At 44.2% G+C, this 143,862-nt stretch overlaps 3 protein-coding genes and 1 long non-coding RNA gene across 4 annotated transcripts; 2 read left to right on the plus strand and 2 right to left on the minus strand.

The window, feature by feature from the left end:
• Nucleotides 1-3,325: 3,325 nt before the first annotated feature.
• Nucleotides 3,326-12,097, minus strand: LOC114587922 (ciliary microtubule inner protein 2B-like). The gene is made up of 5 exons (XM_077921323.1): nt 11,816-12,097; nt 9,402-9,601; nt 7,337-7,518; nt 6,156-6,357; nt 3,326-3,525 (listed from the first exon to the last, which is right to left on the minus strand). The coding sequence occupies exons 1-5, from the start codon at nt 11,845-11,847 to the stop codon at nt 3,428-3,430; spliced, it is 714 nt and encodes a 237-aa protein (XP_077777449.1). The 5' UTR covers nt 11,848-12,097; the 3' UTR covers nt 3,326-3,427.
• LOC144325970 (uncharacterized) lies at nt 7,429-10,162 on the plus strand. The gene is made up of 2 exons (XR_013391143.1): nt 7,429-7,509; nt 8,355-10,162. It is a non-coding gene; the product is annotated as an uncharacterized LOC144325970 (long non-coding RNA).
• A 6,629-nt stretch (nt 12,098-18,726) lies between the features above and the next one.
• Nucleotides 18,727-92,013, plus strand: DGKQ (diacylglycerol kinase theta). Its single transcript, XM_077921321.1, has 23 exons — nt 18,727-19,271; nt 33,026-33,105; nt 38,876-38,975; nt 40,973-41,058; nt 41,331-41,456; nt 44,167-44,320; nt 51,577-51,645; nt 53,363-53,463; nt 55,125-55,348; nt 55,859-55,949; nt 59,678-59,732; nt 60,022-60,083; nt 61,483-61,633; nt 63,784-63,822; nt 67,197-67,312; nt 71,762-71,913; nt 73,939-74,087; nt 74,379-74,560; nt 75,374-75,474; nt 77,167-77,313; nt 80,195-80,306; nt 80,998-81,150; nt 82,989-92,013. Exons 1-23 carry the CDS (start codon nt 18,929-18,931, stop codon nt 83,085-83,087), a joined length of 2,892 nt encoding a protein of 963 aa, XP_077777447.1. The 5' UTR covers nt 18,727-18,928; the 3' UTR covers nt 83,088-92,013.
• A 998-nt stretch (nt 92,014-93,011) lies between these two features.
• SLC49A3 (solute carrier family 49 member 3) lies at nt 93,012-119,512 on the minus strand. Its single transcript, XM_077921322.1, has 10 exons — nt 119,051-119,512; nt 106,444-106,602; nt 102,723-102,942; nt 101,544-101,620; nt 101,304-101,441; nt 100,272-100,388; nt 98,739-98,891; nt 98,454-98,611; nt 95,246-95,358; nt 93,012-93,688 (listed from the first exon to the last, which is right to left on the minus strand). Exons 1-10 carry the CDS (start codon nt 119,222-119,224, stop codon nt 93,534-93,536), a joined length of 1,464 nt encoding a protein of 487 aa, XP_077777448.1. The 5' UTR covers nt 119,225-119,512; the 3' UTR covers nt 93,012-93,533.
• Between the last annotated feature and the right edge of the window lie 24,350 nt (nt 119,513-143,862).

Raw genomic sequence — 143,862 nt, forward strand, 5'->3', positions numbered from 1 at the left:
AGAATTATATAAGTCACTAGGTACTTCGGGATCAAAAAGTGTTGGAAAATATGTTTTAAAACTGGGATTAAGACACGGATTTGAGTGTCCCAAATGTTAACTATGTAACAGGGGGAAGTATACATTTGTGCCAAATACAGATCAAAAGAATGTTTCTCAGAAACAGAAATATCTACATCTTGTCAAGTGAAAGGTTGGTGAGGATTTGCTGATGGACTGGACAACATTGGCAAAAGTCAAACATTGGGATAAATGAGAGTTTATGCTGAGGCTTAGCATATCTGATCTTGTCTGTGCTGAATCACAGAATTGTAGAGTTGGAAGGGACCATAAGGATTATCTATTATTATTTTATTTATTTATTATTTATTCAATTTATACACCGCCCTATACCCGGAGGTCTCGAACAAGGCCACAGCGTATAAAATCAAACCCAAAGCAATAATAATCTAGTCTACCAGACACTGAGGTCCAGCTCCGAGGGCCTTCTGGCGGTTCCCTCACTGCGAGAAGCCAAGTTACAGGGAACCAGGCAGAGGGCCTTCTCGGTAGTGGCGCCTGCACAGTGGAACGCCTTCCCACCAGATGTCAAAGAGAACAACAACTACCAGACTTTTAGAAGACATCTGAAGGCAGCCCTGTTCAGGGAAGTTTTTAATGTTTGATGTATTACAGTATTTTAATGTTTTTTTGGAAGCCGCCCAGAGTGGCTGGGGAAGCCCAGCCAGATGGGCGGGGTATAAATAATAAAATTATTATTATTACTAGTCCAACCCCCTTGCAATGCAGGAATATTTCGTCCAACGTGGACTCGAACCCTCAACCCTGGGATTAAAAGCCTCATGCTCTACCGACTGAGAGATCCTAGCAGTGTTTCAAGTGATAAAAGGTTGATTCCTTTCTTGAAATGTCTCCATGTAATTATTACTCTCCTTTATTAAATTTATATACCAATGATCAGAGGAATCCAGGGATCAGAGGAAGGCTGACAACATGAACTTGTAAGCGCTTGATAATTAGTGGCCTGAGAATTGGCATTTTGTTTTCTTCTGTTCCTTTCCCATCCCCACCACTTAGTGACACTTGTTGCAGCCACTGTGAAAAGCAGTCAGAATGAACTGCATTGGTGCACGAAATTGCTTGTTAGACCACTCTGAAAATCGTAGCTCTGTGAGGGCAGTAGGGGTCTCCTAGCAACTCTCTGCAACCTTAACAATCGATAGGATTCTTTGGGGCAAGCCCTGGAGGTTAAAGTAGTATGATACTGCTTTAAATGTATGGTGCTGATGTGGTTGTAGCTGATCCCGCCCAGCTGGAGAAAACCCAGGCAAGAGATGATGTCACAGTCTTAAGCAACCCAAGTCTATTAGGCCACACAATGATGGCACTGAAAGCAAGCAAAGCCTTGTGGCCTGTTTGGGAAGTACTGCTAAGCCATAGTTTAGTGGCGGTGGTGGTGGTGGTGGTGATAATAATAATAATAATAATAATAATAATAATAATAATAATAAATAATTTATTTATACCCCACCCATCTGGCTGAGTTTCCCCAGCCACTCTGGGCGGCTTCCAATCAACTGTTAAAAACAATACAGCATTAAATATTAAAAACTTCCCTAAACAGGGCTGCCTTCAGATATATTTTAAAGAGAAGATAACTGCTTATTTCCTTCACATCTGAAGGGAGGGCATTCCACAGGGCAGGCGCCACTGCCTAGAAGGCCCTCTGTCTAGTTCCCTGTAACCTCACTTCTTGCAATGAGGGAACCGCCAGAAGGCCCTCGGCGCTGGATCTCAGTGTCCGGGCTGAACGATGGGGGTGGAGACGCTCCTTCAGGTATACAGGACCGAGGCTGTTTAGGGCTTTAAAGGTCAGCACCAACACTTTGAATTGTGCTTGGAAACGTACGGGGTTCCAATGCAGATCTCTCAGGACCGGTGTTATGTGGTCCCGGCGGCCACTCCCAGTCACCAGTCTAGCTGCCGCATTCTGGATTAATTGCAGTTTCCGGGTACAGTGGTACCTCGAGTTAAGAACTTAATTCGTTCTGGAGGTCCATTCTTAACCTGAAACTGTTCTCAACCTGAGGTATGGTACCACTTTAACTAATGGGGCACCTGCTGCCACCACGCGGTTTCTGTTCTCATCCTGAAGCAAAGTTCTTAACCCGAGGTACTATTTCTGGGTTGGCGGAATCTGTAACCTGAAGCGTCTGTAACCCGAGGTACCACTGTACAAGCACAGGCCCTTTTGCCTTCCCCCTGTTTCTTCCAGTGCAGCTATAGAGATCTCAGAAGCATCCTTTTCTCTGGAGAGACCTGTCAGGAGTAAGCATGGACCAATGGTACCAAATAGTATGGGAAACAGCTTTATTAGAAAAGCTAACCAATAAACTCAAACTGACACGGGGGCAAATAGAAGAAGACGCCTTCGTACCAGTAAGGCTCCCCTATATCACATACACAGCCCAACAAGACAATGACAAGAATCCACCAACAGCATACAAATCAATATGGCTAACCTGATCCAAAACACCCACCCACCCCACTCACACATGAAAACAAAGTTCATCACAGCCAATCACAAACAAACAACCACACCCAAGGCCAACCCCAACCTCTCTCACCACCAAAGGAACACAAGCGAATAGTAAAGAGAACCCGCACAAGCGACACTAACACAAAACCCCACACATACATTAAGTAAAATAGAAGCATCGCCACCCGACCCCACCCACACACCATACCCCCTCCACCTGTTTCCCCCTTTTCTTCCTAATGTAACACTAATATCTCAACAAATGAAACTGATCTGTAGAAAATGAAACTTGAAAAAAGAGACATTGCACATACTTTTGTAAGCCAATAAATCTTTAATTTAAAAATATGTTTTAAAAAAAGCATCTTTTTCTGTCGTAAAGTAATGGTGATTTGTCATTTTCTCCCAGTGGGGCACTGCAATTAGTTTTAATTATAGTTTCTTCAAATAAGCTGAGATCATAACCACGGTTTGAAAGCGACTTTGGGGCAAACCATAGTTATGATGAACCACAGTTTGTCCCGGTTTAGGCATAAACTGCAGTTAGTTGTACGGGAAGAAGTAGTGTATGCAGAAGGATGAGGCTTGTTTGCAGAAAGCTAAACCATAGTTTATCAAGGCGTCTGAATGCGGTCTGCATGAGAGAGCAAAATAGAAACATCCTCTTTTTTCTTTTCTTTTTTGCAAGGAGTACCAAAAATCATAAAAAGGAGGGTTTGTTTTCTCTGGGTGAAGGAAGATTGTGAAAATAGTTTCAGCTTAGCCTTTGTAGAAAGGCGTATACTTAGAAAGGAAAGGAAAGGAAAACGTTAATATGTTTCAGATGACAACGCATATATTTGCACTGATGGCAATTTATGGCATGCAATTTGATTAGGCATGCCCTGCTTACATATGAGAAGTCCATACAAAAGGCCGCCTCTTTCCTGCTTCCAGAGAGTTTCTGGTGCTCACTCCCCAGGTCTTTCCAAATGAGAACTTGTGACCTGTTTTTGAAGAAGCAGAAGGATTCACTGTTTATTTTGCCATTTTGTGTAACTTGTGACTAATGTTCAGGCATGGAAGGGAACATTAATGAGCTTTTAGTTACCAACTAGCCAATTACTTTAACACACTGCCTTTCTGCTAAAGCAGTTGAGGCACTTGCATTTTGTAATACAGTGGTACCTTGCAAGACGAATGCCTCGCAAGACAAAAAACTCGCTAGACGAAAGGGTTTTTTGTTTTTTGAGCTGCTTCGCAAGACGATTTTCCCTATGGGCTTGCTTCGCAAGACAGAAACGTCTTGCAAGTTTGTTTCCTTTTTCTTAACACCGTTAATACAGTTGCGACTTGACTTCGAGGAGCAACTCATAGAACGCGGTGTGGTAGCCTTTTTTGAGGTTTTTAAAGACTTTGGTGATTTTTGAAGCTTTTCCAAAACTTTCCCGACACCGTGCTTCGCAAGACGAAAAAAATCGCAAGACGACAAAACTCGCGGAACGAATTAATTTCGTCTTGCGAGGCACCACTGTAATGGTTTACAATCTGATACAAAAAGGATGAGACATGATACAAAAGGAAAAAGAAATCTGGAGCGAAGAGGAAGAGTCTGTCTAATTGTTCTAGACTGAAGTCCTGCACTGGTAGCACTTGAGTTGTGATCAGCCTATGGCAGTGAAACCTCAACAATGTGTGTTTACTTTTGCTGGCTCTACGCTGTACCTGGCAAACTTTCTTCTGTGTTCCAAAGAACCTCCTACTAGGTGAGTTGCTAGAAATAGATCTGAAGAGGTAAGAGGTTTAGGCAATTTTACATGGTTGTACCGCCTCTACTTCTTTGATCTTAAGAAAGGTACCATACTTCCTGCTCAAGATATGTGTTTAGAGTGCTAGAAAAAGAGAAAAAGGCTTCAAAAGTATGCTTCTCTTTTTCTAAAGGCTAAACCTATTGACCTTCATGTAGCATCATAGAATTGTAGAGTTGGATAAGGACCACAAGGGTCATCAAGTCCAGCCCCCTGCAATGCAGGAATCTTTTGCCCAACGTGAGGTTTGAACCCAGGACCCTGAGATTAGGAGTCTCATGGTCCACCAAGTGAGCTATCCCAGCAGCATCCCTCCCTTACTTCATGGCTGAATGGGGATTTGAACCTTGGATGCCCAGGTCCTAGTCCAGTACTCTAACCACTGCACCGCACGACATCTACAAGCCACCCAAAGTGTTTACTCGTCAGTGGCAAAAGTGACTGTTTTAACTTGGGTTTATATCACCCGAAGCTCTTAAGATGCAGCTGGTTGAGAGAGACAGAGGCTGTCCTCTGCTTCACAGAACATCCTCTGTGGTTGAGAGAGAGGCCTCGTATTTCCTTTCCTCTAAAGTGTCGGCCATTGAGTCGCGTCTGCAATCCAGGTATGAGCTTTGATAAACAGGGAGCTAAATCTGTTTCCTAACTGCACAGCTAACGTTTTCATAAAGTAAGCCAGACTAAACCATGCCTTGTTGAAGCATTTTTCTCTACTCCAGAATGTCTTTCTTCATGTCTCCTCTTCCTCCCCTCCCCTGGTTGTGTATATTTCTCTCTCTTTTTAAAATATAAACCTACAGGAGGAACACGATGATTTCAATTAGTATTGTACTGTACTATGCCACTTTCAGCGCTTTTAAAATAAGGTAGGAAGATTGGTCTACGCCAGATATCAGCTGGGGGAAGTTAAACTTACCAGTTCAGAGTCTCAGATACTTCCCACTTAAGCACTTTAAGATTTTATCTTGACTATATTTTTCCCCAGAGACAAGTAGATTCTTGCTATGGTTCTTCCATTTAAAAAAAATATCACTACCACCTTTTCCACATATGCCCACTTCAGGAATAATAACACCAAATCATGGTTTGGCATTACAGGAACAAACCAGGAATGAGCCTCAGTTTTATAGCAGATTCACAATCCTTATTTTGCAGAACAAGTGCAAACTTGCTTGCTGGTTCAGACACAACAGCAAACTGTGTTTTGCTGAAGACCCAAGAAGGGAAAGAAATGGCACATATGCTGAGAGGAGGAGGGGTCATGCAATCTTAAGGCTAGTTCCAGTCACATGAAACTATGGTTTGGTACTTATGTCAAAACCAAACTTATATTTAAAAGTTATATCTTCTCCAGCAGTAGGAGAGGAGCAGTAGCCAGGACAACTGTAAAACAGGTACAACTTTGGCCACCATCTCTGATCTTCTCTAGGTGCTTAAGCAAATGACTTTGGATTCTGGTCATGAAAATCCTTCATTATTGAAGTTCTTTGCTTCTGTGGGTGACCCAACACAGGGACAGGGTCAAGACAGCCTCCATGCAGACTGTCTCGATTTTCATTTGTGAAATTGCCCTTTAACCTCTTTGCAAAATGCAATTCGCTAAGGATTGGATCTGCATATGCCCAGGCAATGTTTCCACTTTACCTAATAGCTTATAACTGGGAGATTAAAGGGGCAGATGAAATGACCTAGATATACTTTATTTCCGGGTTTGCTTTTAATCTTCTCTAGCGAAATAGATTAAGGGTGTTTTTCTTTTTCCTTTAATGTGGATGGATTAACGCAAATGGAACCACAAATTTAGACTAGGGGCAGGTGGGGAAACATACCTGGGATGTAGCCAGTGTAAGATGGAGGGAGACCTCTATCAGCTCTGTATATTGGCTTTCCGAGACTTTTTTGAATAGCATCTCTCTTCTTGGGAGCAGAAGTTTGTTCACCCTCTTCTTTTTGAACTCTGACTGACTCCGGGATGGTGGTACCCAATATTTTCTTGTCAGAGGGCAAACCAGGTGTTGCAAAAGAAGAAATCTGTCATGACAGAAATAATTCAGAGTAAAATTATGACACACTTACCTTCTCTCCTCCAGCTCTTATATCCTCAGTTGTCCAAAAGTCTTAAGCTATTCTGCTCAATCTCTCTTGCCACCCCTTTTGCCTGGACCCCTTCCAGAACATAATGTGACATCATCTCCCACCCGCCAGCCTTCAAATCCTTCCTTGTCTCCCTTATTTTTCATGGAGACTTTCCTGGGTTTTGACAAACCACAGTTTCATGTCACATCTGAACTGGCAAAACAATGGTTTGTTCTTACACTGTGAACTAAGAAGGGAAACCAGAATCAAACACTGGTTCCTAATCCTGATTTGAAGGGCTCATGCAAACTTTAATTTGCCAGATCAGATGTAGCACTGAACTGTGGTTTGCCCAAGCCCAGGAAGTTATTAGTGCAGGAGAAGAGAGGGAGATGTCACAACTTGATAACTTGTTTGCATAGTGCCAAAGAATGGTTTAGTATGATTGAGCCATTGACTTAAATCAGAAGAGCACTGAAGTCCTAGATGTGTATCATCAAAACCAAATAACACTGATACTTTTCTGGAGTATGTGAAAGTCATAAGGTAAAGGTAAAGGGACCCCTGATCATTAGGTCCAGTCGTGGCCGACTCTGGGGTTGTGGCACTCATCTCGCTTTATTGGCCGAGGGAGCCAGCGTACAGCTTCCGGGTCATGTGGCCAGCATGACTAAGCTGCTTCTGGTGAACCAGAGCAGCGCACGGAAACGCCGTTTACCTTACCACCGGAGTGGTCCCTATTTATCTACTTGCACTTTGACGTGCTTTTGAACTGCTAGGTTGGCAGGAGCTGGGACTGAGCAACGGGAGCTCACCCCGTCGTGGGGATTCGAACCAGCAACCTTCTGATCGGCAAGTCCTAGGCTCTGTGGTTTAACCCACAGCGCCACCCGCGTCCCTATGAAAGTCATAGTAATGCCTGAAACCTACATACCATAACTGTCTTGTCTCCTGGCTTTGTTAGGGTGAGTTGTCTTGTCTTGTTTGGTTTTGGTGGTGATTTTAAGTCTGCCTTTGCTCTTTCAGTTGTCTGAACAGCTGAAGCAGTTGAAGGATCGCAGTCATACAGAGGTCTTCGTGTAAAGAGATGGTGATTGGTATTCATTGGTGGGTATTCTGGGACAGGGATGGAAGTTTGCAACAGTTACTGAGATAAAAGCTGAACACGCATTTGAAATCAGGAAGGGATTGCTTTAATCCAAGATAATAAGGCTTAATGTTGGAATTTTATTATTGGTTGTCATCTTAAGATAGACAATTCAGCGGGTTGGTGTCCTCTTACATCCTTTTTCATTTTCCTTATAAAGATTCTCAGTCTCTCATGCACTTTCCTATTAATGTCATGTGGCTTTGCACTATTGTTGGAAATGTCTGTTGCACACGGTTAGAACTGGGGATATTATGGTAATTTTCATGCTCTCTTTATCCCAAGGGAAAGTGGAATTGAGCCACAGTATGATTTTCTCTTTATGAAATGGGGGGTAATAACCTTTTTCAACGTAGATTTCCACAGGGTACATGGCATGGCTGCCCAAATATATCCTTCAAATGAATTATTTGAATTCAAAGAATCAAAAATTACATATCTAGACCCAGTTCAGGTGTAATGCATGTGATCTGATAATCTTTCTTGAGTTTGTTAAACCAAGGTTTCCTATTATGTAAAAAAACGGGAAACTGTGGTTTAAGCTCTGACCGTAAACCAGGATTGCAGAACTTGGTTTGATCCTGGTTTGCAAACTACCATTGCAGTCAGAGCGTAAACCACAGTTTTGATGTAACAAGAAACGGTACATTAACAAACTCTGAAAATGTTGCATTAAGATGCATGAGGGAATATGGAAGAGGAAGCATGCCCACATGACTCTTAAGTTTGGAAAAACCTTGGTTTATCAGGTGAAAGATAATGTCTTGGTTTTCATTCACCCTCCCCCCCCCCACTTTCTCCTTAGATTCTTCCCGATATCCCATCAGAAGCACTTTCAAGGTACAGTGGTACCTTGGGTTACATACACTTCAGGTTACAGACTCCGCTAACCCAGAAATAGTACCTCAGGTTAAGAACTTTGCTTCAGGATGAGAACAGAAATCGTGCGGTGGCAGAACGACGGCAGCGGGAGGCCCCATTAGCTAAAGTGGTACCTCAGGTTAAGAACAGTTTCAGATTAAGGATGGACCTCCAGAACGAATTAAGTTCTTAACCCGAGGTACCACTGTAACCTGTGCAGATGTCTAACTTGCTACCAAAATAGATAGCATATTTGGATGCTGAGTATGCCAAGAAGAAGAAGAAGAGTTTGGATTTGATATCCCGCTTTATCACTACCCGAAGGAGTCTCTAAGCAGCTAACATTCTCCTTTCCCTTCCTCCCCCACAACAAACACTCTGTGAGGTGAGTGGGGCTGAGAGACTTCAGAGAAGTGCGACTGGCCCAAGGTCACCCAGCAGCTGCAGGTGGAGGAGCGGAGACGCGAACCCGGTTCCCCAGATTACGAGTCTACCGCTCTTAACCACTACACCACACTGGCTCTCAGAGAGGTAAAACAGAAGAAAAGCGGCAATCGATTTCAACATTTGATGGTGCTTGATAGTTGATGTACTATGCAATTTCGTATTTGATTTCGTTTGACAGAAGAAAGGTTCCCTCCTCATGCAATAAATACATGGCATCAACAATCCTACATGTTGTGAGTGGAACAGGAGAGAACTCCACACAGTTCCACGCCCTCAGTGATGACACCCGGTTCGTCCGCCCCCCTTCCTCCGCCCCTGATTACATGTGCAGTACCACCCTTAAAAAGGGTGATCCATGGAGGAGAAGGCTCTGTTTTACGTCTTTATGATTCTGAATACTAGTTGCTGGACCACGTGGACCATTGGTTTGACCCAACACTGCTCTTCTCATGTTCTTAAGAATTATTGATGCTGGGGCAGGGGGTATTCTTCATTATAATTTTCTGAAATGTATTGAATCATATCTTAAGGACAGTTGTCATACCATATGCAGTATTTCTGCCTCCTGCCCACTGAGTATGATGACGACCACATGGCTGTCTGAGAAGATTTCTGTGCTCAGGTGTGTCAGCAGCAGTGTGGCTTAACCACAGCAACTTTGCCTGACGGGCAAGCAGCTTTCTGGTGGCATTGCCATAAGTTTCCCCAATAATGCTTTCAAGATTTGGAATGAAACCTGTGTATCTGGAAGAAGAAAAAGAAGACGATGAGGCTCAGTAGTGAACTTTTCATATGCTGTGTCAGAATGCTGTGCACCATTAAGTCTATCCTCAACAGAGAACTACAGGAATAATCTTAAATTAGCAGAGGAAAATATCACTGTGAATTATATGCCCAACACATGGAATCTAACAAAGGGGCAATATGAATGGACTCCCCGTGCCCTTACTAGGGCAAAAAGACAGGTATTGGAGAAGTGGACAAATAAAAATGCAGTCTTCTTTAACAATTGAAGATATGTACAAACTCGCTGCACATGAACAAGTTGAGTACAAACGTAGGCTTGCCGTGGACAAATTTAACAATATTTGAAATTCATTTTTATAAATACTGTATTGAGGTCTGGTTAACTACAATAACATTTTCTTTTCTTTTCTTTGGTAATGTATACATTAATTTGGTTCTGTTTTGTTTTCTGCATGGGTACTATTTCTTTTTTCTTCATCTTTTTGTGTCTTATCTTACCGTGTGCGCTTGTAATTGTGTACTTTTTATTTTTCAATAAAGGATATGTGTGTAATATCTCTATCTCTATCTATCTATCTATCTATCTATCTATCTATCTATCTATCTCACAGGCAACTACAGCTAACAAAGCCCCCCTGACCAGCAGGCCAGTACGATGCTCCTGTTTCATATATTTTTTTCCTGTTCAGTGTATCTTTAGAAAAAAGGGGAATGGGAATCAGTTTCCCTCCCAGTGTCACTGTATTCCAACCTCTTTTGGCCTCAGTCAGCATGGCCAGTGACCAGAGATGATGGGCCTTGTAGGGTTAGGATGGAATAGGGTCCTTCAAGCCTCGCTTGGATTCTCCCTAGGCCTCACCTCCACCCTAGACCCCACCCCTGCTCCCTCTGCCCCATCTTGATTCCCAATGGAAACACGACCCTGAGAAACCACCTGGTACCCCTAGAGTCTTGCTACAGCTTGGCAGAGATTGGGGGTGGCATGCGAGCCTTGCAACAACATTAAACAAACAGCTGTGTTGAAAACATCATAGCATGTCCCTACTGAGGCAGGTGTCGTCTTCTGCCCACATGGAATAGCTTGAGGGCCTCTTGTTGTGTTCATGGTATGGGAATTGCTAGGATGCAGGTGGCGCTGTGGGTTAAACCACAGAGTCTAGGACTTGCCGATCAGAAGGTTGGCGGTTTGAATCCCCGCGACGGGTGAGCTCCCGTTGCTCGGTCCCAGCTCCTGCCAACCTAGCAGTTCAAAAGCACATCAAAGTGCAAGTAGATAAATAGGTACCATTCTGGCGGGAAGGTAAACGGCGTTTCCGTGCACTGCTATGGTTCGCCAGAAGCGGCTTAGTCATGCTGGCCACATGACCCGGAAGCTGTATGCCGGCTCCCTTGGCCAATAAAGCAACATGAGTGCCGCAACCCCAGAGTCGGTGACAACTGGACCTAATGGTCAGGGGTCCCTTTACCTTTACCTATGGGAATTGCTGTAGTGTAGTTCCTTGCTGACTTTACTCAAGGGTCCTTGAGAATCCTTGGACGACACAGGAAGGAGCCCACACCGATGCTCCTCCCTGCAATCAGCGTCGCTTCTTGGGAAAACCAGCAGAGAAAGGAACCGGTGTGGGCGTTTCAAGTTATCCAAGCAGGGCAGGAAGGAGCTACAATGCAGTTTACCCCAATAAAGCGAGTGTAATGTGCAAAGAAACTGCAGGAGCCCCATGTATCCTCACAAGTCCTCAAAGCAAAGGGTGATTCATACAGAATACCATTAGCCATGGCGTGCCTGTGCTCACCCTGCTAGCCAGGTATAATATCCTGAGGAGCAACGTGAAGAATTTTGCCAACTTCCTGCTCCTGATCAGAAATTTGGAGAGGGAAGCAGTAAACAACTTCTTACTACTTGCCACAACAGTGTGTGATAATCAGCTTATCGGTATGTGAGGTGCACCCCACTTAATTAAACAATTTTCAGTAGTCCCCCCCCCCCCAAGTCTGGTTGAAGAGTAGTGACAGCTGAAAAAAAAAGTAATTTCTAATGTGCCCTGTTTTTGGATCTGTTTGCATGTTTCCCTCCAGCCCTGATTTATCTTCACTCAAGATTTAATCGGCTTTCAGTAGAAACTGACGGGCTATCAATAGCCCCATGGATTGGGAAGAAATATTTTCTTTGCAAATTGCTGGTGTTCTAAAAGTTCAGTTTTAAGCCCTTACCCTGGTATGTAGAAAGAATTGTACGAAAGCATTAGTTCTGCTGATCCAAGGAGGGTTTTAAGTTTCTGAGATTAGAAGACTGGCAGGCAGCAATTGTTCCTTCACTTCAAGCGCAGCCCAGGAATGAGAAATGTCAAGCATATCTTAGGCTCCCTTCGCTTGTGTAATAGCAACGCTTGGGCACCTAAGTTTTGTCACTATAGCTACTCAACTCAGCTGGGGCTAGAGTAAATAAAACGTGGAAAATGTAACACTGCCAGCCTGCACATTATGTTGGCAGCAAAGTACGTCGCTTGATTTTTCAAAACAAACGTGGGGTTTTTAACCAGTGCTTGAATGTACTCATTCAAACCATGACTTAAAAACACATGGGGTGAAACCAATGTTAGTAATACTCAGAGCAGACCCATTGAAATCACTGGAGTTAAGGGGTCTACTCTGTTTATAACTTTGGACATCACCTATATCAGTGTTTCCCAACCGGTGTTCCGCGGCACACTAGTGTGCCGTGAGACACCGGCTGGTGTGCCGTGGGAGGGAGGCGGGCGAGTCGGGCGCCTAGGAGAGAACAAAACCAAGTGAGCAGCGCGCGAGAGGGAAGCGACCCGAAAAAGAAGCGCGTTCGGAGTCCGGAGGCACTTTTGGGGCTGCGTACGAAGGGAGGGGGGGGGGCACGGACGGCGGAAGGGGGCGGGGCGCGGTTGCAGAAACCCGCCAATGCTTCCACCTCATTGGGAAAGGGAAGGGGTTGGGCCACCTAAAACTCTCCGCCGGGGCCACATCCTGCCTCCCAGCCCCCTTTCCTCCACCCACGGAGGGAGGGATGTTTTTAACACACCCCCCCGCTCACAACCCTTTGGTAGCGTTTCTCCAATCTGAGGCGAGCGCCCGCCGACGCCCCCTTCCCCTGCTCAGTCGCGCAAAAACCGAAGTCTCCTCCCTACCCCTTATTCCCTCAAACCCCGTTTCCATAAGGGGGGGGGGGAATAACCCCTTCCGTCGCGCGCGAAGCCCAGCTCCCTCCGCCCTTCGCGGTCTCCTCAGCACTTCAGCCAGCCGTTTACACTCTCGGAGCCACTGGGCAAAACTCGCTCTCAGAAGCGCGCGCGCGCAGAGAGAAAGAGAGAGGGAAACAAAGTTAACTTGTGGGGAGAGAGAAAGAGCGAGCGGGAGCTAACTTGTGTCCAAAGGCAGATACAAAGTAGCCCCCCCCGCCCCGAAGGCGACCTCTCTTGCTCTGCTCCTCTGGGGTGGGGAAACCAACTCCACCACGCGGAGCAGCCCCGAGGCGGGGAATTTCGCCCCTTCGTAATGTATGCATGTAAATGAGGCGGGCGCAAGGGGTGGGCGCGGAGAGGAACTCGCGCCTCTGAGGCCGCCGCCTCCTTCTCCTCCTCCTCCGCCCCCCCCCCTCAAACCCAGGCGGCGGCGGCGGCAGGAGGCAGCAGCGGCAATAACAGAAGCAGCTGCGCTGACAACAACACGTGTTCGCTCGGGCACCATGGAATTCGAGGAGCTGGGGATTCGGGAGGAGTGCGGCGTGTTCGGGTGCATCGCCTCCGGCCTGTGGCCCACGGAGCTGGACGTGCCCCATGTGATCACGCTGGGGCTAGTGGGGCTGCAGCACAGGTAGGGGACACGGCGGTGGGGGGGGGAGACGGTCTGGGGAAGCGGGGGGAGGGTGGGTTGCTTGCGAGACAGCGGAGGAGGAGGAGGCCGGCATGTCCGGGCAGCAGCAGCAACAGCAGCAGCAGCAACTCCCGGCGACGGCTCCTCCTCCGCCCGCTATCGCCGCCGCCTCAGCTGCCGCCGTCCCTCAGTCCCTCGCTCTGCTGCCTCCTCCCACCCCGGCAAGGGGAAGGGAAAAAACTTTCACTTTTGTGCGTCCCTCCCGGCGTGACGCTGCGCGCTGACGTCACGGGGCGGGGCTTTAATGGTGGTGTGCCGCGAGATTTTTTTCCGGTAAACAGGTGTGCCGTTGCCCAAAAACGTTTGGGAAACACTGACCTATATAAATGTAGTCATCCCCAACAGTGCATCTAGTAAGTATAATATGAGTGGTTAAGTATTTGCTTCAATGACCCTAGGATCAGTTTGGGGTGGGGGGCTGGGGCTGGAAAAAGGTAGACTTCTGTGAAAATGTTCTTATGAGTTTGTGGGTACATGACACCCTAAATTTGTGAGTCCAGTAGCTGTTAGAATTTCATCAAGCCCTCTGAAGCCCTGGATCCAGCAAGGGTTAAAATATAATCCAGGCCAGTCCACTGATGAGGTAATTGCCTGGGAGATGAGCCATTAAGAAAACCGAAGGAAGATGATAGCCCATTATGGAGAGGGGCTCTGGGGCAGACAGCAAGTGGGTGGGACCCCTCCTCCAGCCCTTGGTTAGCGAAAGGAGAAAGGTAGAGTCTTTAGAGTTGACCTAGGAAAAGAGGTTGCAATCTGTTAAAGGTGACAAGCTGGAGAGATGGTCAGAGCACGGTGTCTGATCCCAAACCTCCCACTGCCTTGTGGGAGAAGCAAAGGCTAAGGAGTAAACCCTTCACAAATCTGGAGTGGAGTCCCTAAGACCGTTGGATGGTGCCTTGTATGCCTCCTTCTGGAAACTCTTGCATCCAAGCTGGTGCCAAACCTATAGTTCTGCTTTCCTTTGGACCCGGTGGCACTGTGGGTTAAGCCACTGAGCCTAGGGCTTGCCGATCAGAAGGTCAGCGATTCAAATCCCTGAGACGGGGTGAGCTCCCATTGCTCGGTCCCTTCTCCTGCCCACCTAGCAGTTCGAAAGCACAAAGTACAAGTAGATAAATAGGTACCACTCCGGCAGGAAGGTACGTAAATGGCATTTCCTTGTGCTGCTCTGGTTTGCCAGAAGCGGCTTAGTCATGCTGGCCACATGACCCAGAAGCTGTACGCCGGCTCCCTCGGCCAATAAAGCGAGATGAATGCTGCAACCCCAGAGTCGGCCACGACTGGACCTAATGGTCAGGGGTCCCTTTACCTTTACCTTAGTGAGGCTGAGAGAGGGGTCGTGTCTGGGCAGCCCAGGACCTCCATCCACACTGCCCAGGCTTGCACCCCAGGGAAATCACTTTGGTGCTGCCAACACAGTGGTTTGACTTCACCCCCCAGAGGTGTCTCTCAAGGCAGACGGGTGCCAACTAATAGAATTGTACAGTTTTCGTATTGGATCAGATTATTCTAAGGTGTGTGCACCTTTTGTTGCTGCCAACCTGCCTTGTGTATGGCAAAGTAGAAATGGCGGTATACAAATTAAAAGTGAAATTGAAGGAAATGAAAAGACCACGAGGGTCATCTAGCCTGACCCCCTGCAAGGCAGGAATCTTCTTGCCCAATGTGGGGCTCGGACCCAAGATCCTGAGATCAGGAGTCTCATACTTAACCAAGAGAGCTATTTATTTAATTGCTTTTTAAAAATTGTCATCTCTCCCCCGAAAGGGAATGTTTTTAAGGTGTTCTCATTTTTACCCGTCAGCTGCCTTTAGTCCCTGCCAGGAGGGAAATGTGGGGTATAAATAATTACATAATAATAATAATAATAATCCCCCCCAAGGCCTTGTATTCTGCTGCGGGTCTTTATACCTGCGGAAAGTCTCCATGAGGGGCAACCAAAGCTTCCTTTTGTGGTGGCGGAGCAGAGTGCTCTAACCAAGACCCCCCAAGTGCCCCTATTTTCCAGGGACAGTCCCAGATATACAGAAGCCATCCCTTTTTCTGATTTGATCCCGCTTTTCCTTAGGATCATCGCAGAAATGTTGGAGGTTTTGGTGTTATCCCACCCCCTGAAAGCCATCTGAAGGCAGCCATGTATAGGGAAGTTATTTTTTTTTAATGATTGTTTTATTATTATTTTTTTATATGTTGGAAGACTGCCAGAGTAGCTAGGACAATGCAGTCAGATGGGTAAGGTAAAGGGACCCCTGACCATTAGGTCCAGTCGTGACCGAATCTGGGGTTGCGGCGCTCAACTCGCTTTATTGGCCGAGGGAGCCAGCGTACAGCTTCCGGGTCATGTGGCCAGCATGACTAAGCCGCTTCTGGCGAACCAGAGCAGCGCATGGAAACGCCGTTTACCTTCCCGCCAAAGTGGTACCTATTTATCTACTTGCACTTTGACGTTCTTTCGAACTCCTAGGTTGGCAGGAGCAGGGACCGAGCAACGGGAGCTTACCCTGTTGCGGGGATTCGAACTGCTGAACTTCTGATCGGCAAGTCCTAGGCTCTGTGGTTTAATCCATAGCGCCACCCGCGTCCCCAGTCAGATGGGTGGGGGGGTATAATTAGTAAAATTATTATTATTATTATTATTATTATTATTATTATTATACAATAGGATGTCCCTGTTTTCATCGGGGAAATGTTGGAGGCTTTGACGTTATCCCACCTCCTGAAAGCCATCTGAAGGCAGCCATGTATAGGGAAGTTTTTTTTTTTAACGATTAATGTTTTATTATGTTTTTATATATGTTGGAAGTCTCTCAGAGTAGCTAGGAACAACGCAGTCAGATGGGTGGGTGGGGTATAAATAGTAAAATTATTATTTTTATTCTACAATAGGACGTCTGTGTTTTCATCAGGGAAATGTTGGAGGGTATGCAGGGCCGGATTTAGGTTTGATGAGGCGCTAAGCTACTGAAAGTAATGGAGCCCTTTATATGTCCAGCTGTCAATAACAAATTGTTGCTGTTTTTCTGTGCTGAGTATATGCTATGTGGTAATTTATGGTCCTAATAGGTGTCTAAAGCCATTTGCACATGCAGAATGTAGGCACCCTATATATAGAAATGAGCAAACCAGTGATATTTTAGGGAGCAGACTAGCAGGCGGGGCCCATTACTTACATCATAGGAGCCTACACAACACAAAACACTGTTGCTGTATGTAGGTTTTATTTTATTTGCTTTTTATCTTATATTTAGGAAATGTACATCCAGTTTTTTCCCCTTTAAATTTTTTTGGGGCCCCCAAGAGAGTGGGGCCCTAAGCTATAGTTTGTTTAGTGGGACCTTGGGTTAAGTACTTAATTCGTTCCGGAGGTCCGTACTTAACCTGAAACTGTTCTTAACCTGAAGCACCACTTTAGCTAATGGCGCCTCCTGCTGCCGCCGCGCTGCCAAAGCACGATTTCTGTTCTCATCCTGAAGCAAAGTTCTTAACCCGAGGTACTATTTCTGGGTTAGTGGAGTCTGTAACCTGAAGCGTATGTAACCCGAGGTACCACCGTACGTAAATCCGGCACTGATGGAGCCATGCTGCTTTGGCTGCCACTGACTGTGTTTTGCAGGGGGTTGGACTAGATGATCCTAAGGGTCTACAACTCCGACTAGAGAAGAGTGGCGGACAAAACTGATGAACGACGTTGAGATGGCAAAGCTTCCAGGCAGAATTAGAAACCAGGAAGAGGACCTCTTTAATAAAGAATGGTGGAAGTTTATAATTTAGTTGAAAAGCTATTGTAAAGAGTTACATACATTGGTAGGATTGACAGAAAACTTGTAAAAAATTGAACTATGGATGGACAAATGATTTATAAAAATAGAGTTATGAAAGGGATGCAGAGGGATGCAGTAATCACTACATTAAGATGCTGGACTGGCTGGAGGGGATGCTAAGTAGCACGTCGGGGCTGCCATTGTCTTGGAGCGAGGAGTTCCATCGGCCCTTCCCCGCCTGAGAGAGAGGGAGGGAGGGAGGGAGAGGGAGAGAGAAAGAGGCTATAGAAGAATGGCAGATGAAAACGATGGATTTTTCGGAGCTAGCTGACCTAACCGGAAGAGTCCGCGACCAGAAGGAGGAGGAGTATCAGGAAGAGTGGATTAAATTTAACGATTACTTACTTAGATATGTTAAATTAAATTGACTGAAAACAGCTTGCACATACTTAATTGGCTCAGGATTTTATTTATGTTAAGTGTCGAATTAATATGTTTAATTTCATAATGTGAAGATCTAAGGATGTTAATGTTTTCCTCCCAAATTTTTTTATTAGTTTTCACAATATTATAAACAAACAGACAAACACACAAGACAAACAAACATAAACCATAGCCTTATTGAAAATTACACTTATTAACTTTGTTAAGTGACTTCCTCGCTTCTCCTTGGTTGAATTTCATTCCATGTCCTTTTAACGGTTTTCCAAATCACAGTTCTTATGAAATTTAACCTAAACGTTAACATCCTTAGGTCTGCTAACATCCTTAGGATGTTAATGTTTAAGTCAAATTTCATAAGAATTGGATTTAAAGACTATCTACAGAAATATTGTAAAATTAATGAATGTTAAAATGATGTTGGATGGAAAGTTATGTGGTTTTTAGCTATAACGCTATAAGGAGTATGAAAAAATGGGCTATTAACAGTCAAAAATTCAATGTTACATATTATTTTAAGATTAAAGAGTAGGATAAACAAAGAGGGGAAGGATTTGCTGAACTAACAAATTGAACTGGAATACAAAAAAGGAGGTCCGGGAAATAAGCAAATGAAAGAAAGTGATGGAAAGATGGAATTGTTTTTTACTTTGCATTTTTCTTTTTTCTTTTTGTAAAATTCTAATAAATATATTAAAAAAAAAACAAATTTCATAAGAATGGGGATTTGGAAAACCGTTAAGAGGACATGCAATGAAATTCAACCAAGGGGAAGCGAGGGAGTCACTTAACAATGTTAAGAAGTGTAATTTCCAATAAGGCTATGGTTTATGTTTGTTTGTCTTATGTGTTTGTTTATAATGTTGTGAAAACCAATAAAAAAAAATTGAAAAAGGAGAGGGAGGGAGAGGGACTCTCGCCCACGCCGCCCGCCCGCCAGCCCGGCATGAGGCGGTTGCGCTGCGGCCGCTGAAGCGCCGCCCTTCTGCGTCCCTCCTCTTCCTCCTCCCTCAGGCCGCCTCCTCAGCCGCCGCCGCCGCCGCTGCCGCCTCCGGCTTCCCCTGGCAGCGCGGCGGAAGTCTCGCAAGAGAGGGGCTGCCTGCCCGCCCGCCGCCACCCGTCTCCTCACGACGCGCCCCTGAGGGGGAAAGGGAGAGACGGGGACGCGCGCTCTCGAGACGGAGGACCCCCGAGCCGCGGCTTCCCTCAGAGCCGGGCGAGCATGGCAGACGGAGCTCACGCCCTGCTCGGCGGCGGCGGCGGCAGCCGGGGCTCCAGCCCCTCCGCCAGCCCCCTCCTAGGCAGAGGGGGAAAGAGCCGCTCGCTACCCACCACCACCACCACGTCGTCGTCTTCGTCGTCCTCCTCCGCCTCTTCGCTGCACCAGCAACGGCGGACGCCGCCCGCGTCGCCCAAGCAGCAGCAGCAGCCGCAGCAGCATCAACAAGCGGCGTCTCGTGGGAACGCGCCCGGGCATTGCTTCAAGAGGGTGACCCTCACCAAGCCCACCTTCTGCCACTACTGCACCGACTTCATCTGGGGGCTGGCCGGGTACCTGTGCGAAGGTAAAGGCGGGCTCGGTGGGGGGGGGGGGGAGAGAGGGAAAGCGGGAGCGCGCGTGCGCGCGCGCGTGGGAGACTCCTGCAAATCGATCGATCGATCGATCAATTAATTTGTATACCGCTCTCCAGGCGAAAATCTCAGGACGGTTCGCAGCATACAGATACCACACACACACACACACAAATACATAATAAAAAACAAGAACGCGAATCTCCTCACGACCCCTAGTGGGGGAATTACCAGTAGAAGAGATGCGGGGTTTTTTTCTTGTGTTAATTAATCAATTTGTTTATTGGTATGCCGCCCTCCACCCGAAGAATTCAGGTGGTTCATAACATATGAATACAATGTACACGCAGGCACGCACGGAATACATGATAAAAACAAGAATAATCTCCCCATGACCCGTATCGGGGAAATTATCCATAGAAGAATCATAGAATTGTTGGAAGGGACCTTAAGGGTCATCTAGGCCAACCCCCTGCAATGCAGGAATATTTTGCCTAATGTGACGCTCGAAGCCGTGACCCTGGGATTAAAAGTCTCCTGCTCTGCCGAATGAGCTGATGTGGTTATGTGTGTATGTGTGAGACCCTGGATTGATTGATTGATTGATTGATTGATCTATCTATCTATTTATCTAGTTAGCTAGTTATTTTGTATGCTGCCCTCCATCCGAAGATCTCAGGGCGTTTCACAGCATACAAATGCAACACACACACACACACACACACACACACACACAGACACACATGATACATAATAAAAGCAAGAACGTTAATCTCACAACTCCTGATGGGGGTGTTATCAGTAGGAGAAATGTGGTTTTGGGTGGGTGTATGCGTGTGTTAGGGACAGATTTCATTTTTCTTCCTATTTTGGGTGAGTGGGAGCCTGTCCTCAAGAGAAAGGTTAGGCAACAGACATACACTCTCTTTTTGCAAGGTCTCCTGTGCCTGCGAGCAGGCAGAAATGCAGCTGGTGAAGCTTTCTCAGTCACTTGATCTCCATACCAGCAGCAGATGCAAAGGACTTCCTTTTGTAGATTTGCCAACATTTCCCTTCCTGGTGGTTCTTGTTTTGTCTTAAACCAGCCTCTCAATGTGGGGTTGCCCCTCTTCCTCTGACAATGAAACTGCTAGCACATTTGCAGGGCCCGGTGTGGTTTCAGATTGGATGGGGGGGGGCTGCACGTTCAGATTCCTGCATTGCAGGGGGTGGTACTAGATGACCCTTAGACCCCCCCCCCTTCCAACTCTACGATTCTGTGATTCATCTCTGTGTTGGGAAAAGCTTTTCCTGTTGCAGCAGCAGCAAATGCAAATCACTTTCCCTTGTAAGATTGCCAAGGTGGGGCTTCTGTTACTTAAATAGTTGCCTAACAGGTTGGTATCATTCGGGTGAAGCTGTTCGTGCCATTTATGTGCCGGTAAAAACTTACTGGGTTGCCATAGATCCAGATGCCAGGGACTTTCCCTTGTAGAGGTGGCTATGTATATGTATATATTCCTGGCAAGATTTCTTTGTCTTGACACCTTGAGGTCTATCAGATGAAGCTTTCCTCATCACTTTGTTTTGCCCTGGGAAAAACCTTCCTGTTGCACCACAGCTATAAGGGAATTCCCTCTTAATAGGCTTGCCAGTACTTGCAGGTCCCGTTATCCAAGCACTCGTTATATGAAAATTCACTTATCCAAACACGAGGAATTAGTACCCAAACCTTGCTGTACACACCACTGATTCAGATATCCAAACAGGCAGACCTATGTGCAGCCGTTTCACCAGAAACCATGGTGGGAGGGAGGAAGTGGAGAGATTGGACAAATAAGAGAGCATTTTACCCTTCCTTGTTTGCCTTTTGCAAGGTTTCAGAGGGTTTCTCTGTTTTTTTCATCGTTTTGGGGCCAAAATTCTGTGGTTTGGAACGCATTAGAAATTTCCCCATAGGAATAAATGGAAATTGTCAACTTCTTGTGCAAACATTCGCCTAACAAACAATTTCCTGAGAATGCATTGTGTTTGGGTAGTGAGACCTGTGTACAGTTGTCTCCTGCCTGGCAGGTAGAAACTTAGCAGCTGAGACCTTTATCGTAGTTTCCTCTCTGTTGCCAGAAACAAACTAGTCACATCATCTCAGAGCAAGTTATTCCGTGGAAGCTGGTTGTGTTAGACTTGATTACTCAAGAAACTCTGTCACCCACAGGTAGATTAGAATGCATAGGCTAGCAAACTGGGGCAACGTTTATGGTTTTCTGTGACTGGCTGTATGCCGTCTTAGCTGCCACTGAGATTCTATAGAAGATGGAAAAGGTGGGACTTACTCTCTTTTCGAGGGGTCAGAGATGAACAGATGCTTACAAAGGGTGTAAGTGTTAAACACCTTCTGTGTGCACTTGAGTCTTTTGGGACTGGCAGGGTCTTGGTCCTTCCATGCTGATGGGCTGCTATTTGTGGGCTGAAGAGTTGTTCCTTAGTGTCCCTTGTTTTCTGCTATTTTCTGTGGTAAAACTGCCTCCTGTTCATGGCCTGCTATTCTTCCATCTTGGAGGTCGGTAGGTCAACTTACGCAAATGGTATTGGTTTCACTAAAGTAGAAGAGAGAAGGGGGAATAGGGTTGAGCCCTCCCTCTGCTGCACATGCTAGCCATGCCATGCATTTGTTGCACATGGCAAGAGGTTCTGTGCATGTACTGATGTACACTCATAGAGCTCCTTCATCTGAATGGGGATATTGGACCAGTCAGGATCACCTTTGCATGGAAAAACTCTGTGCAGATGCCAGTATGCCTGTAGAGGCCGCTTCTTACATGCATAGCAAGGGCACCCAGTGTTAGAAACTCAGATATATAAGGTAATTGTCAAATGGCACCTTAAACCTAGGTTACAGTCGCCACAATGGACTTTCTCTGTGCCTTTTTGGGCACAACTCCACTGGCCAGGGTATGACACTTCTGTTGTTTGTCTTTCTCATCTTGCCTTCCACCAGAAACCTACATTTTATAGTTGAAATAAATACTGAACAACCTGAAGGTTATTCTGAACAAAGAACTTAATTATCCTTTATTCAGAACTTGGATTATTTTCACTGTGGCATGCATTCCGTCCTGTCTAGATTATTCTTTCTTTCTGAAACATGGTTTTGACATCCTTGTTAGTTTCAGGTAAAGATCCTTTTTCTTCCATCCAGCTGTTAGAGCCTGTTCAATATGATACTTTGCTACTTGGTCTTTATTGAGGGGGGAGCCAGTTTACTGGGAGAAAGATCTCCCCAGATAATTTGTTTTTTCTCTCCATACAGTAAGGGGACCATGATAAAAAGGGGAAGTATCAGCTGGCTTTGAGATTTGCTGCTCTTACCTACCTTGTATCCTGAGTGTAAAGCAAGTTATTGGACGCGTTGATCCTATTTGAAGTTTTATGCTATGCATAATTTCTGAGTCTGCAGGGCTGTTTCCTTCCCTTTCCTTTAGAGGAAGCAGCCGTTGTCCCTGTTTGTTCTTGATGCATTAGGGTCTAAACATCTTGACACGCCACACTGATCTGTTCTAACTTGCTAAGATGCAGACATCATAAGATGGCCTTGAGCACAAAGGTCGCATACAGAAGGGTGACATACGTTATTTAAAGATTTAGAGTGGCACTATGATTAAGCATTGCTCATATCCATATTACATAAAAAAGAGGGTGTGAGCTAGGTATGGAACCCAGGGAATGAGTCATATACGATATAGCTTGGTATAATTGAGCAATGCAGTAGTGTGTGTGTATTTATGCACCAGCCAGGAGTTCTTTTTTATCAACTAATTTGGAAGAAGTTTAAACCAAGAACACTGAAGTGCCTATCTTGAGTGTGAGAAGAGAGAGAATCTTATGCGAACTCACTTACAGAAGATTACACAAAAATGTTTATCATAACAAAGGAAAGTCTTGATGTAAAGGTGATACGTTATTGCTTGCCTTAATCATTACTTCAATGCAAAACTGTAATATACTTATCATGAACATGTTCAGTAGATCTTTCCTTCCTTGTTTTCTAGTCCCTTCTTTAGCTGATAAACATTGAAATATTGGCCCACAGATTAAGGACACGGGTGGCGCTGTGGTCTAAACCTCTGAGCCTAGGGCTTGCCGATCAAAAGGTCGGTGGTTTGAATCCCCGCGACTGGGTGAGCTCCCGTTGTTCGGTCCCTGCTCCTTCCAACCTAGCAGTTTGAAAGCACGTCAAAGTGCAAGTAGATAAATAGGTACCACTCTGGCAGGAAGGTAAATGGCATTTCCGTGCGCTGCTCTGATTTACCAGAAGCAGGTTAGTCATGTTGGTCACATGACCTGGAAGCTGTACGCCAGCTCCCTCAGCCAATAAAGTGAGATGAGCGCCGCAACCCCAGGGTCGTCCGCGACTGGACCTAATGGTCAGGGGTCCCTTTACCTTTTTACTAATATTAGTCTCTCTTGTAAAGAACGTCATACTTCTCATGGCCTTTACACAGCTTTTTTCCTTTCATCCCTGGTCCCATTTTAGTCAATAATCCAATTTCTGTCTCTTTCATAAGACTATACTTCTTTCCTTCCTACACACCTTGATAAATTACATTCATTATGAATGGTCCTTGGCTAGAGGAAAAGTCATCATAAAATGTCTGCTCAGTGTGGTTATGCTCTGAATGTTTTAAACAATGGATATAAAGTGTTTGAGGTGAACATTTGCAGTTAAGAAATAGCAATTTTGCCTGCATAATTGCACCTTTGAGTTCATTTATTTAGCTGTGTAGAATTTTTGACTCAGAGCAAATTAAAACAAAATTTAGGCATACAATTTGTTTTAAAGTACTTTGAAAATGTTCAGAAATGCTTTTTCAGGACTGCTACTGAAATGGGCTACATTTTAACCTAATTTTAATCTTTTTTACATCTCTGAAAACTTTATCCAGAAGTTAGAAAAAATAAACAAGATTAATTACTATTTCTCATTAAAAAGAGTTCTGAAGCAAATGGCAATACAAACAGCTCAGCCTACTTGGTTGGACTTGTATGCTTCCATCTCTAACTCTGTGCCATCAATTTTCTTCAGTATTTACAATGACTCACCATTAGATCTGGTCATATATAATGTTTTTCATCTAGCCATGGCTAGGAGATATGGAGCATGACTTGGGCTCATGTGCTGCACCCCCACCCCCATGTACCATAAATACTCCCTTGCTCTTCATTGTTGGTTTTAACTATGAGGTATTGTTAATCAGTGGATTCCATCTTAACCTGGGCATACAAACTCATTTAAAACTGGTAAAAAGGGGAATATCTGATTGGAAATGATACAGACATAACATTGTAGTATACAGTGGTACCTCGGGTTACAGGCGCTTCAGGTTACAGACTCTGCTAACCTGGAAGTAGTACCTCGGGTTAAGAACTTTGCTTCAGGATGAGAACAGAAATCACACGGCGGCGGCGGGAGGCCCCATTAGCTAAAGTGGTACCTCAGGTTAAGAACAGTTTCAGGTTAAGAACGGACCTCCAGAACGAATTAAGTTCTTAACTTGACGTACCACCGGGTTACGTTTTTAACCCGATGTTAAAACACATTGTGGATGGGATGGGTAAAATTCATGTGAGGCAGTGGATTTGCTATAAGCATTATATATATTTTTTTGTTTCCTGGGGTTGATGGGAGTTGTAGTACAACATCTGGGGACCTAAGGTTGAAGAACACTGATGTGGGTGAAATAACAAGGGAGTTAGAGGGAACGTGTAACCCCACAGCACCCTCCATATCGCAAAAGTAGACATCAACTATATTCAGATAATCCATTAAAGTTTGGTTTGGTGAATCAGAAACAAGTACGATAGTGAAGAATCTTGGGCTCATGTGCCCTGATTTTCCTGCACATGACAGGAGAGTAGCAGTTTGCCACTGTGTCTAAATCATTTGAAAAATAAGACTTTAGAGCTGTCTTGCCCCAAAATGGCACCTAGATATTTCATTTTGGTGACTGTAACCTTGGTTTAAGATGCCATTTGGCAACTAGCTTATATATCTGAGTTTCTAACACTGATAGATTAGTTTTCTTTTTGCCTTGGATCCCTCCACCTTTTGAAATTGCTCTGTACAAATTAATTTCCCCAGCATGTCCCCCCATTTATTTTAGTTACGCTTGAATCCATTGTTGCTTGAACCTGCCATAGACCTTCTCTGCTGCTCACTTAACTAGAGTCTGACCTTCCTCACTGATTCGTTGAAAGTTGATTCACTTAACTAGCAGTAAGGAAAGTGATGATTCAACCATGAACTCATAAGCGATATTCAATGTGATAATCGAGAATTTTGACACCTTTGTGAAAATGCTGCTAAAATTCCTGTGCTGTTAGATAGTTAGGTTCAAGCATAATCCCATTATTTATCACACATACAATATTTGTGAAGAGTGCCCAGTTCTCTCTTGATCTGGTCCTCATCCCTGAGTTCTGAGTTCAAAGGCTGCTTGTTGAAAAGAGGACTGCAATTCCAGGAAATGATCTTATTACTTTCTCTTGATTACCAAAACTGATCAACTGTATGTTTTTGGGAGCTTCATGCCAAAGGATTTCTTAAGGAGAGCCGACAGTTTCTGTAGGAACCAGAAAAGGAAATTTGAGAGAAGTCTAGGGCCAGTAACATGCAAAAGTTTTCAATTTGGATATAGGTCCTATGATCACTGTTTAATAAATTTTATCACTTAAGGCAGAGATTTTCAACCAGTGTGCCGTGGCACCCTGGGGTGCCTTGAATGATGGTCAAGGATGCTGCAGGCAACACTGGCCACTGTCCCTCTTTCCTTCCCTCCCTCCTCTTATGCCCTCTTGCGTCTCTACCTCTACCTCTACCTGGCGCAGCTGTTTATTGCAGCCGCCCTGGCTATGAGCCTCACAGGTGAATGATGCCTCTGGGAGACACCTCTCTTTGGGGCAGGGTGGGGGAGCTCAGAGACCAGGGGAGGCAGCAGCAGTTGCCCGGAGGACTCCCAAGGAGAGGGGAGAGGAGAGGAAGCTGAGGGTGTTCGAAAAAGGTTGAGAGGCTGCCAGCTCTGCAGGCAATGGGTGACATAACTGGGCTCCTGAGCCCCACAGGGGTACCACAGAAAGAATGTCGTCAGTCAAGGGAGCCGTGGACTCACAAAGGTTGAAAACCTCTGACTTAAGGTATCCAGCGAGAGTTTTTATATACAGTGGTACCTCGGGTTACATACGCTTCAGGTTACAGACTCCACTCACCCAGAAATAGTGCTTCAGGTTAAGAACTTTGCTTCAGAATGAGAACAGAAATCGTGCTCCGGCGGCGCAGGGGCAGCAGGAGGCCCCATTAGCTAAAGTGGTGCTTCAGGTTAAGAACAGTTTCAGGTTAAGAACGGACCTGCGGAACGAATTAAGTACTTAACCTGAGGTACCACTGTACTTCATGTAATGCTTCTGTTTCAATACCATGACTTGCTTTGTGAGGCAAACATGGTTATAAAGGCCTTAATTTTCTAGGGAGATCTCCCCCTGCCCCACAATGCTGGCAGTTTTTTCGGGGAAAAAGAGCAAAACTTGTAGATTTTTTAAAAGTTAGCAGTCATCTGAGTGCATTTTCTGGAAACCTAAGTAAATTTCGGGTTGTGGCAATCCCATTGGCAAATAATAACCCAGACTGAAGTTGAAGAGGGAAATGAGATCACTTAAACGTCTTTGGCTGTAACTTCTTTCTTCATTCAATTGCAGCACTGCCACAGTGAGTAACATTTCTGCTTCAATTAGTCAGCTGTTTCAAGGCTCCTGGATATTGGACTATTAGGTTTCCCTCCATACATGCATAAGCCTGAGGATCTGGTGTTAGTTCCACTGTGCTAGAATTGTATTTGATTTTCTTGGCCATTGTGGTTCAGATTCTGCACAGCTTGTTTTATCTTTTCCACAGTTTTGACTCCATTTCTAACTGGGGTTTCCTGGTGAAAAGTATGGACCTCCCCCATATACCACAGGTCCTCTAGCAGGTATCAACAGTGGCCTATAACTGCTAAGCAATATACCAGGGCACAGTTATGCATCACTAAATTGACAGGGGCAGTACAGTTCCTGCCCATGGGCCAAATCCATCCAAATGGGAAGATGGACTACACTCAGTGCTCAGGGTGAAGCCTGCTTGTGCCATTAAATCTTGTAGCAGTTGTTACTTTCCACACAGGCTAAGTCTTCCCCTCCCCGGAAGCATACACCCAATGCTGATTGATTGAACATTAGGTTAGAAATAGCTATTTTTACTTCTGGTTTTCTAAGAAACACAGCTATAAAAGGTCTTTGCCACACAGTCAACCCACAATTTAGAAGTCAATAGTGAGCTTTGTTTTGATGTCTATATGTCCCTATGGCAAATTAGATAGGCAGTTTCTGTGCATATTTCTGTCAAGCTTTACCTGGTGTATTTACCAAGCTTTATTGTGTATTTTTGAGATGTACTTTTCCATTTAGCAGCTAATTTTTACCTAATAGTGAATACAGTCATACCTCATGTTACGTTTGCTTCAGGTTGCGCGTTTTCAGGTTGCGTCCTGCGGCGACCTGGAAGTACCAGAAAGGGTTACTTCTGGGTTTCACTGCTCACGTATGCGCAGACGCACAAAATGACGTCACGCACATGGGCAGAAACGGCGAATCGCAGCACGCGCAGATGCGGGTTGCGTTCTGCTCATGTTGCGAATGGACCTCTGGAACGGATCCCGTTCACAACCAGAGGTACCACTGTATGGGGTTGGTGGCCTAATCTTGGAAACAGTTGTTCAACCATTGCCACACTGTGCAGTGTTGTCTTCTTCTTCACTACCCAGTCTTGTTTTTTTAAAACATATTTTTATTAAAGATTTCTTGGCTTACAAAAGTATGTGCAGTGTCTCTTTTTTCAAGTTTCATTTTCTACAGATCAGTTTCATTTGTTGAGACATTAGTGTTACATTAGGAAGAAAAGGGGGGAAGAGGTGGGGGCATGGTGAGTGTGGGTGGGGTCGGGTGGCAATGCTTCTATTTTACTTAATGTATGTGTGGGGTTTTGTGTCAGCGTCACTTGTGCAGGTTCTCTTTACTATTCGCTTGTGTTCCTTTGGTGGTGAGGGAGGTTGGGGTTGGCCTAGGGTGTGGTTGTGTGTTTGTGATTGGCTGTGGTAAACTTTGTTTTCATGTGTGAGTGGGGTGTGTGTGTGTTTTTGTATCAGGTTAGCCATATTGATTCGTATGCTGTTGGTGGATTCTTGTCGTTGTCTTGTTGGGCTGTGTATGTGATATAGGGGAGCCTTACTGGTACGAAGGCGTCTTCTTCTATTTGCCCCCGTGTCAGTTTGAGTTTATTGGTTAGCTTTTCTAATAAAGCTGTTTACCAGACTATTTGATACCACTGATCCATGCTTACTCCTGACAGGTCTCTCCAGTGTCTGGCTATGATATTTCTGGCTGCTGAGAGTAGGTGGGTTATGAGCTCCTTATGATGTGAGTGGGCATTATTATCTTGGAAGATGTTTAGTAGGGCCACTTCTGGGATGACTTCTAATACTTGCTTAGTTATTTTGCATATTTCTTGTATGATTGTTGTCCAGAATAGTTGGATTTTGGGGCATTCCCGCCACATGTGGAGGTATGTGCCTGTGGAGGTGCATCCTCTCCAGCATTTTGGTGAGGTTCCTGGGCGTATTTGCGCTCGTTTCCTTGGTGTTAGGTACCATCTGTAAGTGAGTTTCAGAGTGAGTTCTTTCCTTTTCGCTGATACGGATTTAAAGGGAGGTTTAGACCACATTCTGGTCCACTGAGTGGGGTTAATCTCATAGCCTATGTCGTTCTCCCATTGTTCTTTGATTACGTCTAGGAGCTTTGTGGGATTTTGGAGTAGTATTTTGTATATTGCAGATAACATCCCCTTGCCGTGTCCCGTTGTTGTTAGGAGGAGGTTTTCGAACGTTGTCCGGGGCCTAGTTGCTGCTGATTTTACTCCTGAATCCTACCTAGTCTTGTTGTGTTTCCAAGTAGTCCAGCCATTGTTCCTCTGTCTTACCATTCTGAGCACAGTGTCATGCTGTTGTCTCTTCCAGCCTTTAGCAGCTACTTGCCTGTTGGAGCCCATGAATGTCCCTCATAGGGATGTGTAGGCTGCCAACTGCTTGGGGGCAGTTGCTACTTATCCCAGGGGAATTGCCGAGTGCCACATTCTAGGGCTCCCCTCCCTCCTTGTGTGGGTTTTATTTAATACTACAAGCACTGAATATATTATCTCAACCCAGGATGCATGTCTCACCTGGGATGAAGTGCACACGCACACACACACATGGTTAGGTTCATAATTAATCACAGACTGGTTTTGCCTATCTTGATAACCTTGATAACTAACTCAAGTTCAATGATAAGGTTTTCTGAGCCGCTTGTTCCTGTCTAAGAAGCAGTTTGGGTTTACCGGATACTCTTTTCTCACATGCACTTAATCTAAAAAACTGGAACAAAGTATTCAGTTCTGGAAGTTTGCCTGTAGAAGCAATTTCATCCTTGATTCAAAAGACAGAAGAGGTTTGATAACAAGTGGAGCAGGATACATCAATTACTTGTAACCAGACCGAGAGAATCAATATCTTGCAACTAATGGAAGGCACGACCTTTTATGATGTGGAACTTGGAAGTCTTGAAGGAAAAAAACCAAAACATTTCAACTGCCTATCCATCCGGAAGCCGAATTTATTTCCAGGACTACTACTAAATTATTTCAAAACCTTTCATAACAAGAAAACCCACCAGCCATACATGATGATACATCGGGTTTGAGAAACTGACTAATTTGGGGCCGTTTGCTTGAGTCTGCAATAGCTCAACAGTTCTACAATTTGTACAGTTTTCTATCTTATATGTAAAAGGAGCAGTTGATTGACAGGAAGGAAAGGTAGGTATTAGCTTCCCTTTCCAATGGCTGAATCTCAGTATGGAATTTTCTGTTGAGCAAGTTCATTAGCTGCCTGGGGTTTCTCTGGGAAATTAGGCATGGTAGAAATGGCGTTAAATTAGATTAAATTCTGAACTCTTCCTTATAATATGCTTTTTTGGGGAAACCCCTGTTAGGTTATTATGGGTATTAGACCCCTACCATTATTTACTGTGAGCCCAGTATTTTACCTATGCATCTCTTGTGTTTTCTTCTCCAGGGCTTCCTAATAATTCAATGAGGAATTTAAATTGCATTGTGAGGGTGCAACGTTCTGCAGTAGCTTTTGTCTTTGAGACTATAGTTTTGGAATGTCATACCAACGTGTCCCCCCCCCCCATTAAACTGAACTAATTTTGAAATTTATTATAATTTTTGTTTATAGCTAGGATAATAACAGTTTTACGCTGTTTAAAAAAATGGTAGAGGGTTTTTAAAAAGTTTAAGGACTTTTTTCTATTTCTTTTGCTTATGAAAGAAAAGAATTGCTGAGATGTATCATTTTTCAGTAGGGACGCGGGTGGCGCTGTGGGTTAAAGCCTCAGCGCCTAGGACTTGCCGATCGAAAGGTCGGCAGTTCGAATCCCCGCAGCGGGGTGCGCTCCCGTCGTTCGGTCCCAGCGCCTGCCAACCTAGCAGTTTGAAAGCACCTTCGGGTGCAAGTAGATAAATAGGGACCGCTTACCAGCGGGAAGGTAAACGGCGTTCCGTGTGCTGCGCTGGCTCGCCAGATGCAGCTTGTCACGCTGGCCACGTGACCCGGAAGTGTCTGCGGACAGCGCTGGCTCCCGGCCTCTTGAGTGAGATGAGCGCACAACCCTAGAGTCTGGCAAGACTGGCCTGTACGGGCAGGGGTACCTTTACCTTTATCATTTTTCTATATGTGAGATGTTTTGCCTCCTCAATTGTCAGCCACTGAATAACAGGCCCTGTCCATAGAAGTTGTTGAAGATATGAACACCTTTAGCAGGGCCTTGGCTAATAATGATCGCACTAAAGAGGAAGTTGTTTCAAAAAATATTTTGTATGGTATTGCAAAGCAAATATATCACCTTGATGTCATACCATATTTACCAACATGTTTCCTAGAAAGGATATGTTTATTTCATAATTCAGACAAAAATACTCTTTTCCATTAAATATTTACAGAATCGCTTTTTGAAAGCATGTTGTGAAATAGACAGATATTGGCCACAAAACTTTTATTGTGTAGGAAATTATTATTGTCAAGTAATAGCCCTTGTTATGAAGTTAAATTTAATATAAACTGGTATAGCACAGAAATGAGCAAAAACAAGTTTTAAACTCTCACTTTCCCAGTTTCTCGTATAACAGTCCAGGGAGCTCAAATTGTCATCAACTATATAGCACTTAATAGGATCCACTCTTTGCATATTAATTTAGGTTCTGATTGAGAACTCTAATCAGCATGACTTAAAACAGCTATGATAGATAAAGCAATGACTTAGATGATTCAGCCTAAACCCTACAAAAAATAAAGGCTTCTGCTTCTGCTTCCAGTAGCTGATAGCTTCAAGGTCATCTGTGCTCAGCTGCAGCATCCGCTGAAGAGGACAATGGAAAGAAATAGAAGCAATTACCCTTCAAACAAAATGAGTAGCACATGATCAAAAGATGGCAAATCCCACAGAGCCCTTTTAAAATGGCAGCTAAATTTTTAGCATCTGAAGAGCAGCCATTGTCTCCTTGAAAACTGGCGCTGCCTGTCAAAGTGTGTGAGTAAGGTTGAAAGCCTAAGCATACTCATGAGGAAGTCAAGTCTTAATGAGTTCAGTTGGACTTGAGTAAACATGTTTGGAATTACAAGAGAACATAGAAAATGTGGAATTGCCTTGCCAGTGACGCCACATAGGAAGATGTCAAAGCGAATAAGAAATGGGTTCAACTACTGTATGTTGATCACAAGATTTACATGTGACAATAGATGTGACAGGATGTAGAATTCAAGCACTGATAGAGCATAATGACAAGGTGTGACTAAGGATGTCCTTTTTCCACAGCTGCCATGTGCTGGGTTGATGTTTTTATTGAGCTATCTGCTAAAACCCCAATAAGTCTTTCCTAGCTAGTCCAGACATCAGCCTGCATGCAACAACAGGATTTTTTGCCCTTATGTGCCTCTTTTTACACTTGCTTTCATTGACCTGCCTTTGCTATTTAGTTGTCTAGTCACCCAATCTGGAGAAACTGATTTGGAGCTCTTTGCAGTTTGCTTGGAATTTCTGAATAATTTATATAGCAGAATTCAGTGCTTCAGACAGCTTTAGATACTTTATCTCTGCATGGTAGGCTATTATTGTTCCCATCTTTCAGATGGGAAAAGGTAGGCTGTAGCTGTGAAAAATGCAAATTCCATGCTGCAGATGATTAAGAAATGAATTGAAAATAAAACTTCAGAAAGCATAGTACCCTTACAGAATCTGAAAAAAGGAGAGTTTAGTTCTGGAAAAGAGGTAGAAGAGCATAACCAAAATAATCAGGGGCCTGGGACTATGAGGAAATTCTACAACATTTGGGTTTGTTTGTTTTTTGGCAAATATGGAGGGACACGGCAGGTTTATAAAAAAATATATGGTGGTATAGAGAAAAGGGATAGGAAGAAGTTTCTCTCATGATACTAGAAGTCATTAAAGAAACTAACAGTAGTTTCAGGACAGAAAAAAGCAAAGACTCCTTTACACAATACAACATTGAATCCGGGATTAATGGTGTAATTGGATTTTTAATGGTTTTTTTAATGACCAATTAACACACATCCTTTCTTTTCTACAGTTTGCAATTTTATGTCTCATGAGAAGTGCCTGAAGCATGTGAAGATGCCATGCTCTTGTGTCGCTCCAAGTCTTGTAAGGGTAAGTTGCCCAAAATGTCTACTTCTCCTGCTTAACTCTTGAGTTTCTTTCTCCTTCCCTTTCGCCTGCCTTTATGCTGAAAACCATTTGATGTGATATGCTTTTTGGTGTGCCATGAAATGTTTCTGTAGGAGAAATACAAGTGAACAAAATAACAAATTGTCCCTAAACAAAGGTGTAGGTTAACATTTCAGTATGCTAATTCTGTTAACAACTAGAAGAGGTAATGAAATGCCTAGCAGTATTTATTCTGTCCCAAAGATCTGGAAAATTTGTAGCATTAAAATACCAATTAGCAGAACTGAAATAAGGCAATATAATACATTGTGTGACAACATGTGGTCAATCTAGTGCAAGGATAATAAATGGAAACTCCTATCTTGCAAGAGTTTGGGACATTTTAAAATAGATCTTCAAAACTGTATTCAGTATTTCAGTCTGGCCTGAACTTTTCCCTGTTACTTTCGAAAATAAGAATTATTGCTACTATTGTTTACTGGAACACAAACTGGAGATATCTGAAGCCTTTAGTTCTGTTCATAGAAATATAATCAAAGCAAATGCAATTATGATAGTATCTACATGTAGGTGGCTGAATAGGGTGCAGATGGAATTGTACAACTTGTGAAGAACAGTTCTTTTTAGTTTAGAGATTTTATAATATCTTCTAGACCAGGGGTAGCCAACTCTCAAGAGACTGCGATCTACTTTCAGAATTAAAAACTGGCAGTGATCTACCCCCTTTTTGGTGTTCAGCTCAAAGTTGTTCAGCTTTTTTTAGGGAGGAGGAAAGACCCGTTTTTTTTGGGGGGGGGTTCAGCTCACAGTTGAGCTTTTTTGGGAGGAGTTCCATTTTTGGGGGGGGGGTTAAAGGCAAGGGACAAAGGGGTAAAATCACTCACAAGAAGATCGCTATGGATCAAAACAGCAACACAGAGAAAGCTCCATCTTCCCTTCCAGAGATCATACAACAATGGAAGGTGGGGCAAGGGGGTGGGGCAGGAGTCAGTTTTAGTGATGCTAAGGAAAGGGAGTCTGAGATTGGTCGCAATCTACCAAAACCTCATGGGGATCTACCACTAGATCGCGATCGACCTGTTGGACATCCCTGTTCTAGACATATGAAGGTCTTCGTGATCATTGGCCATGCAAAAGACCAGGTGTTCAGAGCCTTTAATAGCTCCTACCACCCCTTTTGAAAATACCCTAGAATCAAGTGGACCCTGATTTCCTGATATGCATATATACCTTTCAAGGTGAATACATGTCTACATTCTGGACCACAATGAAAAGGAGAAGGAACAGACATTTTCTTATTGGATATTACTTTGACAACAGCTCCTCCAGGCAGAGGGGTGGGAAAAGGAGAGGATGTGGAATTGCATGTTTCTGCGTTCCGTCTGTATGCAAATAGCTGCACCTTTAAGTTTAGATTTAGTATGTCATCCATAATATTGGTTCAAAGTCATGGCCAACGATGATTTCATTTTTTATTATGTCAGTTTCATTATGATTCTTGTTGATTTTGAAAAAGTTGAGGTCAGGAGAATACCCTTGAATTTATGTTGCCTCTGTAGCATGATACTTACTTTTTAAGCTTAAAACTATAGCAAGCATAAGTGACATGGTTGCAGTGGAGTTTTCTTCATTTGCTACTGCAGAGAATGCTTTTTTTATTTCTGTGCTTTGTCCTCAGAAGCCTTTTCCTTCAAGCTAACATAAGCAACCCCCTCTTGCGTGTGACTTTTAAGTCTTCAGCATTAAAAGGTGTCATGAAATGTTCAACTGCTTCTGTTAATTACAGGCTGCCTGATGGGCTTCGAAGATAATAGTCTGCTGTCCAAAAGCAGCCATATGGGACAGCTGTATTGTGTGTTGGCTTCATGAAGCAAATATTCACTTTGGCTCTTAGTTTAAAAACATAACAGAAGGCTTAATGGTAGTTTATTCTATGTATGGGAAGCTTCTATTTTTGTCCCCTACCCTTCTTGCTGATTATACAAAGTGGCTATTTGTGGAAAGTTCTAATATATGAAGGGTGTTAAAGATTTCTTCCTGCTGGATTCTTAGAGCATGCTAATGTTATAAACCAGGAATTGCATTTTGAATACTTAAGGGTAAAGGGAATCTGGCTAAGAGTCAGCTTCGTCTGAATTTTTCGTTTGATGCTAAGCAAAATGGGGATTATCCCGGACTTAATGAAAATGTCACTTTAAAGCAGGACATGGAATTCAAGGTCAAGTAAAGGCTCACAAAATAAGAAGCATGGCATGAGTCAGATAAGTTCATGTGTCGACAATGTTCAAAGAGAAATTATGGCATTTGCGTACTATGACGAATCTTTGTTGCTTGGACTTGGTTACAGGCTGGATGGAGTCCAAAATATATCAAACATTTTTTGTGAGCAGCCTGTATTGTCTAGTACTGTACCTATTTTAGTTTAAACAAATTCATGTATAGCTCTCTTCAGGAAATTATTTTTGAGTTCTGGTTGAACTCTAAAGCTTCTCACTACTTTATGTGTTGTTCCATTTGGTCCTGATAAGTCTTTTGCTACTATTGCTTTGACCTGCATGCAGTCTTGTTCAATACTTCTTCCTTGCATCTTTTCCGGTGGCTAAAGATATTTTGTTGTCTTGTTAATTTGGCTTTTATCACCCCAAAGTATACAAGGATAAGATAAGATGTAGGATTTATTTGTTTGCTTGCTTTGCTTACAGCATTTATAGTTTAGCAAATCACCTTGTGCATGAGCTGTGCTTTAGGAGGGGGAAGCTAGTCAGCTTTTTTGCCCTGGGTGAAGCCTCCAGAGGAGCGATTGAGGCTCCCAGCCTGTGTGTGTATAGGTACGCAAATGTGCATGGGGGTGTGCCAAACTGGGTCTTTGACCCAGGTGAAATAAGGCCTAGTTTCACCCCGGCACATGCAGCCCTTGATCTTCCTCTAGCAGGACATAGAACACAGGAAGCCACCTTATAAGAATTGTGCTATATTGTAGGTTGAATTTGATTCTTCTGCTGCCTCCTGTAGGTGGCAACAGGGTGTGTGTGTGTGTGTGTGTGTGCGCGCACACACACACACACACACACACACACACACACGGCTTGGTTTGTGCCCCAAACCAGAATTGAATTATATCAAGACCATATCTTGATAAGTATTTTTCATTACATGTTTATCTGTTCTAATTGCCTCCAGTTTGGCCCTTGCTGAGCAAATTGTTTACTGTGTCAACAGTCAAAGGCAATCCTCTTTTCAAGCTAGATTTGCATAGCTACTGCTGCTAGCCTCAGTGGATTTACTTGCTTTTGTTGATATTGGGAGAAAAGTCGGCTGCCTTGAAAGTGCTTAATCTCTAAAATGAAGGATGTCAGGTTTCTGGAAATTATTTCTGCTAACCAGGATGTAGTTAGCTAAAACCCCAGATTGCGGGTGCTGTGTGGAGTTGTAATGATATCCTGTGGTTTATGGCTTTTGGGGACTGCAAGCTGCTCTGTTGCCTCTGCTTCACTCTCTCCTGGTGCAAGCAGGAACAGCAAACCAAACTTGTTTCATCCGAACTCAGGGCTGTGATTCCCCCCCCCCCCCCCGACAAACCACAATCAAGAAGCCATTGTTGGTTCTTGGCTCGCTGCTTGTGGTTTTGTTTTAGGGAAATAAACCATGACCCTGGGTTTGGCCATAGCAGTAAGCCTTGAAACCTTGGCTCGATGCTCCCACTTGCACCTGGGGATGAGGGCAGCATGCATTGGTATGCTGTGTAATATATTGGAACCAGTATGACGTCTCATATATGAATGAGGACATTCTGTAGTTGCTGGAAAGGGTTCTGTGCATGCTCACAGGCATCTTTGTCAATATTTCGCATGTTCCAGGATTCTGAATAATTTTTATGCTGGTGAGTCCTGGCTCCAATTCAGCCGTGCATTGAACATAGCTTTTCAAAGGTAACAATTTACCATCTCCCTGGTGACTTTTGTTCCAGGCTGAGTGCCTTTTCAGCTGTCTTTGGTTTGGTATATTGTTTTCCTTTTGCAGTTGCGTGTGTCATTGTTCTAAGCCTATCAGTGAAATGAAGTCTTGCACAGCAAAGGGAAACCCCTACCAAAAACTCGAAACAGGAAGTTTAACTGCTGAAGATAGCTGAAAATAGAACAGGCATCCTTGTGCCACAAATAACTCTTAATGGTACTATTATCTAGAGCTAAACTACGTGTTTGTTTTTTATTTGTTCGTATTCTCTCTGTCTCTTTTGGGGGGGAAATGCAGTTTCCCTTTTCTGCTGCAGTATTGCATGTTGATTAGATAATGTGTTCAGTATAATAACGGCACTTAGATAGCTTTAAAAGCATTTATAGAATCAGATTGCTATGCTGTGTTTTGCTAATTGATTTTAATGGCTCATATCAAGATCATATTCTAGAAAGGGCTCTCAATAATAAATGAGAAGCAAAAATTATACAGCTTTGTCAGGGTGTCTTGTGACATCACCACATAGAATTAATGTAGCTAAATTGTCTATGGTGACTACTGTATTTAGAACAGTAATAACTGAGGCTCTGTGTGGTGAGGACAGTATAATTAGCCTCTGTTTCCTTAGTATCCTCTGTGGGGACGGGGAAGGGGAAGATTGGATTGGAGACAGTAATTAAAATTGCATCTTTCCACCCACTTTCAGAAGCAGAAAATATATGCGTATAGTGGTTCCTTGGTGCATATCCACTTTAAGCCGTACACTGACACGGAGGCAAAGGAAGTGACTATTCCCTTTGATTGTTAGAAACCAGTCAGTAGAAATTGCGTCATTTGATAACGTAAAGAAGGGAGAACATTCCTTTTGCAATCTTTGTGTAACAGAGAAACTTTTTATGCCTGGGTCACTGGGTAAGAAGTGGCTGGCACTACATCATCCTTTATTCATCATCACCGTCATTTTATTTTTATGCCACCTTTCCAAAGTGGAAGCCTTGCTCGAAGTAGTTTACAACATGAAAAGATTTACATTACAAACATTACAAAAGCAGAACACATCAAAAAGTACACAACCTTTCCACACAAGTCATAGGGCCATTAGATCTAAAAATAAAGATACAAAAAATTAATATCAATAACAGCAGCAACCCCCACCCCCCAACAGAACCTCTAAACAATACCCCAACCCAAGACTCAGTTCAACAGGCTCAGCTTTTGTAGCTGGAGTCAGTCAGGGCCCCTTCCCTCCCCGGCCAAGTGGAACAAGGCCTGCAAGACAGGGAGCAACTCTTCCAGAACTCGTAGTTAAGATTGATCCTTGTCATTGGAACACTGGCTTTCTTTCTAGCTTTGCAGCATTTTCTCCTGTGATTTATTTTTGTTTTTTCCTTATGTAATTTTGCGCCTATATATATTTGCCTTTCTGGGATGCAGATCGCTATACCATGATGGTGTGAGTACCTAACTGATGGTCCTGAGTCCCTCCTAGGGATGTGGTTGGCAATGTTCTGATGGGATCTCCTTACTGACGTGTGATTAAGAAATTGTATAAATACACTTAATCTTTAAAATTGCTTGATTGGACTGCTGCTGACTCAATATTCTCATGGGATATGTTAAAAAAGAAAAAAGGTTCTCACAGAGGGCCTTGGTTTCTGATTGGGCGTAAACTGAATACACATTAATTAACAGTCACCCAAGTTGCTCAGTGTTTTTAGTTGCCTATATGCAGTTATGTTGCATCTGTAGATCTTAAGGGCACAGTATACAGTTAAAGCACACTTTGTTTTCTGTGCAGGTTCCAGTTGCACATTGTTTAGGACCTCCAGGACATTACAAGAGAAAGTTCTGTGCCGTGTGCAGAAAGCTTTTGGAGTCTCCAGCATTTCGCTGTGAAGGTAAGGCTGAACTGTAATGGATCATGGTGTTGTCAGCTTATTCTAATTGGTATCTTAACTGTCTGCCACCCTGGCACAAGCACAATATTTTTAAGGCACTTCCTAGAATGATAAATGAGGACTTACTAGGAAGTGTGAGGGATTGTAGAGAGTGCGGGGAGGAAGCCTGTTGATAAGTTTCTCTCTTCCCCCCCCCCTTTTCCCAGCAGAGAAAATGTCGAGGCTGTGCTCTCATAGCATTTACCAGTTGTTGATGTTGTATGAGAAATGGCGATTTCGTAGGTTAATCTCAATGTACAAATCTAATGTGATTTCATACAAAACAGCCTTATATTGAGAGAGTTGTTCCATCTAACCCAATATCTGTCTGTTTCAATTGATGGTGGGCCTCCAAGGTCTTGGGCAGAGTTCTAGCAAGTGCAAAAATTAGAGACAGGTCAGCTCCCCATGTCCAGGAGATCACATGAGGGAAAGGCCATTGACACATAAAACAAACTAGATAGATGAGCCATCAGCAAGGCAGAGACTTGCCATTCAGGCAAATGTGCGAAGTCCCTCCCAGATGTCTTTAATCTGTTACAAAAATCTCAATGAAAAGTACTTTAAAGAAAAAACTACTCTGTATTTGAAACTATAGCATGTTCTCCTTCCCAAAGTGACAGAGATATTTCCCAGGTTTGATTCATTATTTACTGTGCTTTTTAGGGGGTAGTGCTAAACAAGGGGTTTGTCCTCCAAAATGATTCAAAACAATTGCAGAAATATGACATTGCTTGGAATCCATTGGACAATATGGGATTTTGAGTTCTGTTAACTAGGGACATTAATTAGGAACCCAGGTTTTAGTATCAGTTCCTCATTTTGAGAGTGGGATTTGTGGTGCCAAAGGGGTTCAAACTATTGCAAAAGTTTGGCACCGGTTTGGAGCGGATCCCAAATTTTGGGGTTCTTATTTAATAAGATTTTTAAGATCCTTTAACAGGTAATTCTAGGGACTGGAGCTGGGATCTTTTGCATGCAAAGCACTGAGGGCCAATGTAGACATGACATTATTCATGAAATTAGAAATTGTGTGGCTGTTGGTTGTTTGTAACATGTAAATAGCAAGCATGCTTACCTCTGCTCCAAGTCAAGTCCCCAGTGGTCTTCAAAGTAGTGTCTTAATGCTTTGGCCCCGTTGTGGTTCTGGCCCACATTGGGCCTCTGTACTTGTTACTTTAGGGACACAGGTGGCGCTGTGGGTTAAACCACAGAATCTAGGACTTGCTGATCAGAAGGTCGGCAGTTCGAATCCCTGCGACGGGGTGAGCGCCCGTTGCTCGGTCCCTGCTTCTGCCAACCTAGCAGTTCGAAAGCATGTCAGAGTGCAAATAGATAAATAGGCGGGAAGGTAAACGGCATTTCCGTGTGCTGCTCTGGTTCGCCAGAAGCGGCTTAGTCATGCTGGCCACATGACCCAGAAGCTGTACGCCGGCTCCCTCGGCCAATAAAGTGAGATGAGCGCCGCAACCCCAGAGTCGGCCATGACTGGACCTAATGGTCAGGGGTCCCTTTATCTTTACCTGTTACATTAAAGCCACCCACTTGGATGGATTTAAATAAAATTAGGCAAATTCATGGAGGATAAGGCTATCAAGGTCTGCTAGCCACAGTTGCTGTGCTTCGCCTCCATAGTCACAGGCAGTGTGCTTCTGAATACCAATTGCTGGTGCCTGCAGGAGGGGTGACTACTTTTTTTGCTCAGGTCCTGCTTGTGATTGCATCTGGTTGGTCCTTGTGAGAACAGGATGTTTGACTAGCTGTGGCATTGGCCTGATCCAGTAGGCTCTTCTTAGGTTCTTATGGTTCTGCTAATCGTGTACATGATGTTGCATCTTTGCTATAATAACGATGAAATATATTTTAAAAGTAAAGTAGGAGAATTAAAAATAGAGATAAAAGCAAGAGTAAAGCAAACAAGAGGCAATTTCCTCCCCTTTCCCTCTGTTTACTCCTAGTTTGTGAGCTGCACGTACATACAGATTGTGCCCCGTTTGCTTGTAGTGACTGTCGCCAGTGCCATCAAGATGGCAGTCAGGATCACGTAAGTACAAACGTTTTTGTTTAAACAACAGAGGAAAGAAATCTCTTAGGAAAGCTTTGCTTTCAAGGGCCTAACGCAAAGTTGAACTTTTTGTTACTTGCTTCGAAGACTCTGTTGTTAAATGTTTGTTTTGGTTGATTTTTCTGGACTTACTGAAAGGTTAGATATTCAGATTTCGAGTGCAGCTAATTCAACTGCTTTACCAAGATTTTAAAGCAATTTTAAAGGTTGCAGTACATTTTTAAAATAATTGATTTATTTAATTTCTGTAGGATACATACCATCATCACTGGAGGGAGGGAAATCTTTCTTCAGGTGCACGTTGTAAGGTCTGCAGGAAAACGTGTGGCTCTTCCGAGGTGCTCTCGGGTATGAGATGTGAATGGTGCGGCATTCTGGTACGTAAACAAGATTTATTTGGTTTTTTCCAAATTTGATACCCTGGTATGTGAACATGCCAGAATCCTCAAGGCAACTTTAAAGAAAGAAGCAGTGAAAGGTAGTTTAGCTGGAAGCCCATCACAGTATATTATATATGATAAAACAGAATGTTAATGTATTCTCTGTTTTAATTAAAGATTGTTGTTTTTAAACAATTTCATATGTGAAGTTTCCCTGTTCTCCAGAATGGACGAAGGGTGTGGTATAAAAACATCAGATAAGTAAATAAACAGAATAACAAAATAACTGAAATGTCCATAATACAGTGCATGTAGTCTGGAAAAATATCATAACTGTCATTACAATCCATAAGTGGTCATTATATAAACATTTTTTAGAAAACCCATCTGGCTGGGTTTCTACTGTCTTAAGAACTATCTAACAGGACAGTAAGTGTACTCCGGACATTGCAAGTAAAATGTAAACTGCCTTTCTTTACTCTTCAAATACATTTTGTTTGTTTGTTTGTTTCTGAATAGCAGCATTAAACTAAGAATGTACACTACTGTGGAAATTCCCTTTTAGGTGTAACAGTATGTGGAATTATTTCTGTAGCAACATCCTCGGCTTTAGACTACCCTTCCTTTGTGTTTGTGATTTGGTTTATATTTTAAACATCATATGAACATAGTTGTTTTCTACTGAAGCATATCATGCCTCTCTAGCCCAGCACGTCCTCTGACTTGGCTGTACATGCCCCAGTGCTTCAGACAAAAGGTCTTACTCAGTCTTGTTGCCTGACATCTTTTAAATTGGAAATGCCAGGGAGTGCACTCTGGACCTTCTGTGTGCATAGGATGTGTACTGCTACTCAGTTGAAGAAGAAGGGTTTGGATTTGATATCCCGCTTTATCACTACCCTAAGGAGTCTCAAGGGATGCGGGTGGCGCTGTGGGTTAAACCACAGAGCCTAGGACTTGCTGATCAGAAGGTCGGCGGTTCGAATCCCCGTGACGGGGTGAGCTCCCGTTGCTCGGTCCCTGCTCCTGCCAACCTAGCAGTTCGAAAGCACATCAAAGTGCAAGTAGATAAATAGGTACCGCTCCAGCGGGAAGGTAAACGGCGTTTCCATGTGCTGCTCTGGTTCGCCAGAAGCGGCTTAGTCATGCTGGCCACATGACCCGGAAGCTGTACACCGGCTCCCTCGGCCAATAAAGCGAGATGAGTGCCGCAACCCCAGAGTAGGCCATGACTGGACCTAACGGTCAGGGGTCCCTTTACCTTTAAGGAGTCTCAAAGCAGCTAACAATCTCCTTTCCCTTCCTCTTCCACAACAAACACTCTGTGAGGTGAGTGAGGCTGTGAGACTTCAGAGAAGTGTGACTAGCCCAAGGTCACCCAGCAGCTGCATGTAGAGGAGCAGGGAATTGAACCCGGTTCACCAGATTACAAGTCCACCGCTCTTAACCACTACACCACACTGGCTCATTTGTGTCTCTTCCCTATTGAAACCACATGTTTCCATCTAAAATACTTGTATTGAGCTAGGCTTAAGGCCAGGCAGTATGTGACAGTGGCAGACCTGTCTCTTCTTAAAGTCTGGGTCTGCCTGAATCTTACATAACACAGGGAGTGGGTCTTACTGTGTGTGTTCTCCAAATCTGCAGTTTTCCTCTGCAGCAGACTGGGACCCACATCCCAGCATTTTCTCTCAGCTGGGATCACTTCCAGTGATGGGGCACTGGGAGACAACTTGAGGGCAGGGAGTGCGGTGAGGCTTCAGCATCCCCCCATCCTGCTCTAAAAATTTGACCATGGTGATCCCAAACTTGCATTAGGTTTGTGAGTATTTGTTTTGCTTATTCTTGCAAAGCCAGAAATCACCAAGGTGAAAAGGTATTAGGCACTGAATCTGAATACATCTAAACTTGTATTTTATTGTGCTTTGGCAATCAGTAATAGTGCTGCCAGTGTGCCAGTGTGTTATATTTGCTACTCATTAAACTCCACAGGTTACAGAACTATCTGTTTAACCAGGTTTTTATATATATATAAAGAACATGGTTAATGAATCTCTATAGGGAGGAGAGAGGCTGTGATCATTGTACTTTGTGTTCAGTTGTACTTTGTATTTCATTTCATTTGGAAACTAGCCAGGAGGGAAAACTAAATGAATATAGTTTTTTTAAAAAAACAACAACAAAAAACTAGAAGAACTGAGGCAATAAGCTTTTACTTATCTGTAAAATGGACTGTTCCCCAATATGAAATGGCTCCCTGATTAATTTTACAGGAAATTCCTGATCCACGCTCACATTTTCTGTGTGACCAAGCCTCTTCCATTCATTGAACTTCTGAGCACATAGAATATGAATATTTGAGCTCACATGGGATTAACTTTGCTTACTGATATTTAAGATCTGTCTTCTGTGACTAAGGGGATATAAAATAACACAGAATTTTAAAGTGTTCATAATTATTTACCATATGATAGGGGATCTGAAGGAAGTACTAACTTTGTCAAAGGTTGCAACTTTTTTGGGGGTGCCCTTTATCTCTGCCACACACACACACACACACACACACACACACACACTGCCAGCCACAAACTATGGGTATAGATTAATTTAAATGGGGTGGGAGACAGCTGTCTAGGCTCAGAATTTACAGCTCTGAAATAGAAATTAGACATGACTTTACAAGAACCTGATGCTGTGTTTTCCATAGGCTCATGCTGCTTGCTCTGTGATTGTACCTCCAGAATGTACATTTGGAAGACTAAGAAACATGATTCTTCCTCCAAACTGTGTGCACTTATGTTCTCGCAACTTCAGTAAAATGCACTGTTTTCGGATATCGGAAAGCTTACAGACAGAAGCAGGTAAAGTTCTGACTGCGTAATATTAATCCATTGGTTTATTTAACAATTTAGTGATTACTTTTTGTTTTTATTAAAAGCCAAAATGCACAATTGTCAAAATGGTATCCTTGTTAAAAGGAGGAACTTCCGAGAACAGGGGTAGGAAACAAGCCCCTAAGCCTCATTCAGTCCACCCATGTGCTTTCCTATCCTGTGTAGTTCTGGCAATCTGCCTGCAGGTGGTGGTTCTGGGCCGGAAAACGTTTCTGAGAGCTAAAGTCTTTGTGAGTCAGATTTGGGTTGAATACCATGTGCTGTCCAGTTGCTTACGTAGGCTGCCACCCTATGAACACTTACCTGGGAATACGTTTAATTGAACACAACAGGGCTTTCTCCTGAGCAGGCATTCATTGTGCTTTAAGAAGTGTTAGACATATGTCAGGGAACTGCCATCAGTGCCGGAGGGAGAGAGCAAGCTCCAGAGGGATCCCAGAGAGCGTCCCGGGATTGGGAGAGGCAGACCATCTTCTGGGGAAGGGAATCGGCTTAGCTCCAGTGGAGAAGGGGGGCAGATGGGGGAATCAGAGAGGCGGTCACATGACTCCTTGCCGGGGACCAGCGGAGAGAGGAAGGGTCCTCCGCTGCCTACGCCCTCCTTGCGCAGAAGGCTTCTGCGCAGGGAGAGTAGGAGGAGACTGGGCGTCAAAGAACTTCTTTGCTGGAAGAAGTTTAAGAAATGCCCACTGATGGATTCTGCCAGCGATTGAGACAGCCACGGGTGAGTGGCTGTCCGGACAGGAAAGGTTCACTCAGGCAACCCAGCCAGGTGTTGGCACAGGCTTACACACGAGCAACCCCTAGAACCATTACAACATACTTGTTAAGAATTTACCATTTTAGGCTGCTATTTGCTAAACTAGAAATCTCTTGCTTCTTATTTTTTAAAAAGCATGCTTGTTAGTTTCTTTACATCCCCATCCCCCAATCAAATTACCTTTATTCAAGATTTTTCTTAGCTTAAAGTAGGAGCGTGCCTGGTTTAAAATATCGACACCTTTTCACATTTTGAAAATGTATTTGCTGTAGAAAATAAGTAGGGGATGAATAGCTTTAAGCAAGGTGCGTATCTTACAACCTGTTTGGGAACTGTCAGCCTGTGGGCCCGTATTGACCTGCCAGGGAGTCCAAGTTGGCTCATGACATCATTTGCCACAAGTCATGCCCTACCTACCCATCAGCTGGCATCACTCATAATGTCGTCTGATGAGTACGACGACTAGGCCAAATCCTGCTGTACCTGTGCTCTCCTGTTCCCTGCAGGGAACAAAGGTGCACAGCCAAAGCAGCAAAGTTTAAACCCCCCCCCCCCGCACTCATCAGCTGAACCTCCATTTTAGAAGCAAATTTCTGTACAACTTTTCCAGCCGTGGGCCAGTTTACCGCCCCTCAGACCATGTGGTGGGCCGGACTATATATACAGTGGTGCCTCGCAAGACGAAATTAATCCATTCCGCGAGTCTCTTCGTCTTGCGGTTTTTTCGTCTTGCGAAGCACGGCTTAGCGGCTATAAACGGCTTAGCGGCTTTAAGAAAAAGGAAACAAACTCGCAAGAACTCGCAAGACGTTTCGTCTTGCGAAGCAAGCCCATAGGGAAGTTCGTCTTGCGGAACGACTCAAAAAACGGAAAACCCTTTCGTCTAGCGAGTTTTTCGTCTTGCGAGGCATTCGTCTTGCGGGGCACCACTGTATATTTGGGGGGTGGTGGTGGTGAACGAATTCCTATGCCCCACAAATAACCCAGAGATGCATTTTAAATAAAAGCACACATTCTACTCATGTAAAACTATGCTGATTCCCGGACCATCCGCGGGCCAGATTTAGAAGGCGATTGGTCCAGATCCGGCCTACGGGCCTTAGTTTGCATACCCATGCTGTACATAGTGTTTTAAAGTCTTGATTTTGGGACTTCAAAGCACCTTGGCTGCACCCATCTGTCAAATTTGGCCCACAAGGCCATTCTTGATGAAGCCTTAATGGCCCGTGGAGTCAAAAAGATTCCTCAGTTTTCTTGTACAAAGTAAATGACTTTTGATTCATTGCTGAACTTGTGGGGATTGGTTCCTTTTGCAGTGTGTTGGGAAGGTTTGCTTGCTTTCATGTACAACAAATCTATAACAATGGAACACAAGGAAGGGATATATTTTAGTGCTTGCATTTTCTTCATCTTTTTGTCTTTGTGCTTACCCAGGTACAGGTAAATGTTCTGATACTGTACTAGAAAAAACACCTTAAGAATGATGGCAAACCTTCATGTAAAACAGCAAACTAATTTTATGTAGAGCTGAGGCAGTAAATAGCATGTATAAATGTGTTTCCTTTGCATTGGCTGTACTGAAAATACTTTGTTCCGTTTCTACCATAATATTTTACTGCCACCTAGAGTACATCCTACATATATTTTTCCCCTCAGGTTCTCAAGAATATATTCATATTTCCCTATTTCCCCACAAGGCTAGGACTGTAACTATAATTGGCAGTGCAGATAGGTCTATCTGTGGCTTAATAAGCCATAATAGCTAAATGGAACCTCCATCTTCAGTGTTGAGCAGGATTTGGCCTTCGTCTTCATATTCTGTATAAACTTCCAGAGCAATATGCTTGGCTGCTATTTGAAACTACTGGATGAACCTTGGACAGTCCAACAAGTTGATTCTCATGTTCTTAAATTCTTCTGTTGCCTTGCATATCCTGCATGCTAGTTATTTTAACAATCTATTATAAATGTGCTGCTTTAGTAAAGCACATTTTAAATCTTGCAACACTTCACGTGTCCTGGAGATAGGTATTTTTCAGAGCCTTTGGAGAAGGTAATTCGTCAGGTTGTCATTAAACGTGAATGTCAGTGGTCATGAATAAACTTGCTCATATGGTTGCAAATATTTATTTTAAGCACACATGAAAGATGGGCAAATGTATTTTAGCGTAACTAATGGTTTCAACCCCGAGTTCTAGCTTAGGGTCTGTGAAGTGCTGCCTTCCTCCTAAATATGATTTAGGCTACAATTCTGAATACAGCTACTAGGCAGTAAGTCCCATTGACTTTGGTGAGACTTCTGAGGAAACCTTTTTAGGATTACACTGTTAATGTTACTGTTTGGTTTTTAAGATCCCTGGTTCACATTAGCTGCGCTTAAGGTCAGTGCTGACATGTCCCTTGAGAACAGTGATGGGAGGAAGGAGCTTGCATTCTCGTCACTGGCTTTCAAGTGCTAATCTCTTGTATGTTTGTATTTTACAAAAAAATTCTCTAAGGCACAAATTGACCAAACAATCAATTGGGTGGCTTGTGTCAAAGCCGACTATGTGTCCCCTTTGCTAAAAATGTTAGCTTGGAATTTTTAGTTTACAAATGCACGGTGTTTCTTTTGAAACCTGTTTGCTTATGTATGAAGCTACCTTTCAAATATTTATTGTTTTCTGGATAATTTTAAAGCTAACAAAAGCAACTTGGTCAGACCTTTCCCATCAAACAAAAATAGCTTATTGTTTGTGCTGATTCATTAGGTTGCATTATGTAGCTTGAAAAGTGAATAAACCCCTTTCAGTTAGGTATGTAAACAAGGTGGGGAAGTTATAGGACCTTTGCACATATTAAGTATGAATAAATACACTTTATGCATATTTAACACTGTACACTCATCTAGAAAATGACTCCCTCTATAAAAATCAAAAAGACCCAATTGTCTGTCCTTCAAAAATATGAGGAGTAGAAATTGCTTGAAGTAGCGTATTGAATTTGCTGGAATGGTTGAGTTCTGCTTTGCTGGTGGTTACAGGAATACACCTAAAGCTGTTATGTACAGGCAATCCTCGTTTTGCTTGAGGGTTATGTTCTGTCATGCTCCACCCAGTTGTGCCTTTTGGGTGACATTTTTGGGTCATTACTGGAGTTGGCGTCATCCATATGTGCACGATTGCCCATCAGTTGGACGCGCGTAAATCGGTTGTTGCCTGTAGCGATCGTTCTCCACCAGAAATGCTAATGGTATTTTCTGGAAATTTTTGAAAAGTGGCTTCTGGATCAAGTCAGTGCATGTAAAATCTCCCTCTGTTAGTGGACATTGCATCATGTTTCCATAAGCACGTAGGCTGGTGTAGCTGTGATGCTACAGATTATCCTTTGCTTTCTTTCGGCATATTCTTTTAAACTTGTTTGCGTGTCTGTTCTCTTTTGTCATGTTTTATCATGCCCTCAGATTTTCCGTGCTCAGGCATGGCTTGACAGAACAAGCAACATAAGCAACTGCTTTGGACTGCAATAGTTTTTTGAGAGGCACTAATGAAACATCTTGTGGCTGGAAAACTGTGTATAATACCAAGGGTGCAAGCCTGGGCTGCCATAGATTTTGAGACACACCTCTCAGGAGATATAGGGCAGTTGTGTGTGGCCATAAATTGTATTGGGATTGCTATGGCAGTGTGTCTCTTAGGAAATTAGTAGATGTTGAAGTAAGATAGCTGTGTTGTAAAGAGATTATGTTGGGAAAGGAGTAATCTGCCATTCTTTTCAGATCAACCTAGCATGCTGCATAGCTTACAGTCACTACTTTTGCTTTTGGTGTACATAAGAGCTGTTGCACACATTGCACAGCAGCAAGATCAGGTTGGCTGTCAAGTTTATATTTATCAGGGAGCCAGAACCCTCCCTGACTCTGATAAGTGTGCCAGTACAATGCACATGTCTTCAAAGACCTGTTTTCAGATCCTCTTTTAGGAATAGGCCTTAAACTAATGTGTGAAGAGGCCCTTAGGAAAGAGCATAGGAGTCAACTCCTAGGGGCTGAGGTCCCTTCGACACCCCCCCCCCCCCGATAAAATATTTGAGGGGGCCAGGGCGCCCAAATTTAATGGACATTGCCATTCAAATGGTGTGTGTGTGTGCAGTATCATGTGATCAGTTATGTGGGGGTGGGGCTTACTTGCCCACCCCCAGTATTTTATTCAAGTTGGCACCTCTGGGAAAGTGCAGTAATGGAAAATCTTTTGATGGACAGGCCAGGAAACTAGTTTGCATTTCTTAGTTAAGTGATAAACATCCTTTTTAAACAAGAGAAATATCTCTAAGCTGCAAGCAGAATCTGTATGTATTAATTATGCCATGGCTGATCTGTCAAGACTTATGACCAAGTATGGCCTGCATCACTTGATTTACAGAAATTAGGCAAGAGGTCTTCTCCATCCATTCAGGATGGCAATTTGACTTGTTTTTAGACTCCCACAAATACCTTTCCCCCTTAGCTAAAAACTTCCTTATTAGAATTTGTGAAAGAAATTCCGAAGAAGTTCTCTCATCGATAAAGCACTTGTTCCTTGTGTCTTGGTGCCAGTTATTTTTATTACTTTTATTTTTTGCCTTAAGGAATAATTTACAAACCTAGAATTGTGGCTCTTCTAAGACTTCATGCTAGATAATGCTTCAAATGTTACTATCCTCAGCTATGAAAGATGACTTTATTCCATTGTCATTCTATGTCACTCTTTCTCTTTGACCTTCAGTTTGGAGAGTTACATTTTGAAGTAATGCTCTAGTTGTCCTTCAGTTTATTTGCTATGAATGGGGAATTACATTTTGCACTTATTTAACTTTCTTCTTGTTGAATACTCCAAATGCAGCTGTTCAACAAACCTGGAAGTATCAATAATAAAAATGCAGAAGAGGTTGGATTTGATATTCCGCTTTATCACTACCCTAAGGAGTCTCAAAGCGGCTAACAATCTCCTTTCCCTTCCACCCGCACTTTGTGGTAGGGGGACAGGGAAATTGAGTCGTTTTATTCTGATGCCAGTCCAGAGAATGAAACAGAGGATGCTTCTACCCATGATAGCAAAACCAGAATCCAAGCCAAAGAAAGTAGTAAAATATATTTGCCATTGGTTTGGGTATATTGGTATATGGATTACCATTGGTATTGGGACACGGGTAGCACAGTGGTCTAAACCACAGAGCCTAGGGCTTGCCAATCAGAAGGTCGGCAGTTCGAATCCACACGACGGGGTGAGCTCCCGTTGTTCGGTCCCAGCTCCTGCCCACCTAGCAGTTTGAAAGCACGTCAAGTGCAAGTAGATAAATAGGTACCACTCCAGAGGGAAGGTAAACAGCGTTTCCGTGCGCTGCTCTGGTTTGCCAGAAGCAGCTTAGTCATGCTGGCCACATTACCTGGAAGCTGGAAGACAAACGCCGGCTCCCTCGGCTTATAGAGCGAGATGAGCGCCGCAACCCCAGAGTTGTCCGCAACTGGACCTAACGGTCAGGGGTACCTTTACCTTTACCATTGGTATTATGGGATGGTTTATCCTCTACTTTTGTCTGTTAAAAAAAGCATTTGCAGGTTAGATCTTTTTCTGACCTGCAAAAAGAAAGTGATAACTGCAGTTATCTTACAAACATTACATTTTCACAGAAAAAAGTGAGGGTGATTTAAATTCTTTAAATGGAGGCAAGCTAAGCACACACACACTTCATTTCCCACCTTTCCTCTAAGGAGCTAAAGGTGGTGAACATGGCTCTCACATAATAATAATAATAATAATAATAATAATAATAATAATAATAATAATAAATTATTGATACCACGTCCATTTGGTTGGGTTACCCCAGCCACTCTGGGCGGCTCCCAACATCATCATCATCATGATGCGACAAAGCATCAAACATTAAAACTACCCTAAACAGGGCTCCCTTCAGATGTCTTCTAAAAGTCAGATAGTTGCTTATTTCCTTGACATCTGATGGGAGGACATTCCACAGGGTGGGCGTGACTATCGAGAACGCCCTCTCACTTCTCGCAGGGAGGGAACTGCCAGAAGGCCCTTGGAGCTGGACCTCAGTGTCTGGGCTGAGCCGTGGGGGTGGAGACGCTCCTTTTATCCTCACAACAACCGTGTGAGGTAGGTCAGGCTTAAAGACTGTGGCTTGCCCTAGATCACCAAGTGAGCTTCATGACTGAGTGGGAATTTGAACCCTGGTTTTTCAGGGCTCATAAAAGTATATATGTCAACTTCATAAAAACAAGAATTCCACGCGGCTTTCCAGTATACGGCTGTAGAGAATGTCTATTTATTTATCATGGGCATGCTTGCATGTCTATCTGTTTCAGTAATGTGAGTACTATAATAGGAAAATCTGATAGTATTGTTTTCATTGCAACATTTTATTTTAAAGGATCAACACCTTGCTTTTAAAGGCAAACCTTTAAGGGAGACTTTTCTTTTCACAGATGACGACGACGATGTTGACAGTTCAACACAATTATCACTAAAAGAGTCCCAGGTTTCCACAGACTCAAGTAAGTAGCATTTGTTACTAAGCAGAGAGTATGTGTTTGTAGCAAGATTTGTGCTGGGAGCATATGATGCCTTTTGTTGGTGTGCAAAACATGGTACAGTCCAGTTTTCAAGGAGTTGACAGTAAAATGGAACCAGGCATAGGCAGCTGCTTGCAAATCCACTTAGTCATCTCCTACTGTCATAATAACTGGGGACACATATGTACAATGCTAGTTTGTAAGCCTTCTTGTGCATTTCCTTTAACAGAAAGACAGGATAAACTTTATTTTTAATAAATAATAATTCAGTAATAGAATTCATTTTGCCCTTTCTCCTCGAAATGATCAAAAGAGTAGCTTATTATTTTGTTAGCTTGTTTTCTTTAATACATCCTATTTTTTGGCCAGGATGTCTCCCCAAAGTGGCTCGCAATAGAAATCAATAGAAATATGTCATATAATTAGGGATGCATTCTGCCACCTGTTTTTTTCATCTTATCTGGCACGTTATTTATTTAATTTTTATTCCATCCCATTTGTGAACCGCATCTTATGAGACACCTTGAAGCAACTTAACAATAAACAGTAATAATTTAGAACTCCACATATAAAAGTTTGGTTTGCTAAAATGAATGCAGATTTGTAGGTGAATATAATGACTTAACTTCATAATACCTTCATGTTCAGGGTCTTTAAACGCTCAATATCTTTTTGAAATGTTTGAAGAGCTGTGCTTAATTTTAACCTCCGTAAAAATAAAAGATGCTGGCTAGAATCCAAAAAACACTGGAACTAGAATGTTTTCTTCCTGTTAGTGCTTTTACTTCTCCAGTACCGGAATATCCCTACTTGGTACATTTTGCAAAACAGGAGCTCCATATAGACAATTTGGGTGCAGCCATGGCTTGTTCTCTTGGTAAGGCTACATTAATTATACACACCCAGCTTTCTGGGGATTGTTTTTCTTTGTTTGTTAGTGCTATGGACTTTCAGTCCTCTAGTATTTACTTTGAAGATTGTAAACCAAGAATCAGCAAACTTTTTCAGCAGGGGGCCTCTCCACTGTCCCTCAGATCTTGTGGGGGGCAGGACTATATTTTTTTTTTTGGGGGGGGTGAATGAATTCCTATGCTCCACAAATAACCCAGAGATGCATTTCAAATAAAAGGACACATTCTACTCATGTAAAAACACGCTGATTCCCGGACCGTCCGCAGGCTGGATTTAGAAGGCGATTGGGCCGGATCCGGCCCCTGGACCTTAGTTTGCCTAACCACGTTGTAAACTGTTATTTCTGATGAAAATTGCCAATAAGCCAGTACAGTGATGTTCAAACCACTAAAGCCATAGCCTGTCATGTAACCATTGCTGGTGTATAGTAATATAGTCAACTTCAAATTCTACCATGGCCTCATCCAGGAGGCCACTACCTTTGAAATCAAAAGTTGGCAGCCCTAGATCCAAGAGTAAGCTGCTAATGGTAAGGGGGTGTTTGTGTGTGACAGATGGGTGAAGGAGAAAAAGGTTCAAACTTCACCTTAAAGGCATCATTCCTCTTTCAGAGAAGTAAAACAAGGTTCATGTGGAAGCTGGGAAATTTTGTTGCACTGATGGAAGCAATGTAAATACAATAGATTTCCAATGCAGCTGAAAGTTAAAACTCCCTGCAAATTGTCACAGCGGTCTGGATGCAGTACACTACTTTGTATTAAATGCTAAAATACCGTTTTCCTTTTAGGTAAACAGATCTTGAAAATATACGATGGGAACGATGCAGTAAAACGCAATCAGTTTCGGCTTATTACGGTCCCAAGGATTACAAAAAATGAAGAAGTTGTGGTAAGAGTGCTCGTTGCGTGCTTTCTAAAATTGTATGGATTCTCAAGTAGAAAAACTGAAAAAATGTTAACTGTGTTTATATATGAGGCTGATCATTTAATCTTAGCTTTGTTATTAAATATTTTCTTTCAAAATAATAAGCAGTTCGTCATAACGTTAAATACTTAGGTATTTGTAGTTCAGGTGGCATCAGATACAGCGGCTATGTAGTCTAAACCACTGAGCTTCTTTGACTTGCCAATTGGAAGGTCAGCAGTTCGAATCCGTGCAATGGGGTGAGCTCATGTTACTCTGTCCCAGCTTTTGCCAACCTAGCAGTTTGAAAGCACACCAGCGCAAGTAGATGTGGCGGGAAGGTAAACAGCGTTTCTGTGCGCTCTGGGTTCTGTTACAGTGTTCCGTTGCTCCAAAAGTGGTTTAGTTAGTCATGCTGGGGACATGACTTAGAAACTGTCTGTGGAACACCGGGTCCCTTGGCCTGAAAAGCGAAATGAGTGCCGCAACCCCATAGTCGCCTTTGACTGGAATTAACTGCCCAGGGGTCCTTTTCCCCTTTTCCCCCTTGTTAATAAGAACCTGTGCAGGATCACATCTTTTCTTCTGGGAGCCTCTACCCTTTCTCTTGACTAACAGTAGTTAGAGCTTCTTCTTTCTGGGGTACATATACTATCTTTTAGTACCTCTTTCAAACCTACTATCTTATGCATAATAGTACTACTTACTGTTGTGAGTTTTGATTCCCACCCCCACGTTTGGGGGTCAGCAACTGCTCACAAACCAAATCCTTCCCACTGTGGAGTTCCATCAGCTACCCAGTTGCTAACGTGGAAATAAAGCAGATTAGAAAAAGTGACATCTGGTAAGCAATATTGCCACAAGGCCACATGTCCCCTCGACCTTTGCCTATTGTACTATGCCTGTCTTGAAAGGCCTGCACTGGTTGCCATTTGCTACCAAGCTCAATATAAGGAGTTAACGCTGACATGTAGAACTCTAAATAACTTAGACCTCAAATAGCCAAAGAAGCACCTCCTCCCACATTGACCTGCCCAACTGCTAAAGTCAGCAGTCGAGACCCTTTTGGTAGTGCCACCATCCTTTGTGGTTCAAAGAGTGGTGGTGCATGAGAGAGCCTTCTCTGTGATGGCCCCCAGGTTGTGGAATGACTTTCCCTCTGGTGTGTCTTGTGTCAGCAGTGTGTGCTTTCTGACAATTGACAGTTGGTCAAGACGTACATCATTACCCAGGTCTTGAATTGGGTAGCTATCTTGCCTCTCTTTGTATTGCTATGCACTGCTGTCCTGCTTTTTGTTGTTTTGGTGGTTTTTATTTCAAGATTTTAAAGGTACTTACTTGAATGGTAATATTTTTTTAATCCTGGGACTATTTGGTGAAAGGAAAGCTGTGACTATAAATAATAAAATGACATATTAGGGGAACAGTTCTTCAGCTGGCCACTTTAGGAAGTGGGTTGAAGGAGTCTGCCGCTCCTCACTCTTGCCAAAATTGTTCCACAAGAAAATATAATTGCTGACCAGGGCTCTAATAGGTTATATTTTCATGTACATGATGGTTGCTGCTTCTCTCCATTCAAGAATATTCATTCCATCTCAAAATGCTCAGCTACTTACTTTGTGTTTGTGTGTTTTGTGGTGTTGTAGGAGGCTGCACTGAGGTCATATTACATCAACGATGATCCGCAAGATTATGAGCTTCAGACATTCACTCAACAGGCCTTGTTTTGTGATGACATCATTAATAGGAATGATACCACAGAAGAGACCCAGCCGGGGTCTGTATTCCGAGAAGCCGTTCCTGAAGCTTGGATCATTAGAGCCAAACCGAGAGATAATGAAGTCGTAAAAATTTACCCTGGATGGCTGAAGTAAGTGATACTTCCTTTACTAAATTCCATATTTATGGTACAGTGTTATAAATAAGAGGAGTGATGTGTAGAATGCATTTTAATAAATCTATATTAAGGAAATGAGAGGTTATTTTATTGGTTTTGATATATTGAACCCCCTTCTGTTTATAAATCAAAGTAGCTTCCAGAATGATTGAAGCACATCCATACAGCTATCACTTTCCTCCTATAGAGAATGTAGGCTCTGTGAGGTGGTAGTTTGTTTGTTTTTGTAAGAAAAAAAATCTCTGTAAGGTTTGTCTACACATCAAAAAGTATTAATATAACTTGAAAATTTGAATCTCTAAACTTCAGAATGAACTTACAGCAATATTTATTTGATTGGTTTTATGGACAGAAGAGTCATGTTCATTCAGCATAATGGATAATCCTATTTTTGCGGCTGTTAAACATGTTGTCAAAGCAGTATTTTTCTGCTGATGTTCCTTTGACCCAACTCACCTTCTGTAAATTATTTCCCCTCTCTAGGATTGGAATGGCCTGTGTCTCAATACGAGTAAATAAAGAAAGCACTACCCAGATGGTTATTAAAGAAGTTCTCCCATTACTAGGACACCAGGTAAGCAATATCAAATGGATTGTTTCATTTTCAGTTTCCCCTCTGCTTTGACTTGTATTTAACTATATGATTCAAATAAGAGTACCACAGATAGATTAAACAAACAACACAGTAAAAATTGCAAGGGAGTTCCACTGAGCAGCGACTAGACAGTTTCAAGTATTTATTTAAAACATTTATAACCTGTTCTTCATTCACACAGTTGCAGAGTGAAGAACAGTACTCATTTTATTTTATTTATTTCATAATATTTATACACTGCTTGATTGTAAAAACAACACCTCAAAGAAGTTTGCAAAAGATAAAACAATAAAATCAAGAGAAATTTACAGTACTTGAAAACTTACAAAGGATAAAATACTAAAGCAGGTTCAGATATAACAAAATAATATTTCATTTAAAAAGGTAAAGGGACCCCTGACCATTAGGTCCAGTCATGGCCTACTCTGGGGTTGCGGCGCTCATCTCACTTTACTGGCCGAGGGAGCCAGCATACAGCTTGTGGCCAGCATGACTAACCCGCTTCTGGCGAACCAGAGCAGCACACGGAAACGCTGCAGTACCTATTTATCTACTTGCACTTTGATGTGCTTTCGAACTGCTAGGTTGGCAGGAGCTGGGACCGAGCAACGGGAGCTCACCCCATCGCGGGAATTCGAACCGCCGACCTTCTGATCGGCAAGCCCTAGGCTCTATGGTTTAACCCACAGCGCCACCTGCATCCCAATATTTCATTTAAATTCAACTTAAAAACAGACAATGTATTAATAGTATAACTAAATCAGTCAGGTGAGGGATGCTACTTTAGTCAAAAGCTTGGGTGTGTGTGGGGGGGAGCTGACCAAAGCTAGCTGACCAAAGTAAATGTTTTTATGCAAAACCCTCTCCTGTTAGTTAGCTTATTGGTCATTAAACTATATGTAAGAAGCCCTACCTTTTCTCCAACATGAGTAATGTTTTAATATTCTGGCAATACTCCAGTGAGTGAGGAAGCTTGTGCTTCAGAATTAATTGAACCTTGCAATTTGGTGTTGTTCTACAGACTATACACAATGTGGGGTGGATTGCGTTAAATCAACAAGGAAAACAAATACGACTTAGATCAAGTTTATTGTTGATACTGATTATGTTTTTCTTTAAAATGCTGCAATTTTTTTCACTAAACCATGTTTATTTACAGCTACAGTATTATTTATGTGGTTGTTTCATTGTTAATACAACTGGACCTTGCATCTATTTGTTCCACTGTATGTTTTGCACACTTTCGTTTTTATCTGTAGGGGAAATGTATTTGAGGTAATCCCCTATAGGGTCTTCCTTTGACAATCTGTGAAGTATGGAGAATTTGATCCTCTTTTTCTCTCCAGCATTGCTCTTTTCTGTTTCACTCTGCTATGGCCTTGTTCCAGCCTCACAAAAAGATAGTAGGAAACAAAAGTGAAATGCCCATGAATGATAGATGGAAGCAAGGTCTGCTAGTTAATGGATTTATTTTCATTGCATTTGTATTTGAGAGTGGATTGGATTGGTTCTTTTTCAATTCAAAGTAACTGGCAGAGGCATTGATTCAGTTTACAGATGAACTTGTAGGGTTTACATCCAAATTATTTAACATAAACATTTAAGATAACTTCAGGGGTTTTTCCCCCCAACATGTAAATACCTTTTTTATTTTTAAAGAATTTATTTTTATCCACTCTTACACAGTGTGGATTTTTAGTATCCTGGTTCTCACCTTACTTTAAACCATAGTTTAAAATGAATGTGTGCTGTGTTTCAGAGTGCCAGGGAAGAATTGGAACAGGGGATAGCTTCCAGTTACATGTGTGCCAGAACTCGTGGTTTGTTTGTCTTTTAGCAAACCATGATTGTAAGCCAAGAACTAACCTCTTTCTTAGGAAATGGACAAACCACACTACTTTGCACATGATGGAAGTCAGCCCTTCTTTGTTTTCTCCCTGACATTCTGAAAAAAGAGGTGGAGGGGGGGGCAGGGCGCAATCTTTTGATCAGTGTGTACCAACATGCTGCTCATTCACATTAAACCCAGGGCTGAACATTTCTGGGCTGGCAGGCAAAATTGTTTTCTCCCTCACCCCTGGCAGCCACTCACCCGATGTCACAGTGACATCAGGTGACCTTCATTGCCTCTATGGGTCTTTGGGAGCCCTTATCGAGGTGCAATTTTTTTTGTAGTGCTTTGAGTGGTGCTTCTGAAGACCTTGCCATAAGCTGGTTGGTGATGGTTGCAAAGCACTACGCAGTGAGAAGGGCTTCTGAAGACACCTGCAGATGACCCTCTCAATTAACCACTCTCAATTCCAACCTGATAATTGCCACCTGCCCAAATTTTAACTTGTCTGAATGAATTTTAAGGTGTATTTTAATTAAATGATGTCTGTTTTTATGCATATTGTGTTGTTTTTATGATGTCAGCCGCTCTGAGCCTGACCTCAGCCGGGGAGGGCGGGATACAAATAAAGAATTATTATTATTATTATTACTACTACTACTAGTACAGAGGACGCTCTGGTTGCGAACGTGATCCATGCGGGAGGCATGTTCGCAACCCACAGCGTTCGCAACCCCCAGCGCCATGTCTGCGCACGCGCAGGTCGCGATTTGGTGCTTCTGCGCATGAGCAAAGCGCGATTTAGTGCTTCTGTGCATGCACGAGTGCCGAAACCCGGAAGTAACCCATTCCTGTAGTTCCAGGTTCGGCGCTTCTGCGCATGCGTGAGCGCCAAAATCTGGAAGTAACCTGTTCTGGTAGTTCCAGGTTCAGTGCAGTGCACAAGCCAAAAATGTGCAACCTGAAGCATCTGTAACCTGAGGTATGACTGTATTATTATCATCAAAGTACAGTGCCTGCATAACCCTTTTGGCTAAGCTCAATCTTACAAGCCCCACACTTGCAGGGCAGCTAGGCATGGCTTCACCAAAGCCACCTAATGGGCCAAATGCAGAGGCACTTGATGGGCCCAGTTAAGTCTGTGGGCTGGAGGTTCCTCATTCCTCCTGCATTAAACCATCGCTTAATTTGAAACTTGTTTAATGTGACAGGTAAACCAGGCTAATGTCTTAAGGTGAGACAGAACCACACCACAAAAGGAAGAAGAGAGGTCTAAAGCACAGCTTTAGTCATATTTCTTCATCTTTAATACTGTCTAAAAACAAAAACAAAACCTTAAGGGTCTTAAGGTGCTGGTTTTAACCTTCAAAGCACTATACGGCTTAGGACCCTCGTACCTACGGGACCGCCTCTCCTGGTATGCCCCACAGAGGAACTTACGGTCTTCAAATAAAAACATCTTGAAGGTCCCAGGCCACAGAGAGGTTAGGCTGGCCTCAACTAGAGCCAGAGCTTTTTCGGCTGCGGCTCCAACCTGGTGGAACGCTCTGTCGCAAGAGACAAGGGCCCTGCAGGACTTGACATCTTTTCGCAGGGCCTGTAAGACAGAGCTGTTCCACCAGGCCTTTGGTCAGGGCGCAGCCTGACTCCCTCCTTTGGCAATCTTTACAAAACTTTAGTTTATGGTTGCCATCGATTTGTATTTTAATTAATTTTTATAATGTTTTTATAATGTTTCACTGTTTTAGTGTTGTTAGCCGCCCTGAGCCCGGCTTCGGCTGGGGAGGGCGGGATATAAATAAAATTTATTACTATTATTATTATTAAAGTTAAAAGATTGTAACTCACTAGAAATCTTGATGAATTTTTTTGGCAGTTGGAAAACTTTCAGAACTTCAAACTGGTGGAGGTACTCATGGGCTCTAAGCAAGGTAAGTCACAGATAGTTCTCATTATTGCAGGATGTCACTGCAGTTTTAATGCCTGCACTTGTTATCAGAATCCTGAATGTTAAGTTTCAGCTTCAAGAGGCTGGAGATTTGGGGTTTTGTTTTTTTAATGGTCGTTTCTGGCGTTTTCACTTTCTACTTGGAAGGTTAAATTTAACTGGATAAATTAGTGTCCAGCTTGGCAGCACTTAGCGTGCTAATGAACTGCACATTTAAAATAAATAAATAAAAAAGAACCACCTACGAATTGATTTTTTTTCTTCTCCCTTAGTTCAGCGAATGGTTCTGGATGATCACGAATTGATTCTCAGCAGATTCCAAGACATAAGAAAGGTAAACAAAGAAAGTGATGCCTACAGCACCACTCTCCCATATTTCTTTATTGAATTAATGTTCTCTTTTTTACATCATTACTGGACTTTATATTTAAACCAAGAAGAAATTGAGACAAAAAGTTGCTAGTTCTTGCCAGCTACTTGTATTAGCTGCACATACCACTTTAAAATGCACCTAGTATCTCTTCAGTTCTGATTTGTGCATTCTGCCTCCCGGTAAGGCATCACATAGAAAAAGGCACCCCAGCTGTTGTAGTAACTACAATTCCTGAAGCAGCCAAAAAGCAGCTGTACCTCAAGACCTCCCGTTAGCACGCGCCTCATCCCATTCTTTGGACAAGGAAAGAGCCACTGATGCTCACTATGCCTTGCTCATTACTTCAGTCCCCTGTTCGTCTATTTCTCAGCTGAATTCCTTTTGTTTCTGTGTAAAAACTACTCTGTGGGTCTTTCTATAGCTTACCTGTTTTAGAATGTTGAGACCTGCTCTGTACCATCCCATCCCGCGTCGTCCCCCCCCCCCCAACCTCTTTGGGGGTTTTTAAACTGAAGCAAGTATCTTCTGTTTGAGCAAAGCTTGAAAATGTGTGGGCAGAATATGTCAGAAGGCAGGGGAGGTAAAGGGGTTTTTCAGGGTCCAGCTTCTTCAGAGAACTCACCCCAACCTCAGCAAAAATGGCCAGGAAGAATTAGATATGCCTCCTTAATGGGAAGGTGGTGTGGGAAGGTGAGAACCCTATAATAGCCAGGGAGTTCTGGGGACCTTTTAGGAATAGGTTTCCACAGGGTTAAAGCCTCCCTGTGGGCTGGCTGCTTTTTTGAGCATTATCAGAATATTGAGAAACAGAGAGGGAGTAGTTGATGCGTATTCCCAAGGTCATTGGGTTAGGACTCTTCGCAAATTCCTATCTTTCCCTCTTGCCTCATAGACTCTTGTTCCCTTCACTAGCTACCCTAAATTCCATTATCATCTTAACTCCTTCCACTGCACATTCATCTTGACGTATTCCAAATTACCTGGGGGAACTGCATATTTTGAGAGGGGTACTAAACATTACAGTATGCGTCTTTACTTGCGTCGTGTATTTTCGTCATGGAATTCAGAGTTTTGTGACACGTAATCTAGAATTATTTGAGAGGTTGCTCATAACTCTGGCATTTTGATTGCCATGCATTTAACCAGTACTCCTCAAACTTTTTCTAACATGTAGCACAAAATGAGAACAATTGCACAAGTCCAAACAAAAAGGAAGTTCTCTTACGCGGGCAGGCTTAGTGGTCTGGTAACTGTTTTTGGTAGTTTGAGGCAAGAGTTTCTGGTTAATGGAATCTTAACCTTCTCTCTGTATGCATTGTATTTGTAATGTGAGTTCTCAGCTGTCTTTTCCCTTTTACAGACTTCACTACGTCAGATGAATCAAACAAGATTTTACATTGTAGAAAACAATATATCAGCTACGCGGGTACATTTGTTTGTTGGTGGTCTGCCACCTCATCTCTCTACTGATGAATACACAAACATCCTCAGAGATGAATTAAGCCTCAAAAGTAAGTTGCATACCAAAACAGTTTATATTTTCATCTCCGGCTGCTTTCAGATGATCAAATGGCTAAATAAACTGACATATGAACAATCCTGCTTTGCCCCTAATTCACATGAGTGAGCCCACTGCTAACCATTGTTTCTCGTTATGTCAGAGCTAGGGAACTATGGTTAGTAGCTTCCAAATAAGCCAAGCCATGAAGCCATGGGAGGAATTAATCAACACGCTCTTCCCATGGTTTCATCAGCATAAGCGTTTCAGCCTGTCCAACAGAATGATGTCCCCTCTCCTCCCCCTGGGTTGTAGTTCTGGGGGTTCTTCAGACCCCCCCCCAAGCTGATTTGTAGGGGTTGCGTGGAGGAAAGTCCAGTTGTGCTAGTGGAACTTTTTGCACTGGCTTCCACTCAGACAGCTACTGATTTGACTCTGGACCCAGGGTTTAATGATAGCTTACTTTTACTAGCATGTGTAGAAGCTCTCAGGGCAGTTCACAATTCAGATATCATAGGAAACCATTAATTAACTGAAGCTTTCTTTCTCTATTCACACAAAGGGAGGAGCAAAGCAGCTGTGTGTAGGTACATGAAGCTCATATCTTGCTTTATTAGGATGATATTTAATTATCTGGGCATGTCCATTGTCAAATAAAAATCTATTTTAAATTCTGAAACACACTAAAAGGCACCCTGTCATTCTCAGTCTTGTTTTTCGAACCTTCGGTGCATTATTTTTCTTGGTGCCATGTCTTAGAAGTGGTAAAGCAGAGGCCAGTATGCCTCATACATAGATTGTCACCTGTTCTTCCCCACAGTTATTTGTACTGCCTTTTATATTTGTTCTTTCTCTGAAACAATACTCATTGGGGTTTTAAAAAAACGTTATTTCTATTACTTTATATGAAAACCTGATTGGTTTTGAGCACACTTCATTTGTAAGCCATTTTAAAGGATTTTGACATTAAAAAGTTTTTATTTATTTATTTATTTATTTATTTATTTATTTGACATCCAAGGATATCATACACAATCTTAAATACACATACAAAGAAAAGGTAAAACTAATAATAATAATAGCAACAACCTTAAATAAATATATTGTTAAATATTGATTTAAACTTGTTCTTATACGTGCTCTTTTCTTATACTTTCTAAATAAACAAAAATAAACCAAAGTAAAATCCAATAAACTAAACTATGTCAAAATAGACTTCCCGTTATTTCCCGATGTAATTTACATTTACAGCATTGAATGTACTTAATACCTTACTCTTAATATATTTTCTAATACTTTCTTACAACATATTGTACCATTTTTCCTTATTTAAATAATGTTTAATTTACACAAGGGTCATTCAAACGCTGCCATAGATGTTATGTCTTTATTATATTTTTGTAGGTGTTTCTTAAACATATCCCATTTTTGTGTGAATGATTGTTTTGTATTTCCCCTTGATCTATTTGTCAATTGAGTTTTAAGTTTTACATGAATAAGGTGAAATAAAATTTTATGTGGGCTTAAACAGATTGCGCAAAAGAGCCAGAAGCCAGCGAACGCTACTGGATTGTTTATATCCAGCTTGGCTGGGCTTCTGGCAAAGAGGGGGTGGGGGAGGAAGTGAAGATATGTGGTTCTGTCGCCTAGCTATTGGTCATTGTGTGATGCTCAGTGACTACATGTGTCTCCTGACCACTTCATCACTTTTCAAAGATTGACCACAGAAGGAGCGAAGGTTCTCCACTGAAGCTCCATTGCACGCACAGAGCTATGCTTGCATCCCTTTGGAATCCCACCCATGCAATGTTTGCTACAACAATTTAAATTAAGATTAATAGGCATCTTAAATATGATTTGTGTTTATTACTCAAGCTAATATATTCCATTAGCAGGATTTGGAACTAGCTTTGTTCTGCTGTGAACCAGTTGATCCTGTTTACGGTTCTGAAGCCTTTAGCTTTAAATCCATGGGCAATTTGTGTTTAACATTCATGCATCTTCAAATAAGAAAGACTGATCTCACAGAATGTGTGTAAAATGGGACACCATTAAATTTTAAAATTTATTTGGGTAACCTATAGTTTGTTTCCACCCCGGGGGGGAAATAGACATTTTAATGTTACACATAGAAAATAAGTTTTGCTTTTTCTACTTTTTCAGCAAATCTAGTTTCTGTGAGCCACGTATATTCATCTCAAGGTAAGACTATAGCGTTTTATCTTGAGTTTAACGGCTGTGTAAAAAGTGTTTGGTTATAAAGTGCCACCTTTGGGTCTGTTCAAATGTTTCACATCCCTCGCTCTTCATATGGTGAGATTGGGAGAGGTATTTTGGCATGTCTGCTTCCTCCGAATCCCTTCAATGCATGTAGTAATCTAGTGATTTTTATATTCAAGCATAAGAGGCGCATAACTATGGGAGTAACTATCGATCAGGGCATGACTTGGAGCGCAAATACCACTGCTCTGGTGAAGAAGGCCCAGCAGAGAATTTATTTCCTCAGACTTTTGAAGAAGAACAATCTGAGTGAGAGACTGCTGGTGTCCTTCTACCGAGGCTCCATAGAGAGCATTCTTACATACTGTATTTGTGCTTGGTTCTCCAGTTGTACAGCTAGGGAGAGGAAGGTGCTCCAGAAGGTCATAACCACAGCCCAAAGGATTATTGGTCATCCTCTCCCATCTTTGGAAGAACTGTACGGTTCCCGTTGTCTTAGGAAAGCAAACAACATCCTGCAGGATTCATCTCACCCGGGACACAGTCTGTTTGCACTACTGCCTTCTGGCAGGAGATATAGAAACATCAAGTCAAGGACAAATAGACTGAAAAACAGTTTCTATCCAAGAGCTGTGGCCTTTTTGAATGCTGTAACTCGATAGTGTGACCTGGGAGCTTGATGGGTGTTGGTGTGGGTGTGGCTGGAATGTGGTTTGTTTGGTTGTTGTTGTTGTTTTGCTTTTGTTGTTTTTAAGGGATGGCATCCAATTTCGTTGCACTTGTGCAATGTTGCACTTGTGTAATGACAATAAAGAATCTATTCTATTCTATTCTATTCTATTCTATAAAAGGTAAAGGGACCCCTGACCATTAGGTCCAGTCGTGGCCGACTCTGGGGTTGCGGCGCTCATCTCCCTTTATTGGCCGAGGGAGCCGGTGTACAGCTTCCGGGTCATGTGGCCAGCATGACTAAGCCGCTTCTGGCGAACCAGAGCAGCACATGGAAACGCTGTTTACCTTCCTGCCAGAGCGTTACCTATTTATCTACTTGCACTTTGATGTGCTCTCGAACTGCTAGGTTGGCAGCAGCAGGGACCGAGCAACTGGAGCTCACCCCGTCGCGGGGATTCAAACCGCCGACCTTCTGATCGGCAAGTCCTAGACTCTGTGGTTTAACCCACAGCGCCACCTGCGTCCCTTATAAGAGGCGCATGGTGGGACCTTATTGTCCAAGTGTTTACTTCTTTTTGTGGTGGGGGTGCCGGGAGGAAGCATGCAGGTCTGAGGCTTGCTTCTGAACTCAGCATATGTAGAGTACCAAATCAACCCCATGTTTCATCAAGGATTGGGAGAGAAACAACCTGCATTTCCTGCTCGTTTAGAGCGTCAGCAGGTGCCTGTCTTGACCACTTCTCTATCACAGTTTTCACTGGGACCAGGCAAGAAATTTATCCATGAAAAAAGCAGTACTCCCCTGGATAATGTTTACTGTTACCTTCAAACGTGTAGTTTGTTCTTACCACGGGTTGGAATGATTATGGTGGCAGTTGTACAACTGAATAATCCCTGCTCCAGTTTTACTGCATGCTACCAACATATTGCCTAGAGGTCAAGGATGTTTGGGAAGCACTTCATGACTAGAAACCAGGGCCACTCTCCTGCCCAAGCCTTGAGTAGGCTTTTCTTTCACAGGTGCATCCTGAAAACATAAGAGTTTTGCGCTGGAACCAAATGTGCATCCCATTTACAAAGGCTAAGAACATGATACTGTATTTTTCGCTCCATAAGACGCACCGTTTTTTTAGGGGGGAGGATCAGCTCACAGTTGTGCAGCTTCTTTTGCAAAGGGGAAAAGCCCTCTTTTTGAGGATAAGCTCAAAGTTGTTGAGCTTACTTTGCAAAGGGAAAAAATCCTGTTTTTATGGGGTTCAACTCACAGTTCTGCAGCTTCTTTAGGAAAGGAAAGGGAGCCGTTTCTACAGTTTCCAGACAGATAATTTAATCAGCCAATCACATGTCGCTGGGGAAACAAGCAGCCTCCGTCTGCAGAACATTCAACAATGGAGGCCTGGGCAAGGGGGCGGGGCCAGAAAGGGAGCCAGCGATCAACCACACATTCGCTCTATAAGACACACAGACATTTCCCCTTTTTAGGAGGAAAAAAGTGCGTCTTATGGAAAGAAAAATATGGTACCTGCAAATATGTCAAAATGTACTTGTGAAGATGAAATTGCACTATAACAAAAACCAAAAACAGCAGCCTGGAAAAACTGGGAACAAATGTGTATTTAGAAAAAAAACAGATTATGTTGAAAGGTTCTGTGTTGCATACCTTCCTATGATGCCCATTTAAATCATACCATGCATCTTGCGTAATTCCTGTTTCAGTAATCATTTTAAGGGCGGAAATACACTTTACCATCAACACAGTCTACTTATCTCACTTTCTCCTGTAACATGCAAAGATACTTACTCATGCTGTAACATAAACGTCACTATCTCCACAAGCCAATGATGTAGCGCATGGGGAACAAGCAATATGAGCAAGAATGCCTTCTGAGGATTTTGTCTTGGAGCCCTGTTTCATGTTTCCCTTGAACAGCTTTGAAATCCCCCTACTTTTCTTGACAACCTGTTGAAAAACATAGCAATTTGTAGCACAGCTGTCCTCTCTGGAGAAAGATTAAGTGCACTGTTCAAGATGCTACGTACTTATTGTCCCCTCTTACGTTTAGCTTAGATTCTGGCCCTATTTGAGCACTTAGATATTGATTTGCAGCTCTTCTGACCTTAAATGCTCATGGTCAGACGGCAAATTGATCTGGAAGGTGGTGTGCTAAGCACTAAAATGTCAAAGAGTGTTCTGTCTACGTAGGAATATGGGACATTGACGTATACCAAGTCAGAGTGCTGGTTCATCAGTCTCAGTGCTGTCTTCAGTGACTGGCAGTGATGCTTTAGCTCTTTAGGGGTCTCTCCCAAAGCTACCTGGAGGTGCTGAGAATTTGAACAGGAGACCCTTTGATGCAAAACATGTGCTTTACCACTGAGCCACGACCCTTTCCCATAGAAACTCCATTGGGAGAAACAGACCCTCTGTTGGGTAGAGAAGGTACCATCAAAAAGGTGTATCATAGCTGTGCTCATGTTGTCAAAGAATAACCTCAGTCACCCAGAGACACCAACCTGACCAGGTTTAGGCCTCTTTAACTTTTGTGAGCTGAGTTGCGTTCAGTGCACTCAATCTTCGTTGCATATACCCTTAGTGACACGATAAAGATATTGCATCATATCACTATGTGCATTTATGTGTGTATGGCCTTTAAAAAAATAATTCTTGAATTAATTTGTTCTAGGTGCTGTTGTACTAGAAATTTCATGTTTTGCTGAAGCCGAAAGACTCTATATGCTAGCTAAAGACACCACTGTTAATGACAAGCCACTAACTGCAGTTGTCATCCCTGAGGTTCTGGTAAGAACAATTGGCTCCCAAGTTCTATAAGAAATTAACTAATGCTCAGACGATAAATATAGCATGTTTCATGTGCAAAGCAGAGGTTGGATGGTCATCTGTCATGTGTGATCCAGTTGAGATTTCTGCATTTCAGTGGGTTGGACTAGGTGGCCCTCAGGGTTCCTTCCAATTCTACAATTCCATAATTCTGTGATTCTATGAACTCCACATGAAAATAAATTAAATCCAGCCCTACTTTGCTTGGCCATTTTACTCTGGCTACGGAGGGGATGGGAGCAATTAACAAATAAGGGAATGGAGCAAAGTTTACTGCCAACAAAGGAATGTGTGGTTATAAACAAAGAACAGTCATGTTTGATTTTGTCCTTAAAATAATGAGCTATTTTTGTTCTACCTAAAAGAAAAACAGCTTTAACATTTATAATCTTGAAGGATAGTTAAAATGTGACTTAAATAACAAAGCTGTCTGTATGTTGAGAACATAATGATGGATTAATTTACTCCACTTTAAGGTACCCTTTAAAAAATGAGTCCATATCTACTTGGCTCTCTTGAAGCCTGTTGTGTGAGCTCATAAGTAATTTCTAAACTACTTTGCCAAGTTTAAGCTTCTTGAAATATGAGAATGCATAGTGGCCTCTTAAGCAAGCATTTGCGTTAGTATGGGAGCCTCTTCCCTCTGGTGAGATTTACATGCCACTCAGCAAGGTATATGTGTGTGAAAGTAGCAGGTACATGAACGAGACCAACAGCTTAGGTCTTTCTCTCCAGACTGATTTATTCACTACCTAACCTGTTGGTTGCATTATTTTTGCAGTGCTGGATTGTGCTATTACTGGTGCTTGCATCTGGGGCCAGATCAGGTCGTGTTTTTTTCTTATGAAGTGTAGGAAAAATGGCATTCTAAATATAGGCTTTGAAGATTGCATGATGAATAATGGGTGCAGTTGCATATATCTTTGATTTATAATGCAGCTTTTGGAAAGCCTCCACTCTAACTTGAAGATAAACGGGGAGAGCGACAGTTCTTGCTGTTTTTCCATCACCATTGCAGAGGCCCCTGTGCATATTATTTTAATGCAGAAACTGGATTAACATAAATAAGAGTCGGGTTACACCAGCATTCACCAACTTGTTCAGGCCAGTGGGCACGTTCGGAATTTTGAGAAAGTTTCAGAGGCACCAGTAACAAAATGACTGCCATCGAGTTGGGGCATAACACAAATTGGGTGCCGTGGGAGCATATAGGACAGGCTGAACCTGTGCAAACAGGAACTGCACAGGAAGAACAAATAACATCTCATGCATTATGATTTTTAATGGTGGTATTTACAGTGGTACCTCAGGTTACATACGCTTCAGGTTACAGACTCCGCTAACCCAGAAATAGTACCTCAGGTTAAGAACTTTGCTTCAGGATGAGAACAGAAATCGTGCTCCGGCGGCACGGCGGCAGCGGGAGGCCCCATTAGCTAAAGTGGTGCTTCAGGTTAAGTACAGTTTCAGGTTAAGAACGGACCTCTGGAACGAATTAAGTACTTAACCCGAGGTACCACTGTACTGAAATTGTTTGCAGGCATCATAGGAAGTACCGTACTGGTAAACCCTACTCTTCATCTAAGTAGCTTTGCCTTTGAGATGACTGAAGTCTCCCCCATCGACAGGCCAAGAAAATTTAAGATCACACATGGGAACAGAGGAGTTACTAGTTGATTTTCTCTGTTTAGCCCTGCATGGCTCTCATTTTCTCTGAGAATTGTGAGAGTGAAGAGCAGGAAAAACTGCTGCAGGAAGAGAGAGGCAAAGATAAACAGGAGTGGCTTCTTATATTGAGCTTTGCCTTCATGGAAAGTAAAGCACGAAATTCACACACACGTAATGCTAAGCTGTAGTTTAGTAATACTAGAAGAAACTGCAGTGAGCTTTGCTCTTGCACTCCTGCCCCTTTTCTTCAGCAGCATGGCCATGAGGAGGACTTAAAAAGCTCTTTCTTCCATTTTAGATTGTTGTCATCTGGACCCAGAGTGTGGCTAATCTTTGCTAGGGTTAATGGAAACAAGCTAACTTCAAACCATACTGTATGAGCTATCCTGATTTAACTAACCATAGTTAAGACAAACCATGGTTTGTGATTTGAACATGCTCAACTGCTGTTAACCAAAAGTGCATTCAGAAGCACTAATGTTTATGTAATCATAGTGGTTTCACATTTGTTTCACTCCACATACAATCACTAGGAAGTTGAGGCCCATTGTAATCATGCCAAGTATTCTAATGATTAAAAGGGAAGAGCTGTTCTAGTGCATATAGAATATAAAAGCAGAATAATATTCCTATCTGAACTAGCTAGTTACAGTCTTTTAGACTCTGGGGTTCTTTTTCAGGTGTGTGTGTGTAAATTTAAACCAACAATTAAGTAACAATGAAGTAAGTACCAATGGATGAGGGTGAACGGTGGTTTATGATTGGCCATCAGACCATAATTTGAAACTATGGTCTGGAGTGGGTTAGCAAATCATGAATTGTGCTAACCGTGGTTTACATGTGATATCTGAATTTACCAACCTGTAGTTACCACTGTTGCACTGCCTCTGGTGACCTGTGAATCTTAAGTATTGAACAAATGGAAAACCAAAGCAGAGATCTGTTCTAAAGCATAGTTTGCCAGTGTGGTCAGCAGCTCAGCATTTTTTTCCAGTTCCAAATTGTGGTTAGTGCGAACCATTGTGTGATGTCTGATACATCTCATGATGTATCCTGCCATTGTTGATCTGTAGGCACAAACAGATCTGGGTTTGGTTGTGTTAGGTCATTCATTCTATGCAGAATAAATCTCTCTCTGTAGCTGCCAGCTCTTATTTGCCTAAGCTAACAAAAGTTGCTTTCTTCCATTGCTGGTATGATTACCAGTTGCCTACTGAGAAAGAAGCAAGCTGTCCATGTGTTTTAGCAGCTGCCTGAAACAATCAGTACCTTATCCTCAATTCCGATTATAAATTGAGGATTGTTGCAATCTTGCCTCTGTCATGAACTCAGAGTGGCACCGCATTTTGTGTAAGAAAACATTATTGGTGTGGGTATGCTAAGTCTTGTTTGGAGCAAGTGGGTGCAGTGTTGTTGTTGTTTAGTCGTTTAGTCGTGTCTGACTTTTCGTGACCCCCTGGACCAGAGCACGCCAGGCACTCCTGTCTTCCACTGCCTCCCACAGTTTGGTCAAACTCATGTTGGTAGCTTCGAGAACACTGTCCCACCATCTCGTCCTCTGTCGTCCCCTTCTCCTTGTGCCCTCCATCTTTCCCAACATCAGGGTCTTTTCCAGGGAGTCTTCTCTTCTCATGAGGTGGCCAAAGTATTGGAGCCTCAGCTTCAGGATCTGTCCTTCCAGTGAGGACTCAGGGCTGATTTCCTTCAGAATGGAGAGGTTTGATCTTCTTGCAGTCCATGGGACTCTCAAGAGTCTCCTCCAGCACCAGAATTCAAAAGCATCCATTCTTCGGCAATCAGCCTTCTTTATGGTCCAGCTCTCACTTCCATACAGTAGGTGCAGTAGGAACAGCATATACATATCTTTTTAAACAAGTTGTGTACACATGCCGAAGCCCCAGCCCCATCATTCATCCCAGGGATACATTTAAAGAAGCAAACATGTTGATTCTACTTCAAACAGAAAACATGATGGTTGCCGTTACAGTTGAAGTATGGAACTGCCCTCTTACTGGGCGCTGTTAGATATGCCACTGCTTTTGAACCACCACCTGATTATCTTACAAGATCGTCATGGTTTGCAAGTTAGTTGTAAGCTGCAATAATGTTTATGAACCACTTCAGACATAATAAATGAGCTGTATAGCTGTTGCTTGTTAATGTGTTTATGGGATGCTCTCCCCAGGGAGGCTTGCCTGGCGCCTTGATTACATATCTTCAGGCACCAAGCAAAAACAGTCCTCTTCTATAGCCTTTTAAACCGGAGGAGTATTGTTTGGTTTTTATTGTGTTATGTATTTTTGTGTTTTTATACTGTAAACCGCCCTGTGGTCCTCAGATGAAGAGCACTATATACATGTAATAAATAAATGTGTAGAAGAGCTAAATTATAGTTCACCACCTGTGTACATACTACTTCCAAAAAGTACAGAATTTGCATGATTTATATTGTAGGAAATGGTTTAGTTCCTTATTTAGCCTTAAGTGCCGAGCTCCTGCATTGCTTGCATGTACAAAAAAGAGGGGCAAAAACACCCCTGTAATTCTTAAAATTGTTTTTTTTTTAATGCTGCAGTGAAAAAACCTAAAACTGAGAATGAGGTAAAGTAGATAGTGCCCTGAGCCTCTTAGAAGCCCATGTTTTATGTTTTCCTTTTTTAGGCTTCATTGGGTATTTTTGGAATGGTGTCTGTTTGAGCACATGTGCAGCGTTGTTTAACCACTACTTTCCCCCTCTTCTAGCAAACCAACCTTCCTCAGAACTGCTGCCCATTGCTTGTATTTGTGAATCCAAAGAGTGGAGGACTTAAAGGCCGGGCTTTGCTCTACAGTTTTAGAAAACTGTTAAATCCTCATCAAGTCTTTGAACTAACGAATGGAGGACCACTGCCTGGGTAATTATTAGGTTTTATTTTGTTATTTTGTTTGTTTGTTTTTTTGCAAGTGGTACTTTAATGGTGTGTTGGGCTCCTTGCTTTCATTCTTCCACTTCCTAGTCTTGAAAGAAAATTATACAGTTCAGCCGCTGGAACTAAGCTGCTTGATTCTCAACAATGCTTAGGTGGAGAGACTATCTGAGAGCCACATGCAAGGTCCTTGGAGAAATAATTGGGTGCATATACCATGAATGAAACCAGTAACCTTTGCCTCCCACCTCACCCTTTCCCCTCCTTGAAGCCCCTTCCATGATATGGCATTGTGTGTGATAGAGCTGGTTTAAGAATTTGTACTTTGGGTGCAATTCAACATTGCACTATTACAATTGTTCCATCAGGGCAAGTATTTCTCCTTGCCAGATAGAAATGTCTGCTCTCCCCTCCCCCCACGCAGTGATGTGGAGGTTCTCCCAACCTCCCAGAACTGATTTGGGATGGGGCATGCACAGTGGGAGGAGAGTAGGGCTGGGCGATACCTGGTTTTCAACATTGATATAGCATCAGCTAAACACCATGAGATACTGATGCAGCACAATGTCTGAAATAAGGATGGAGCTATGTAGAGGCATTGGCTGGTTTCTACTCCCACATAGTGTTTTTTGATAGTGCACACACACATCATGATTTGTGATATATTGCCAGGTCAAAAATTGCGAAACTGATATCACAATATGGACTTCACACCGATTTGGGATGATATATCGCCCAGCCCTAGAGGAGAGGGAGAGAAAGTCTAATTTAGCTCCTGCTAGTGCAACTGTTCAGCTGAATCCAACCCATGGTTCATTTTTACTTAAAACTGTTTTCTCACAATGTCGTCATAAAGGCATTCTTGCTTTCAACATTGGCCAGCAAACAAACACAAGGGTTGGGTTTTGAAAAACTGTTTAAGGTTCTTCCAAGGTCTTAGCAGCTGTCTAGTGGGATTTGTTAGGGGTTTCGTTTTTTCATTGAACATAGCTGCTATGCTATGTCATCAATAATTTCTGAAAACCCATGCTTTAGTAGTGGTGTAGAGCTCCTGTTTGCAGATTGCCAATCCAAAGCCTCATGGATGTGCAGGACTTTTTGTCCACGTCTTTGGACCCCAGCCATCAGTTTCAAAAGCTTTGCATTGTGGAAACTGGGCACAGCTGCAGTGTGAGGAGTAGTACAGCTGAGGATGATCACTGCCAATGCCAAAAGACTCAGTGGCATTGGGGATGTATAACCCTCGTGTCAAATAATAAACCTTTTCACCATTTCCAACAGCTTTTACTGTCAGCTAACAGAACTGTAGGGGTGGGCTTAATAAATAGCATTTCTATTTTTACATCTGGCATTTGGCAGCAGTTAAACAAATGCAACAGAAGCTCATTTGTTTGTACAGTGATGTCCCAAGTGTGAACTGAGAGTGAAAACTGCAAAGTCTAATGATCTTTCTTGTCTTTTATTGAAAATTAGAGTGAACTGTTATTATCTGACTTAAAGAGTCAATCTATTTTCCTTTTGCAGTTTGCTACATCTTTCAGTCTAAGGTAGCGGTGGCCCCTATTATTTCTATAGGATTGTTTATATTTTAGTATGATGAAAGCCTCCTTGGGGAGCTAGCCTTCCAAGTGTTGAAATAAATAAGTGTGTATAATGCTTTTTTATTTTAAAAAAATCAATTAAAATTGCTACCAGTGGTTCTTTGTTGTACTAGTAGTTGGGGTCTTTTTCACTCTCTCTTTTTAGCATTAGGCTAGCTAGGCATATTTCATATACACTTGGAAACCACTTGGTAAGTCCCATAATACTCTGGAGATAAACATGTGGTCCTGCATTCGAAGAACTGTACAACTTGTTGGAAGGGAACTTTGGATCACATGAAACACATATTTTTGAGACTTAGGCTACAACCCTATATCCACTAAATAATTAGAGACCTGAATGTGTGTTTGAATTTAACAGCATTCCTTCAAATAAGTTGTGCTCACTTGTGTTTTGCTTTTTATATTGAAGGTTTCACACATTCTCTCAAATTCCATGTTTCCGAATACTGGTGTGTGGTGGTGATGGCACTGTTGGTTGGGTTCTTGGCGCTCTGGAAGAGATCAGACACAAGCTTGCCTGTTCAGACCCGTCTGTGGCTATTTTACCTTTGGGAACAGGTGAGTTTGAAACTGGATTTCAGGAACAGCAATGCGAAATTGTTATTTGCACTCATGACTTCACAGGTTCCCTCCTCCCCTGAAAATATTCTGGTTTGCTGTTCTGGCGAGCAGGATATTTGTTAATGATGAGGTCAAGTGCAACAAAAAGTTTAAAGCATTGTAAATTTGCAGGTTACATTAAAAGAAAAATGTGGCACAGAAGTAGGTAGTAGCCATGATCTGTTTTGGAGTGAGGGCTTTTGCTTTCATATAGGTTGTTAACAAAAACTTGTCCTTTTTAAAAAACAGGTAATGACTTGGGGAGGGTCCTCCGCTGGGGCGCTGGATATAGTGGCGAAGATCCATACTCCATTCTGATATCTGTAGATGAAGCTGACAATGTGCTTATGGATCGCTGGACCATCCTTTTAGATGCTCAAGAGGCTATTGAAAGCGCAGAAAATGGTGTGTTAGAGCCTGAGCCTCCTAAGGTATTTTTCTTGTGCTTATTTTGTTATCAGCCCGCCCCTGTTACGCCCCCTTTTCTGGCCGCTTCTGGGTTGCTGCGATGCGTGTGTGTGTGTGTTGTTGGGTGTCAGTGGATGTGCGTGAATCGGTCGTTGCCTGTAGTTGAAGGGGTTGTGATGTGAGTATACTCAATAGGAGTATAGCATCTAGATCAAGGGAAGTCATAGTGCCACTGTATTCTGCTCTGGTCAGACCTCACCTGGAGTACTGTGTCCAGTTCTGGGCACCACAGTTCAAGAAGGACACTGACAAACTGGAACGTGTCCAGAGGAGGGCAACCAAAATGGTCAAAGGCCTGGAAACGAGGCCTTATGAGGAACGGCTAAGGGAGCTGGGCATGTTTAGCCTGGAGAAGAGGAGGTTAAGGGGTGATATGATAGCCATGTTCAAATATATAAAAGGATGTCACATAGAGGAGGGAGAAAGGTTGTTTTCTGCTGCTCCAGAGAAGCGGACACGGAGCAATGGATCCAAACTACAAGAAAGAAGATTCCACCTAAACATTAGGAAGAACTTCCTGACAGTAAGAGCTATTCGACAGTGGAATTTGCTGCCAAGGAGTGTGGTGGAGTCTCCTTCTTTGGACGTCTTTAAGCAAAGGCTTGACAACCATATGTCAGGAGTGCTCTGATGGTGTTTCCTGCTTGGCAGGGGGTTGGACTCCATGGCCCTTGTGGTCTCTTCCAACTCTATGATTCTATGAATGTTCCGGTCTGCTGGTTGGAAATTAAAAAATCTGGACTAGTTGTAAAATTTTACTTTTTCTATTTTATTAGATTGTGCAAATGAACAATTACTGTGGCCTTGGAATTGATGCAGAGCTGAGCCTAGGTTTTCATCATGCCAGGGAAGAGGAGCCAGACAAGTTCAATAGCAGGTATGTGGACCCTGTTCTTGTACAAATGGATAAAACTTTCTCATTCATATTCACAGTGAAAAACATGGATGCTTATTTCTTTGACACTGCCTAAGATTATTTTGTTCCTGCTGTAACATTTTTGGCCTCTATACATAATCCCTATATATAGATATATATATTTACATTTAAATATATATATTTACTTTCCCCTGGGGTATCAGGTACATTAATAAATGGACATTAGCTTGAAATTGTCCCATGGTGTAGGCAAAGCCTTATTTGCACTTACATCAATATGAAACAGGTGGGTGTGGGAGCACTTTTTTGTGGCTTCCTGCCACACCCTCTCTGTGAATTGGAACCATGTAGGCAGGATCTGTAATGTGGTTTTTCCTGTCTGATTTAAACCACTACAGTGGTGCCTCGCAAGACGAAAAGAATCCGTTCCGCGATTCTCTTCGTCTAGTGGTTTTTTCGTCTTGCGAAGCAACCCCATTAGCGGCTAAGCGGATTAGCGCTATTAGCGATTTAGCGGCTTAGTGGCTATTAAAGGCTTAGCGGCTAAGCTGTTAAAAGGCTATTAACGGCTTAGCGGCTTTGAAAAGGGGGGCGGAAGCGGGGGGGAAATGGCGAGACTCGCAAGACGTTTTCGTCTTGCGAAGCAAGCCCATAGGGAAATTCGTCTTGCGAAGCGCCTCCGAAACGGAAAACCCTTTCGTCTAGCGGGCTTTTCGTCTTGCGAGGCATTCGTTTTGCGGGGCACCACTGTACCAAGATCTGTTTACATGACTGTTCTGAAGAGCTTCTTTCTTTCACAACTGCAAACCGTAATTAGTTGGCCTCAGCTTAACCCATCACTGCAAAATCTGTGTTTTTTAAGATGAATTAAAATGTTGTGGACTTGCCTGGAAGTTCGGACCACAGTTTAGGGTGTTCTGACTATTCAGTATTCCTTAATGATCAGAAGCCAAGCTTCCAGTTACATCCTTTGTTAGGGAATTTTGGGTATATGGTCTTGAAAGGCTATGAATCTCCTTAGGTAGCATTCCTCTCATAATCCCCTCTAAGGATAAATAATGGGAAACTAGGTTTGGGTGTGTACAGGAACAAAGAAACTAGTTTGAGTGAGTTTTAGAGGGGGGGCAAGGGAGAGATGGATGAACTGGGAGCTGAAGAAAGGTAGGCACTATTTGGGGTTCTGGAGATCTGACGGGGCAGTGGAATTGTTGTTTGTAAGAGTGACATAAGGTGTACCTCCACCTATGCTTAAATTGTAGATTTGTAAGTAAGCACAAATATTACATAAACACCACTTTCAACATAGCTCCCTAGTAAATATTCATAGGATCAAACTGGTTTTTTCACTCTGAATTCAATTTCCTGATTAGATTTCTGGACATTTGTTTTGATATTTCCATTTAAGGGTGTATTTAGCCAGGTTATGCTATGAAACAGCAGGCTACCAGGGAAGATCAGTAGGCTTGTTTTGAATTGTCCCATTCTTGGGAGCTGTAGTATGTAGTTGTACATGTTGTTCAACCTTTTTGTGTATGTGTTTTAGCTTGTGTTTTAGCTATATTCTGCACCTGAGTATTTTCTTACCTTAAAAAGTACATTTTCATCTTCAATTTTTTATCAGCAAGGAAAGCAAAACCAGTGATGCAGTATGAAGCGTTCTCTTTGTGTTGAATGAAGACTTTCTTTTTCTAGGTTTCACAACAAAGGTGTCTATGTAAAAGTTGGGTTGCAGAAAATGAGCCACACAAGAAATCTTCATAAAGAAATAAAGCTTCAAGTGGACCAGCATGAAGTTGAGCTTCCAAATATTGAAGGCCTTATTTTCATTAATATTCCCAGGTAGAAACCATACATATGTCTGTGCATGCGGTTTTGTCAGAGTTCTTGTCTTTTTTTAAAAAAAATAATATTTTATTAGAGTTTCAAATAATACAAAAAAGAAAAAGAAAAAGAACAAGAAAAAAAAAGAATAAAAAAGAATTCCTCCTTTACAATCCCATTTTCAATAACCTTTTTTCCGCGACTTCCCCTCACCTCCCCTTCTTGTATTCCATGTCCAAATATTTATCCAACAAGTTCTTATCCCTAAATTCTTAACCTTAATTTGTTATTGTATTTATTATATTATATTTTTAACCTTAATTTGTTATTATATTTAATTCAATTTATATATCAACTTTTAACTTATATACCTCAATCCTTTACTTTTGAAAGCTTTTTCTAAGGTCGACCCAGTTTCCCTTCCACGAATTCCCCATTCTTATACTAATAACAATACAAAATTAAAAACAGAGTAGAAAAAATCAAACACCCTTTGGATTTCCAAGCCTCACCCTCCCTTCCCCGGTTTCGATCCCGGAACCATTGTCCATTAGTCCACCTACTATCAGCCTGGCAACCTCACGTCCGAGGCCCTTAAGTCTCTCTCAGTCCCTCTCTGCCGGTTTCTTTGAAAGTCCCTTATAATAAACACCAAGTCTCGGAGGGGCACTCTCTCTATAATGTCCATGTTCCTTCCAGCCAGACCTCCATGTTTAAAAGTGGAGCTCAAATCTTGTTTCTTAATCCTTTTCAGAGTTCTTGTCTTTTGGAGGAAAAGAATCCTGCTGTTATGTTTGCATCCTGTTCTGCATTTTAATAGCCAAAATCTCTCCAATAGGATTCCTCCATTTAGCTTCAGCTTCACTTACACTGAAAGTATATCACAGTGGGTCAGGTGTCAGCAAGAACTGTTTGCAGAGCTGAAATACATTGATTTGAAGAGAGGCAACTATTTTGAGAAAGTGTAGCCCATTTCAGAAATGTGTAAAGACACACGTTAACACAGAGAGTCTGGGCTGCTCTGTTCATTCCCCCTTCTGCCTTTGTCCATTCAGCTTGTGATGGTTTGAAGAGCTGCCTTACATTGAGTCATACCATTGATCCTCCTAGCTCAGTAATCATTTGTTCCAGTTGGCAACAGCTTTTCATTGTTTTCCAAATTCTTTCCCTCCCCACTTCAAACTAGAGATGCCAGCAGCCTTCTAAGTGCAAAACATGGGCTACATCACTATGTTCTTATTCCTTTAAATATAGAGCTACAGCACAAATGAATTGAACAAAACCAGTGCTACTAACGTTCTTGATGAAATAGACCCAGACAAACCTTAGATAAATCAGCATCTGTTCAAAGAGTGGTCAGATGCAAATGCATAATAATTTTTAAAGGAGAATTGGAAGAAGGTTTTGATGATGATTTTTTTAAAAAAAAAATCTATACATTTTCTTTATATAAGAAATGTTTGTTTTCTTTCTAACGTTTCTCAGTAAATTAAAAGATAATGTATTATGGGCCTGGTATTCTGACTCAACCTAAACTGCAGGACTAGTTTCTTACACAGTCATATTCCCCTCCAAATAAATTGTATAATGATAGCACATCTCTTAAGGTCCCTATATCATGTTTAGATAGTATATGCCTCTCTAACTAGAAAATCTCCATTCTAGCTAAGCAGCTTGATAGACTAGCTGATACATTATGCTTGCTGGTGGAGTTAGGGTTCATCAGGATATCCGTTCTCTTCTTATTTATATATCTTCATGGCAGAACCTTTAAAGTGTTACTAGATTAGCATAAAGTATTTGTAGTTAGTGTAAGGTTAAATTCTCACCTCCACTTCGTTTAGTAACTTGTGCTGCCTTCTGAAGTATCCTAAAGTGCCCTCTGCTGGTCATTAAGTCAAAAGCACAGAGTCTGCCAGGAGGTTGGTGACTTTCCTGATAATCAGAGTGCGTTGTAGATCTCTGGCCCCGATGGCGATATGAAAATCTCTCTGGGCAAATCATTACTCCTAGACAGAAGGGCTATGTTCACAGCTGGTTATGGTTCCTTTAACTCCATGCTTAACAAAGTTGTAGTTTGAGCACAACTCCAGCTTTATCTGCCACTACCAAAAGTAAAATACATACTTGAGAGGACATATTTGCATTTTACACAGCCGAATGAGTACTATGCCTGTCACATCTTTTGCCTCCTTGTGGTCAAATTGCAACCGTTCTGTTTCAGTGTGTTATGGATTTTAACATCACAGAACTAAAAAGCATCACATGAGTGTTTTGATGTTGACAAGCAATGAGAAGCCTACCTGGGAGGTGGTTTGAGGGCACAAGTATGGCTTCTGAAGGAAAAATAAGTTTAGTGAATATATTAATGATTAATTGAATGGGAATGGACTCTTTTTGCTCCCCCACCTTAGACGTTCAAAGTGGTCCCTTCCAGATGTTATTGGACTGCAGCGCTCATCATCCCAGACCACTGGTCCTTCTAGCTGGGGTGGATGGAGCAACATCTGGATGGCACCATGTTGTTTAAGGAGTTTCCCAGCTCCATTCACTTCAGTGGGTGCATCTCCTTTCCTGCACCCTCTCTCCAGCTTTTTAATGCTATGGGTCAGGGCAGCTCACAGGGCCACTTAAGAAGTGTCAACAAAAGAAGCACAAGCGACTCTTTGCACTTCTGGACAGTAGAAGACATGGCCTCATACTTCGGCTGTCATTGCTTCTGTAAGAAGTATGAACTATAAGCATGAAGGTTGCTGGTTTGGGAACATATTCATGCAATTATTTTATGTTATGTTATAAAATAATTCTCTGTAGGAGGATATTATGCTGCACTGATTAAAGAACAAGGTACTTGCTTTTGAAAAATTTGTTACTTACAGTTATTTTGTATTATGTCCAGCTGGGGTTCTGGTGCCGATCTTTGGGGGTCTGATAACGATAATCGGTTTGAAAAACCAAGAATTGACGATGGCTTACTAGAAGTAGTTGGTGTCACTGGAGTTGTTCACATGGTAAGTCTAGTGTTAAACGTCATTGCATTCGGCTAAATCAGACAGAACCATTAGCACCTTATGTCTAAAAATATCTTCCTTTGACTCATAAAGGCAATGTGATGCCAATCATAACAGTATTTTCACCCCATTTGACTTGACATGGGATGCCTTAAGTCATAAATGAAATTTAAATTGATATCTAAATGAGAGGTTGTAAAAATAAACTGTATTGGTGATCAAAGTACAATGCAACCTTGGTTCTCAAACTTAATCCATTCCGGAAGTCCGTTTGACTCCTGAAATATTTGAAAACCAAGGCACGGCTTCTGATTGGCGCAGGCGCCCCGGAAACAATAGCCAACAGCCGTATCAGATGTTTGGCTTCCAGAAAACATTCAAAACCTGGAACACTTACTTCCGGGTTTTTGGCATTCGGGAACCGATTTGTTCATCAACTAAGTTGTTTGAGAACCAAGGTTCCACTGTATTCTCTTACCATTCCCCCCCCCCCCTAATAAATACATTCTCTGGTCACAATTCTGGGAATGTTTCATGTGAAGAAAAACTTAGGAAAGATTTCCAGAATTGTAAATATCTAGTACACTCGTGCTATAAGTTTGATAAATACTTTATCTTGTAAAACAAGTTTGTGGTTTCTCTTTACATTGATATTTGATTTTGAAAGGACGGTTCTGATTGTTCTCCATAGGGTCAAGTCCAGGGGGGTCTACGTTCAGGTATCCGAATAGCCCAGGGCTCCTACTTCCGGTTGACGCTTCTGAAGCCAATCCCAGTGCAAGTTGATGGAGAGCCCTGGATCCAGCCACCAGGCCAGATCATTATTTCTACAGCAGGACCAAAGGTATTGATAAACATTTTGTGTTGGGAATGTTATAGAGATGCACACACCCTATACCTATAGACCAAGGCAGCCCAACTTTTCATACCAAGTGGGCCGCACACTGCCTTGCCAAGTGGGGAGGGAGTGAGGGAGGCTAATATTTGTGTCCCCCCCCCCCCAACCTTTGCACTGCCTTTCCAAAGCTGGCTAAGCAAGGTGCCGGGCTTTAAGGAGGAGGCGCAAGACTTTAGCAGGGTCCTACAGCCCTCCCGGGACATGGGTGGCGCTGTGGGTTAAACCACAGAGCCTGGGACTTGCTGATCACAAGGTCGGCGGTCCGAATCCCCGCGACGGGGTGAGCTCCCGTTGCTCGGTCCCTGCTCCTGCCAACCTAGCAGTTCGAAAGCACGTCAAAGTGCAAGTAGATAAATAGGTACCGCTCCGGCGGGAAGGTAAACGGCGTTTCCGTGCGCTGCTCTGGTTCACCAGAAGCGGCTTAGTCATGCTGGCCACATGACCCGGAAGCTGTATGCTGGCTCCCTCGGCCAATAAAGCGAGATGAGCGCCGCAACCCCAGAGTCGGCCGCACCTGGACCTAATGGTCAGGGGTCCCTTTACCTTATGGCCCTCCCACCTCCTTCCCAAAGCTGGGAAAACGCTAACTAGGCTTTGGGAAGGAGACGCGAGGACTCTAGGACGCTGTCACAACCCTCACACTTCCTTTCTAAAGCACAGTGCCTCACTTAGTCGGCTTTTGGAAGGTGGCACGAGGGCTGGGTGGGTGTGGGTGTGGGTGTGGGTGTGTCAAATGTTGCTGCACTCTGGTCATGCATTGGACCACCCTACTATGGACCATAAATATTCAGAAGAAGAAGAAGAAGAAGAGTTTGGATTTGATATCCCGCCTTTCACTCCCCTTCAGGAGTCTCAAAGCGGCTAACATTCTCCTTTCCCTTCCTCCCCCACAACAAACACTCTGTGATGTGAATGAGGCTGAGAGACTTCAGAGAAGTGTGACTAGCCCAAGGTCACCCAGCAGCTGCATGTGGAGGAGCGGAGATGCGAACCCAGTTCCCTAGATTACGAGACTACCGCTCTTAACCACTACACCACACTGGCTCCCTGAATGATCCCTTTCAGATCATTCCGGTTCAGATATAATCCAAGTTGGCTTGTTAAGCTGCATGAGCTTTGTGCCTGCAGCCCCATTCTCCCTCCCTACCTTCTTGGCATGCTGTGAAAGAAGTCTTCCTGGCTTAATTTACCATAGTTTCCTATTACATCTGAACCAGAATCGGAACAAACCAGGATCCAAAACTAATTTCAGGCATGGTTTTAAATTGTGGTTTATTCCAATTCTGGCCATTACAATTTTCCATTAAGTTAATTTACCTGGGAAGTTTTTATTGTTAGCCTGCCAGAAAGGACTGACTGGTGCAAGCGTAATGCTCTTGCACATTTCAGCTTGTAGAATTGTTGTTGCATCCAAAATGGGCAATGTCTAAGGTAGGGTTCGCTAACCCACAGCCCAGATCCAGTTCCCCAAGGTGCACTGCGTTATCTCTTGAGAAAGATGGATGGATTAAAAATAAGTAACATCTGTGCTATGGGGGTGTTTTCTTAGCATGTACGCTCTGAAATGTTGAAAGAGTCCATGTCAATTAAACGCCCACCTTTAAATCTCAACTCTATTCCACCCTAGCAGCCTTTTGTTATTTATTTTACCAATACCTGTAGATGGGAAAGAAGATAATGGGGTGTAAAGCTGCTTGTTGACATTAAGAAAAAATTCTTTCGAATAAGGATGCATTTCAAGAAAGGTTGTGTTGTGGTGATTGTTTTTAACATATTTATTACAGGTTCATATGTTAAAGAAATCGAAACAGAAACAGAAAAAATCAGGAAATTTAAAGGACTCAAGATCTGAGAGCATGATGGTCAATGAAGTGGGACGCTGATGGAAAATGATATCCACAGAACAATGCAGCACGCCTACTATAGATGAGATGGATCTGCCTGGTGTAAAACTGTATTTGTACAGTTCCAAGTGAAGAATTGGTTGCGCAAGAGCCTGTTGTAATTATATTTCCATGTTTGTTGTACAGTGCCTATCCTGTAGCCGACATGAGATTTAGTTTATGCATCTCATGTTGGTCGGAGAAGTTCGCATTAGGTAGCCTTCCCATAAACCATTAACCAGTTTTTGCTTCATGCCCGTAGCCAATAGAGCAGAGATCCCATTATGCCGTACTCTTTATATACTACGTTTTCCTCGCCTTGTTCTCCCTGGGAGTCACTTATTTTTATAAAATAATTTTTTAACCCTTAAAAACACACCCCAAACCTACTTAAAGAGTTTTAAAGCTACCCCGGCGTTCCCCAAGAGGGAAACATGGTGAAGGGATAAAATTGTCACTTTTGTGTTGTTGCTGATTACTTGTGCAATAATGCTTTAAGTAGGATTGGGAGCAAATGGATATCATTCCAGCGGCACAATCCCATTTTCCGCTGCACTAGGTGTGCTGCCACCATGCCAAGGTTCGCTACAACGTTCCTGGCAGATTCCAGTTAAGGGAGGCTCTTCCAAACTGCATATAAAAGAGATCCAGCCACTCCTTCCCAAGTCTGCAAAGCACAGATTACCCAACACTCCCTTGACTGGAAAGATGCACTCAGCAGAGAGCTGGCAGGCTTGGCTGAATGCAATGGGGATCACCTCCCGCATGCATAGCTCTGTATGGATTGTGCCTCGGATATTTAGCTACTTTTTCATTTGCCTGCATGAACACTTCCACACTACTCAATGGCTGTGTCTACATGTAATGGTAAACAACGTCTTATCATCCAGACCAGGGATTGTGGTTCTCAGTTTCAAAGCTAGCCAGCTGCAAACCATGATTCTGCTTGTCATATGAACCAGTTTTGTTTTAAGCCACAATCCCTTGTCGAGAAAGGCAAGACTGGCTGACATTCAGGAAAAGGAAAACTAAACTCTGGTGAAGTTGTTCTTCTGATGGCTTAATGTGTGAACATGGCCAGTGAACCCTAAAAACCTAATATAATTTTATCTATTTTTATACTGCACAATCTTTTCCTATACACTACAAGCTTCTGGTTTTCTCCATTTCTCTCTCTCTCTCTCTCTCTCTCTCTCTCTCTCTCTCTCTCTATGTTTCTTTTTTATACTTCAGGTCCCTAGATTGAGATTTTTCTTACTTCATTCCCTAAATTCTAATTTCATTCCCTAAATTATTATTCTAATTTCGTTCCCTAAATTATTTTAATATACAAAGAGACTATGAATGGCAAACCAATAATCAGTAAATATGGCACAATTTAGTAAACAAATCAGCATTCATTTATGCTAAGTATTGATACACTAAGTTGAAATATGCCTTAGTTTCTTCTCTGTTGATGAACTGGTCTACATGTTTGTTTGTCTTTAAAGTGTGTCTTATGTGACTAGATCTAGATGTGGCTGTACTGATTGTGCAGATAAAAATGCTACATAGAAAGGTCCTTGCTTATAACTATAGGGAATCATTCCCTGCTCTATATATTGACCATACAAGGAAATGTTAATGCAGACTCTGTTCAGACATAAGGCTAAGCTATGGTTTGTGGTTATGTGAACAAGCTGCATCAAGTCTCAGACTTGCACTCTCTCCCACTTCCTTCTCCAGTATTATCATGAGGAGATTAGAAGCTTCTACTTCAGTTTTGATGAATTGTAACTTCTTGTTATATCTGAACCTGGACAAACTATGGTTTATGAGTTATGAAGCTGGCATGTTTCAGTAAACCGTAGTTGAAACTGACCACCGTTTAGAGCTTAGACATGATGTGAAACTAGTTAGGAAGTAAAAGCTTCTGATCTTCTCTCAACTATGCTACACTTCATTCCTGTAATGATAAAAACCATCATTTATCATTTCAGGGATCAGCCACTGCATGGATACAAGGAGATAAATCATAGTTTTTCATTGTGTCCAAATGAAGATAGTATCTTTCTATGGATGCTAATCGCAGAAGGAAGATTAAGCAAGATAGCTGGTGACTTTAGCATTGTTTCTGATAATACCAATACAAGCTGTATTTAAGTATGGAGAGAGTATCATTACTCCTGAATGCAGAAGCAGTAGCAGTACCCTCAAACAGGGTCAAAATCCTATAGATGCAACATTGCGTCTTTCAGATGCTTTTGCAACAAATATTCTTAGGCTGCCTTTGTCCATCTGGAAGCAACCTGAGAGGGCTGTGATAGCCGCAGTACTGCACTCGTCATCTATTCTAATACCCCATTTCGTATGTAGTTAATGAGAACATATCAAGCTTTTGTGCACAACTATGGCTTTTTTTTGAAAACAGTGGCATGCACAGCATCAGAAAAACAGTAAAAGTGAGCAACTCCTTTCCCGCTCCACCAGGCATTCATGCCTGGGACACTTTGCAACCTAAAGGAACTGCAAGTTGCTCTGGTTTGCAGCAGGTACTCCCGTGAGCAGCTGTCTCATTGCATGCGTAACTGCTGCAGAACAACTCTTCCTACACAACAGGAATGTCTGCTGGAGCACTGTCATTTTGATGCGGCAGTCACCGCTGCAAGTGTCTCCTGGGAGAAGGGTGGCATCGGGACTGGACCCACCCAGCGAGACTCCACGGCTTGCCAGAGCTTTATCTGCACAAAGCTTCCAGTGTTGCTTATGGGTCCATTTCTGATTTGCACTATGTTTACACAAAGGCTCTCTTCATGCGCTGTGCGCCACACAGCAAAAAACAAAACAAAACACTGTGGCTTCTTTGTTACATGTTATTTGTCTTCCAGATTGTTAGAGCACGTTGTAGTTTAAACGTACTTCCACACCGACCAGAGTTCAGCTGGGGAATGCTGCATATTTTGTAGACCTTCTTGTAACATTGGCAGGTGCTTTCTTTGCAAAAACTCTGAGCTTTGATACACAGATGAATGTGAATAGACATTTAAGACCTTTTCATCTTGTTCGATCCTTCTAGGTATAAAATATTGTGCAGGTAGAATAGAAGTATTCAAGGGGGCTTATTTTTCTTGAATGGCAACTACCCCCATGAAATACCGCTTTTAAGACTAAAGGGAGTTTCATTTCGGATGATGCAGTTTGTCATATGGCTGGGGAGGGACCATCAAATTTCACTGAATATGCTCAAAGCCTTGAGCTATCTCACAGTACTTCTTTTGTTACCAAGCTCTGTATTTAGTTATTTATAGTTTCTCCCTGGAAGCATAAACTGTTCCTACCTTGGTTTATCATATTGTTGATTTTCACTGCTCATTAGTGAAATAGCACAGTGCAATATGCTATTTATGAAGAGTGTATGTTTCCCCAGATAAATCCCTTAGATTGTGATATAAATGGCAGTAGCATGCTATGAATTTGTTGGCAGAAAGTAGCTGCAGCAAGTGACTGGTTCTTGCCATGCACAAATATTGTGCAATTTAGTATTGGTTTGCACAGCTGCTTGGCTAGAGTAAAGTTGTGCACTAGGAGAAGCACATCTCCAGCACAAAGTCTAAGTACAACCCAAGAGAGATTACTTTGAAGTCAAGTGGCAGCTTGTTTTGTCTTTGGTCCAACTCAGCCCTTCATATGTGAACTATGTGCCCCAAAACAAGCTAAAGCTGGCACACCAAGCAGTACTTGTGCACCTGGTGTTTGTCTTTGGGAACTAGAACTTGTTGTTTGCATTTCAGTTTCTCCACTTCATGTGAACTAAGGAACAATGTCTCATTAGGGGTCTGGGGGAGATGTATTGTGAGACAGCTCATCGGGCACAGCAAAGAGTGCTCTTCCCAGAATGTAATCTTATCCACTGCATTTTTACTGCATTCTTCACATATATTTAATCCAAGTGACATGTCATCCTAATAATATTGTAATTGAGTACGTTCACAGGACTATTTCAGCAATAGTTTGTAAGCCTTTCTCCACTTGTAGACCATGGCTTTTTGCAGGTTTTTTTAAGGTAATGGACAGGGATCCAAAGATTAATGATGTTTTTCTAACAACAGCCCATGGAAAATTAATTTTGAAACCAGGGAGATATTTAGGGTCTTTTTGGAGATGGAATGGATTTCCTGCCAGTTTCTATCATTTCTCCTGAAACCATTGAAGCTTCCAGTTGTGATGGTGTGATTTGTCATGGGGGCCAGTTTTTCCTAATAGTAGGCTGCATCACTATTATTTTCATGCCTGTTTCTCACCTGACTCTGGCCTAGTGCAGATGTACCATTAGCTCCCTGCAAAGCATGGGTTGCAGAAACTTGCAGTTCCTCCCTCTTCCTTGCATTAACTATGGCTTTGCATAACCATGGTTTGTGATGGTGCACAGTAAACGCAGAGGTAATCCTGGTTTTCAAGCATATTTCAGCTTCTAGTCTACGAGGGAACCATGGCTGGTTTGACACAAATGTAAGGCAACCAAAGTGAACTCCAGGAAGGCAGTGGAGGAAGCGGGGGAGAGTTTTGAGGAGAGAGCACATGCTTCTGATTTGCGAACCATGGTTTGCATGAACCTAGCATTTAATCTGTTTTGGAGTCAGGAGTCAGGATTGTGGCTAATTAACGCATTGTTTTTTTATGTGATGCACAGGTCCACACAGGTGTGCAGAGATGTGAAGTTTCTAAAATCAATGTGTGTGTGTACCATTACATTATGAAGTAAATGCATGGTCCAACTTTCCAGGACAAAGCCCCCCTATTACCACTAGCGCAGCTTTTCTCACTGTACAAAGCACTCATCTTCATGTCCAAGTTTCGGTCAGCATTGACAAAAATGTAGTGCTGTAATCTGTCTTCATGCAAGGATCTTTGAAATCAACTGCATTAGTGATTTCAGCCAATACTCTTTTTAAAAAAAAATCAGGACCTGCATCCATTGTTTACATGCTACCTTTGTTTTGCACTTGTAATTGTAAGAGAAATTGCATTATATTTGGTATAGCTTAATACAAAGCCCTTTTTGTACAAGTGCATTTTAGGATTGAGGTCGTGTCTGAAGTACACCACAGGAAATTCAGTTCTGTAATTCCAGTATATTCATTTATGCCTATTTAACTACCCCCTCTCCCCCCCCCCTCCTGTTGCCCACTCAGAGATTCAGGAGAGGAATAGAGCAGGCTACTAATAAATTAACTGAAAGTTCACTTTTAACCTCAGATATAAACTGCATGTTAAAGATTTGTAAAGTAAAACCCTATACAGACATTCTGTCCGACGGACAGCGTTAGCTTTCAGCGCTTGCATTGGGACCAATGCACACACAGCTCAATGTGTATTGGACTGTAGCACATTGTGCTCTCCAATTTTGTGGTATACAGATCTTGTAGCTTGGGTGTTTGCAGATTGAGCTCTGTCTTTTTGCAAATGTGACATTGGGGCAGCACACTGGATCTACTGTGCATTGGATCAAATGTGTACAAAGATCCTTTCTCTTCCTGAGCTGAGCAGAACTTAAGACATTCCCAAACCTCTTATGTAAATTTAGCTCTGTTCAGTTCCATGGGAACAAATTACTGTGACGATTCTGTCTGCCCTTTATCTACAGCCATCCTGAGCTGAAGCACTACATCCCAAAATCATGTTATGTTAAAGATCCATAGCCAGATATTCTAACAGTTGTGTAAGATTCAGAGCAGCTAGTCTCCCCCAAATTGGGTCTGCGTGGCGCCAGAGAAGGTAGAGTTATATTATTACTTGCAATGTTTTCTCACTTGAAATTTGTCCCAAAGCTGCTATGGGTCATGTTGGGGGAAAGCCTATTGATGCTCCCCCATGGGAGCTTTGGGAGGTGATTATGAGTGAGGAAACAAAATAGGGATTTAAAAACAACCCAGCCTCATTGCTTAGATCCAGTTCTCGATCACACGCAGCCGCAAAGCCTCTGTCTGTCTGTCTGTCTGTCTGTCTGTCTGTCTGTCTGTCTGTCTGTATTAAGTTAGGGAGGTCTTCCAACAAAATGTGTAGCTGAAATCCATGTACTTCAGACTGACTAGGTTGTGAATTGGGTTATACTGGAACAGGTGCTGCATTCGTTATGGTTTTAACTTCCTATAGTTCTGCGTTGAATGTAAAGCGAATCTTTGCATTGCTTACAGTAGCATAATTTAATGCAGTTAAGTCAGCAAATTTAATGTTTACAAGATGGTGACTGTTGATTGTAAGCTTCCATATCAATGCACTGCTTCCACTGGAAGGCTTGTCTGTCTACTTGCTTATGACAGTTAATGGTATTAATTGCCTTTCTTGACACAACCTCTTAAGTAGAACCCTTCAAAAGCTGTGGGCGGTCTTTTGTTTAAAAAAAAAAAAATTCTTTTGAAGACCAGGATGAGAAAAGTTTGTGTTGACACAAATATTGAATTAGAATATTTTTAAGAAGGTTTATATTTTCTGAAGATAATTTATAAGGAAGGTTTTCTATGCAATTATAGTAGCGTTGATGTAAATGATAATTCAGATATTCATTCTGTAAACAACTAAGAACCTATTTTCAGGGTTCTGCCCCTCCCCTCAGACTTAATAAAAAGTATGTTTATAGGTCCCTTTAATGCTGCATTTTCTTGTAACATTTCAGTACATGCCAAACTACATACACAAATATGGCTTCCAAGCAGGGAATTTTAATTTCCCATGTACATGCAATTGTATATGACAAGCACACATGCATATTTCCCTGTGTAAAACACACGTGATGGGAAACCCTAATCTGGGACAGTTGAGATCCAGAGACATACTAAAATACATGTGTGTCGATCACAGTGGTTGCATGTGCTAACTGTGTGCATTATTTCCTATATGGAAAGTGAAATTTGGTTTGTATAAAGCTGGTCCTTTTCAGCAGGGAATGCTTTGCGCAGTGTTATGAGGTGGATTGCATGAATCATTTTATGTAAATCATGCCTGGTCCTTCTTGCATATCTACAGTTGAGAGAACTTGGAACAGCTGCTTAGCTTTAAATTTCCATATATGTCTGTATTGAGCTGTGCTCATTCTTCTCAGTCAGTGATTTTCAAACTGGCCCAGGCTGGTAAAAGTTTCAGAGTTGTATAGTACAAATAATGAATGTGCCCTAGAACACCCCATACAGAATTGCACTGCACAATTACTTGTAGCGGGCAAGCTGTCTTTCAGGGGAGCTTGTTCACCATTGTGTATTATCTCACCAAAGAGAATCTCTGATCAGCTTGCAAGGAATCTTAGGTTTAACCTCCACAGCACAGTTTGAAGACCACTGCTATGAGTATAATGTGCAAATTCTTCGTGTTTGGTCACCTCTTGATGATCCTGTTTGCTTAATTTTCCAATAATTTGTTTAAACCAGATTGTTCTGATGTGGCCTTGTTAGAATTTATTCACTTTCTACCAATTCTGGCCAAATCTATACAAACAAAGGACAGGCACAATTTTGTGCTTTTGGAGCCCATGACTGCTCTGTTTCCCAAAATAGCAACAGTATATATAATGTGTTAGAAATGAGCTGAGAGAAACTTAATTTGGCAAATGTTAAATGCAAAAAATAGTATTTTTTTCTGCTCATTTCTTTGTAACTAAGGGAAGATGTCTAGATACATTCTTGCTCTTGTTCGATGAAGGCTAAATAGGAACTATAATCTAGTGGAACTGCAAACTTCAGGCCACATCTACACTACAAATACATCAATTTTATTCCAGTGCGGTCGGGTATTAGAAGTCTAAATATATGCTGGGCACATATGTTCAGTGCTGTGGCTCATCTTGAACTGTAAAACATTTACTCATTTTGGTAGTAGATGCAGTGGTTCTCATACTCTGGAGTTACCCCCTTTTCCTCTTCGGTGATGGGGGGGGGGGAAGTTGCAGGGAGGTATTAGGCCCAGCTGTGGAAAAAGCCAGACACATTTTTGTCTTGGCAGCAGAGCCTGAGCTTTGCAGCCACCCAAACTTTGCTAACCCTGCAAGCTGTAGATAAGAGATCTTCTGGCCACGGAGCTTCCCTCCTTCCTGCTTCCTCCTATGGAAGACCTGGAGGTTCTGTGTTGTAGGACTAATTTAATGCTGGCGTTGAATTAATGGCTCAGTCCACAGATCCCACAGTGGGCTGAATACATGTCCTGATATGTGAGAGGTTGTGTGTGCTCACCAGCCAAAGAGATGGCTTTGAAAGTGCAGTAAGCTTAGAAGTGGGCCTGGGTTTTAAAAAATCAATCTGAGAAACACTGTGTGAGAAAGTTTGAGACCCATTTAAATAAGCTGAGCAAAGTTTAGTAGCGAATAGCTTTAAAAGCACCCCTGATTATGCCACAATGCAAAATTTACCACCTGCAATAGTTTGCCTATTGTGTAGTTCTTGCTCTTTGCAATCTGTGTGCTTAATAATTCGCTCGAGTAATTGTAAAATTATAACCGTTAGGTGAACCGTTTCCACATTGTGTGCCTAAACAGAAGCTAGAAATGCACATCATATTTGTTTACTTGTTCTTCTGTCTTAAACAGGGTTTTTATTGTGTACTAGTTTCTAGATGTCTGCCTTGTAAACCCCTTCTTCTTGCCTTTGAATGATCAGTCCTGACACGCAATGACTGTAAAAGAATTATTTATATAGTGTGCTCTTTCTTTTTTTATTTAAATATCAGTTTGTCTTCAGAGTATATACTATATTCGTAGAGAGATTCTGTGTATATTTTTGCTACGTATTTGTGTTTGGTTTCATTTTGATTGTATGTATATTTTTGCACTGATTTGAAATTCTGTATCGATTGCTTTGTGAGTATTGACCATCTGATTAGAATTTGTCTGTGACAAATATAACTGCTAATTTCTGTCGAGCCCTGAATAAACTGGCCCTGTTGTGTTTTGTGGCAACAAGAAGGCTTGTGTACGCCTTGGGGCACTTCGAGTGTGTAAGAAACTGTTCCAGCTTAGTCCACAAATAACTAGCATCGCTATGTGTAAGCAGGTGAATGTGTCTCTGTTCCCTTTGGTGTATTAACTTGATAACGTCAGTTTAATTGCCAGGTTGTCTGTAAGGGAGACTTTGCACATCTCTCTCACCCATTCTGTACCCCCCCTGTGCTGGTCCTGGGGGCTACCGAGAGGCAAGGTCTGAGTCCAGTTCGAGGTCGATGGTGTGGTATGGAGGCTGTCCGTCAAAGCTGTAGCTGGGTCCAAGGCAGGGAGTCAGGTGAGGTCAGGAACTCTGGCAGAAGAGCAGGACAGAGTGCAGGCAGGAACAGGCTACCAACAACGTTGCTCCCGCAACCTGGGACTGGGGCTGGCTGGCTTTTATCTTCCCCGAGGCATAGGGCAGCCCCGGTGCACAGGTGCCTCGCCTCTCCTGGCCTGGAGGCGAGCACTCCTCCTGCGGGAACTTAGTTCCCTCCGCCTCTCTGCCCTGAGCCTCTGCAGCTCAGGAGAGGCTGGAGGGTTACCGGACCCAGAGGCGACCTCACCTTCCCCTGATGGGGCTGAGAGTGGAGCACCTGCAGCCAATGGGTCCTCCATCACCTCAGGAGCCAGAGCAGGCTCAGCTGGTGCCTGCACCTGAGGATCCAGCACAGGTGAGGACTCTTCAGGCTCAAGCCCCAGCCCCGGCTCAGCTGGTTCTGGAGGCGGGGACTCCTGTGCAGGCTGGGATTCCTCAGGTTCAGCCTCTGAGTCTGAATCCCAGGCCATCACACCCCCCCTAAAAAAATCAACACTACAAAGTTACTAAGCACATTCAGCCTTCATAGGGTGGGGTCCCCCCTTGCGTTTCCCCCCTAAAGATTTTGCATCCTTTCACAAATTTCTCCTGAGTCTCCTGGTACTTCCTTCTTGTGCATGGTTGATGCTTTCTTTGTTACATAAGCAATGCCACTCGCAGCCTGACCGTCAGAAACATAATCTTTTTAATTTAAACATTTATAGATCACTTTTCAAACAAAGTTTCATCAAAAGGAAATATGCCGTTGCCCAACAATGGGAGATACTGAAAATGAATCGTTACAGAACATTTGCATTCCCTTCTTTTTTCACAGAATTCAGGTTGGTATAAATATGCTTATTCCATTGAATTGCCCTTGGAGTGTAACACACTGGAAGAATCAAAATAGCCACTCTTAGTGAGTCTCAGACACTTACACATTTCAGCACCATCACTAAGGATTAAATTGTCTTTTAATGGGGGTAGACTCTTCCTGCATTCTGTCTTGAAAAAGACACTCTCCAACTGCTGCAGGGAATTTGGGCTGTACTTGTGTGAAGTTTCCTGTTAAGATAACCATCATCTTTTGCTCCAGTCAGTTCCCAAAGACTTGTAACTTACTGTGCAGCTGTGGCACTTGGGGTCTCAAAAGTCTTAAAGTTTTCTTGAGGCACTTGGGTTAGTCCAGATTTCAGTTAGAAGCAGTTCATTTTTCTGCCGTTACTGCAACATCCTCTTCTGACTTGTTGACGGAGAAGTCGTGAGATACTTCTGCAAAGATCCTCCTGTAATTAGTGTGAAAGGCAGCCACAAAGAAACATGCTGCCAGACTGCAGATTCCAGCCATCATTAGGGTTGAAGCTGTGATAAGAAAGAGAGGATATTTCTACAGATGTATTGAGAATGAAACCCAGCAGCTTAAAAATATATGAGAATTACAAGATCAGTTTAGGAACTCCAGCTGCAATCCTGAGCCCACTTACCTGGGAGTAACTGCTAGGATTGCATAGTAAGTTAGGTCAGCATCAGTAACTATAGACCAGCTACCCAAACTTATTCGTTAATTTCTGTTCATATTGAAAATTCAATCTTAAATCTACTAGAATGTATAACCGACTAAAATCAGCCATTATGCACTTTGAAGAAAATGTGTAACTGAGTAGAAAAACAATGGCATAATGAACTATAGCAAAGATGTAATGGTTTTTTTTAAAAAGAAAAGGTAAAGGACCCCTGGAAGATCTAAGTCCAGTCAAATTTGACTATGGGGCATGGTGCTCATCTCTGCTTTCAGGCCGAGGGAGGCGGCATTTGTCCACGGACAGCTTTTCCGGGTCCTGAGCCAGAGTGCATGGAAACACCGTTTACCTTCTCGCCGCAGTGGTGCCTATTTATCTACTTGCACTGGCATGCTTTTGAACTGCTGGGTTGGCAGGAGCTGGGACAGAGCAACGGGAGCTCACTCCATCACAGGGATTCAAACCGCCGACCTTCCGATCGGCAGGCCCAAGAGGCTCTGTGGTTCAGACCACAGCACCACCCGCGTCCCTGTATGTGATGGAGAATGCAGTCTCTCAGCGCTGCGAGACAAAATCCCAGTTGCTGCTATGCAGAGACGAAAAGAGAGGAGGGCCTCAAAATACATATAAGACCTTAAGAGCAACTAAAATAACTGCATCTCAAAAATCACACAGTGTAAACCCAGGGTGGGGAACCCTCTTCGGTCTGAGACCTTGTTGACAATCTGGTGGGTGAGTGACTAATGTGAATTTACTCTTGTGCAGTTGGCGCCCAAACTCTCCTTACCATCTGGGCAGAAAAGACATTATCAGAGTTCACGGTCACATTTTTGCCAGGCAAAAGCAAGTATAGTGAAGCAGGGCTGCTGGGGTATGTGTCCAGGGGCGAGTCTTGAGGGCCGGATAGAGAGGCCCTTGACTGGAGGTTCCTCCAGCCTAAGAAGCTGGGGGACTCCTTATTTGCAGAACCTCAGTACAGTGGTACCTTGGGTTACAGACGCTTCAGGTTACAGACTCTGCTAACCCAGAAATAGTGCCTCAGGTTAAGAACTTTGCTTCAGGATGAGAACAGAAATCGTGCAGCGGCGGCGCAGCAGCAGCAGGAGGCCCCATTAGCTAAAGTGGTGCTTCAGGTTAAGAACAGTTTCAGGTTAAGAACGGACCTCCGGAACGAATTAAGTACTTAACCTGAGGTACCACTGTACCCACACCAAGGCAGGGAAGGGAGCAGGTCAGGGAAAGAGACCTCTACTGCCATTGCTGTGCCTCAACCAACTGCCTCCCTGCCCCCTTGCAGCTGATATTCACCCCTGAAGGAAACCTCCACAGGTGTGTGTGTATGTGAGAAGAGAGAGGATATATTTATAATACATAAAATAAACACATAACAAAAACTTACTTGACCAGTCTAGTGCTTTGCCGATGGCTGAGGTGCAAGTAGAAAACGGGGCGTCCTTCTTTTCCACAGCTAGGCTTTGCAGCAAAAGCATTAACACAACACCTAGAAGTTGGCTGTGGAAACAAAAACAGTCCATCATGCAGGTCTCCTTTTCATGGTTATGTCACACCCACCCCCCATGTCCAAGTCTGGCTCTTTTTTGTGTGCACGGGGGAGGGGGGAATATATTGTCTGTAACAGTCAAGATTCACTTTTATGTCTAGAGCAGACATTTTGGGTGGTACTCCGTGCTAGTCCTGCGCAGACTAGACCCGCTGAAGGGAATGGGCGTGACTTAGAATCATAGGGTGGTAGTGTTGGGAGGGTCCCAAGGGTCATCTAGTCCAACCCCCTGCCATGCAGGAATAAAGAGAAGAGAGGAGTTCAAAACCATTCCCACTTCTTCGAGAGAAGGGGCAACACCAGAGGATTCAAGAATGCTCCACTGCGATGTTCTGTTTCTGCAGTCTGAAAAGCCTTGAAATGATTAGAAGCTTAAATTTTGGTTTGAGTGGCTGATTCCCCCATGTATGAAGAGCCCTATTTTTAAAAAACGAGTTAAATACTGTATTTTTCGCCCCATAGGGCGCACCGGCCCATAGGGTGCACCTAGTTTTTTGGGGGGGAAATAAAGGGAAAATTATTCCCCCCCCCCCGAGCTTCTCCCGACCCCAGCCCCCAGAACAGGCTGCTCTCCGCAAGCCGGCTAGGCGCGCTGAGCAGTCACGCCCACGCTTCAGGTAGCTCTCCGCAAGCCGTGGGAGCCCGGCGGGAACTCCCGCGCGCTCCCAAGGCTTGCGGAAAGCTTCCTGAAGCCTGGAGAGCGAGAGAGGTTTGTGCGCACCGACCCCTCTCGCTCTCCAGGCTTCAGCGAAAGCCTGCATTCGCCCCATAGGACGCACACACATTTCCCTTTCATTTTTGGAGGGGGAAAAGTGCGTCCTATAGGGTGAAAAATACGGTAATTTCAGTGGCTCGGCTCTGGGGAGGATTTAGCTGAATTGCCACCCTCTGTGTACAGTGGTACCTCGGATTTCGAACGTAATCCATTCCAGAAGACCGACCAAATTCTGAAACGTTTGAAAACTGAAGGATGCATTTCTGGAAGCATTTAAGTCCGGAAAACTCTACGGAAGCCGCATGGCACGTTCGGCTTCCAAAAAGCTTCCCCAAACCAAAGCAGTTACTTCCTGGTTTTCGGCGTTCGAAAGCCGAAATGTTCAACTTCCGAGACGATCGAAAACCAAGGGGCCACTGTACTTTCAGTAGATGCCCCATCAAGTCTCGGTAGGAGATATGCCAGCCAGCCAGATACAACTACTGTGGCGATTCTCCTCCCCATCCGGCATCCTCTACTATTTTTGAGTCCAGTGATGGCCCTACAGGAAAGCTGTCTGAAGCTTTCCCTTCACATCCTGTACTTGCCATGTGGTTCCCCTTGCCCATATATGGGGAATTGCATCACAGGAAACGCCACTGCAAACTTGCCAGCTGTGCAAAGGAGCAGGTGCTGAAGACGTTAGGAAATCCGGCTGCCTCTGAAGGAGCAAATGCTAATTCAGCCTCCTGCGGAAAGGGAGCTTTCCCTGCCGCCTTCCCAACTGCTACCTAACCAGTCTGTTTTCTTGAAACCGGCATTACTTGAATGAGGTCGTGTGTTGCAGTGTTATCTGTGCATTGAAACCACTGTAAGCCCAGCATCCTGTTGATACAGCCCTGCCGCTCTGGAAAAGGTGTCTCAATGGCACAGAATCGCCAATACCTGCATGTGCATGAAGTCCCTCTCACAATAAGCCCATATAGCATAGAATCGTGGAGGGAAACCTGGAGGAAACAATGCGCAAGGCACGGTCTGCAATGCAGGATGCAACCGCAGCATCCCTGAAAGATGGCTATCTGGCCTCTGCAGCGAAGGTGAGTCTCTCACCTCTTAAGGCAGCCAGTTCCACTGTTAGAACGTTTCTCCTTAATGTTTAGCCAGAATCGGTCTCCTTGCAATTTCCACCCACCGATTCTGGTCCTGCCCTCTGTAGCAACAGAGATGGAGTCTGCTCCAGCTTTGGCCTAAAAAGACCTTCAGAGATCTGAAGACACTGGCCATGTCTTCTCTTTCACTCGGAAGTAATTAGTGATGTTCAGGGTCGGGGAACCTTTTGCAGGACGGGGACCAAATTCTCATCCGGGCAGCCGCCTGGGGGAGCACATGCCAGTGGCAAGAGTGGGTGGAGCAAAGAATTGTACCGTTGGCTAATTTCTACACGCACACGCACACACACACACACACACACACACACACACACACACTTTATTCAGGCAACCAAGAGGTATTATGAGAGTTCAGAGGCACATTTCAGCCAGGCATAAACCCTCAAAAGTAGGACTGAAGAGGGTGTGATGTCATGGAATGGCTGGATGCAGACGAGCGGAGGGAGACCCCAACTGGGGAACCCCCAGGGGAAGAAGGTTCAGAGTCAGGGGAGTGGTGGTACGATGACAACGAGCGGTCAGAGGGAGCAGACTGGGAGAAGGTGGTGTCGGAAGCTGAAGAGGCAACAGGGTTTAGTGAGCAGGAGGAAGCTGTGGCAGAGAGCAGTTCAGAATCAGAGGCAGGAGAGGAGCGGGGCCAGGAGACACGAGATGAGGCAGGCTGCTGAAGAAGCCAGGGAGCCTCCCCCTCCTGCTGCAGCCAGCTCCCTCCCCCAGGTCTCCCAGTACACAGAGAGGAATGAAGAGGACAGAGCGAAGAGAGACAAGAAGGCACAGCTTTAGGCTACTGGGGAGGGAACCAGGGGAGGAGCCTTAGAGAGTGGTGGGAAGGCGGAGATGCCTCATTGGGGCAAGACTACTGGGAAGAGTTGCTGTGACCACTAGGCCTGTGTTGTTTTGGTTTCTGTGAATAAAGAGTTCACTGACACCGGGTGTTTTATTGCTGACCTGCCCAATTCCAGCTCCTGGCAGTGGCCTGGGGAGAATCCCATGGGCCACACAAGAGAGACCTGGACAGCTACAACTGACGCCTGGGCCTGAGTTTCCCCTTCCCTTCCCTTCCCTGCTCCAGTTCTTCTTTAACCTTGGCCTGGCAAGCGTTTGGAAAGAATCCGTATATTACCACTACAACTATGCAGCGCGTAGTACAGAGGAAATCGGGTGTCCTGGTTCTGCTACTTACCTGATCACAAAAATCAGCCCTGACGAGGATCCTTCCCCCACGGGATAAGAACATTCGACCGCTAGTTCCATGGCGACAGGATAGATAGCAAATCCAAAGAACCCGAAGAGTGAGCTGATGGTTGCCAAAGCATAGGTCTGGTTTCTCAGCTGAGACACCTGCATGAAGAGAGTCTAAATTGAGTACCGACAAGGCTGCAGAGCCAACTTTCAGCAATTCAGCTCCATCGTAGGTGTGCGCCCCCAATAATGTCAATTTAAGAGACCTAGCATTAATGGAATTTACCACTGCAAATCCAATGCTAGCCAGCGCAGCTAGACAGAGAAAGACCTTGGTAGCTTCTGTGAATTTCTTTGTCCGGTCAACGTACAGCCCGAGGCAGAAGGCCCCAATGAGTCCGGACACAATGAACAAGGCGCCGCTCAAACCTGCAAAGAACTGTAAATGAGGGATTGATTAGATGATATGGCAGACTCCAGCGAAGAGCAAACCCATTGAAACTAGGGAGTGGAGTTGGAGAAAGTAGATCCACAACTGCAAGGACTTCCACAACTGTGCAAGGACCTCCCATCCGGCTCCTCCCCCCAAACCCTTCCCTAATCTTCTCTGGAAGGTTGAGGAGCCCCAAAAGCAGACAGGGGAGATGCACATAGGGGAGAGGAGAAGGCAAGGAAAAGCCATTGCGCAGCCAAAAGACCTTGCACTAGCAGATCCACTTTGTTGGGAGACCCATAGCAGTGCCCATAGATTTCTATGAGCCTACTTTGATGGCGATTTAGTTGGCGTCAACCCAATAATTACGGCTCCTAAGAATAAGGTGCAGCATATTTCCCTCGCCCCACCCTGTCTCCCTTCACTGGAAAGCAATCAAGAGTCTTCTGATCTGGTTGTTAATTATATCGTACCAGACAAGATGGCGCTACACAGGGTCTCTGTAATGAAGGGATCCAAATTGCTTCATTTTAAAGCACAGAAAATAAAGCTACATTTTTTATTTGCTTGATATTTATCCAACTAACATTAGTTTTAGTTGTATTTTTTCAAAGCAGCCGAATTATCAATATTTGTAATGATAGCATACTGAAGGCTAGAAATGAAGGCAATTTCCCCCCCGAACTCACAGTACCAGGCAGATCCTGTATTTATTTGAACCAAAGGATCTCCCCAGATCACTTATTACATTTTGTCCATTTACTTAGTACTTTTGTCCATTTACTGTGTTTATTTTCCCCGATTTGTACTAGAAAATGGTGATTTTCTTGAGTCAAAATGAGAGTACCCCTAAGCATTATTATTTTTTAGAGAGAAAAAAGCACTGGGTGAAAGATTCCTGCATTGCAGGGGGTTGGACTAGATGACCCCCCGGGGTCCCTTCCAACTCTACAAAGCTGTGATTCTGTGAACCCAATGTTCACTCCCTGGCATCTCCAAGAATGACTGGGAATGTCCTCTGCCTGAAACCTGGACAGTCGGTGTGCAGACAATGCAAAGCTAATCTGGCTTGGTCTAAGGCAGGGTCTTCTATTCCTATTGTGGAAGGACTACAGTTCAGTGGGACAGCATCGGCTTAACATACAGAAGGTTCCAGGTTCAATGGCTGGAGTATCCAGGTAGGGGAGGCAGCGCTGATGAAAACCTCGCCGCAGAGTTTCACAAAAACACGCCCCACCCCAGCCGCCGCGGTCTCTGCACATCTCCCTGTGATAGGCTGAAGCTGAATTCCTGCAGTCCCCTCCCAGGTTGTCTTCTCGATCTCCCGGCTCCACCTTGAGCTTGCAAGACAACAAAAAGCCACAGATGAAATCTGGAGTGACTTACATTTGAATATCCATTAACACACAGGATCTGTTCCAACAGAGCACTGAAGCAGGTGAATATTGCTATCCCTGTCGCGACGGAAAGGGCCAGGATGATGTAAGCTGTATTTCGCAGGAGCTAAAAACGGAAGACAAGGCACAAGTTGTTGGGGGAAACAGCAGATCGTTCACCAGCAAGCTGGTATACACATTTATACAGAGTCTGCTAAAACTTGCAACTTGTTTTCCAGTGTAACTGACCGCTCTGCTGGAAACCTTAGACTTTTGTCAAACTAAGAGATACATTCAGAAAGTTTGAGCATGGGTAGGCAAACTAAGGCCCAGGGGCTGGATCCGGCCCAATTGCCTTCTAAATCCGGCCCGTAGACTGTCTGGGAAGCAGTGTGTTTTTACATGAGCAGAATGTGTCATTTTATTTAAAATGCGTCTCTGGGTTATTTGTGGGGCATAGGAATTCGTTCATTCCCCACAAAAATATAGTCTGGCCCCTCACAAGGTCTGAAGGACAGTGGACCGGCCCCCTGCATAGGCATAGCCAGGATTTTTGTTAGGGGGGGCACAACCTCAGATTTGTACAGTCATACCTGGGGTTGAATATGCTTTGGGATGAGCGCGTTCAAGTTGCGCTCTGCGGCAACCCAGAAGTAACGGAGCGCGTTATGTCCGGGTTTCGCCACTTGCGCATGCGCAGTCGCTCAAACTGATGTCACGCGCATGCGCAGAAGTGCCAAAACATGACCTGCGAACGCACAGACACGCGGACACGGGTTACGCTTGCTTCTAGATGCGAACAGGGCTCCGGAACGGATCCCGTTCGCATTTAGAGGTACCACTGTATTGATTTTTACTTATTTGGGGGACAGCTGCCCCCTTGGCTATGCCCATGGAAGGAAACAAGGTCGGAAGTGGGCCATGGTCAGAAAAACACTGATCTAATATGACACAACAGTTTCTTTCTTTCTGTCCTATAGAGACACGTGGCATTCGTTGTACCTTTATCTGAGTTAATAATTCTGCTTTGCTTGCAACATACCATCTTCAAGCCCCTGAAGAATGACGGCGAATTGGAGTGGCTAGCGCTTGCTGACGGTGGCGTTGGCGGGACCTTGTCACGAACGCCCAATGTGGCTAAGGCACAGGCGAAGACAGCAGGCCCTGCGTACACTCCAAGCTGCAGAAAGCAGGAGGAGGAGGAAGAGGAGAAATGGTTTAACTCATCTGCCAAGGATATGTAAGAGGTGCAGAATACTAAAATTGATTAGCTTTCATTTACCATTAAAGGGATATCTTTTCCTCCCTGTACAAGCGCAGGTGACAGCAAGTTAGCGATGAGAATGCCCAGGGGATTGGCTAAATGGAAATTAAAGAGAGAGAGAGAGAGAGAAATATGTGACTTCCCCCTCCGAAGCAGCTGAAATATAATGCCGAGCATTTAAAAAGCAAGCCAGCTGACTGGAAAGCAAAAGGAGAGGCCACACGCCTGTACAGGATTCGAACCCAGGACCTGCTTTGGAAGCCCTTTCGGCGGGGGGGCTTCTCAGGTGTGTGATTTGAAGGCTGCTCTTCCAAAGATATCCCTATGGTGATACCAGGTATTTGGGGCCCTCTTCTTCAAGACCCCTTAAAGACACTAATAAATCGCAGGTGAAGAAGTTTCTGAACTGCACCACTTCAGATAGCACTTGGGGGAATGGCTTTCCATAGGAAAAAAAATCCATTCACACAGAAAACTAGGATGATGGGGGAAGAATTCTAGCCCAGCTTCCTTCCTGACATGATCATTTTCTATGTGGGAGATACAGAGATGCTTAACGGCTCCTTTTTGGAACGTTTCAGTTCCTGAATGCCGAAAACCCAGAAGTAAATGCTCCAGTTTTCGAACGTTTTTCGGAAGCCAAACATCCAACGCGGCTTCTGCTTGAGTGCAGGAAGCTCTTGCAGCCAATCGGAAGCCGCGCCTTGGTTATCGGACATTTCAGAAACCGAACGGGCTTCCAGAATGGATTAAGTTTGACAACCGAGGTTTGACTGTATTGCTTTCTCCTTTCTTGAATGGTTCCATGCAGTCATATGTTTCCAGGCTGACTGCTATTCCTCTGAAGGAGGTCCCAGTCCTCTGAGGGAGCAGGTGAGGAGCTGGGGGGGGGAGGGGCACTTCTGAATCCATTACTGTTGATTTGAAGTTCAAGTGGCCATGTTGCCACAGCTATCAGCTTCAGCCGGAGGGCCAGCTCTGGCACAGTCTGGGCAAGGACAGCCTAACTTTGGTTGTCTACGCTCTGGTAACCTCTGGGTTGGACTACTGCAATACATTATATCTGGGGCTGCCTTCGGAGACGGTTCGGAAACTGCAGCCGGTGCAGAATTCGGTGGCGAGTCTGACAATCAGGGCAGTGTGGTCTGAGCATTTAACACTGATTCTGGCTCGACCTGCCCTGACCCAGTTACTTACACATGGAGGCAATCATATTGGCCGTGGCCCTTTGGTGTTCTGGGAACCATAAGGCTGCCAGTTTGGTGGGTGAAAAAATGATGAGCGGCTGGGCCGTGCCGCAGAGGCATTGTCCCACAAGCAGGTACACAAAGTTGAGGGAGCCCAGATCCAGGAAATCGAGGATGCTGAAAATCCGAATTACACTTCCCATCATGTTCAGCCAGGCGCAGAGTATCACCTGCAGTAGAAGAAACCATGTCACCAACACTGATTTCAAGCAGCCATCCATGAGAACAGGATAAATGTCAACAATTGAAATTCCAGAACTACCGTTTTTTTTGTCTATAAGACGCACCTTTTCCCCTCCAAAAATTAAGGGGAAATGTGTGTGTGTCCTATGGAGCGAATGCAGGCTCCTTGGCTTCAGCGATAGCAACGTGAAGCCTCCGAAGCGCAGAGGGAGCGTTCCCTCTGTGCTCCAGAGGCTTCACGTTGCTTTTGCTGAAGCCTGGAGAGCGAGAGGGGTTGGTGCGCACCGACCCCTCTCGCTCCTCAGGCTTCAGGGATAGCTGCCTGAAGCCTCCAGAGCGCAGCGGGAGGTCCCACTGCACTCCAGAGGCTTCGGGTTCCTTTTGCTGAAGCCAGGAGAGCAAGACTCTCCTGGCTTCAGCAGAAAGGGAGAGCTGCGCAGCGCCCCTTCAGTGAAGCGGGAGGAGAAATGGAAGGGGCTCCGTTTCTCCTGCCGCTTTGCTGAAGGGGCGCTGAGCAGAGAGGGGGATATATTTTTTTCTTGTTCTCCCCCTCTAAAACAAGGTGCGTCCTATGTTCGGGTGCGTCCTATAGAGCGAAAAATATGGTATTTCATTTCCCTACATTTCTTTTCTGACAGGCAGATGGTCTATAAGGCTGGCAGGGCGTTGAGAGTGAGGGTAGCACATTGGCTGAAAGACCTGAATTGTGTACCTGGGCGCCCTTTAGGTCAAACTTCATCCAGTTCACTAGCTGGCCTTTGGGAAAGCGCTAGAGAGCTTTTTACCCACGATCCCCAGATGGTGGAGATGTCGAGCACAATCCTGACTCCTAGGCACCTTCACTTAAACAGCCTCGGTCCTGTATACCCGAAGGAGCGTCTCCACCCCCATCGTTCAGCCCGGACACTGAGATCCAGCGCCGAGGGCCTTCTGGCAGTTCCCTCATTGCGAGAAGTGAGGTTACAGGGAACCAGACAGAGGACCTTCTTGGTAGCAGCGCCCACCCTGTGGAACATCCTTCAAATGTGAAGGAAATAAGTAGCTATCCTATCTTTAAAAGACATCTGAAGGCATCCCTGTTCAGGGAAGTTTTTAATATTCAACGCTGTATTGTTTTTAATACTTGATTGGGAGCTGCCCAGAGTGGCTGGGGAAACTCAGCCAGATGGGCGGGGTATAAATTAGTATTATTATATTATTACTTAGTCGCAAGTGGTTGAAAGCCAGGTACAGAACATACCTGGCACCTGGTTAATCTTGAACACTGGCCAGAAGCCGTGGGAGTGGGAAGAGAGAGAAAATTCACCTTTGTGCAACTAGCTAGTTTCTACACAGACGCAAAGTCCTCTCTGTCTGGGCTAGCAAAAGGCATTATCAGAGTACAAGGGCACATTCCAGCTAGGCAAAAACAGTTGAGGGAAGGTGAGAAGGAGGGCTGGGGAGAGCTGCAAGAGCCTGAGAGAGACCTGGAAGGCTGGATTTGGCCCCCAAGCCTGTAGTTCCCCACCCCAAATCTAAAGCACACCTTGTGTCCTCTTGTGATTGTGTCTTCTGCAAGACGTCAGCAGCAGGCGCAGTCGTACCTAGGCTCCCTTGCACCCTTGTAGACCAGTATGAAGTAAGCAGCACATAAGCGGCACACAAAACACTACCAAATCATTCTACGTTCTAAATCTTAGCCAGGCTAGGCAAATAAAAATACAAATAAAAAGCTTAGTAAATGAATAAATGCTCAAGTCAAGAAAGAACTTAGCACATGAAGTTGAATGTATGTAAAAACACCAAAATCTTGAAAGAGAATTTCCTGAAGAAAGAAATTAAATATTGCAGCTTAAGCCAAGAAGGAATGTAACATATGGACTAAGCCTGGCTAAAGGAACTTTAAAGACTGAATCTTCCTTTTGGACACAATTTGAATGAGTTTTCTCTCTGTGGCATTTGTAGTAGCTCTTGTAGTAGCTCTCTCAATTTTTGGATTATTAATATAAGATTTAGAACACAGAATGATTTGGAAGTGTTTTGTGTGCTGCTTATGTGCTGCTTGAGGGACGCGGGTGGTGCTGTGGGTAAAACCTCAGCGCCTAGGACTTGCCGATCAGAAGGTCGGCGGTTCGAATCCCCGCGACGGGGTGCGCTCCCGTTGTTCGGTCCCAGCTCCTGCCCACCTAGCAGTTTGAAAGCACCCTTAAGTGCAAGTAGATAAATAGATACCGCTTTATAGCGGGAAGGTAAATGGCGTTTCCGTGTGCGGCACTGGTGCCGGTTTGCCAGAGCAGCTTCGTTATGCTGGCCACGTGACCCGGAAGTGTCTCTGGACAGCGCTGGCCCCCCGGCCTCTAGAGTGAGAAGGGCGCACAACCCTAGAGTCTGGCAAGACTGGCCCGTACGGGCAGGGCTACCTTTACCTTTACCTATGTGCTGCTTACTTCATGCTGGTCTACAATGAGAATTGGCGGCATAGGTTCATTTCTTCAGTCCCTTGGCAAGGAGCTCAGGAGATCCCTTGCACCGAGTACTATTTTTCTAGAAAAAGAGGTGCCAGAACTCACTGCGAACGCCTCCCTTGTTCTCTTATCATGGCAATGGCGCCCACCTGAGAGGTGCCGGAATTGAATTCCTGGGAGTTCCGGCTGAAAAAAAGCCCTTGTCAGAGGAGACTGCAGCAGAGGAGCCAGACTGGGCAGTGTGCAAACAGGTGGGTGGGCTACTAGCCACACCTAACCCCCGGAAGATGCACATTTTTTGGGTCCCTGGGCCTGCACCCTTGGCGAGGGCCAACCTGTCGAACCCCAAGGTAGGCCATCCCATCAGATGTCAAAGAAATAAACAACTATTTGACTTTTAGAAGACATCTGAAGGCAACCCTGTTTAGGGAAGTTTTTAATGTCTGGTTGTGTTTTTAATACAGTGGTACCTTGCAAGACGAATGCCTCGCAAGACAAAAAACTCGCTAGACGAAAGGGTTTTTTGTTTTTTGAGCTGCTTCGCAAGACGATTTTCCCTATGGGCTTGCTTCGCAAGACGGAAACGTCTTGCAAGTTTGTTTCCTTTTTCTTAACACCGTTAATACAGTTGCGACTTGACTTCGAGGAGCAACTCATAGAACGTGGTGTGGTAGCCTTTTCTGAGGTTTTTAAAGCTTTTTGAGCTTTTTGAAGCTTTTCCAAAACTTTCCCGACACCGTGCTTTGCAAGACGAAAAAAATCGCAAGGCGACAAAACTCGCGGAACGAATTAATTTCGTCTTGCGAGGCACCACTGTGTTCTGTTGGGAGCCGCCCAGAGTGGCTGGGGAAACCCAGCCAGGTGGGTGGGGTATGTATGTATGTATGTATGTATGTATGTATGTATGTATGTCTGAATAAATAAATAAATAAAGAAAGAAAGAAAGAAAGAAAGAAAGAAGCCCCTGAGCAGGGGCGAGCAGAAGCCTGTTGACCATTTGTGATCTTCTAACTGAGCTTCGCGCCAGTCTCCATTTCAACTTACGGCACATTTCAGCCCGACGGTGTCCAGAATCCATATTGCTATGAGCCCGACTGGAACGGATATCACGAGGTACACGAGGGACAGCCAGTTGACCATATCCATGGAGGTGTGAAACCGTTCTGCTGTTTTGTCAGCCACTGGGGCGAACGTCAACCATAGCTGCAGATGGAGGGGGGAAGAGGTTATAGCATAACGACACAAAACCTGCAGGTAGTTATGTTTGGGGCACCATCTGTAAGTAGCACTGTGTAGACACAATCAGCTAGCTCATGGGTAGGCAAACTAAGGCCCGGGGGCCGGATCCGGCCCAATCACCTTCTACATCTGGCCCACGGACAATCAGCATGTTTTTACATGAGTAGAATGTGTCCTTTTATTTAAAATGCATCTCTGGGTTATTTGTGGGGCATAGGAATTTGTTCTCCCCCCCCCCTCACAAAAATATAGTCCGGCCCCCCACAAGGTCTGAGGGACAGTGGACCAGCCCCCTGCTGAAAAAGTTTGCTGACCCCTGAGGTAGAGAGACAGGAAGCCTAGATTGCGCAGGGCCAGGCAGGATTTCCTTTAAGATCTTACAGAGCAGGGCAATGTCGCCACATGTTACTAGAGCTGAAGGTGACTTAAAGCATCCTGCTGAAGAACGAAAGACAAATCCAGGCAAACCATTTAGAACATGAGCAGCTCAATGTTCCGAGTGGATTTGTATTTTAGCTGGGAAGGTTCCAGGCAATTAATGCAATCTCAAATTAGTGCTTGGCTGGGGCTCAGGAGACTGATGCAAGACACATCTCTAGGCAAAAGGCAAATTATTTATTTATATTGATCTATCTATCCAATCCACCTGCATCCTGCTTTTACATTTTTCTCGTGTGCCCTGCCATACGTGCATATTTCCACAGGCAGGTGTCACGTAAGTCCCACATGATGACTCAGAAAAACGGAGAATGAAAAAGGTTACGTCCTCCCCTCACCCATGAAATTCAGTACACATGTATTCCAAGACACCTTTGATTACTAGAAAAATCTGCAAACGAGGCATTTGGTCGTCTCTTCGCAAAACCGAGCAAGGAAACAAAGCATCATATGCTAAGAGCAAAATCATTACCAAATTAGAGGGTGGTATCAGAACATTGGTGGTACCAGAAGAGTCTGGAGGAGACTCTTGAGAGTCCCATGGATTGCAAGATCAAACCTCTCCATTCTGAAGGAAAACAGCCCTGAGTGCTCACTGGAAGGACAGATCCTGAAGCTGAGGCTCCAAGACTTTGGCCACCTCAGGAGAAGAGAAGACTCCCTGGAAAAGACCCTGATGTTGGGAAAGATGGAGGGCACAAGGAGAAGGGGACGACGGAGGACAAGATGGTTGGACAGTGTTCTCGAAGCTACCAACATGAGTTTGACCAAACTGTGGGAGGCAGTGGAAGACAGGAGTGCCTGGCGTGCTCTGGTCCAGGGGGTCACGAAGAGTTGGACACGACTAAATGACTAAACAACAACAACAATCAGAACGTTCAGGAGAACCTGCAAGTTAATGTAAGTACAGCAAAACCTTTTTTAAAAAAGCAAAAACAAAACCCTACTGAAGGCCAATGAACCTGCAAAACTTCCAAATGGGCACAGAATGCTGTTATTTGAGAGGCAAATTATTCGGGGGTTCTCTTGACCCTCCAAGCCATTTGGGGGGTGCGGGGGGGAAACCCCATTCTGCTAGTGGGAGTCCTTAGTTGAAACCCACGCAGGGTTATTTACTTATTTAATGCATTTGCAAACAGCCTAATTATTTGCATTCCTAAGCACTGTACACAAAAACAACCCACATATAGAAGAAAACAGCGGATTTGGAATGAAGTATCTCAACAGTTATTTTAATTTATTATTATTATTTATTGAACTTATATACCGCCCTATACTCAGAGGTCTCAGGGCAGTTCACAGAACAAAGAAATCACGTACTTTCTTCTGATCCTAAGTGCTCAGAAAAATCTGTCAAAATCTTCAGTCATTTGAAAACTAGGAAGTTAAATTAAAAGAGTTAACATCAACCTTTTCTGTGGTAAACAAGTATATTGTGCAAAATTGCAAAGAACACCTGCGATGTTCCGTTCAAGGTCAACTTGCAGCCTTTCTTGAAGAGACATCCTCGCTTGTCAAATTGTCAAGAGCAAAGAACTCTGAACTGAAATTGCCTCAGGAAATGAAACTAATGAAGCCTTAATGCTATCAGAGAGGTTCTCCCACAAATTGACAGAGCCTGCCAAGCTAATTACAAGTGGAATATGGTAATCCCAGAGTGAAGGACGCAGAACTCAGGAGCAGGTAAGCAATGTGCAGAGGCGGGGAAAGAATATGCAAAGCTGTAGATGCAAAAGAATGCATTCTTATGAGAATTATAATGTCTAAGATACAAAATAAATGTACTAAGCAAACACATACATAAATATATAAACTGCATGTCTGAAGCAGTACAGTGGTACCTCGGGTTAAGTACTTAATTCGTTCCAGAGGTCCATTCTTAACCTGAAACTGTTCTTAACCTGAAGCACCACTTTAGCTAATGGGGCCTTCTGCTGCCGCCGTGCAATTTCTGTTCTCATCCTGAAGCAAAGTTCTTAACCACTGCATAGGAAAAGAGTCCTGAAACCATTTTGTCTCTCCCAAATTGACCTCAAATGTTTCTCTGCAAGGAGGGAGGAGATGAGAAAAACCTCCCCATTGTCTCTTTGCTCACAAATCCTGCCTTAAGGGCACATTTAAGATATGAATAGGGCGAGCCTGTGACCTGGACTCAGGAATTAAGTACATTGGTACCTCGGGTTACAGATGTTTCAGGTTACATACGCTTCAGATTACAGACTCCGCTAACCCACAAATAGTACCTCGGGTTAAGAACTTTGCTTCAGGATGAGAACAGAAATCGGGCTCCGGCGGCACGGCAGCAGCAGGAGGCCCTATTAGCTAAAGTGGTCTTCAGGTTAAGAACAGTTTCAGGTTAAGTACGGACCTCCAGAACGAATTAAGTACTTAACCTGAGGTACCACTGTAATTATCATCACAAAAGAATAGCCAGGCTAGCCAGGTAAAAACCCATCAACAGGTTTCATGTCAGACAGGGTTCTGTTGTAGACCGCCCCTTCTGTGATGTATGTATGATGTTTTGGGGGGTGGTCTTGGGCTCCAGGGTGGGCAATTTCAAAATGTCTATATAAGGGCTTGTGCACCATTGTTCGGGGTCCCTCCTGCCTCCAGCGTGTGGTTGTGAGCACCCTGTTGCAACAGTTAATAAAGATCAGGCTTACTGGCTGCTTTGCTTCTCAGTATTCTCTGGTTGGCCTCTGTTATTTTCTCCTACCGATAGAGAACCTACAAAAGGACTCTATATGGACTCTTGGGTACCCCATAAGGGGAAAGGAGCAGTTTTTTCCCTCTTACATGCACATGCACACAAAAAGCAGCATGCAAAAACAATATTCTGTTATTAAAGGTAAAGGTACCCCTGCCCGTACGGGCCAGTCTTGACAGACTCTAGGGTTGTCCGCCCATCTCACTCAAGAGGCCGGGGGCCAGCGCTGTCCGCAGACACTTCCGGGTCACGTGGCCAGCGTGACAAAGCTGCATCTGGCAAGCCAGCGCAGCACACGGAACGCCGTTTACCTCCCCGCTGGTAAGCTGTCCCTATTTATCTACTTGCACCCGGGGGTGCTTTCGAACTGCTAGGTTGGCAGGCACTGGGACCGAACGACGGGAGCGCACCCCGCCGCGGGGATTCGAACCGCCGACCTTTTGATCGGCAAGTCCTAGGCGCTGAGGCTTTAACCCACAGCGCCACCCGCGTCCCTATTCTGTTATTAGAGATGGGAAACCTTTTATAGCCAGAGGGTCACACGCATTTCTGGGCAACCCATGCTAGGCGTAGGCAAGGTCAGAGGCAAAAAAGGATGAGAGCATTCAATTTTATTTTATTTTACCTTTGTGCAATAGGCCTGTTTCTACAGACACACACAGGCTCCTCTCTAGCCTCTGTCCAGGCAAACAAGCAACATGATTGGAGTGCAAGGACACATTTCAGCCAGGAGAAAACTATCAAGGGCAGTGCAGAAAAGGGACTGTAAAAGCTGTGTCCAGGGTGTGTGATACCTGGGGAGCGTCCCTGAGGACCAGATTCAGACCTGACATCCCTCACCCTTGTTCTAAGATGCTGGATCCAAACCACCGTTAAAGACCCACAAGCGTCTCGGTGGTTCTTCCTCCCAGTTTTGCGCCCCTAGGAGCCCCTCCCCATCCTTTGTAGTGTGGGAGGGTTGTACCCTGGATGATGCACTGACTGCCTTGTTCCGTTCTGTCTGAATTAGCCCGGTGGCCTCAAGAGAGCTGGAAGAAGGCTCTGAACAGATGCCTGCAGTAGCTGTCAAAATGAGTAGCTGCTACAGGCACCTGTTCATTTTTGTCACCTCACTGATTTTAACAGAGTTGGCCCACACATCGAGTTGAGGGTCATCAAGTGATGCACGTCAATGTGCAATATGGCCACTAGTCCACATCAATTCTGTTGTTTGGTGCATCTTGTATCGCTGGTTGTTTGCAACATAACAGAAAGCAGATTGCTTTAACTGGAAACAAACCCGGACGACTCCTTTTGCTTACAGAAACTTTAGCCTTTTTCTGGGTCACAATGAAAACAAAGGAGAGGTGAAGTGTGGCGAATAGGTTAATTGTCCAATTAAGCAATTAAGCCGTGAGTAAAGTAGTCCAGAGCGTAGCACAATATTTGGAGTATGTATGACTAAAGGAACAGAAGTAACTCGGCAGGCAATAAAGACTAAGAACTCTGCCGCAGATAAAGTCTGCTGCTCTTCTCATTGAAACACAACCAGTATCAGGGTCAGGAGGTTTTGCCGCCTGAGGCAAGACAGAAGATGCTGCTCCTGCCTCCGTCGTTGCAGCCCCTGCCCCACAACTACCACCATCTCTTCCTCTGCAGCTCCACAGCCCTACATCCTTTTCCTCCGCAACCCCTTCCCTCCGCAACATGCGCTGGAGGTGGCAGGAGAGTAAGAGGAAGCTGGAGAAGAGACCGCAGTAGCAGGTGCCTGAGGTGGAGGCTAGATCTGCCTCCTGAGGCGACTGCCTCACCTCACTTCATGGGCCAGGCGGCCCTGACTGATATCCTGGAAAGAAGCCAGGTTGGAACACCTCTAATCATCGCTCGGCGTGTTTGTTGGGCCTGCTCTTTCATTATCTGAACTTCTCATTATCTTTATGATCGTTGCCTTTTCATTACTGCTTCTCCACGGCTCCACCACACTCTGAGCTCAAACCAACACTCCGTTTCTCAGCAGACATATCCCTCAGCTAACTAACCAACACAGGCAGGAAGTACAGTGGTACCTCAGGTTAAGAACTTAATTCGTTCCGGAGGCCCATTCTTAACCTGAAACTGATCTTAACCTGAGGTACCACTTTAGCTAATGGGGCCTCCCACTGCCACCGCGCTGCCGGAGCACGATTTCTGTTCTTATCCTGAAGCAAAGTTCTTAACCCGAGGTACTATTTCTGGGTTAGGGGAGTCTGTAACCTGGAACGTATGTAACCTGAAGCGTATGTAACCCAAGGTACCACTATGCAGAGTTTGGAGAATTTCTAAGGAGGGAGACTGACTTTCGACAGTGCTTCAATGACGTCAACTGCTAACTCCAGAGGGTAAAGGACCCCTGGACGGTGAAGTCCAGTCAAATTGGACTATGGGGTTGCGGCGCTCATCTCGCTTTCAGGCTGAGGGAGCTGGCGTTTGTCCACAGACAGCTTTTCGAGTCATGTGGTCAGCATGACTAAACTGCTTCTGGAGCAACGAAACACCGTGATGAAAACCAGAGCGCACGGAAACGCTGTTTACCTTTCCGCCGCAACAGTACCTATTTATCTACTTGCACTGGCATGCTTTTGAATTGCTAAGTTGGCAAGAGCTGGGACAGAGGAATGGGAGCTCACTCCATCACGGGGATTTGAACTGCCGACCTTCCGATCGGCAAGCCCAAGAGGCTCTCTGGTTTGTCCCACAACTTTGCCTTACCTTTACTCTGCTGTAGCAACCTTCAGCAAAGAGCCTTGTGGTCCCTTAAAAACAAACAGATGTATTGCGACATAAGCTTTCACATGTGCTGTTGTTTGCACAGCAAGGGGAAAGGCTGGGCGGTGCTAGAGATAGCTGCTAGTGTGTCATGGTACTATGGGAAGCATAAATGAAGAAAGAATTAACATAGGAGCCATTCATGGCAGGTACAACCCGTTCCTGACTAGAAGTCGTTGGTGTTCTCTTGGCCTCAATTTGTTAAAAAACAAGCAAAAGCTGAGCTGGTTGGAGAAGTAGACAGTTGGCATGAGGCTCTTCTTTTAAACCTATGGCTTACCGTATTTTTTGCTCTATAAGACTCACTTTTCCCCTCCTAAAAAGTAAGGGGAAATGTGTGTGCATCTTATGGAGCGAATGCAGGCTGCGCAGCTATCCCAGAAGCCGGAACAGCAAGAGGGATTGCTGCTTTCACTGCACAGCGATCCCTCTTGCTGTTCTGGCTTCTGAGATTCAGAAAAGTTTTTTTCTTGTTTTCCTCCTCCAAAAACAAGGTGCGTCTTATGGTCTGGTGCATCTTCTAGAGCGAAAAATACGGTATATTCGTAATTCCTTGAGAATATTTTGTATTATTTTGAGTAAGCCACTTACTGTACAGTGGTACCTCGGGTTACATACACTTCAGGTTACAGACTCCGCTAACCCAGAAATAGTACCTCAGGTTAAGAACTTTGCTTCAGGATGAGAACAGAAATCAGGCTCCGGTGGCACGGCGCAGCAGGAGGCCCCATTAGCTAAAGTGGTGCTTCAGCTTAAGAACAGTTTCAGGTTAAGAACGGACCTCCGGAACAAATTAAGTACTTAACCCGAGGTACCACTGTATATAAATCTTGTTGCATACATAAATTACAAAAACAAAGAGAAAATGGCTCTTTGTATCTCCACCTGAGATAGAACGAGGATCTTTCCTACTGAATATATATATTATCTTTAACAAGCCTAGTGTTTTTATTTTCCAGACTCAGAGTCTCTCTGTGTGATTACTTCCAGGGGTAAAGTGTGCTCCTCCAGCAGTGAATCGGTGGTTGAAATGCCTCCCTCTCTCCCTGGACCCAGAGGTCATCCCGCTCACTGCTTTGCAGTTTTCCTGGACTGTAATGTGTCCTGGAACACTCAAAAAAATGCTTCCTGGAAGGAGGTCAGAGAATGGCATAGAAACTTGACTCCTGCGCCAAAGGCAACTTTTTCCTTCCTTGCTCTGCCCACTTCGGACTCCGCTTTAAATAATACTGATGGAAAAGACTGTCTCTTCCTTTTGAGCGCCGCCTTTCACGGTGTCTGGTTTGTGTCCATCCACTCCCTGGCACCCAGCTTCTGATCTGTCGGGTCTCTAATGTCAGCAAGGCCTGGCTGGCAGATGGTAGCATCTCTGCTGCTAGAGAATGTGCAGCTAATAAAATAAAATAAAATATTTTTATTGTTGCCCCAGCCAATTTGGGTGGCTTCCAGCATATAAAAAGGTAAAGGTACCCCTGCCCGTATGGGCCAGTCTTGCCAGACTCTAGGGTTGTGCGCTCATCTCACTCTATAGGCCGGGAGCCAGTGCTGTCCGCAGACACTTCCGGGTCACGTGGCCAGCGTGACATCGCTGCTCTGGCAGGCCAGCGCAGCACACGGAACACCGTTTACCTTCCCGCTAGTAAGCGGTCCCTATTTATCTACTTGCACCCGGGGGTGCTTTCGAACTGCTAGGTTGGCAGGAGCTGGGACCGAACGACAGGAGCTCACCCCGCCGCAGGGATTCGAACCGCCGACCTTTCGATCGGCAAGTCCTAGGTGCTGAGGCTTTAACCCACAGCGCCACCTGCGTCCCTTCCAGCATATACAAAAACACAATAAAACTTCCCTATACAGGGCTGCCTTCAGATGGCTTCAAAGGTTGTACAGTTACTTATCTTTTTAACTTTGTTGTCAGTGCTGCGGGACACAGTCAAGACAAAGGGATTTGTTGTAGGGGCAAGCTCCTGAGTCGGACTCTCTGTTTGTTGGTCTAGTAAGCAACTGTGGCCTTTTTCAACCTGGGCAAGCCTTTCCGCCCATTGGCATGTGAGAAGACAAAGTCACCAGCAATGTTCCTGGCCAGGACCAGCAATGTTCCTTTCCCTGCAGATTCTGTGTGGTGAGGCAGTGACTCGGGGATGAGAACTTCAAGCCAGTTCTCTGAAGGCCTTAGCTTGACGTATGCTTGCTGCTCATGTCTCTGACCATCACTCAAGAGAGTCCAAGCCTGCTTGTCCTGGTTGGTGGTTCCACTCTTTGGGTTTCTTCAGTAGAAAATGGATCACCTCGTTCAAGATATATATAGTCGTTTAGTCATGTCCGACTCTTCGTGACCCCATGGACCAGAGCACGCCAGGCACGCCTGTCTTCCACTGCCTCCCACAGTTTGGTCAAACTCACGCTGGTAGCTTCGAGAACACTGTCCAACCATCTCGTCCTCTGTCGTCCCCTTCTCCTTGTGCCCTCCATCTTTCCCCACATCAGGGTCTTTTCCAGGGAGTCTTCTCTTCTCATGAGGTGGCCAAAGTAAGTATACACATATCATTTTCAACAATTATAAAGCATACTTCTATATCTTATAATTTTTTTTTTACTTCCGCCAATCACATCTGAAAATTTTCCAATCTTTTCGACTTAATTTATATTTCTTAGTTTCACTATTACTTTTAAATATCATAATTAATTTCTCTCTTCTTTATCTTCTTTGCAATATTTCATATATTCCTCCTTACCAAACTTCTCGTAGTCCTACTAGCGTAATTTGTTGATTACAGTTGCTCTTCAAATAATTCGTATATTTATTCCAATCTTCTGTGAATCTCTGGTCCCGCAGGTTTCGAATCCTTCCTGTCATCTTATCCAATTCATTCAAGAATCTCTTATGTTCTGGCAGGGCCACTTCCATGTTTGAAGAAACATCTGAACGTCTTTACTGGACCAGCCCCAAGGTCCATCGTATTTGGATCGCTTGCCTCCACACTGGCCTCCCCATGTTTTTCTAACATACATATGAAGGAAATGAATGGCACGGGTGTGAGCCTGATACTTCCCATAAAAATCTTGTGGCAGGGAGTTCCATGGATTAATTACTCTTTGCAGAAATAGGTACTTCCTTTTCTTGGTCCTGGATCTGACAACCAGATTCCTTACGTGACTCCATGTTCCAGTTTAATGAGAGGGGAAAACATCACTCGCTCACTGCACCAAGTGAACTTGTTGCTGGGCTACAACTCCCATCTGCACTGAACATTAGCCATGCTGCCTCAGCTCTCAACCAAAAAGCTCCCAACCTTTTTGCCTTTTGTCCTAAGAAAGGGGCCTTTCAACCCCTGGAGCAGTCACAAAATGACCCCCATCTCAAATATTGTCGCTCTGCAACTGGAGCCAGCGTTTTCGTTGGACCACCTGGCTAAGCAATATGTTTCCCACAGCAGCAGAGACCTGATTTAAATCATTTCCTTCCCAAACTTGAACATTCCAAGCTCTGAAAGGTGCTGCAGCACAAGAATTCAACACTTGCACCTTCCGAATTCTGATTCACATGCATTTTGCTCCTTGGTGCTCCAGTAAATCAACGAACGAATGAAGCAAACAAGACACACCTTTTAATTTAGTCCCTGCTGACTCTGTCTAAAGGCAAATGGGACAAATTTGCAAATTGAGAGGAGTCGGAGCTTGAGCTCGTCTCGGGGCTTTGGTGTAGGGGAGGAAGAGGCACTCTGCACGTGTTCAGAGGCTCTGGATTGTTAACCTTTGGATTAGACTTCCACCGAAACAGATTCCCACGAGAGGTGGTGGACTCTTCTTCCTTGGAGGCTACTAAGCAAAGGTTGGGTGGTCATCTGTCAGGTATGATCTAGCTGGGATTCCTGCATTGCAGAGGGTTGGACTAGATGACCCTTGGTATCCCTTCCAACTATAAAAGTTTATGATTCTCTGGTTCAGTCATACTGCGACCACAGGCTAGGAATGGTTAACTCAGGATTTAAAATACCCCATGCAGCTTAGAATATCCGGTCCCCAGAGCTTTTGAGAAAACTGGGAGGTCGCATGCACACAATCCATTTCAGGCGCTCTTTTAACACTTTAATAGTCATTGCTTCCCCCAAGGAATCCTGGGAAGTGTAGTTTGACAAAGGTGCTGGGAACTGTAAAGGTAAAGGGACCCCTGACCATTAGGTCCAGTCGTGACCGACTCTGGGTTTGCGGCGCTCATCTCGCTTTATTGGCCGAGGGAGCCAGCGTACAGCTTCCGGGTCATGTGGCCAGCAGGACTAAGCCGCTTCTGGCGAACCAGAGCAGCGCACGGAAACGCCGTTTACCTTCCCGCCGGAGTGGTACCTGTTTATCTACTTGCACTCTGACGTGCTTTTGAACTGCTAGGTTGGCAGGAGCAGGGACCGAGCAACGGGAGCTCACCCCGTCGCGGGGATTCGAACCGCCGACCTTCTGATCGGCAAGTCCTAGGCTATGTGGTTTAACCTACAGCGCCACCCACGTCCCTGCTGGGAACTGTAGCTCTGTGCTATCTTAACAACCCTCAGCACCTTCAACAAACTACAGTTCCCAGGATTCTTTGGGGGAAGCCACAACTGCATAATGTAAGACTAACAAATGCTATGGGCGTAATGGGAGTTGTAGCCAAACAACATCTGGAGACCCGAGGTGGAGAAAGGCTGGATTTCAGCATTGTACCACGGAAACCCCCATTAAAATCCCTACCAGGCCAGGTAATAAAAGCATTCTGGGAAATGATATGTAATGAGATGAAAAAAATGTTTTAATTAACTTTTATATCTATAAAAAACCAGAGGCTTTTTTATTAGCAATTGTAGGTGCTGATATTCCAAGGGAGCAGAAAAGACTTTTTATGCATGCAGCGACAGCAGCACAGATGCTATTAGCCCAGAGATGGAAAGAAGATAAAGTCCCTACCAGAGAAGAATGGCAAATTAAATTGTTGGACTATGCCGAAATGGCAAAACTGACAAAGCTCAGGGACCAAGAAGACCAAAACTTTAACAAAGAATGGGGGAAATTTATCATTTATCTTGGAGACCACTGTAAACAGATGAAAACATTAGCAGGACTGCAATAACACTTGTAAGGTAGGAAGTACTATGGAGACAATGGAGTTATATTCAATATAGAATATTGGAAAAGATGCAGTAGAAAAGGTTTAATTATAGGACCCATGAAGGGGAAGGTGGGAAGTCCAGAGATTCGGAGGAATCTGTAAATGTGGATATGCATGGTTGTACTGTTCAGTGGCGTAGCGTGGGGGGTGCAGGGGGGGCCGGCCGCACCGGGCACAACATCTGGGGTTAGGGCAAATCCACAGGTTAGGGGGCGCAAATCCACGGGTTAGGGGGCGCAAATCCATGGGTTAGGGGGCGCAAATTACTTGCCTTGCCCCGGGTGCTGACAACCCACGCTACGCCACTGGTACTGTTATAACTTTATATTTGCAAAATCAAATAAAACATATTTCCAAAAATAAAAATCCCTAACAGGCCGGTCCCTCTATCTCTCCAATCCTAATCTACCTCGCAGGGGTGTTGTGCGGATCATGCATAGCTCAGCTGGATAGAGCATGGTGCTGATAACACGAAGGTTGCAGGTTGGATCCCGGTATGGGACAGCTGGAGCATAAAGAAGGCTGATCACCGAAGAATGGATGCTTTTGAATTATGGTGTGGAGGAGACTCTTGAGAGTCCCATGGACTGCAAGAAGATCAAACCTATCCATTCGGAAGGAAATCAGCCCTGAGTGCTCACTGGAAGGGCAGATCCTGAAGCTGAGGCTCCAAGACTTTGGCCACCTCAGGAGAAGAGAAGACTCCCTGGAAAAGACCCTGATGTTGGGAAAGATGGAGGGCACAAGGAGAAGGGGAAGACAGAGGACAAGATGGTTGGACAGTGTTCTCGAAGCTACCAGCATGAGTTTGACCAAACTGCGGGATGCAGCGGAAGACAGAAGTGCCTGGCGTGCTCTGGTCCAGGGGGTCACGAAGACTCGGACACGACTAAACGACTAAACAACAACAAATGGGACAGCTACATATTCCAACTCTAAAAAAAGAATTCTATGATTCTAAGCCATAACACGGGGCGGCGAGACCTTCTGCCCGGCGCCTCGGAAGCCAGAAAGGCAACGATTTAAAACGCAAACTTCCAATGACAGGCGCTTTGACGCATCCGTCAGGCTTGCTGACAAGCGAGAACATCCGGTCGCGCCGCCACCTCTCCACTTCCGAAGCACCTCCAGCCACTTCGAAGGCATTTTTTAAACTTTGGGGTCTCCAGATCGTTCAAATTTCCCTCTCGGCTCCCGAAATCCCTGCAGCTCCAAGCCGGGCCAATCGAAGGGCTGCTTCGATGGGGGGAAACCGGCCGGCCAAAGGAATCCGTGCGCAATCTGGCAAGTTGGAGACGAGCGAAAAGAAAAGGCGAGAGAACCAACCGCGCGCGCTCTTTACGCACCATGGCATTGGAGCAATTGAGCAGGCAGACTACGCCCAGCAGCAGCCATCGCCGCTTGTAGACCTTGTACGACTCGGCGACGATCTTCTCCGAAGAAGTCCCAGGCAGGAGGCTCCCTGGCTGGTTGTTGTTGTTGCTGCTGCTGTTGTGGCTGCTGGCGCTCTCCGCATCCATGTTGCGCGCTGCCTGCGCTGGCCGGTTTGTTGGCGCCGCGCTCGGGGCGCGCTGCTTTTCCGGGCGAGAATGGCTACGACGCCCCCGCTCCCCTCCTGCCCGGAGGAGCCTGGGGTGCGCCTTGGATCTGCCGGGCCCGGGGAGGCAGTTGCCACATCGCCGGCGAGCGGGGCTTGAAAAGCCGGTTCCTCGCGCGCGCCGCGCCCCTAGCCTCGCCGCCGCTGCCCCAGACGTTAGTCTGGCACGGAGCGGAGCTGGTTTTCCCTTCCCCTTCTCTCTGCCGGCAGAAAGAAGCCGCCCACTTGCCGGCTTGTTCCGAGGCACTCCCCGAGCGCCCTGCAAGGTCCTAGCGCCTGTTACTTGCATTCTTTTGCATTAATTTATCGTTTTTATTTGATTTTGCAAATGTAAATTTAGAACCAAACCAAATACAGTTCCATATAAAGAGATTTCTCTGAATCTCGAGACCTCCCCCCCCAATCCCCTCCATGGAATCCAACATTTTCAACTGCATCTTATATCATAATCTATGATTCATATCTGTCCATAGGATCCATAGTATTTGTTACATTACAAGTGAGATTAAAATCCTGCTAATGTTATCTTTTCTTTTTTCCCCAAATTTTTTTATTGGTTTTCCAAATTTACAACAAACACACATAAAAGAAAAACATTACAATGTTAAAAGGTAAAAACAAACAAACGTATAAACACCTATCTGTTAAGGACCCCATTTAGTTTTCATTTTCCAATATCCAGTTTCTAATAAAATTAACTTCATCAAGTTACTATCTTTCTATATCCTCATAATATTTTCAGTCCATAATGTTATACAATTCAGCATATTTTACTCCTGGGCCAATTTGGAACTTACAAATAGTTCTACTTATATTATATCGGAATATCTAGCTAAATAGTCCTTTAAAAATCCTGCTAATGTTTTCATCTGCTTACAGTGGTCTCCTAAATAAGTATTCCACCCACCCCCCAAGTCTTTTATGAATTCCATGTTTTCTGACCTCAGTCTAGACTTCTTTTTTATGTTAAATTGTTTTTATTAAAAAAAAAAAAGATTGGGTTGCAAGAGTCTTTGTTTTCAGATCATAAAGTCCTTTCTAGAGATTAGTTATATTCGATGTGAGACGTGAATGATTTGGCTTTTTAAAAATAGCTCCCTGCTCACAGATCTACAGCTTCTCTGCTGCCTGCCCCTGAGTCAGCCTTTCCATTTTTCATAGACTTGTAGGGTTGGAAGGGAACCCCAAGGGTCATCTAGTCCAACCCCCTGCAATGCAGGAATCTTTTGCCCATGGTGAGGTTTGAACCCGCAACCCTGAGATTAAGAGTCCCACACTGTACTGACTGATCAATTTCTTGTTTCATTTATTTCGTGAAATTTGATCACAGCAAAAATGGGCCCTGCCTACTAGCCTGCTCCCTAAAATATCACTGGTTTGCTCATTATGAGTCTTTGTAAATTGTGTTTCTAAAGGAACTTTTGCTATTGCCAAATGCCAATGTGTTTGCATTATTAAGCTTGTTATGAATAAAAAATCATTTCATGTTTGAGCTTAACAATTATTTCACTATTAATATACTTCTTCTGAATTGTATTTCACTATTAATATACTGTACTTCTTCTGAATTGTATTTCAGTTCAACAATTACTTTGATAAAATACATATTTTGTTATGTGCAAATGGCTCTAGATACCTATTAGGTCCATAAATTACCATATGGCATATATTCAACACAAAAAACAGCCACAATTTGTTGTTGACAAAGGACAGCTGGACATATAAAGGGCCCCATTACCTTCAGTAGCTTAGGGCCTCATCAAACCTAAATCCAGCCCTGCTCCAGCTCTCTGATTAAATGTCAGCTCCTGAAAGCCTGTTACAACAAGAACACCTTTACCTGTTGGTGGAAGGATAACAAGGAGAGAACCAGTCTAACTACTCTACCGAGGGAGTTCCAGAATCTGGGAACTTGTGGGTATGCCCCCAGTGGGGACCTGCTGCTTTAGATGGGCTTCCAGTACGTTTCCAAGCACAATTCAAAGTGTTGGTGCTGACCTTTAAAGCCCTAAATGGCCTTGACCCAGTATACCTGAAGGAGCGTCTCCACCCCCATCGTTCTGCCTGGACACTGAGGTCTAGCGCCGAGGGCCTTCTGGAGGTTCCCTCACTGCGAGAAGCCAAGTTACAGGGAACCAGGCAGAGGGCCTTCACGGTGGTGGCACCCGCCCTGTGAAACGTCCTCCCACCAGATGTCAAAGGGAAAAACAACTACCAGACTTTTAGAAGACAGCCCTGAAGGCAGCCCTGTTCAGGGAAGCTTTTGATGTTTAATAGCTTGTTGTGTTTTAATATTCTGTTGGAAGCCATCCAGAGTGGCTGAAGAAACCCAGCCAGATGGGCGGGGTAGAAATAATAATTTTTTTAAAAAAAATGGTCATGTATATCACTTTACTTACTTGAAAATGTAAGCCAGGAGCCCTACAGTTGGGGTTTTTTTTTGGGGGGGGGGGCTTCCTGTCCATGGGCATAGCCAGGATTTTTGTTAGGGGGACAGGCTTTTGTTGGGGGGAGAACCTAAGATTTGTATTGGTTGGGGGGCAGCTGCCCCCCTCCTCCCTTGGCGACGCCCATGTTCCTGCCAACCCTTGCCAAGGCCTCTTGGCTTCTGCCTCAAAGTAGGTTCATTAACTGTGAACCCCAAATTTGGCACCCCCTCCAAACCTGTGCCAAAGTTTTGAAGACGTTTTTGCAGTATTTGGGGCAGGTGAAGCCCCAAAATGTCGGCTTTTTGCTGCAAAACAACTGCAAAACTTTTGGCACAGGGGGAGTATCCCAATTTTTAGAGTTCGTAGTGAATGAAGTTCCTCAAAGTCCTGTCCTGGCAGTGCCCCTGATATATTCTCCCTAGGTTCCCATGCCTTTAACAAACTGCTAAAAGCCAGCATGGAATCCTGGCTACAGAGCTACAACCACGCCATACATTACTCTTACAATATACAGTTGCGGCTTCTCGCAAAGAATCTGGGAACTGTAGTTTTTTCAGGGTGCTGGGAGTTGTCAAGAGCTACAGTTCCCAGCACTGGAGCCATGACTGTTAAAGTGTCATAGGTAAAGGGACCCCTGACCATTAGGTCAAGTCGTGGCCCACTCTGGGGTTGCGGCGCTCATCTCGCTTTATTGGCCAAAGGAGCCGGCGTACAGGTCATGTGGCCAGCATGACTAAGCCACTTCTGGCAAACCAGAGCAGTGCACGGAAACGCCGTTTACCTTCCCGCTGGAGCGGTACCTATTTATCTACTTGCACTTTGACGCGCTTTCGAACTGCTAGGTTGGCAGGAGCAGGGACCGAGCAATGGGAGCTCACCCCGTCACGGGGATTCAAACCGCCGACCTTCTGATCAGCAAGTCCTAGGCTCTGTGGTTTAACCCACAGCGCCACCTGCGTCCCTACTAAAGTGTCATAAGTGTGCCTTAAATGTTTGGTGTCCATGTGACTTTCCTGGGTTTTTCAAACTTCGGTCTCCTGCTGATGTTGGACTACAACTCCCATCATCCTTAGCTAGCAGGACCAGTGGTGAGGGAGGATGGGAACTGTAGTCCAAAAACAGCTGGAGACGCAAGTTTGAGAAACACTGCTAGACTGAGATTGGGAGGGACTTCCTCCTGTTCAGATTTGAAGCTCACTCTGTTGACTTGTCCTCCTTGTCCCGCTTCACCAACTTCTCCAGGTTTCTGTGAGGATAAAAATGGTGGAGCTCCATGTATTGTGCCTTGGAAGAAAGATGAGCTGCAAACGAGATAAAATAACTGCTTATGTGACAGGTATCCATTCAACAGGTACAGAAAAAGCAGAAGCACCACCGGTTGGATCTCTGCCAGATGTGCAGCGGCTAACAAGCCCATGAGAAGGGGGAGATGGCAACTTACTGCAGAGCTGTGGGAACCTGGTCTTGATACATTACACCTGCCATGGGGCGGGGGGGGGGGAATTCCTGGAGTGACAAATGCCCCTCTCCCCGATGTTTAAACCTGTCAACTCGCCATGGGAGTCAGGGCTTCCGCGTCCCCATGTTTTAAAGCTTTCTTTGACCTGTTCCTGTGAGGTAATAACTTCCCACACAGAACAAACACTCTTGTTTTCCTTCGGGGGTTTTATAGACAAGAAGGTATGGGAACGCAGGACTTTGAATCTTAAGCCGTGAGTCAGCAGAGTCAGGTGAGAGTCCAATTTTAAATGTGTTTGTGGGAAAGGGGGGGGGGGTTATTGGCTGCTTGTTCTTATTTTTACTATGCATTTTGTGGTTTTTATAATGTAATTTTATGTTGTGAACTGCCCTGAGATTTCCAGATGAAGGGCAGTATAGAAATTTAATTGATGATGTTGATGTTGATGTTGATGTTGATGTTGATGATGATGATGATGATGATGATGATAATAATAATACAGTGGTACCTCAGGTTAAGTACTTAATTTGTTCCGGAGGTCCGTTCTTAACCTGAAACTGTTCTTAACCTGAGGTACCACTTTAGCTAATGGGGCCTCCTGCTGCTACCGCGCTGCTGGAGCACAATTTCTGTTCTCATCCTGAAGCAAAGTTCTTAACCTGAAGCACTATTTCTGGGTTAGCAGAGTCTGTAACCTGAAGCGTATGTAACCTGAGGTACCACTGTAATAATAATAATAATGATGATGATGATGATGTACAGTATGAGGGAAGAGCATGGCCAAATAGCACCACCCTACCTGCAGCTTGACATGGAAAAAGGCAGGGTGTGTGTGTGTGTGTAGTAATAATTAATAATAATACAGTGATACCTCGGTTTAAGAACAGCCCTGTTTACGAACCATTTGGTTTACGAACTCCGCAAAACCAGAAGTAGTGTCCCGGTTTGCAAACTTTACCTCAGTCTAAGAACAGTAGAAGGGCACTGGCGGTGGGAGGCCTCATTAGGGAAAGCGCACCTCGGTTTAAGAACGGTTTTCGGTTTAAGAACGGACTTCCAGAATGGATTAAGTTCGTAAACCGAGGTACCACTGTAATGTGGTACAGTCTGCTTCCCGTCCTCCTGTGACTCTACCATGACATTCTCTGAATGCCACCTATAAAGGTCAGAGCCTTCTCCTTTGCTCATTAGAGGGGTGAGGAACACACGGCACTTCAGATACAGTGGTACCTCGGGTTACTGACGCTTCAGGTTACAGATGCTTCGGGTTACAGACTCCACTAACCCAGAAATAGTACCTCGGGTTAAGAACTTTGCTTCAGGATGAGAACAGAAATTGCACGGCGGCAGCGGGAGTCCCCATCGGCTAAAGTGATACCTCAGGTTAAGAAGGGTTTCAGGTTAAGAACGGACCTCCAGAACGAATTAAGTTCTTAACACGAGGTACCACTGTATTGGACCACCTCTCCTCTCATCCCTCACAAGGTGCTACAACAGGAAAGGCCCTGTGCAGGATCATCCCAGACATAAGAAAACTTGAGCTAAGTTAACTGCAGTGTTTTGTATCACATAATTACCCCTTCCCACACAGACACGCCACACATATTCTCCACGCCAGGCGGAGCGAGGGGCGCAGCAGCCTTGCTGTGGCATGAAGGAGGGGAAAACTGAAAGCGCTCACATGGCCCATGACTCAGTCTCCATCTTACACCCACCCACAGCTGAGCAAGCAGCTGCGATCTGTAGCAGCAGATCGGAAAAAAGCCAGACTGAATTGTGCTACTGGGCACCGGAGGATGATGTCAATGCTGAGACGCAGTTCCAGAGGATCTCCCGCTCCAATGTCATGTTTCGAACTGGGAGTCCGAGGCCCGATCTGCCATTCTGGGAATCCCCCATCTTGATCCAATATGAGGCATTTCTGTAACAGGTTTGGAATTGCCCAAGAAAGACGCTAAATTATTTTTGTATGCCACAACTGCTGCTCGAATTTTATTAGCTAAGAATTGGAAAATACAAGAAGTACCAAGAGTGGAAGACTGGCAGATGAAGATGATGGACTTTTCGGAGCTGGCCGACCTGACTGGAAGAGTCCGCAACCAGAAGGAGGAGGATTACCAGGAAGAATGGACAAAATTTAAAGACTATTTAGTTAAATATGTTAAGTTAAATTAATTGGAGATGCTTGCAAATAATAGATAGGCTTAGGATTTAAATAGGTAATGTGATGAATTAACACGTTTAATGCTGAATTGGAAAGAAAGAAAGATGTTAAGCGATTAAGTTAATTTTATAAGAATATTGGTTTTGGAAAACCGTTAAAATGATATACACTGAAATTCAACCAGGGGGATACGAGGAAGTCACTTAACAATGTTACTAAGTTTGGTTTAAATACAGTTGAGATTTATGTTTGTTTTTTTATTTGTTTAATTTTTTTTTGGAAAAATCAATAAATTTTTTTGGAAAAACACACACAATATGAGGCATTTTTGATGCAGCATCTCTTGCAAGTTACGGCTGAAACTGCAGCATTCCAGCATGTCTATGGATCTGCCGGTTGACTGAACAGTCATTGCAACTGCCTTTCTGTTGACATTATGAAGCAATATGCATTTTTAACTTATGTCACACAGCCAACTAAGCACACCAGTGCCTATTTGATACGTGTAATGCAAGCAATTTCTGTGGAGCTTAAGCACGTCTCTTGAATCATATCCATAGGACTTACAACAATCTTGTTAGGTGGTGCCAGTGTTTTGGTTTCTATTATCCTTTTTTAAAAAAATATCCATTGTTTTCTATATGTTGGAAGCTGCCCAGAGTGGCTGGGGTAACCCAGTCAGATGAGCGGGGCATAAATAATAAAATTGTTGTTGTTGTTATGGAATAGGACATCCCTGTTTTCAATGATGGCCGAAGAATTGATGCTTTTGAATTATGGTGCTGGAGGAGACTCTTGAGAGTCCCATGGACTGCAAGAAGATCAAACCGATCCATTCTGAAGGAAATCAGCCCTGAGTGCTCACTGGAAGGACAGATCCTGAAGCTGAGACTCCAATACTTTGGCCACCTCATGAGAAGAGAAGACTCCCTGGAAAAGACCCTGATGTTGGGAAAGATGAAGGGCACAAGGAGAAGGCGACAACAGAGGATGAGATGGTTGGACAGTGTTCTCGAAGCTACCAGCATGAGTTTGACCAAACTGCGGGAGGCAGTGGAAGACAGGAGGGCCTGGCGTGCTCTGGTCCAGGGGGTCACGAAGAGTCGGACACGACTAAACGACTAAACAACAACAACATTTTCATTGGAGAAAAGTTGGAGGGCATGTGGATGCTGTTAAGGTAGAATTCAGAGGACGGACTCTTTGTGAACGGTGGCGGAAGCTATCATCTTTAAATTGCTTCAGCCTTGCCTACAAATGGATCGGGGCAAGGCAGCACATATTTAAACTATGGATCGTGCTCCCATAGACGGCTGTGATAGCCACCCATTTGGATTGCGTTGAAAGACGATGTGCAGGGAAGACTCTTTAAATATATATTGGCATTCACACTTAGCGGGGAAACATACACATTGCAATTCGTTTTTCCGCACCTAGATACATAGGCCAGATCTTACTTTTTTTTGTATTAAATTTTATTGATAATATGTGCCAAATCCATGTTTCCAACAGCTTTCAACAGAAAACGAGCCAGCCTAAATCAAAATGAGGAAGCAAAACAAGAAGCAAGTTAAAAGTAGAAGCAAAGAGCTATGGTGTAGCTGATTAATTCATTACCCTTCCCTATTTCTTCTGCACCTCATCCTGAGCAATTTTATAAAAACGTACGCAGATTGCTGTTCCTTAATATCTTGGGATGGTTCAACAGATTGTGCTTGATTGCTGTCTGTGCCAGGGCTTGCAAAGGTGATGCAGGAAAGGTCTCTCATGATGTTAAGAGCTGTGATGGTCCTTCTTCATCCTCGCCAATCGTGATGTTACAGAATGCCGACACTGAGACATTCTCCGTTTCTATTCCCCCCCCAACTGTACAACACAGGGAAATTTCATCTCGGAAAACCTTGACATCTAAGAGTGAAGCGCCCGCAACTTCCAAATAATCCATTGATTTTGCATTCTACCCAGGATGTGGACTGGTTCTAGAGAGAGTTGCAGGGGGACCAACGGCTTTCATTTGTGCCCACCTGAGCCCATTCAATTAGAGATTTCTTCTTCTAGATCAGGCATAGGCAAACTCAGCCCTCCAGATGTTTTGGGACTACCACTCCCATCATCCCTGACCACTGGTCCTGTTAACTAGGGATGATGGGAATTGTAGTCCCAAAACATCTGGAGAGCCCAGTTTGCCTCTGCCTGTTCTAGATCCAATGCCATAGCTTCTTTCTCTCTTTTTTGGCAGGTTAATTTTGAAGCCCTGCCCATCATATCTGTCAGCCAGCAGAGGGAGCCCTCAGTTATTCTGACTGCAGGAGAGTTTGGGCGGAATTGAAGATCAGAGTATTTTAAAGCACTAGGGAATTGCTGGTTACTGTCCACCTCTTGACCCCTTTAATCATCCGGCTGTTATATCTTATAGATGGGGCTCAAAGGTGGTAACTATTTTAATCACCTCCGCGAGAAAGGCTTGTAGAAGAATCTGAACCTAATGAGGTGAGTTAATGGGAGGATGGGAGAGGATGGCGTTGGGAAAGCTAATAATACATTTCACAGGGACGTCCCTTTTATGCAAAGACTGGCTCTGGTGGATTGAGCAGATGAGACCAAGAGAGGGTCCAACGGTCAAGAAGGTGGTTTCTGCACATGCTGTAGAGTGGCGGTTCTCAACCTGTGGGTCCCCAGATGTTGTTGGACTACAACTCCCATCATTCCTGAGCTCTGGCCTTGCGAGCTAGGGGTGATAGGAATTCTTCGGAAGAAGAAAAGGTTTCAGAGTAAACCCTACACAAATCTAGAGTGGAGTCCTTAGGATGGTTGGATGGTGCCTTGTCTGCCTCCTTCCAGCAACTCCTGTAGCCAAACTGGTGCCAAAAGTACTGCTCTGCTTTCCTTTGGACCCCATCAGTTAGGCCAGGAGTAGGCAACCTAAGGTCCGCAGGCCTAAGGTCGCCTTCTCAATCTGGTCCACGGACGGTCCGGGAATCAGCTTGTTTTTACATGAGTAGAATGTGTCCTTTTATTTAAAAAGCACCTCTACGTTATTTGTGGGGCCTGCCTGGTGTTTTTACATGAGTAGAATGTGTGCTTTTATTTAAAACGCATCTCTGGGTTATTTGTGGGGCATAGGAATTCATTCATCCCCCCCAAAAAAATATATAGTCCGGCCCACCACATGGTCTGAGGGACGGTGGACTGGCCCACAGCTGAAAAAGGTTGCTGACCCCTGAGTTAGGCTGAGAGGGGGGTCTTGTCATTTGGGCAACTCAGGACCCCCATACGCTGTCTTTAATGTGATGCATCTGATGGATTTAATGCAAATTTAACGCAAATTAATTTCCCAAATTTAATACAAATTTAAGAAAGAAAGAGGGATTCTGCTGTAATAAATTTGTTAGTTTCTATGGTGGCATGGTAACACTTGGTGGTTTGTTGCACCAGTTTAAACCACTGGTTTAAACCCTCTGGAAACTGCTAAATCACTTAAAATATGAGATGATGAACCCAGGCATAGATATTCCGATCCTGAACCCGCACTACCTCGCAGCTATACTCATTCATGAGAAAGGCTTCAGGATCAGACCCTGAGGAACAATCCATACCCGATGCCTCGTAGGAAATATTCAGGAGAAGAAAAGGCTTGGGAGAAAACCCCACACAAATCTGGAGCGGAGTCCTTAAGACATAGCTGTCAACTTTCCCCTTTCTTGCGAGGAATCCTATTCGGAATAAGGGAATTTCCTTAAAAAGAGGGAACAGTTGACAGCTATGCCCTAAGATGGCACTTTGTATGCCTCCCTCTGACAACTCCTGCAGCCGGGCTAGTGTCAAAATTATTGCTCTGCTTTCCTTTGTATCCCAGGACAGCCATACACACTGCCCAAACTTACCGGTACATAGCAAAGGCAGATCTGAGTGTTTCTCGGACACCGAGCCCAACCTGAAAGCAGTGCTGGGATCTCTCGAATGCCCCCAAAAGAGAAGGATGAAAGAAGGCATTACTTCTGCACTGGCCATCAGAATCCTTCCCCTGCCTTAATCTTCCCGAAGGCAACACGCTTCTCTGGCAAACCCATAAAGGGCTGCTGATTAACACCTCTTAATGACATTTAACACATTTACGGTCTTTCATCTGTAAATCTCAAGGCCATTTAACAGAGATAAGCACAGTTATCCTTTCATGAGGTCAGCTGCTCTCAATTGCTTGTCACCCTGAAGCCTGCAACTCTAGAGACTCACTGCAAGTTGTTAAAGCTCTGGCTTGGGATCTTAATAGCCAGTTGTGGCTGGGGGAATCTGTGTTTCCTGTGGCTCCTTCCACAAGGCGTCACTCCCTCCCGTCAGATGTCGGGGAGATGGAGAACTCTACAGCTATTTAACTTTTAGAAGACATCTGAAACCCTGTATCAAGATGTTTTTAACCACAGATTCATAGAACTGTAGATTTGGAAGGGTCCACGAGGGCCATCTAGTCCAACCCCTCGCAATGCAATACTGTACAGTGGTACCTCGGGTTACATACGCTTCAGGTTACAGACTCCGCTAACCCAGAAATAGTACCTCAGGTTAAGAACTTTGCTTCAGGATAAGAACAGAAATCATGCTCCGGCGACGTAGTGGCAGCAGGAGGCCCCATTAGCTAAAGTGGTCCCTCAGGTTAAGAACAGTTTCAGGTTAAGAATGGACCTCCAGAACGAATTAAGTTCTTAACCTGAGGTACCACTGTATTAACAGTGAATGGCCTTTTAGGCTTCCTCCACGTGAATAGGAGTTCACTTTTTGAATAATAAGAATTATATGCCACGGGGGTGGGTTGGGGGAGCACCAGGATTTTAGAGATGCTTAGATGGGGCATGGCCAAAAAAAGGTTGGCAACCACTGATCTAGAACATTTTTGTCTCTTACTCTGCCCACAACTGGCATGTGGCTTGACAGATGATCTCTTAGGGAACGCATTCCCCAACTGAAAAAAAGAGATAGGTTGTTTTAGGCAACTGAAATTTTAAAACAACATTCAAACAGGTGCCACTTAAGTCTATGTAATGTAAAGATAAGGTTAGGAGCTATGCTTGGCCTGAGAGCGACAGCCCCTCGCTGATGCTTCATTTCAAAGCACCGAAACTCGCCCCTCATTCTGAAGTGCCTTGCGCTAAACCATTTAACTCTCTGAATTTAATTTTGACATTATCTTTCAATTATATGATAAAGACATGCTCCAGAAGGGAATACGAAAGGCAGGTAAATCGAAGAACGGCACTGGAGGTGATGGCTGGCTTTGGGGCCCGCGAGGCTTATTGTGCTTAGAAATAAATATTCAACTCTATCCTGTGCTCGGCTGATGTGCAATAAATCACCAGCGAAGGTGCTGATACCTTACGGCAGTTCCGCCCAGTAGGAAGTTAATTCCCTGATCAGATTTCTCCCAGGTGACTCACCTAACAATGAATGCCAGGGAGCTGGAGGGATAATGAGCAACAGCTATTCTCCAAGGGGGGGGGGGATTATTTAGAGCTGGCTTCTCCAACAAGGTGCCCACAGGGGTCAGGGAGCCTACAAAGTCTTACAAGGGACCAGCCATGCTCTCTGTGCCCCTCTGTGCTGAAATTTAAAGGAGCAGTCCCAGTGTCTCCAATCTAGCCAACCGCATTGTCCGCTGAGCCCTTCCCTCGTGAGCCGATTGGAGGGGAGACTCCAGCAGCATTCTCATTGGACACCAGCCAGGCGTGCCAACTTGAATAAACTATTGGGGGGGGGGGCAGGTAAGTCCCGCCCTGCATAATTGATCATATGACATGGTGCGCACACACCATTTGAATGATAATGCCCATAAATTGGGGGGTGGGATGGGTCTGACTCCCTCAAACATTTTAAAAGGTAAAGGGACCCCTGACCATTAGGTCCAGTCGTGGCCGACTCTGGGGTTGCGGTGCTCATCTCGCTTTATTGGCCAAGGGAGCCGGCGTACAGCTTCCGGGTCATGTGGCCAGCATGACTAAGCCACTTCTGGCGAACCAGAGCAGCGCACGGAAACACCGTTTACCTTCCCGCCGGAGCGGTACCTATTTATCTACTTGCACTTTGATGTGCTTTCGAACTGCTAGGTTGGCAGGAGCAGGGACCGAGCAACGGGAGCTCACCCCGTCGCAGGGATTCGAACCACCGACCTTCGGATCGGCAAGTCCTAGGCTCTGTGGTTTAAACCACAGCACCACCTGCATCCCTCTCAAACATTTTAGGGGGGGCTAAAGACCCCTTGGCCCCTAGGAGTTGGCTCCTATGACGCCAGCAGACACCAAGATGGGGGGAAAAGGGGAAGAGACTAAGAGTGATGGCTCCGACCTGGTGGAATGCTCTGTCCCATGAGACCAGGGCACCGCAGGATTTAACTTCCTCCTGCAGGGCCTGTAAGACAGAGCTAATCCACCTGGCTTTCAATTTGAACTTAGCCTGATCTTTTATTCCCCTTCCTTCCCTCCCCCTCCCCTTTTTATGAAGATTACCCGCTCTGGGATCCCACAGCTAATTCTCCCCTGGTCTTCTCGCTGGCCCAAATAGGACAAATTTAGCCAGCTAGCCCCGGTGAGCATCTAATGTTTATTGGATGGATTTCCCCCCGAAATTGATTTTTGAATTTGGAATTTATTGTTATTCATGTTTCATACTGTATTTTAAGCTGTTTTTTGTTGCATCAATTAAGTGTTTTAAATTTGTTGTTAGCTGCCCTGCGCCCTGTTTTCTGAACCGGGAAGGGCGGGGTATAAATGAAAAAATATTATTATTATAAGAGAGAGGTGGTGGAAATCTGAGCAGGCATGAGGGGTAGAAGCAAGCAAGCAAGCTTGTTTTCTCCTGCTCTGGAGGGTAGGACTTGATCCAATGGATTCAAATTACAAGAAAGGAAATTCCGACTAAACAGCAGCAAGAAGTTTCTGGCAGTAAGAGCTGTTCAGCAGTGGAATGGTCTCCCTCGGGAGGTTGTGGACTTTCCTTCCTTGGAGGTTTGTGAACAGAGGTTAGATGGCCACCTGACATGGATGTTTGGTTGAGATTCCTGCATTGCAGGGGGCTGGACTAGATGACCCTCCGGGTCCCTACCTGAATATAAAAGGTAAAGGTAAAGGTAAAGGGACCCCTGACCATTAGGTCCAGTCGTGACCGACTCTGGGGTTGCGGTGCTCATCTTGCTTTATTGGCCGAGGGAGCCGGCGTACAGCTTCCAGGTCATGTGGCCAGCATGACTAAGCCGCTTCTGGTGAACCAGAGCAGCACACGGAAACGCCATTTACCTTCCCGTTGGAGTGGTACCTATTTATCTACTTGTACTTGGCATGCTTTCGAACTGCTAGGTGGGCAGGTACCTGAATATAGAGTTGCCTATTCCCCAGCACTCAATGAGTGTTCTTATTGCCAGTAGCAGTGGTACGGTGCTATTCCTGCCTTTGGAAAGTATCTACCTAATTGATCAGATCTTCAAATAGTCAGGCTTGGGGACCGTGCTGCAACTTTCAGAGAAGACAATTGACTCTCTCTCTCTCTCTCTCTCTCTCTCTCTCTCTCTCTCTCATAAGCCTCCAATTAAAGCCATTTTGGTCATTAAACCAAAGCGGTAACTCTTTACCAGCAAGGAAAGCTATGTCTGCATCAATCAGAAAGCCATCAATAGAAATGCACTGAAAGAAGGAAAAACTTCAGTTCAGATGTTGACTAATGAAGGCGCCTGTAATGGATCCTTAATTGAAGAGTTCCCAGGCTCCTTACAAAATCTATTACCGTGACTTCTGGATTTTAGGCAAGCCTTACTACATAGCTTGGTAGGTAGATGCCTGCTTTATAAAACGCCAGCAGTCTAAAGGAGTCAGGCACTTCTAGTGACGAAACGGCCATAAAATTGGAAGACTCCACTGGAGTACCTAGGGTTGCGCCCTTGGCAAGGAACTGTATTGGCAACCCCACACTGAAAAAAATTCACTTTACCACAAAAGTCGCATTAAAAATTACTACATTTTAGTGCTTGAAGCATCCAGAGCGAGGGGGAGGTGAGGCGAGAAGGCGGAAAAACCCACACACCTTTGTGCAGCAGTGCAAGAAGGACAGGAAGCTTCTCACTGTGACAGCAGCAGCACTTCACCACACAAATATACACCATACACCCCATAGTCTGACAGGTGACAGATGTTTCAGAAACACCAAAGCCCATCTGCCCAATGGAATTCAAGTGGCCAGGAGCAAATTGATGCTGCCAAGAGCTCACAACTGCCGTATCTTTCGCTCTTTAAGACCATAAGACGCACCTAGTTTTTGGAGGAGGATAACAAGAAAAAAAATATTCTGAATCTCAGAAGCCAGAACAGCAAGAGGGATCGCTGCGCAGCGAAAGCAGCGATCCCTCTTGCTGTTCTGGCTTCTGGGATAGCTGCGCAGCCTGCATTCGCTCCATAAGACGCACACACATTTCCCCTTACTTTTTTAGGAGGGAAAAAGTGAGTCTTATAGAGCAAAAAATACAGGATATAAAATTTGGCACCCTTTGCAATTCCACAGAATGTACCATGGCAACATTCCTGTTTCAATCACAAACAGCCTTCTTACAGAGTTTACTCTAATAAATTAGGGAGCCTCTTGACCTTTTCAATTTGTCCAGTGTCTGCTTGGATGTTCCAGCACTCAGTGGAGAAACATCTGCACAAGCCTACCCACTTCACTGGGCCGGTTGAAGATATTTTGGCACCTGAGACAAATCACAAAATGGTGCCCCCTCCTCCCTTTCAAGGAAGAAGGGATGGTTGAAGATCTACATCAGGAACAAGGAAAGAATAAAGATCCGCCTCTTGATCTGCTGCCCCAGTAGATCCTGCCGCCTGAGGCAGTTCTTTCACTTTGCCTCATGGGTGGGCCGGCCTTGGTGCCCTGTGCCTTTGCCCATGAGCACATTGCAGATGCAGAGATGTCCCCCTTCTATTATCCTTCCTGCATGTTCGCTGCTCGGGTTGCTCTGAATAATCTGCCCAGGAGAAGCAAAAAACTTGACAGGACTGGGTTAAGGGAAAACAGCTCTCTGAAAAGATAATTATCAGCTTGAATGAATCAATGATGGATTTACAGTGGTACCTCGGGTTAGAGACGCTTCAGGTTACAGACTCTGCTAACCCAGAAATAATACCTCGGGTTAAGAACTTTGCTTCAGGATGAGAACAGAAATCGTGCGGCGGCAGCGGGAGACCCCATTAGCTAAAGTGGTGCTTCAGGTTAAGAACAGTTTCAGGTTAAGAATGGACCTCTGCAATCAATTAAGTTCTTAACCTGAGGTACCACTGTACTTTACATGTGCATTATGCTGATCAGAGGCAAAGCATTTAGGGGTGGGGGTGGGGGAACACACACCTAAAAACTGCAACAGACCAGTCATCCATATCATAAGAGGCATGTTTTTGTGCCATTTAAACTCTAGCCCCCCCCCCCCCCGTGTGATGTATTTTTAGACAGCCAGCCTGAGGGCACGGACTGTCTTAGAAACTATATTTGCAAACTGCTCTGAGAACCTTTGATGATGAGGCCTTAAAGCTATGAATGAATTAGCACACAGTATATAATTTGAGTTGGCAAGTAGCTACAAGAGAAAGGGTCTGTTTGGTGGTGGCTCCCCTAGTAATGGAATGCACTCCCCACAGAGGCTTACCTATGATGCCTTACGGAATTTTTGACACTGCATATTTTCTCAGGCTTTTCAACGCTTCCTTCCTATCTATCTGTCTTTCTGTCTTGTGCTTCTCAGAGCTGCCAGTCTTATCCTCTGTTGCTGGTTCTGTTCTGCTCAATTTTATTTTCCGCATCTTTTGTATTTTGCTTGACAGCTACTCGGAAAGCGGCTGCATTGGGGACATTTTTGGGGGGGGGGGTTTGCCATGCAGGCCTCTTCTTGCTGCTGACATGTGATCTAATAGGTTTCTTTGCCCCTTAGGATTTCTATGAATTCTTTTTAAAAAAAAAGATATTTATTAAGGTTTCAACATTTTACAAAAATAAGGGGAAAAAAACAAAAAAAGAAAATACAAAGTAAAAACAGTTAAAAACATATCATTTTTTCCAAATCTTATCTTTCATTTGCTTGTTTCCCTGACCTCCTCGCACCTCCTTTTTTTGTATTCCAGTTCAATTAATTAGTTCAGCAAATCCTTTCCCTCTTTGATTTTATCTTAATCTTTTATCTTAATATATTATAGCTTTATATTATCACCTATTAACAAACCATTTTATATATTCCTTTATAACATTACTACTAAAAACCGCTTAACTTCAATCCAACATCATTCTAACATTCATTAATTTTGCAGTGTTTCTGTAAATAGTCTTTAAATTTCTTCCAATCTTCTTCCACCGACTCTTCTCCCTGGTCTCGGATTCTGCCAGTCATTTCCGCCAGTTCCATATAGTCCATCACCTTCATCTGCCATTCTTCCAGAGTGGGTAAATCTTGCGTCTTCCAATACTTTTTCTATTTCTATGAATTCTTCACATGGGACCAGCCCTGCTCGCCCTCACTGCCGTTCCCCTATTGTTCCTTCTCTACCTGTACATTTTGTAAACAAAACAGATTTAAAAAGCAAAACGAAACAGAAAAATCACCGCAGAGGCATAATGAGCCTCTGTCCCAGCCTGCCACGAGTCTGTGGGTTAGGTTTCCAAGGGAAGAAAGGAGGGAGTGTCCCTATTTGAGCAAACGATACAAAAGCCCAGCCTACCCTGAAACTAGGTGTGAGATATTAATCATCGCTGACAATCGCAACCACAAAAGTATAACCGCAAAACAACAACAACAATCTAGTAGTGCATTGGGTTGAGCAACCACATTCGCCAGGGCTTACCGTACGGGGCCACGAGACACAAAGCCATCAGGAGATGGGAGGCTGGAAGTTGTGACGTTCCTGGATAAAACCAGGAGGGTTTCTGAGCTTGGCTGTGGCAGAGAATCAGACCTGCCCTCTTGCCTGCTGTTGCTCTGCTGTGTTCCTCCTGCTTCTCTGCTTTGTAGAGGAATATATAAAAAGGAATATATAAAAGCTACGGCAAGGCTCACATCTTGTTTGTGGGCTTCTCACAGACATCTGGTTGGCCACTGTGAGAAGAGGATACTAGATTAAATGCGCCCATGGCCTGATCCAGTAGGCTCTTCTTAAGGTTTTCCAACCAGCTGTGACTCCATCTGAACGGCAGAGTCAGTGTTGGATTTACGTATAAGCTAAAACCACAGAGCCTAGGACTTGCCGATCAGAAGGTCGGCGGTTCGAATCCCCGCAACAGGGTGAGCTCCCGTTGCTCGGTCCCTGCTCCTGCCAACATAGCAGTTCGAAAGCACGTCAAAGTGCAAGTAGATAAATAGGTACCGCTCCGGCGGGAAGGTAAACGGTGTTTCCGTGCACTGCTCTGGTTAGCCAGAAGCGGCTTAGTCATGGTGGCCACATGACCCGGAAGCTGTACTCCAGCTCCCTCAGCCAATAAAGCGAGATGAGCGCCGCAACCCCAGAGTCAGTCACGACTGGATCTTATGGTCAGGGGTCCCTTTACCTTTACCTTTAAACAAGCTATAGCTCAGGGCCCTACTCTCTGGGGGGCCACCAAAAAAATTTAAAGGAAAAAAACTGGATGTACATTTCCAAAATATAAGATAAAAAACAAATGAAATAAAACCTGCATACAGCAACAGTGTTTTGTGTTGTGTAGGCTCCTATTTATTATGTGCAAATGGCTTTAGATACCTATTAGGTCCATAAATTACCATATAGCATATATTCAACACAAAAAACAGTGACAAATAGTTGTTGACAAAGGACAGCTGGACATATAAAGGGCCCGATTACCTTCAGTAGCTTAGGGCCTCATCAAACCTAAATCCGGCCCTGGGCACAGTGCCAACAAGTTAGGACCTGGTTCCGAAGCTGACAAAACATCCTTGGGAGAATGAATAAAACTTTCTGCCAGGAAGGGACCTTGTTAGTACTTTAAAGTCTTCGTGGAATGATGGTCTTCCTCCCCAATGGGCTTTGTGGGCTGGTTTCTGCAACGAGGGTTTGTTGGGTTACAAGAAGAGAGCTCTGCTTGTTTAGAGCTAATAGCAGATGGCTGTCCTTGAGAAATAATCTTACGGCAGATAATAGAGCACAGACACTGCGGAGAGAACAGGACTTGCAAAACAATTTGGAACTGGACAGGAAATGGACACTGGCTGTGCGGAATGTGGACGGGTAAAAGTGGAGATGAACAACTACTTGAGAAGTGAAGGGCGGTGGACAAGATCGACGCAGATGGCAGACACGCAGGATGAAAAGAAAGGAGAATTAATAGAGAAATAATAAGCAATGACTTAAAGTGGATAGGCAGGGGGGTGTACAGTATAACATCTTCTGTTTTCTACGGGAATGTGATATTGTTATGTAAATATATGAGCAGGAAGCGATAAATCGATGGCTGATGGATAAGGGGCAAGGACAAATGAAAATTATAAAATTAATAATGGTGAATTGAATATAAGGAATGAAATGTGAATTAGAGATAAATATGTAATACCAGGGGACAGTGGTATAGCGTGGGTTGTCAGCACCCGGGGCAAGGCAAGTAATTTCCGCCCCCAACCCATGGATTTTGCACCCCCTAACCCGTGGAGCACGCCCCCCAGATGTTGCGCCCGGTGCAGCCGGCCCCCCTGCACCCCCACACTACGCCACTGCCAGGGGACGCGGGTGGCGCTGTGGGTTAAACCATAGAGCCTAGGACTTGCCGATCAGGAGGTCGGTGGTTCGAATCCCCGCGACGGGGTGAACTCGCGTTGCTCAGTCCCTGCTCCTGCCAACCTAGCAATTCAAAAGCACGTCAAAGTGCAAGTAGATAAATAGGTACCGCTCCAGTGGGAAGGTAAACGGCGTTTCCGTGCGTTGCTCTGGTTCGCCACAAGCGGCTTAGTCATGCTGGCCACATGACCCGGATGCTGTACGCCGGGTCCCTTGGCCAATAAAGCGAGATGAGCGCCGCAACCCCAGCGTCGGCCACAACTGGACCTAATGGTCAGGGGTCCCTTTACCTTTATGTAATACCAAGCAGCAATGGGTGGAAGTAGGGACACATATGGGATGAAGAGTGGGAACTCAACTTTTTGGAAAAAATTGTATTAAATTTGATGTCATTTGGTATTGATTCACTAAAAATTTGGAAAACTAATAAATATTATTTGGCAACTTTCTGCTAGAAAACCATCCTAACAGGGAAGCAGCCCCGGAGAGTTCCTTCTCATGTCTTAAATGTGTGTTGGGAGATCCAGTGTGAGTTACAATTCCCAGGTGTGCTTCTGTGCAAGAATCAAAGCCAGATGGTGATGGGATTGGAAGCAGGTAGTTTTGCCCTCTTGGGTAAATAATTATTTTATCCTGGAGAGGACTATTCATGAGGGATAGTGTCAAACGGCTTATCTACTACACAGAATATCTACTACACTCTCTATTGGACAGGCCTAAACTGCTTTAATTGTCTCCCCTGCTTTCGGGGAAAGCCTGGGAACTATAATTCTGTGAAGTGAGAGTTACTAATAGAAAAAAGACAAACAAACTCAGCATCTCGGCTGTATAGGACCCTTGGAGGAAAACGTAGATTAGTTTGTGGAGTCATTCTGCCCTCAGTGTTTGGCCGTCTGAAGGAGAAAAGCAGGGAAATAACAGGATCAATTGCTTTTGCAAGAAATGCAACGAGAAAATAGTATAATGCAGGAGTTGCACTGTAAGTGCTGTGAATGGCGGCTTTCTCTGTGGCTTCTTATCTTAATAATAACAATAATAAAATACCTGGGAACATAACAAACTCCATGAGAATGTTTAGGCTTGAGAGGTAGGAAATGAATGGGATTAACTCGGCAGCTCTCGCTATTGTCCTCCTGAGCAGAATGCCTACACCTTTGGAACTGTGTAATGGGTTGGTGCAGACAGAATTGTAGAGGGACTGCACTGAGGCATCCAAACCAGTCCAAACTATTTCAAGTTTTCTTAATTGTAGTGATAGCTCTGTAGACTCTTGCAATATTTTAACTTAGCATATTTGTTGTTGTTGTTGTTTTGGCATTCTGTAACATCACGATTGAGGGACGTGGGTGGCGCTGTGGGTAAAAGCCTCAGCGCCTAGGGCTTGCCGATCGAAAGGTCGGCGGTTCGAATCCCCGCGGCGGGGTGCGCTCCCGCTGCTCGGTCCCAGTGCCTGCCAACCTAGCAGTTCGAAAGCACCCCCGGGTGCAAGTAGATAAATAGGGACCGCTTAGTGGCGGGAAGGTAAACGGCGTTCCATGTGCGGCTCTGGCTCGCCAGATGCAGCTTTGTCACGCTGGCCACGTGACCCGGAAGTGTCTCTGGACAGCGCTGGCCCCCGGCCTCTTGAGTGAGATGGGCGCACAACCTCAGAGTCTGTCAAGACTGGCCCATACGGGCAGGGGTACCTTTACCTTTACCTTTAACATCATGATTGGCAAGGATGAAGGAGGACCGTCAAAGCTCTTAACATCATGAGAGACCTTTCCTGCGTCACCTTTGCACAGACAGCAATCAAGCACAATCTGTTGAATCATCCCAAGATATTAAGGAACAGCAATCTGCGTACGTTTTTATAAAATTGTTCAGGCTGAAGTGCAGAAGAAATAGGGAAGGGTAATGAATTAATCAGCTACACCATAGCTCTTTGCTTCTACTTTTAACTTGCTTCTTGTTTTGCTTCCTCATTTTGATTTAGGCTGGCTCGTTTCTGTTGAAAGCTGTTGGAAACATGGATTTGGCACATATTATCAATTTAATACAAAAAAAAGAAGAAGAAAGATCTGGCCTATGTATCTAGGTGCAGAAAAACGAATTGCAATGTGTATGTTTCCCTGCTAAGTGTGAATGCCAATATATATTTAAAGAGTCTTCCCTGCACATTGTCTTTAACGCCATCCACTGCCTTCTATGGGAGCGAGATCCATAGTTAAAATACGTGCTGCCTTGCCCCGATCCATTTGTAGGTAAGGCTGAAGCAATTTAAAGATGATAGCTTCCGCCACCGTTCAAAAAGAGTCCATCCTCTGAATTCTACCTTCGCAGCATCCACATGCCCTCCAACTTTTCTCCAATGAAAATGTTGTTGTTGTTTAGTCGTTCTTCGTGACCCCATGGACCAGAGCATGCCAGGCACTCCTGTCTTCCACTGCCTCCCGCAGTTTGGTCAAACTCATGCTGGTAGCTTCGAGAACACTATCCAACCATCTCGTCCTCTGTCGTCCCCTTCTCCTTGTGCCCTCCATCTTTCCCAACATCAGGGTCTTTCCCAGGGAGTCTTCTCTTCTCATGAGGTGGCCAAAGTCTTGGAGCCTCAGCTTCAGGATCTGTCCTTCCAGTGAGCACTCAGGGCTGATTTCCTTCAGAATGGAGAGGTTTGATCTTCTTCTAGCCCATGGGACTCTCAAGAGTCTCCTCCAGCACCAGAATTCAAAAGCATCAATTCTTCAGCGATCAGCCTTCTTTATGGTCCAGCTCTCACTTCCATATATCACTACTGGGAAAACCATAGCTTTAAATAGTCTAAATATCTCTACTCTTCAGCAAAGTAAAATCTCAAGGGTGGCAGAGATATAACATTATCTAGGATAGCCTGTAAAAGGGACGCGGGTGGCGCTGTGGGTAAAAGCCTCAGCGCCTAGGGCTTGCCGATCGAAAGGTCAGCGGTTTGAATCCCCGCGGCGGGGTGCGCGCTCCCGTTGCTCGGTCCCAGCGCCTGCCAACCTAGCAGTTCGAAAGCACCCCCAGGTGCAAGTAGATAAATAGGGACCACTTACTGGCAGGAAGGTAAACGGCGTTTCCGTGTGCTGTGCTGGCTCGCCAGATGCAGCTTTGTCACGCTGGCCACGTGACCCGGAAGTGTCTCCGAACAGCGCTGGCCCCTGGCCTCTTAAGTGAGATGGGCGCACAACCCCAGAGTCTGTCAAGACTGGCCCGTATGGGCAGGGGTACCTTTACCTTTACCTTTAGGATAGCCTGTGTGGCTTAATGAAACAGCAAGCTAGACTTAGACTAGGGAGACCTGAATTCAAATCCCCACAGAAGACACATTGCTGCCTTCCATCCGACTCTACCTCTCTGGCTTGTTGTGAAGATAAAATTCAAATTACACTGGCTCTCCACCACAACATGCTGAAGTCTATTGCAGGTATAACAGGGTTAAATGGGATTATCAAACAGAATATCAAGGAGTATATTGTGACTCTAGTGAAATGATTTGTGTGTCACACTATTTCAATTATTAAACACACAACTGGAAAATAGCTCACTAATGCAGCAACATTACTATCGGCGCAGGCCATATTAACCACTTAAAAAAAGAAACAGGCAAATACGTAGTACATAGGTCTTGATTCGACATCGTGAATCAATGTTAAAATTAAAATTTGATGCTGCTGCATTACTGCCATTGCTTTTACGATTTTTTAAAAGTTATGTACGTTTTTATGGTTTTCCAAGCTGCCTTCTTGAGCAGTTGTTGAAAAGGCAGGGTATACATGCTTTACAGTGCGATCCTCTGTTTGTCTGCTCAGAAGTAAGTCTATCTCAGCACTTACTCCCAGGAAAGTACGGCCAGGGTAAGTGTGTGTCCTTTCCAAGCCATCCTATATAATAATTATTTAATTTTATTTTCCCCAGTGGATGGGAGACGCAGCTTATGTAGGCTATACCTGCCCAGCCCTGGAAGTGAAGGGGGAAAATGCAATGCAGGAAAACTCAGGCACAAACATCCCTGAGCCCCTGGAAGCTACCAAAGTCTACCTTTCTGGAACTCTGTCAAGGATGCTGCTCATAAAAAGAGGGGTTGAATGAACTCGTAAGACTGACGACACATCACAACATGTAAAAAATAAAAATGTGGAAAATAAATGTAAAAAATGAGACCAGTGCCCCAAATTCACTAATACCAGAGCCAGTGGTGACCCAGTATTGTCAACATCCAGGAATCCTAAAGGTTGGAGTTTGAACCCCTTTATGCTACTGACAGGGACGCAGGTGGCACTGTGGGTTAAAGCATTGTGCCGCTTGGCTTTGCCGATTGAAAGGTTGGCGGTTCAAATCCTCGCGATGGGGTGAGCTCCCATTGTTTGGTCCCAGCTCCTGCCAACCTAGCAGTTCGAAAGCATGCAGTGCAAATAGATAAATAGGTACTGCTCCGGCGGGAAGATAAATGGCGTTTTCGTGTGCTGCTCTGGTTTCGCCAGAAGCAGCTTAGTCATGCTGGCCACATGACCCAGAAAAACTGTCTGCGGAAGCGGACAAACGCGCGCTGCAACTCCAGAGTCGTTCGCGACTGGACTTAATTGTCAGGGGTCCCTTTACCTTTACTTCACGCTACCCACAACCACTTTTTATGACCCCACGCACCCAAAAGGAAGGAATGGGAGCCTACATAACACAGCACCCATATGGCTCCCCAGGTCGGAGCACACAAAGCGCTCCTCCTGGGAGGAGGGTTCAAGAGGGGACCAAGGGAGGGAAAGTCCCTTTTGCCAACCAGCTCGAGGGAAAGGCCAGGACAGGCAAGAAACAGGAGCTGCAAAACACCCACTGACAGCAGCAACCTCAAGTGACTCACTCTGTAAGCCAAAGGTTTGAAAAGCAGGTGAGGGAAGTTGGATCCCTGCCAGGGCGAGGCGGGAAAATGAATCCCCTCACTTCTTGTACGCCTAGCCTGTGTGGTGTAGCAGATGCAATCACACTGGAGGCAAAGGAAAGGGAGCTATCAGAGAATCACAGAACTGTAGAGTTGGAAGGGACTACGAGGGTCATCTAGTCCAACCCCCTGAAATGCAGGAATCTTTCGCCCAATGTGGGGTTTGAACCCACAACCCTAAGATTAAGAGGCTCATGCTCTAACCACACAACCAGACTTGCAGGCACATCCGGGGACGTTTTCTCCCTGCCCCCCCCGCCAAATCTAGTCATAGTCTCCAATCACACAGGAGCTCCAAGGGGAGCCTTAGCTTGGTGGAACAATTTATACTTTCAGTGCAGCTGTTGAGCCTTTTCGGGGAGAATAATCAAATAAATATTGAGAATAATCAAATGATAATCAAATACAGCCATACCTCATGCTACATTTGCTTCAGGCTCAGCGTTTTCAGGTTGTGTCCCGCGGTGACCCGGAAGTACCGGAGAGGGTTACTTCAGGGTTTCGCTGCTCACGCATGCGCAGACGCTCAAAATGACGTCACGCACATGCGCAGAAGCAGCAAATAGTGACCTGCACACGCGCAGATGCGGGTTGCGTTCTGCTCATGTTGCGAACGGGCCTCCAGAACGGATCCCGTTCGCAGCCAGAGGTACCACTGTACACACTTCTTCCTTCAAAAACATTTTGATGATTTTTCAAAATTCCCACCGTACGCTAATTTCACCCTTGAAATCTTGGGTGTATGGCAACCCTCCCCAAGGCAGATGGATGCCAGCAGCAGCAGTGGGTGGTATTGAGTG

This window comes from Podarcis muralis, chromosome 17, assembly GCF_964188315.1.
Source record: "Podarcis muralis chromosome 17, rPodMur119.hap1.1, whole genome shotgun sequence".
Taxonomy (NCBI): domain Eukaryota; kingdom Metazoa; phylum Chordata; class Lepidosauria; order Squamata; family Lacertidae; genus Podarcis; species Podarcis muralis.

Excerpts from the sequence above, each read along its gene's own strand:
- LOC114587922 (XM_077921323.1), bottom strand. The coding sequence starts at position 11,847 with ATGCTTTCGTACAATTCTTTCTACATACCAGG. Across the intron at positions 9,602-11,815 it reads AATTCTTTCTACATACCAGG|ATACACAGGTTTCATTCCAA; the intron begins GTAAGGGCTTAA and ends TTCTTCTTCCAG. Across the intron at positions 3,526-6,155 it reads TTACACTGGCTACATCCCAG|GTCACAAGTTCTCATTTGGA; the intron begins GTATGTTTCCCC and ends CTTCAAAAACAG.
- DGKQ (XM_077921321.1), top strand. The coding sequence starts at position 18,929 with ATGGCAGACGGAGCTCACGCCCTGCTCGGCGGCGGCGGCGGCAGCCGG. Across the intron at positions 55,349-55,858 it reads ATTTACCCTGGATGGCTGAA|GATTGGAATGGCCTGTGTCT; the intron begins GTAAGTGATACT and ends TCCCCTCTCTAG. Across the intron at positions 55,950-59,677 it reads TCCCATTACTAGGACACCAG|TTGGAAAACTTTCAGAACTT; the intron begins GTAAGCAATATC and ends TTTTTTTGGCAG.
- SLC49A3 (XM_077921322.1), bottom strand. The coding sequence starts at position 119,224 with ATGGATGCGGAGAGCGCCAGCAGCCACAACAGCAGCAGCAACAACAAC. Across the intron at positions 102,943-106,443 it reads CCGTCGGGCTGAAATGTGCC|GTGATACTCTGCGCCTGGCT; the intron begins GTAAGTTGAAAT and ends CTTCTACTGCAG. Across the intron at positions 101,621-102,722 it reads CAATATGATTGCCTCCATGT|CCAATCCCCTGGGCATTCTC; the intron begins GTAAGTAACTGG and ends ATTTCCATTTAG.